Source organism: Gopherus evgoodei, chromosome 2 (assembly GCF_007399415.2).
Source record: "Gopherus evgoodei ecotype Sinaloan lineage chromosome 2, rGopEvg1_v1.p, whole genome shotgun sequence".
NCBI classification, from domain to species: domain Eukaryota; kingdom Metazoa; phylum Chordata; order Testudines; family Testudinidae; genus Gopherus; species Gopherus evgoodei.
In genome coordinates, this window is record NC_044323.1 from 158,960,105 (window position 1) to 159,103,391 (window position 143,287).

General features: G+C 48.2%; 1 protein-coding gene and 1 non-coding gene across 4 annotated transcripts; one reads left to right on the forward strand and one right to left on the reverse strand.

Moving 5' to 3' along the window:
• The first annotated feature begins 10,604 nt into the window (after window positions 1–10,604).
• On the forward strand, window positions 10,605–114,759 carry GFRA2 (GDNF family receptor alpha 2). Of its 3 annotated transcripts, XM_030552127.1 has the most exons (9): window positions 10,605–11,991; window positions 25,998–26,297; window positions 40,398–40,481; window positions 55,878–56,226; window positions 96,083–96,192; window positions 97,651–97,791; window positions 104,609–104,784; window positions 111,774–111,827; window positions 113,554–114,759. In XM_030552127.1, exons 1-9 carry the CDS (start codon window positions 11,952–11,954, stop codon window positions 113,680–113,682), a joined length of 1,383 nt encoding a protein of 460 aa, XP_030407987.1. In that variant the 5' UTR covers window positions 10,605–11,951; the 3' UTR covers window positions 113,683–114,759. The 3 variants fall into 3 exon arrangements, with proteins under 3 accessions (XP_030407987.1, XP_030407988.1, XP_030407989.1); XM_030552128.1 differs by lacking the exon at window positions 111,774–111,827; XM_030552129.1 differs by lacking the exon at window positions 40,398–40,481.
• Window positions 23,586–23,658, reverse strand: TRNAR-CCU. Its single transcript has one exon. It is a non-coding gene; the product is annotated as a tRNA-Arg (tRNA).
• Window positions 114,760–143,287: the final 28,528 nt, after the last annotated feature.

The following is a 143,287-nucleotide window of genomic DNA, read 5'->3' on the forward strand; positions in this document are numbered from 1 at the left end:
GTTCCTCAGAGGGAGGCCGGGGTTATAAATGCCATTGTATGGGGACACTGAGGGACAGATATGTGACTTGACAAGGTCAATCAGTTGCTTGGTGGCAGGGCCAGGAATTGAACCCAGTGTTCTGACTCATGCTCTGATTTCTAGACCATGCTGGTTTCATTTCTAAAATTCAGGTCCAGCTGTGAGTTTGGATTTCAAACACCTGTGATGCTTAGATTTGATGCCAAGCCCCCGTATCCAAATGCCCCTATTTCTAGAAGAAGTGAGAGGTTGTATCACTTGAGTTTGTGTATGTGTGTGATAAGACAAAGAGCTAGATTGTGCTGAGCTTATCCTCAGCTGAAGTCAATGAGAGCGGCTGGTTGAAAACTAGGTGGGGGTGCATGGTCAGAAGAGGACACGGGATCTTCTTAGGGCAAGTCTATGGGTGCAGTTGTGCCACTGCTGCACATCTGGTGCAGACACCCCATGCTGATGGATGAGCGCTCTCCCGTTGGCATAATTACTCCACCTCGGTGCAGTGGCTTTTTCACACCCCTGAGCGATGTAAGTTATATTAACTTAGTCTGTAGTGTAGACCTGCCCTAATCCTGCCTCATTGTGAGGAGATGGACTGGATGACTTCTTGAGGTTCCTTCCAGCCCCATGTTTCTATGATTCTGACATAATTGCTTCAAGTTTTCTGGTGCTTTATCCCCTGGGGAGGGGGAGTGCATAGGAGGTTTGGAAAGGAAAGCCAGAGAAAGGAAAACAAAGGAGAACAACAGGAGTGACCTTGGAAGAATCTCATCTCATAGACAGCGAGGGAATGACAGGCTCACGAGCAGCATCAGAGCTGAATTACTTTGCCGTAATTACTATCATTCTGAGAGAATACAAAACTGCCGGCTTTCTTAATAGAAACTTGTCCTGGTCAGATGTCTCTCTCTGAGCAAACTCTCCAGCCAAGGACATTACCAAGCTGGCAGACACTGTTCCATCAACTTCATATGCAGGAGGTTTAATGTTTGACAAATAGACAAGTGTTTACTCAGAGGGGTCAGACCAAGCAGGAGATTCTATATTTGCCTGGCTCCTCTGCTTGCTTTTTTTTTTTTAAAGCTGCTGCTATTACCGAGCATCTTTTTCCGCACTAACAATTACGTCTGTAGAAAGACCTCAATTGTGTGAGGGAGGGCAGCAAGAGCGGGGGCACTCCCCTGGGGTGGTTGAAGAGGGAGAGCTGGCTTGGAAAACATCAGTGAGGGTAAAAATAGCCTGAGCTTGGGGATGGTTGTCTAGGTGTATTGCTGTAAAGGGGTTTGTGTAGGGGTGTTCTACAGACTCCTGCAGCCTGGGGCTATCTGCTGGCCACCACGGTTCCACTGACGTCAGCGGGATTGCAAACTCAAGGGCCTGTCTGGTCATGATGGAGGATAGAGTTCAAAACCTACTGATCCAGCAGCCGTGGAAAAACTCCCACGGACTCTGTCCTTGCAGGGCCTGATCCAGGCTCTTTCCACTCACTCTCAAGCAGAAAGGCCCATGGGCTGTACCTGTTAGTAGCTGACAGCCACACATCCTGGAGTAACCTGGTATTTCATCCAACACAGGGAAGCATGCCCACCCCGCTCCAGCTGGCCTGTTACAACACAGGTGCCTTTGCACAAGCAGATTGTAGGCTTGTATAACAACCACGCTATGGGCCACCAATGAGATGGGCTTTGAGAACTAAAATCGTTCACTTCATCTGCTTGAGCTAAAGAGCAACTCTGCTGGCTGGCAGCTGTAGATGACTCTTTTTCTCAGACCAACCACTAGAGGTGGACAAAGACCCACCTTCCTAGAGAGAGTTACATCTGCTAATGCACTTTTAGTGCAAGCGGTGACTCTACAGGGCCTTGCGCAATGGAGACTTGCCCATGCCTGAGGCTCCTAGGTGCTTCTGCAATGTAACCACTTAAAAGTAAAGTTGTGGCAATGATCTCTTTCCAGCTGCCCTTTGCACGTGCTTATTGCTTGTATCCCCACTCCCACAACACACTTTAACTACACCAGTGCCCTTGGATGTATGTTGCCAGCCTAACGAAGTGGCATCCGTGTGGGCATAGATCTGATGTGCTTGCGAACAGTTAAAATGAACCTCTCTCCATGGCTTGCCAAGTGCCCCATGGGCTTTGTCCTGGCTCAGAGTTCCAGCTGGCAAGGAAACCTAAGACTCTGTCTGGTGGCTGCTTGGAAGAGGGGCTGTCACAGCCTCTTGCACCCAGGAATCCATGCTGCAGTGCTGGGACTGGCCCAGGAGCCTCAGCCTAGGCAGGAAGGGCAAGAGGACACAGAGTGAGTAGGACCCCTAGTGACCATAGAGGGGACTGGGTGGCTCAGGGCACCACTGATTCAGGAAGGGTGGAAGCTGAAGGCCATACTGGTTGAATCCTGCTTGCTTTCCCAGCAGCACAGAAAAGATATAAAGCCCTGCTCCCTGTGAAGTCAATGTCCAAACTAAATGGTGCTGCATCAAGCAGGGTGGAATGAGAGGCTATCCCCACAGCCAGGCGCCCTTTGCCAATCAGGGCCAGCCAGATCCGATCCCTCTGCCTGCTGGACTGCAATCACCATCCCAGGCAGGGATCCGTGTGCAGTAGCACCCTGGCAAACACCAGGATTTATGCAGCGCTCCCAGCCCCGGCCTGGCTCTGGGAGGGAGAGATGGAGCACTGCTGCTCAGAGCTCCTCGTGTCTCCCCAGCCTTTGCCTGGGCCTGCCCAGAACTCACATACCATTTCAATGTCCCATGTATTGATCACTGGAGGCTATTCCACGGGGCCGTAAGTAATGGGAGGCTGGCCCTGTGCATAAGTACCCCATAATTCAGCCGTGCCAGGAGATGCAAGTAAGTTATGGCAGGGCAGCTGCGCAGATAACGCTAGCAGAGGGTCTATTCCATTTGTTTAGGGTTTGTTACCTCCTAGGCCTTGGGGATTTGTTCATTTGTTTTCCCTTCTGTCAGGAGTTTTTATTAACAAGATGAAAAGGCACTTGTGTCAGGGACTGGAGCAAAGTCCTGGCTGGGAGCACTGACCCTAGCTCAGCAATGACCATCAGTAGTCAGAGTTCTAAGATAACATGCCTCTCTGGTAGGGTTGCCAATTTTGGTCAGACGTATTCCTGGAGGTTTCATCGCATGACATAGTCTTTAATTAAAGATTCATCTTTCATTCTTGGAGATTCCAGGTCAGTTCTGGGCAACTACTCTCTGGGCAACCTGAGGCCTGGTGGACTCTGCATTCTCTTTTCCTGGAGATCAAGGGCTGGGGAATGGCCCAGAAGTGACCTAGTTTAGCTGGAATGAGAGTCCAGAGCCCAAGGACCTTTGAGAATCTGGGCCCAGCCCCCTAGTAGGAATAGAAAGAACTGAGAGAAAAGAGCAAAGCCCAGTTCCCTCCTTGGACTGGTTCTCATTGCCCAGGAAGTGAGATCCTCTGCTGGGAAAGCCCAGCCTAAATGGTCAGCTGAGGAGCAACAGCTCTGCCCCCGCCAGGCCAGTGTCCAAACCTCAGTGGCAGCACATGTTGAAACCCAGCTGGTTCAGGTTTTGGCAGCAGCCAGTACTCACTGCAGATACTGGCTCCTAAAGGCTCTGCCTTACTGCTGTTGTGCAGAGCAAGTACAAGAAGACCGCGTGCTCTCAGGCAATAGGCACTTGGTGTACAGACAGAGTGCATTTCCATTAACCCGAGAGGAGAGGTATTGCCTTTACTATAATAAATAATACAGTCCATTGCCCTTCTCTAGCACCTTTCATCTGAGCATCTCAGATCACTTTCCCAGTATTAACCCTCTCAACAGCTCTGGCTGAGAGGCATTATTCCAGCTCTCTTACAGAAGGGGAAACTGAGCCACAGAGCATTGAAGAGACTTGCACAAGGCCACACAGAGGGCCAGCTGCAGAGCAGGAATGAGAATCCAGTTGGTTTCTCTAACCACATGGTCAAGTTCCCCTCCCAGAGCCAGGAGATGGAATGCAAGTGTCCAGAATCCCATTCCCCTGCTTTTGTCCGTAGATCTTACTCCTATCAGAGCTGGGAGTAGAGTTTAGGAATCCTGGCTCCCCACCGCTTTGCTCTGACTACTAGGTACTGCCCCCCACCCCCCCACATCAAACGAAATATAGTGGTAGTAAAATTAAGCCACATCTTTGCCCCTTACTCCCGTAACAGAAGGCCTCCTGAATCTCTGCACTTCCAGCTACTCTCTTCATCAAGGCAGATGGGGATCACTGGCTGTTCACCAGATTTGTAATTAACAAGTAATTCATTAGGTGACTAATGAACAAATGATCAACCTGGCAAGGCAAGTCCAACATTTTGACTGGTGCGAGATGAAGTCATTAATAACCACTTAGGAGCATGTGTGTTCCAAAGGCAGTTGTTTTAGCTGCAGCCGCTAAGGCTAAGAAATATGGCAGCCATTCACAGAGCAGAGCCAATGGATGGATCGAGGACAGCCATGCATCTCCGGGAGCTCCTTAAAGCAAAGAATGGATAAGTCCACTCCATATTGCCTCAGTGGTCCAGCTATAGTATCTATATGGCCCGGTTCTGGGCTATATAGCCCATCATGGCTTGGAAAGGGTTAATGGGACCTGGGAGGCCTATTAACACATCTAGCTGCAGCTGGAGCATGGGCCAGCCCCCACTGAAGATGAGCCCCTACTGGGGGAAGAACTCAGCGGTGACTATGAAGGAAGGAAGCCCGGGGGGTTGGAAGGAGAAGCTCTGAGGTCATTCTCCAGGACTACAGAGTGGTGAGAAGTGTTCAGGGTAGGAACAGGCCAAGGGGGCCTGGAAGTGGCAGTTGGTTTAATTTTAAATTTTTGTCTTAGGGATTCAAGGGTCCAGCTCAGGCCCTGTGAGGACGGTGACCTTGGAAATGCTGGGGGAGAGGCCTGCTGACAGGCTACAGCAGGAGGAAGTTTAGGGAGGCAGCCAGACCTGGAGGGGTCATTCCACTAGCTCAGGCTTTTCTGCTCCAACAGCACTGCCTTGGAGCAAGATTATTGGGTGTAACTGAGGTTTCTTTTGCTTTGTGCTTCTGGGTTGGATGGTCGTCCCACAGCTATACAGGACGCAGAGCATCATCCAGCACACTGGGAATGGCAGCCGCAGCCTTCCTGAGGAGTTCACTGTTGGTCTCACTGAGGAGGTGTCTAGAGGGCCCACCTGAGATCAGAACCCCTGCGGATGAGATGCTGCACAAACAATCCCTGCCCCAGGAAGTTCATTGAATGAACTGATGACAAAAAGACTAGGAAGGGAAACAGAGGCCCAGCCCCAGCCCTCAGAGCATGGCAAGAGGTGTTCTTAGCATTCCAGTAATCCTCTGAGCTGCCAGCACTGATCTGGAACTCCTTGTGCTAGGTTCTGTCCATACATGGCTTCTGTCCTGAAGAGTTTAAACAGACAAGGCAGAGCCCAGGGGGGAGAATGCTGGAATCAGAGCTGAGGCTTTGGGATTTGAACAGCACTCAGACCGGTCCCACCCACCCGAGGATTACAATGTTAATGAGTAATCCATCACTTTAACAACCTTGACTCCAGCTAATGTGGTAATTCCTTACAGAATTAGACTCCAAAGTCGAGAGGGTAAGCAAATTCAGCTCGTATTAAAGTGACTTAAATGGAAATGGTGGGGAGGGGAATCCTTTGGTCACATTTATCAATTCACCCAAGAAATAAAGTGAGACCCAGGAAGAACAGTCCTTCCAATTAGCATGGACTCCAGCATGGGGCTTGCCCATAGGACCATTAGAAGGCTGGGTCGGTTACTCAAGGAGAGTAAAGGAACTGCACCCTCTGATCCCAAATATAAACTTCCAAACAAGGCCAAGCATCAAGTGCTGCCCTGAACGTGTGGCTTCATCAGTGGTACCTGTGAGGCACAGGAGGAGACTGGATAGAATATCCCAAAAGCAAAGCCAGCCTGCGTTCTCTCTGAATTCGGCTTGTGTGATTTGTGTTGGCATTGCACAAAGGGGTTGAAATTGCCTGGTACAGCTACAGAATAGTGTTACAAACATGTACCAGTATTTGTGGGGAAATGCATTGTTTGAGGCTGAGAGATGATAATGTCACCTCCTGCAGACAGGCATAGTCTGAGGTCCTATTGCACAGCAAGACTCGCCGGTGTGCATCCCCAACACCCCTGTTATTCCAGCCCTGGGACCCCGCTTCGTCTCTGACAGTGCACCTCGATCCTGACCCATTACACCTTTTGCTACTCCAGCCCTAGGACCCCACCCCTCCAAAACTCTGTCAATGCACCTCAATCCTGACCCATTACACCCCTTGCTATTCCAGCCCTGGGATCCCCCAACTCTGTCAATGTACCTCAGGCCTGAACCATTACACCCCTTGCTATTCCAGCCCTGGGATCCCCCAACTCTGTCAATGTACCTCATTCCTGACCCATTACACCCCCTGCTATTTCAGCCCTCGGACCCCCTCAGCTCTGCCAATGCACCTCAATCATGCATTACACCCCTTCCTGGTCCAGTCCCTCCTTTTTCAGCTCAGCCTAGCATCACAAAAGCAGGATTGCTCGGATCTGGGATTTGGGTTCAGCCCATAGCAAAGAAAGGGACCTGTTTGCACAAACTGCCCCGTGGTTCATAGGAAGTCAGAGCTGCTTTTTGCTGTTCTCCGTCTTTTTACATGATGAAAGCAGCTGGCGCCCATGCACGCTAGCTCTTACCAGCAGGGTTGTGTAATGTAAAATGTTCCTGGTCTGAAAGGCATGTTTTGGTCTCTACTGCACTGCTAATAAAGAACACACTCTGTTGATGTGCAAATGGAGTTATTTTTGGAATTAATCACATTACTTGCACTGTATGGTGCAAATACCTTAGTACAATTGCACTGTCAGCCTGTATCTGGTCATGCTGTGCTATTAATGTTCATCTTGTCCGTAAATTCAGCATATGATTTAGGCTTTGTGTATACAATTAGGGCCACAGTTGCAAATGCATCTTCTAAAGTTGCGTATGCAAGAATCACCACCAGCAGGACCGTGTTTGGATGTACCATAATCTCATAATCTCAAACCTGGGGACATCCAGTTCCTAACTCCTTGCTAGGATTTTGGAATCATCAAAGAAGAGATTGGCCTTTACTCTAACCCCACTGCGTGCTGGGTCAGGACCCTGGGAGATTAGGCAATGCTGTGCAGACAGCCAGGCAGTGCAGACATGGTGCCTCATTTCTGGACTTCCCTTTCAAGACTCAGTGCCTTGATTTAAGGAGCTCTCACTACATTATTTTTGAAGTAAATTACAAATCAAAGTGCAGATTGCTGGATGCTCCATGTTAAATCAAAGGCTGTAATGTAACAGGATCAGTGCTCTGTAATGCAAATGTAGTTCATGTTCACCAGGAGTTTGTGTTACTAGCTAGTAGTTGGCCTAGCAGTTGCTGTGTCTGCAGTAGGGGGGGCAACTTAATGAGGTGGGTCCTTTACCTCAGGCAGTGGAAGCTTTTTTTTTTTTTTTTTTAAAATATAGATCCTGAGGTCCCAGGTTCAATTCCTACAGATGATCCAAGGGGAAAGGCATTGTTATTCAAGCTAGCTGTGTTTGGGCACTAAAATCACGTAGCGCCCCCTTAGCAGAAGACCATCCCATTGGGAAAGAACGTTGCAGCTAGCAGGACTGTGAACCAATCTCTTGTTGTGACCTGTTGTAACTATTGACACTGCGCTGATGCTCACAATATGCGCCGTGTTTTCCAAATTGAGAGAGGAGGGCTTAGGGCCTGATCTGTAAAGGTGCTTAGATGCCTAAAGATGAAGATAGGTGCCTAGTGGGATTTGCAAAAACACGCAGACATCTAACTGCCTTTGAAATCTCCTGTTTGAACTGATAAAACTGCCAGCTCTGTCTAGAACGCTTGTTGCAACAATGTAATTGAGTTTTTTTTAAATCTGTGCCCACAGTAGACTAAGGAGCAAAGAGACTTGTCTCAGGCCAGCTGTAGGGGCTCCTGAGTTGCAGTGCAATGCCCAAGGCTCTTAACCACAGTGTTTTTCCTTTGTATGCCTTGCACACATCAGTGTCCAATCCTGGAGGGCGCTGAGCGCTTTCAATCCCAGCAGAAACAGAGGGTACTCAGCAGCTGGCAGGATGGGTGCCCTTTGTGAAGGCTCTCTTCACCTGCCTCCATCATCACCCAGTACAGAACAGACGCTAACACTGCCTGCTGTGCTGGGTGGCGGTTGAGCTGGGCGCTTACTCCTTAAGGACCAAGGTGAAATTTTCCTAAGCAGGCAGCTCATAATGACAGCCAGACTAACCCCTCTGCAAAGCTGCTGAATCCCCGCTCTGGGAGTCCTAGGCCTTCTGATTGCAACAGGGCTCATACCACCTTGACATCTACATATCCATTATTATGTGGTGATAGAAAATCACCTCCCCTTGCCCCAGTCTAGAACACAGTGGTTTAGTGCACTGGCCACCTGTCTTTGGAGACCCAGAGTCAGAGTTTGGTTAGTCTGGTGAAGAGGGATCTCTACTTTTGCTGTTGGGTATTGGACCACATCTCAGAAACCACTGCATATTTCAGCATGATTGGCAGTCTCTGCTCAGGACTGGAGTAGCGCAGAGGGTGGCAGCGGCAAGTCAGGACTGAAGGGTACTGGCAGAGCTGTGTGCAGCTGCCAGAGGTGCTGTGTGTCAGGACTGTGGGTCAATGTTGATAAATGCAAAGTAATGTCCATTGGAAAACACAGTCCCAACTTATACATTAAAACAATGGGTTCTAAATTAGCTGTTACTACTCAAGAAAGAGCTCTTGGAGTCATTGTGGATAGTTCTCTGAAAACATCCACTCAATGTGCAGTGGCATTGATGGGAATCATTAAGAAAGAGATAGATAATAAGAAAATATATTGCCTCTATATCTGGAATATTGCATGCAGATGTGGTCACCCCATCTTAAAAAAAAGGATATATTGGAATTGGGAAAGGTTCAGAAAAGGGCAACCAAAATGATCAGGGGTATGGAACAACTTATGTATGAGGAGAGATTAAGAAGTCTGGGCCTTTTTAGCTTGGAAAAGAGACAGCTAAGGGGAGATATGATTGAGGTCTATAAAATCATAACTGGTGTGGAGAAAGTTGATAAGGAAGTGTTGTTTACTACTTATCATAAGAACTATGGGTCACTCAATGAAATTAATAGACAGCAGATTTAAAACAGACAAAAGGAAGTATTTCTTCACACAACACACAGTCAACCCACGGAACTCTTTGCCAGAGGATGTTGTGAAGGCCAAGACCATAACAGGGTTCAAAAAAGAACTAGATAAGTTCATGGAGGATAGGTCAATCCATGGCTATTAGCCAGGATGGGCAGGTGTGGTATCCCTAGCCTCTGTTTGCCAGAAGCTGGGAATGGGTGAAAGGGAATGGATCACTTAATGATGACCTGTTCTGTTCATTCCCTCTGAGGCACCTGGCATTGGCCACTGTCAGAAGATAGGACACTTGGCTAGATGGATCTTTGGTCTGACCCAGTGTGGCCGTTCTTATGTTCTTATGACTGAAAGGCAGCCGCAGAGCTGTGAGTGGGGAGCCCGGGAGTGGCATAAGAGAAGGGGTGCTGGCTTCAAGTCAATACTGAAGGGCATTGGCAGAGCTGCTGAGAGAGGAACAGGAGCAGAAGAGCAGGGGCTGTTCTAGGTGAGCAGAGTTGCATGCATTGAGGACTTGGCACAGCATCTTCCGGTGCTCTGCCTGCTCTGGCATAAACGGGGTGGGGAAGTCTCCCGGACTCTCCACCCAGCAGCTTTTGCCAGTGCTAAATTCACCTGGGAGCTCCTAGCTCTTGGCAGTTTGGGTCACAACTCCCCTGCCCCAGAGAGCAAGGCTGTTTCCCAGCCCCCCTGTCTGAGCCCCAGGGAGAATCCAGGGCACCCTCCACATGGACATTCCTCCAGTGCAGAAACAGGCTGGAAAGCTATTCACAGCAGAGAACCACAGGCACTGGAACCTAGGCCTCGAGGTCTCTTCAAGGCAGAGCCACCACAGGGTCTTGTCCCCTCAGCCCACAGCAATGAAGAGGGCAGCAAAGCCCCCAGAGCCCCAGCAGGAAAGTTGATTGCCTGTGTGAGCACCGGGAATGTTTCCACTGATTTCAGTAGGCTTGGGAGACCGGTAGGGGACATTTGTGGGAGGCACTCTTGCCTTGCCTTGCCGCATCACATATTAAAAAGCTTTTTGTCCGTCTGTAAAAGAAGAAGAGAAATGAAACCAGTGTGAGGTCTGAGTGTGGCACTGTCTGGAGCTTCTGAAGATTTCACTGTCGATGGGCTCAGAGAGAGAGAGATAGAGAGAGAGTGTGACATTCCTCCCACACACAGGCTGAGATCAGCTGGCAGCTTGCTTCATTTCTCTCCCAAGGAAGCGGATCCTACTTAATTAATTTACTTAATGTTTAAAATTACGATTAAATGCAAAGAGTAATGTATAGTTTATGTTGCACCCTCCCCCCACCCCCAGAAGAGGAGCCAGGCCATGCACTTTGCAGGGTGAATCGTGCATCTGCCTTGGGACAACCCCCGCCCCCCAGCTCCATGCCTTTCCTTGCTCCCTGGTTTCCTCTCTCTGCGTTCCTCCTGACGTTCAATGCAGCTCCGCGGGAGCTTGCACATTCACCGACAAAGCCAGCCCTCGCAGACCGAGGAAGGCTCCCAGCGAGCCTGGACTGTGTGCGCAGGAGAGGGCTGCTTCCCTGGTGCCGGGCTGAATGCAGCCCCATCCCCTGCTGCCGTGAGAGAGAGCCTGGGAGTGGGGTGGGAGCCCCATCTCAAAGCCCAGCGTTGGAACTATGTAGCTCTCTTCGGGGGTCTCCCGCTGTGGCACGGAAGGGAGCGAAAAGTACTTTGGAGTCCAGCCGATGGGGACGCCGCTCTCAGCAAGGATTGGAGCGAGCCAGCGCCTGCATCTTTGTGCGGTGGCAAAGTTTCCTGGCTTCTTCCTTGGAGCGAGAGGGCTGCGTCTAGCTTGAGAGCAAGGAGACCCTCCGCCTCTTTAAATAGTGTGGGGCGGGGGAGGGGGGACAGCCTGCCTTATCTGTACACCCCCTCTCCACCTCCCCAAGCAAAGGCACAGCCTCAACCCGCCCGCTGCGCTTTGCGAGGAGGCGACCGGTCATCGCGGGCTGTCCGTTGTCGTCTCCCATCGCCTGGCTTTGCCTCCCTACCCCTCCGACTCCGGCCTCTCTGGGTTGCTGCTCGTGGGGGTGCTGAACGGACAAGCAGCTGAGACAGGGAGGCGAAGTTGAAGGGAAGGGGCAGTTCTGGGCTGGCGCGTTTCACTCCAGGCTCTGGTCAGTGTCAGTCCTAGAGGCGAGCTGGGCAGTGGCAGGGCTCGAGGAAGCTGCCGCTGCTGCTCCCTTGTTGATTCTGCTGCTGCTGCTGCTGCTTTCCACCGCCGGGCATATCAGAGTGCAGCCCCTTCTCTCCACCCTCCCCCAGAAGGCACAGAGAGACACGCAGACATCCCCAGTTTGCAGGAATTTCCATCAGCAAACTGCTGCGAGCCAAGGGGGGAAAGGCACGAGTCGTGAGCGCCCCACATTCCCCGCTGTCTAAAGGATCCCGCCGGATTGTGTCTACTCAGATCACGCTGTGGATATTCGTCTAATTTCCTCCCCATTTCCACCTCCTCTCGGTTACCCTTTCGCCCCCGAAAGATGCTTGGGAGGAATAGAACCAAAATTGTTCGTCACTGGAAGAGCTAAAGAGAGAGAGAGGCTAGCTGGCTGGCTGCAGAGCTGGGGTGTATTTTTTGGGGGGTGAGGGCTGAAAGAAACCATTTTTTTAAAGTTCATCAGAGAAATCTCAGGATTTCTTTTTGCCTGGATTTAGGAGAGAGATATAAATATATTTACACGTGGGGAACTATTGGATTTACTAACATGATTTTAGCAAACGTTTTCTGCATCCTCCTCTTTTTAGGTGAGTAATCCTGTTTAGGATGCAAATCATTACTCTCTGGTTTGTTTGGTGGTTGTGAGTCCTTTGTCAAACCCCAGAAGCTCTGGTGCTTGGACAACGTTTAAGAGCGGACATGTTTTATGTTAAAAGACAAACCCCAAACACAACGACAAAGCTTGGCACAGACCCTCACTTTAAAGCGGGCTACAGTCCGGAATGAAATACAAGGATTGAGAGACGCTTATAGGTTTCAGTTCAACCAAATGTCTCAGCAACGATTCCTACTGGGAAGGAATTGAGGTCCAGGGAAGGGGAGGGAGATGAGCAGAAATCAGGCTCTTATCTAGGGGGCAACTTTTTAAACTATCAAACTTACGATGACCGCCCCCCAAAAGCCTCTCCTTCCCGCACAGCCTTACCTCTCCAAGTTGTGGAGGTATTGAGTCAGATATCCTGAACGAACCCTCTCCTTCCATCTGAACAGGAGTAGCGCTGCCGAATTGGTACGCAGCATGTTGCAGATAGCTGCCGGGCTGCGTGTTAGTTCCCCTCAATACCAGCCCTTATGGTAGAGGCTTTTTAGGATTGTTATTTTTAAAAGAACCCCCCCCCCGATTCAATCACTTTTCAAGACCCTTTGATTCCAGGCTGGTGTGAGGCAAGTCTCAGGGGTTTTTGCTGGCTGGTTTTAAAGTGTGCATGGAGGATTGATTTAGAAAGTTAATTGTGTGTCGTTGTGTGTTGGGGGGGGGGGGGGGAGGAATTGCCATCTTCTCTGTTGCAATCCAAGTGTCTGTTGTTTTAGATTATGTGTGATTTATTTAGCAGGCTATTTTGCCAAGAGGAAAGCCTTTATTTCTGAAGCAGCCTCATCCAGAGGTGGGGAAGGTGCAGCCCTGGCAAGGGAGGAGTTGCAATGTATTTGAGGTGAAATAAAAGCAAAAATCTCCCTTTCCCCCAAAGCACGTTATCACCTTGGCAAATTATCCTCTCGGTTCTTCCCAGTATTCTCATCTGGCAGGTAATGTCCCTTGTGCTACAATTCCAGTCGCACATGGAGACACAGTTACAGACAGTACCTGCAGCTCTGTCTCTGGGTCTCACATACAACACTGCAGCACAGAACTCCTGGGGAACTCTGCTGAAACCCCCTTGGCTTTATGAATTTAACCCTGCATGGAGTGAATTAGGGTTGGAGGATGAGAGAGACAAGGGGCAGAAGGATGTTTAGAGTCATGGGGGCGAAGGGGTTGAGAGAGACTTGAAGGCTGGCCATGGCATGAGTGAGAATTCACTGCTTCAGGATTCTTCCTCTGGACTTTTGTTTTGGGAGGGGGGCACAGCATGGGAAGCCCTCATCAAGAGATCTATATGTAGGTCTAATATTTCCACAATAGGTCCCTGTGTCCTTGGCTAGTAGGAGAATAAATGGCCCACTCTTGGGCTCCATTGCTGCTGGGCACAATTTTGCAAACACTTCAGTGACAAGAGCATGGCTTTTGGAAGGCTATTTTCGTTGATGGCCAGGGAAGGGTGTGGGGGAAGGATGTCATTTCGGACCGAGGGGGATGGAAGGATATTTTCTCCTCTGCCTTAGCAGGGTCTGAATGGTTGCCTTGGGCAGTGGGTGACGGTCTCCTTTGCAATCAGTGTGTTACACATCAGTGTGTCTCTGTAGCAGGGATTGTCGGATAAGCCTGGGTATGAGGTGAGATAGCTTGCTGCCTGGTTCTCTTTTGACAGCAAGTGAGAATGCCTGACTCCATAGAGGGGGTGTGTGTGGGAATGACATGGCTCTGGGCTGGGGATGATGGAAGATGGAGTAGCCACTTGTAGGGCATGTTGTCATTCCCAGTGGCTTGGGGGCTTTGCGGGCAGCAAGAATGGGAGAGTGGGAGGTAGGAAGGGGTCAGAAAGTGAATGCACAGATCCCCCTGCCGCACTGGCTCCATGCTGAAAGCAGCGGGTGCGGTGGGGACTCAGGCTCTGCTCACAGAAGAGGCTGGGGTGGGGCAAACATCAACCACCAAATTATTGTAGCTGCTAGGAGTTAACCCCTGGTTTATTTGCATGCACATTTGGCTGGTTGGGATGCCCCCTGTGAGCTAAACATGAGAGTCTGGGGATGGAGGGAACAGTCATAGAATCCTCCTCCCAGCCCTGCCAACCCAGGACACTCCAGCTAAGCAGCAGGCTGGGATACTGAGCAGCCACAAACCCACTTCATTTCACCCCCGTGAGGAGGCTGTTTAGAAACAGGACCTTCCTCCTTTGGGTCCTTGTTTCTTTGTGATGGTCCCAATCTTCTGCGGCTCAGACTGGGCCAGGAGAATGGTGCGGAGAGGAGTCAGGGAGAGGTGCAAATTGAAGGATTAAGAAGCTCATTGCAGGCAACGCTTACGCACAGGTTCTAGACAGTGGGGCCCAGAATTGCCAAGCTGCACACATGCTGGGTGCTGAGCAGAGCCTTAGTTAGCTTCGTAAATGGGAGCTGAGCTTTTCTGAAAGCCTGGCCCCAGCAGTAGGTGCTGAGCCCTTGAAAATCTGTCCCCTTGTTCCAATGAGCAGAGAAAGCTATTGCTGTTGGGGCTAAACAAATGCCACCACAACGATGGCACAGAGGGGTTGCATATGCAGCAAGAGGAGAGAGCAATACTACTGAGTTAAGCTAGGGCAGTGAATATTTGCTTATAAAGTACCCCATGTCCAATGGGCTCTGCCAAGACCATAGACCCATATTGCAGATGATGTAACCAAGTAACGATCCAGGGAAGCTGTGGGGAGAGAGGGGTATTCTGACAAAGGAATGTTTGCTGGCTCTGTGATTGAGGTTTGTGCATCCAGCTACAAATCCTCATCATGCTCTGATGCCCTAGAGACTGCTGGGGATTAGATGTAAATTCTCTGCAGATGTTTTATTAATATGAGTTCAGTGTGTGCGTATGCGCCGGGCGTAGGAAAACACTCACCCTGCCCCTCCATGCAAACTCCCTCCTGGAGGCTCTGAGGATGCTATCTATGTGAGAGGTGAGCAAGGTACATAGATAACTTCAGGCTTCCTATACAACAGCTGGATCTGGGCTGGGGATGGTGGATGTCAGGTCCCAATGTATCACTGGAGTCAATGGAGTGAACTTGGCCTCGTGTGTTTGGTCTGTGATTGTCCCAGACCTCCTCCTCTCTGGCAGGATGGGCTGAGCAGGGAGGGTTTATTCTTTGCTGGGGGCATAGAGCAGAGAAACAGGCACCATTGATGCTTGTGATGCAGATTCAGGTTGGCACTGGGATTACAAGGGGGACGTTTTAAAGAAGGAGCTCATAATCTGGGGTGGAAGCAAGGAGGGCATGCAGGGATACCCAACTTCCAGTCATCTTTGAAAGCAGAGGGGGGCTCTTCCTCGTCTAGCTGGCTTGGGGAACAGTGCACCCCCATAACTCCCCCTCCTGTTTCCAACCCCTGCTTGTAATGAGCTAAATGCACAAGCTCCGTGGGATTTAAGAAGCAGGAGCTGGGGCATTATCTGTGTAGGGGCCATTTCAGAGGTGTATGCAATGGGAACTTAGGGTGCTTGCTGCTTTGCTGGATTGGGCCTCAATGTGGTGCCCCATTGGCTACCAGACCAGGATAGTCCCAGCGAATACTCCAGCCAAGAAGCCATGCTGGGCCGGTGTCTGGTTTGGGATGACTGTGCCAGAGAGAAAAATTCTGGTCCTAGCACTAGAGAATGGCAGGCCAGGTAGCAGAGATAGGGCCACTGGAACATGTCCATGTCGCGCTCTCCATGTCACAGCTGGTAGATTTGCTGTTGCATTTCCCATCATTGCCACTGGTGGGCATCTCTGCCCATGCAAGGGTCAGTGCAGGAGCAATGCCTTTCCATATGCACACTGGACCTCCCTCCCCATGGACTCTTTGTACAACCCAGAGCTCTTTTCATTACATCAGAACAAGGCCTTTTGTCTTTCTCATCTGCCTTGGCAGCATTTTCTGGGGCAGCATGGCTCTAGACCTGGCTTCCCCTTTGCCATGCCTGCCCGTCAGCCCCCAATGTAAACCAATCTCATGCATTCACGCTTCTGCGTGCAGCTCGGGAGTCATGCGTAGTCAGGCTGGAGGCTGGGCTGTGCTCTGCAGAGGGATCTGGGTTGTGAGGAGCATGGCTGGAGGGAATCCAATGAGGATGGCAGGATGGAGAAGGCACTTCAGATCTAACTGTAAAACCTTGTTGGGAAGGACTGGAGCATGGATTTCCCTTTGTCTCCTGAGACCTGGGTCTGGATCTAGGCCTACTGGGGCTTAACTCAGCAGCGACTCCTTGAAAAACCGAGGGTCAGTGTCATCCCTGATGTAAATCTGAGTGTGTGCAGAGATGGAGGGCTGGGAGAAAGTCAGCTTTGGGATGATGGGCAGATTTGGTGGATCTAAGTCCCCGGGGGCAAGCACCTTTGCCAGTTCTGGTGGGTTCTCTTGGATGGGGTGCAGTTGTCCTGCTCTGGACCTCACACCTCTCCACTGCAAATCTTCATTCTTCTTGCAATAATGAGCCCCTGTTTGGTCCCTAGAAGGATGGTAATCTGGAGATGCTGGCTCCTATTCCTCCCTCCACCAGCCCTTTCTGGAGTTTTTGGTTGCCTAGGCAAAGCATTATGTGAGGGGCTGGCTCAGAGTGGCTGAGGTTGTGGAATGGGGAGAACAAGCCTGCTCAGCGCAGAAATCGTGCATGGAACCGGAGGTCTGACAGCAATATTCCAGTGCCGTTCTGCCTGATGGATCCCTCTTCCAGCCCCCGTGAAGTATAGTATAGAACTTCCAGCACGGCAAGGGTACATTTGCTCCCCATCTCTTGGCTGGATGAGGTTTTGAGCTATGGTTTCTTGCACCAACAGTGCCAGTTACTGGGACACCTTTCATGTCTGTCCAAATGGAACAAGATTCAGTGATGACCCAAAAGGTCAGATATCTGCTGAAATCAGAAGTAAATATACTCTCTGCTCTTTGGCCTGAGGGCAAGTGGTGGACACATTTCCAGTAAACAGCTCTGGAAAGGCATCTCGATCCAGACCTGTAATGCCTCCTGCTATTTCAGTCCCAAGCTCCCTCCCCCAGCTTTGCCAATGCCCCTCAGTCCTGACCTCCAACACCCCCTGCCATTCCAGTCCTCTCCCCACACACAGCTCTGCCAAGGCACCTCGCTTCTGACCTGTAGCACCCCCTGCTATTCTAGTTCTGGCCACCACCTCACCCTCTAGCTCTGCCAATGCCCCTCAGACTTGACCTGCAATCCCTCCTGCTATTTCAGCCCTGGACTGTACAACTTGCCTTCAGTGCTGGTTATCCAATCCTTAGCTTTTCTTTTTCTCTGCCAGTGCACTGAATGGTGTACTAATATTCTCAAAGGACTCGCAGGATAAATCACTAACTTGCAACGTAAGTGAAGTTTGATCTCAGGTCCACGTATGAAAAGCTTGTGTTTGGTGCCTAACCTAAGGCACCACTCAGCTCCCAGGGAGGCATGTGTCTTATACTGGCAGAGAAGAAGAGCAAACAATGGACATAATAGCGAATGAAAAGCTCATTCTCAACTGCTGTGCGGGGTGGTAGGAAAGCAGTGAGCACTGTTATGTGCTCAGTCTGAACAAGGACATCAGATCCAAGCGGTGAAGCGAGGAGGTAAGAGGTTGCTGTGAACATGATGTAAAGAAACTCAAAACAAAGCCAAGTGACCCTTGCTTTCCTTGCCCTGCTGCTTGTTGCAGGTGGAATCTGCTCTCAGAATGAAGCTAGCATGGGCCTCTCAGCTGCCTCTAGGTGTCACTGTCTCACTTCCATACCTGGCCAGAGTGACTCGCGGCTGGGGATAAGGTGGAATTGGTACACTGAGGCTACAGCCAGCCTGACATTTTCTGTTTATATCTTGTGTTTTTCATTACCGGAGAACACAGCGGGAAATAATCACTTCCGTGGCACAGAAGGCAGGGCTGTAAAATCATCAGTTTGCCTTTGAAGGCTGGGTGGGAGCAGGCCCATGGGCATTAGGAAGGACTGAAGTGGGGGATACAATCCGTTACACCCCAGACACAGAGCGAGAAGAAGGGAACCTTCCTGGCTGGGCATTTAAAGAGGCATTTTTCTTCCACTCTGACCTGCATGTTAGACTTTAAAGCCCTGTCGACAGGGCTGCGCAGGTTTCATTTCCAACTTGTTGGTAAAAGGCCTGGTTTTAAATTCAATGGAATGTTGTTTAATATAAAGAAACACCCCCTAGAATAAATCTAATGAGGCTCCTTCTTAGAAATGGAGACTATTATGTCTGATCCAATTATACTGTTTGGAGAAGGAGGAAAAGTGAGAGAGAGAGATGTGGGAGGCAGGGAGTCCGGGCATGACTCTGCTCAGGGGCAGGAGCTAAGTGGAAGGGAAAGATACACCGTTTTTATTAGCTCTCCTGCCAGCTCATGTGATGGTCAGCAATAGCTGTGTGTAAACTGAGTAGCTAGTATACCCTGCATGGCTGTATCCAATGTACAGCATCACCCACTCCCAAGTGTTCAAGAATCCTGAGTCCGATGCCTCAGAACTCATGAGGTTAAAAAAACCCATCCCATTTGGGGTTTGTTTCTTTGCCTTTGGTTTTTGAGCCTTTCCAGGTCACATCTTGAAGCTTTTTCTCCCAATCAGCAGGGCTAGAACCAAGCTCTCTTTTCTTTTCATGGGAGCTGAAATTCTCCTGTTTTCACCTGACTCCAGGAACTGGGGCTTTAAGAAAATAAAGCAATTATTGTAAAATCACAGGAGTTGGCCACATTGGCTAGGGATTACATTCCCTTCCCCATAAATTTGTTTTCTCACTTCAATAACATTTTCCAGGGGAGGCCTATGGAAAGCCAATAAAGCCTCAGGGCTGCTCTAACATATGTTCTCCTTCCCATGAAAGCAGAGAATATCTGCAGTGCAATATGCAAGCCATGCCCCTCCCTTGCCCCGTCCACACCTTCCTGGGGAGCTGAGCTAGTGTAAAGATTTTATGCAGCTCTGCAGCACTACACCAACCAGGGGCTCCTTTAGGGGGCTGTGTCCTGGCCCTTTATGTGGCTTCAACAGCGTAACTAAAATCAGGCCTTATACTTCCTTATACTTCATTTGATGGCTCAACATAGACCTCCAGCATACTCCACTGATCAGCCTTGAGCCCTCAACACAGCTCTGCTGTGGCTTACAACACCCCTGATATTCCAACACTGCTGGTGACCATCACTGCCAACCCATAGCCTCCCTCCTTGCTGCTGTTCCAGCTCTAGGCTTTCTGACCGACAACTGTGCTGATGCCCCTCACTCCTGGCCTGCAGTCCTCTCTGCTATTCCAGAACTGGCAGCTGACATTTCCAGTGGTGTGTTTATGGCACAAGGTGGACAAATTTTCACTGGGGCTAAGAATGAAACCTGCCAGACTCAATGCATTGGGGACATGAACTAGAACTGGCCCCTAACTCTGCAGGGGTGAAAAGCTGGTGCTCTGCAGCTGCTGAATTTCTGGAATGACTCAATGGAAGATGTACTATTTCCCATCTTTGGATCTGTGCTTAGAAAGACTGCAGAGATGCTGGTCCAAGGAGATATGTCCCTGTGCACCAGAGGGAAAGATCCATGTTCTGTGCCATCTTCCCTAACAGAGCAAAGCCTGCAGCCAAACTGGCCAGCATGACCTTGCCATACAGTTAGCAACAGATGCAATACAGCTGTCAGACCCATTTAAAAACCTGCCGGAGAAGTGAGGTATTTAATGCCTGCACAGTCTGGAAGGAGGACTGGTCAGGGATGAAGGATTTGTGTGAATGTTTCAGTGGGGTCTGCTGGAATTGCACAGGGAATAACCACTTTGGGAGAGAGCTGTGGCCCGATATTGTGGTGGGGAACACCAGATGGTTCAGCTGGTTGATGGCCAGTCTTGGATCCACTTTGCACAACAAACCAGAGCTTGGGCTGCTGGGGAATATATTTGGGAGCTGGCTGGCTGAAGGGGAGGTTGGGGCAAGGAAAGGAGATAGCGCTGAGCCCTGGGCAGTGTTACGTCATGGGGAAAGGGATGGAGGAATTGTCCCTAGTTATTCCCTTTTGTGCAAATATTTCCTTTGGTTTCCATTCATGCTGTCTGCTTGAGTTTTGCAAAGTCTTTACTGGTTTTTATTACAGCCTCAAATAAGTTGCATCAGACCAGTAGTCTTATTGGATAATTACATATCTCCTTACCTTCCAAGTTCCTGCGAATGTAATCACTGTATAAAAGCAGCTGGGTGCTTCAGGATTGCTCGTTGAAACAGGCGAGTTTTATTCACTTTTTTTTTTGGAAACCAGAGGGGAATTTCATGTGATTTTGATGTGAAACAGTTGCACATTCACTTGGCTATGTCTACACTGCAGCTGAGAGGTGTAATTCCCAGGTTAAGTAGACATATTTATGCTAGCTACAGCTAGTCCACAAAAATAGTGGTGTGAATGTGGCAGCCCGGGTGACAGCTTGGGTAAGCTGCCTGCTTATAACCCCATCTGAAATCCTAGGTACATCCTCTGACAACTAGCTCGAGCCACTGCCTGAGCTGCCATGGTCATACTGTTATTTTTAGCATGCTAGCTCAAGCATAGGTGAAGTAGGTGAAACTCTCTAGCTGGCAGCAGGAGTAGACTCTTATCCTCTATGTGCACCAGCCTCTAGAGGGTGACTGGACACACGCTTAGCCAGTGGGTTACCCAACCCTTTGCCTGGCTCTGGTTTAAGCAGAGTCAGGGCTGAGCTTCATGATTTGGAAGCAGAGCCAGGTTCCGAACCCCTTGAAAGTGAGAGGATGTTGTATGCTTTCACCCACTAGTGACGTGCGACTGAGAAAGCTCAGGGCATTACTGAGCCAGGCAAGAAGAGAAGCCAGGACTGATGTCCATCAGAGCCGCTTGGGTGGCCTGCATTTGAAGCAGGCCAAAGTGACTAGAGGTCAAAGGGGTTTGAGGGAGGGATAGCTCAGTGGTTTGAGCATTGGCCTGCTAAACCCAGGGTTGTGAGCTCAATCCTTGAGGGGACCATTTAGGGATCTGGGGAAAAAATCTGTCTGGAGATTGGTTCTGCTTTGAGCAGGGGGTTGGATTAGATGATCTCCTGGGGTCCCTTCCAACCCTGATATTCGATGATTCTATGTGAGATATGCTGTGCTCAGTGCTCCAGAAGGTGAGAAGAGCCCCTCTGTGTTCTGGGCATGAGGAGAAGAGCTGCTCCTTACTCCCAAATCAACTCATCAGTTACAACCAGTGAGCTTGAGCAAGAATGGTTCTATATTCAGTTCCATTGACAATCTGAGCTGCCCACCGCAGCTGATTCCTACTGGGAACTCCAGCAGCTCCTGATTCCCTTGGGGGTGAATGGGAGGAGAACCAGGACCTGCATATTAACTGTCCATCTTGCCCCAGCACCCTGGGGAAGGTGGAATCTGCCCAGCAGCTCCTGTGGCAGAGAGCTCCAGACATCAGCCACCCTCTAGAAACAGAGTTTGGGTTTGCAGGAAGGAAAATGGTGGGTGCTGCCTTCTGGCCTGTGGTCCAGTTCTTAGCAGTGGGGGACTGCTCAGCATCCCTCTGCTGTTTGCACAAAAACTGCCAGGTCAGGACTTTCCATGAGCACAGAATCCTCCAGCTTTACTTATTTCTTTTGGAATTTGCTGCTTTTTGACACATTTCTTTTGGCGAGCTGGACTCTCCCCTCTTCCTCCTGCCCCTGTCTGGTGCAACCAGGCCACCGACTTCTCAAGGATACAGTGCTGCAAATCCAGAGTCACTTCAGCAGACTCATTCCAGATTCACAGGACAGGGTGTTGGGCTCTCCCTGTGCTGGAGCTGGTTTACAAACAGCCAGTCGGGGCCCCCTGTTGACTTTGGAATTAAACAGTAAGATATAGGAAGTCCTGAGCCACTATGCTGCATTGAAGTCACTGGGGATTGCAGCAAGGAAGGAATACAGGATCAGAGCTTATGGGGAAAAGAGTGTGATCTAGTTGGTTGAACTCAGACTGGGAGTCAGGAGTCCTGGGTTCTGTTTGACACTGACTCACTGTAGGGGTTGGAACGTGTCATTTCACTTTGCTGAACCTCAGTTTCCTCTTCTGTCATGGTGGGCCTATCCCATGTGCCTGTCTATCTCCTGGACAAGTTCACGAGCTATGTAAAGGCCAAGGATGGGCTTGGGGAGTTATTGTACCTCTAGAGATCTGGCCACGAGAAAGAAGAGCCTGGTGGTTTCAACCTAGAAGATTAGAAGTAAACTCCCACTGTATTTGTGGGGTTTGTTTATCTTGCCTTCCCAGTATGCCTGAACTCAGCCTTAGTTGCAGGCTGTTCCACACTGGGGGATGTAGTAATAAGCAGCAACAGGATCAATTATTTATTACTATTATTTGCATTATAACAGCACCTAGAAGTCTCAGTCAAGATTTGGACCTCATTGTGCTAGGTGCTGTATATACAAACAGTAAGAGACAGTCCCTGCCCCTAACAGCTTGCAATTTAAATAGAGAAGACAGACAAAAAGCAGGAGGGGACACCAAGGCACGGGGCAGTGATGTACCTTGCCCATGGTCCCACAGCAGCACACTGGTAGAGCTGGGAACAGAGCAAAGCTCTCCTGAGTTCCAGTCTGGCGCACTATCCACTAGTCCATAACCCGACGCTGGTGGGAAAGGGAGGTCATCCTAATAAAGTGATTGCAGTCACCAGTGGGGGACTAAACCCCAACTAAACCTATTGAGTTGGGGACCAGCCGATGCATGATGGACACTGCGCTCTGTTGAAAATCTGGCCCTTAATGTGAATAGAGGTTACACATAAACAGGTGACAACATGGGCCTTCCTTGACATATCAGTGCAGCCTGTGACAGGAGGGGCAGAGAGACCTCCAAGTGGAGTGTAACCAGATTTACAAAGATCTCTGTCCCGCCCTTATTTCAATGGGTGGCTGCAAGCTGAGAAAAAGACCCTTTTAGGTGGAACATCCTGGGTTCTGTGAGCATGACGTTGGGACGCACCTGGAGTAACACTATGGAGTCAGTGGGCTTTATTTTATCCTATGGATTGACAGCTCATGATCCACTGAGACAGCCTTCATTTTTTGAGCTGTGTTGCGATTGGTTGCATGGTATTTTTCTGTCTCCTAAGTGGATGAGTAAAGCTCTTATAACCAGGAGAAGAGGTTTGAAGAGTCCAATAGGAAGTTGATTCTTGGCAGTCCTGCTCTAGTGTCTGCTGAGAGATGATTTGTGAGTTGGTCTTTTCTTTCAGCAGAAGGGGCTCGGCCTGCTCCACCTTCTCTGCAAGCTCTAATAAGGCTAGTCAGTGACAAACATTGCAGCCCTGGAAACAAGCTCTCTGTAGCTGATCAGTGATCCTGAGGACCTGCTAATGTTTCCCAATGTCCCATGCTCGCACAATGTATCTTACATTCTCCTGTAGTGGCTGCTCTCCTAGAGGATAGCAATTTACTATTGCTGCTAGCTACTGGACTTACTTATCTAGCTCAAATGGCAGAGGCTGGTGTTGAAGGCAGGGAGTTCAAACCCTGCTGATTGCTTCTGTAGTTTTTCACCCCAGATGGGACTTGAACCCACAAGCTCTGGCTTAGGAAGCCAATGCCTTATCCATTAGGCCACTGGGGCCCTAAAGTGTGTGCCTGAGGGAGACCTGCAGCTGGGCAGTGGCAAAAGCCTACAGCAGCCAGTATTCCCATCCAAGTACTAACCTGACCCGATCCTGTTTAACTTCCAAGATCAGACGAGAGTGGGCGTGTTCAGGAAGTCTGTTGCCTAGCTCTTCAGAGAGTGGAAACATTAACCCTCCGGTGACTGTCACGATAAGAGCTAAGCCAGATTTATTGCATGGTACATTTCATTACCTCTCATATTTTTAATATGCAGGATTTTCATTATATTGTAAGGATACTTCAGACTGAAGTGATGAAACTCATTTTGTTGTGATCATTGACTACAAATATACTGCTTTATATGTGCAGAGCAATGTTATCGAGTGACTAGAGCAGCTGACTGGGAGCAAGGATTTCAGGCTTCTATTCCCCTCTCTGCTCCTAATTTGCTATGTGACGTTGCTTGAATTGCTTCATGATATGGTGACTCAGTTTCCCCACCTGGCTAACGGAAGGTTGTAAGGACCAATCTACTAGCGCTATGTGAACTCTGGGAACCTGGCCACAGGAGAAATGAGGCTGTGACACCAACTTAGTCTCTTGTGAGCTAGGCATGACAGACAGTTTCTGCTCAAGAGAATCCCAGGCCTGAAATAGCAGGTGAGCTGCCCAGCTGAACTGGGGTCATAGAATCATAGAAGATTAGGGTTGGAAGGGACCTCAGGAGGTCATCTAGTCCAATCCCCTGCTCAAAGCAGGACCAATCCCCAACTAAATCATCCCAGCCAGGGCTTTGTCAAGCCAGGCCTTAAAAGCCTCTAAGGATGGAGATTCTACCACCTCCCTAGGTAGCCCATTCAGTGCTTCACCACCCTCCTAGTGAAATAGTGTTTCCTAACATCCAACTGAGACCTCTCCGACTGCAACTTGAGACCATTGCTCCTTGTTCTGTCTTCTGCCACCACTGAGAATAGCCGAACTCCATCCTCTTTGGAACTCCCCTTCAGGTAGTTGAAGGCTGCTATCAAATCCCCCCTCACTCTTCTCTTCTGAAGACTAAATAACTCCAGTTCCCTCAGCCTCTCCTCTTAAGTCATGTGCCCCAACCCCCTAATCATTTTTGTTGCCCTCCACTGGACTTTCTCTTATTTGTCCACATCCATTCTGTAGCGGGGGGCCCAAAACTGGATGCAATACTCCAGATGTGGCCTCACCAGTGCTGAATAGAGGGGAATAATCACTTCCCTCAATCTGCTGGCAATGCTCTTACTAATACAGCCCAATATGCTGCTAGCCTTCTTGGCAACCAGGGAACACTGCTGACTCATATCCAGCTTCTCATCCTTTGTAATCCCCAGGTCCTTTTCTGCAGAACTGCTGCTTAGCTAGTCAGTCCCCAGCCTGTAGTAGTGCATGGGATTCTTCCATCCTAAGTGCAGGATTCTGCACTTGTCCTTGTTGAACCTCATCAGATTTCTTTTGGCTCAGTTCTCCAATTTGTCTAGGTCACCCTCAACCCTATCCCTACCCTCCAGTGTCTCTACCTCTCCCTCTAGCTAAGTGTCATCCGCGAACTTGCTGAGGGTGCAATCCATCCAGTCATCCATTAATGAAGATGTTGAACAAAACGGGCCCCAGGGACCGTCCCCAGTGGCACTCTGCTTGATACCGGCTGCCAGCTAGACATCGAGCAGTTGATCACTACCCTTTGAGCCTGACGATATAGCCAGCTTTCTATCCACCTTATAGTCCATTCATCCAATCCATACTTTTTTAACTTGCTGGAAAGAATACCATGGGAGACCATATCAAAAGCTTTGCTAAAGTCAAGGAATAACACGTCCACTGCTTTCCCCATATCCACAGAGCCAGTTATCTCATCATAGAAGGCAATCAGGTTGGTCAGGCATAATTTCCCCTTGGTGAATCCATGTTGACTGTTCCTGATCACCTTCCTTTCCTCCAAATGCTTCAACATGGATTCCTTGGCCCAGTACTGGTACAGCTGAGGGTGTAGGAGAGTAGCACTGAGGGAGGTGGGGAACCCAGGGCTGATGTATGAGGAGTTGGGGAGGGATTGCAGATTAGGATCCCACTGAATTGCCAGAGCTGTGTGGGGTGTTTGTGCGGACGTGGCTGGTGGAGTAGTAGGAACTATGGGTCAGGATCATGTTGCATCAGCAAGACTGGGAGAAGAGACCTAGGTGTAGCAGGATACTGGTTGGGTGGAGGGCTATTTGTCAGTATCAGGGGCTGTCAAAGGGTAGTGCATTGCTTCTCATCCCTGCCACATGGCTATCATCACTCACCACGCTCTGGCCTTTCTTTCCTTCCCTTCCCCTGCCCCTTGTCTAGACAAGATCCTCCATTCCCTGGCATCCGGCCAAGATCCTCATGGTTGGCGTACCCCAGTGGACTGTGTCCGGGCCAATGAGCTGTGTGCTGCCGAGTCAAGCTGCAGCTCCCGTTACCGCACGCTGCGCCAGTGCCTGGCTGGCCGGGACAGGAATACCATGCTGGCCAACAAGGAGTGCCAGGCGGCTCTCGAGGTGCTGCAGGAGAGCCCGCTCTACGACTGCCGCTGCAAGCGGGGCATGAAGAAGGAGCTGCAGTGCCTTCAGATCTATTGGAGTATACACCTCGGGCTGACGGAGGGTAGGTGTCCTGCGTGTGGCGGATTTGGTCCATCAGGAGGGGGGTGCCCCATATGCAGCTGTTCTGATGTATTAGCCCCGTCGGGGCAGTGTGAGGGTGGGTCTGATCCCATGGGCAAGTGGTAAAGGGGCCCTTCTGCACCATTATGCGATGTTCCAGTCTGTTTGGTCAGGAGTAGCTGGGGGCTGTTCTGGTTCCTTGGGAGAAGCGGTTCTGATCCACTCGGTATGGCTGGAGGGGTGGTTCCAGCCCATTGGATTGTTGGTAGGTGGGTGGGTTCTGATTTGCTAGCTCAGCAGTAGTGTGTGTGGCTGGGTGTGGGTGGAGAGGGAACAGTTCTGATCCTCTAGCTGCTCGGATCCACTCTGGTTGGGCCAGGAACCCCATGTGGCTAGTCCTGGGAGCTGGTGAAGCAGGTGTGAGTTAGGAGATGTGTTCGGAGCCTGACTCTCTCTCGTTGCCATTCACACCTGTGCAAAGTGGAAGTAAAACATTCCCGCTGGTGTCCTGATTTGGAGCAATTCACACCTGTTCTGCACATGTGGGATAATGACTGACACAAGTGCCAGGCAGCGAAGAATCAGATTTTTCATTAGTGTAGCTGGGAGGAGGGTTTACTACGGGAATGGCAGAGGGGACCAGCTGGTCTGGAGTGAAGAGCGTTAGTGGAGCAGTGTGTGTGTGGGGAGTCCAGGACTGGAACAGCGGAGGGTGTTGCAGGAAAGAACTGACGGGCACTTGCAGAGCTGGGGCGGGGTCCAGGACTGGAATAGCAGAGGAAAGGACTGAGGGGCATTAGTGGAATTAGTGGAATTATGTGGGGAACGTTCAAGTTCATTCTGTGCCTTATTCTGTAGCACGGGCTGGTGTGAGCCTGGGTAGAGCTGGAGGGCTATCAGCAGGGCTGTCTTGGACTGACATGTCTCAGCTTTTAACCCCCAAGGTTTCAGTGTTTAGATCCCAGGTAGATTTCTCCCCTCGTTCATTATCAAACAGAAGCCAAATTGATGGGTGTAGATGGGGAAGAAAGAACCAAACTCTCCCCTTCCCCTCCAGACTCTTCCTCCTTTTCTCCACTGTCCTCCTCTAGATTCTTTCTCACCATCCCCCTTTCCCAGACTCTCTTCCTCTAGACTCAGGCACATCCCACCCCTGCCTTGGGAATTTGCCAGACTTGGAGAGCCCATGAGGCTTCCTAGTCCCTGCAGACTCCCCCACCGCCATCGCCAATGACAGGGGCTGAGAGCTCGGAGAGCTGCACCAATGCAGAGGGCAGTCCCGAGCCCTGCAGCTCTCTTAGCTCTGTCACTGCTTCCCTCTCCATGTTAAACAGCTGATTAGTATTCTGGAAGGAGCATCCTCACAAGAACCAGACTGGGCTGGAACATGGGTTGATGGGGGTGAGATGAATGTGGGGTTGGGCTCTTCTCTGGTGCGGCTGTATTTTCATAGCCAAGCTGCGAATGCCTGGCTGATCCCAGGCAGCCTCACCCCAGAAGGGGCCGCGTACACTGGAGCAGATTAGGCTGTAATGAGAAGACACGTCGGGGCATCGAGACAGGTCACAAAGAGGGGAGCCCATCACGCAGGCAGCCGGGAGTTAATTTCCAGTTTGCGTTAGTGGGGTCAGAGGGCCAGGTCTCCAGCTGGTGCCTGTGCGTGGGCTGTTTGCCTGCTCCCCTCTCAGAGCAGGCTCCGGGCTGTCAATCTAGTCTTGGTGTATCTATATGAGTGTCCCCCAGACCTTGCTTGCAGAGCATTTCCCTCCCCTGCACTGTATTGGCTCCTGCCTGTCTGTGTCCAGTGGATGCCTGGCTTGCCAGGTGGGAACGGCACCTCATCCCCTTGCTCGCTGTCTCTGGGAATTCGCATCTTCCAGGCAGGGTGAGCTCGTGGCTGGCGAAGCAGACTCCCTGTTGTCTTCTGCTCTGTTCTAGCCTGGATTATGGCAACTGCACTGGAGTTAGTGGGGTTGCTTCATACTTACGCTGGCATCAGTGAAGGCAAACTGTGGCCCTGGCTCCTGTTCTTGGCTCTGCCACTGATTCACTGAGTGACCTTGGGCAAGTTCCTTCCCCTTCTCTGTAAAGTGTCTTGAGATCCTCGGGTGCAAGAGGCTATGTAAGTGCAGAAAGGATTGTTCTAACAGTGATATGTGCCACTGCTGCTGGGTGGTGTTGGACCTGCCCAGCTGTGTGCCACAGATTCTCCTTTAGCTGAAGCAGCTGGGGCCTGTGCTCAGGGAGCAAGATAGCTGGGGTTGGATCCCTGTTCTAGACAAGAAGCTTTCAGTGGTCCTGTATCTGTTACAATATGATTCCAGCCTCAGCCCCTGTGAGTGCAGAACCCCTGCTAGAGTTCAGGATGGGACTGATTGTCTGCTGTCCATGCCTCAGTTTCCCCAAAAAGAAGAGTGAGGAAGAGGACTAGAACTCAGGAGTTCCTGGTGCCCAAGCTATTGCTTTGGCCATTAGGCTTAGCTGACTCTTTACAGACCTTTGATGCTGTGTGCATGCCATAGAGGGGCATGTGCCAAGAACAGGCTGTAGGCTGTACTAAAGCCCCACATGCAGTGTCTCAGCTGCCCTAAGTCCAGGAGAAAACCAGACACCTCCTTAATACAGCTCATTCTCTGGCATGGGTGGGGGTTCAGTGAGAGCAGTGGGAAGGACATGAGGGGATCTCGGAGCTGGCTGTTTTCATAAATGAACTGCCTCGAGATACACCAGAGGCAGCTGTGATTGCAGGCCAGTGAGGGTGTAAATCAGAGAGGGGAGCAATGCAGGTAATTGAAATTAGATTTTGCCAGTGCTGGGCCGGTTTGTTTATTGGAGAGAGGATTATCTACTCTCTCCTCCTCATCAAAGGGAAGGAGGAGGAAGCTGCCTCTTCCCATCCCTCCTCTCTCCACATCAGCAAGTCGGGGCCCTCCCCTCCCCTTGCTATCACATCGCAATCAGTGGCTCAGCTGACTGGCTGTGCTAGGATGTGGAATTGGGAACCCTCCCGTACCTGAGGGGCTGGGAGAGCTGGCTGGAATTTGGTGTATGGTGGGCAGGTGCTGGCAAGCTTTCTTGACGCAGCTTTGCCCATGCCCCTCAATCCTGAATCTGTAGCCACCCTGGTCATTTCCGTCCTGGGTCTGTGTAGAGCAGGGGCTGCCAGTCATTTCTGAGTATCCCTCAGTTGGTTGCTCTCTGATATGTGAAAAAGTGTTACTGGTGACTAGAATGAGCCTGAGTCTGCCTCAATCTCAGCTGCCACAAGGCTGCTCTTTGTAGCAAGCAAATTTCCTCCCTTTCATTTCCTTTGCACCTGGGCTGCCTCCTGGATGATCTTTTCCAGACAGAGGTACATCATCCATCCTTGCTGTCCAGCAACAACGAGCCAGCCAAGACATGTCCAGCCCTATCCGTAGCGAGCTCTGTAGCTTTTCCTTAATATGTTTGCCCATGATACTGATCCCATTTTAAAGATGGGTGGGGAAATGGAATCAGAGAACATTAAGTGACTTCCCCAGGGTTACACTCAAGTCAGTGGCACAGCTAGGACTAGCCCACAGGTCTCTTGACTCCTAGTCAGATGCATCAGCCACTGGACCAGGCTGCCTCATTAAAGATTCAGAGCCAGATTTTTCAAAAAGCTCTGTACCCGAAGGCTCCTGCTTGGGCACCTGAAAGGAGTGACCAGCAGATTCAACATACAGAAGGTCCCATAAAAAACCCAGCCCTTATTTAGGTACCTTAGTGGAAACTGAGCTCAGCTGAAAGCCTGGGCCTGATTGTGGAGTGGAAGGAGGAAAAATTGGGGGAAGGAAGGGTAAAGCAGAGAGAGCTGAACAGGAGAGAGAGGATGAAAGGAGGTCAGGGGGGAGAGAAGGTCATAGGAGTGCATCCTGCAAGTGAAAAAAATTAATTTCTTTTCCTCATGTAATTAAGAGCCAAGGGAGTGTGGCAGGGAGTGAAAGGGGAATAGTTCCTCTTTCTAACCATGCAGCGCAACCAAAAGCATAACGTTCCTCTTCCTTACACGGGTATATCCTCCTGAGGTGGCTCCCTGGCGGCTCCAGGCTGGAGGTAGAATAGAATGCAGCCTACCCACAAAGTGGCATCTGTTCAACTATCACTGTGATTTTTAAACTAGTTTAGTTCAATCAGTGAAACTCTGTGTGTGGACACTCTTCAATTAGGTTAAACTGGGCTTGTGTTGTTTTAGTGTGTTGGTAAAGGTACAGGGGTAAGCTCAACCAATAGAACCAGCTTTCAAACTGGAATAAGTGTGTCCACCCAGAGGTTTGCAGTTATTTAAAGTGTTGTAAGTCTGTGTGCAGTTGACATTGGGACCAGATTTCCAAAAGCACTCAGCATCCAAACATGCTGAAAATCTGGCCCTGATTGTGGGTGCTGAGCACGTCTGAAAACTTTGGCCCCTGGTGACTCCCTTAGACCTTCACCCACGCTTGGTTAAAACACACTTTTTTCTGATGTTAAATTGCAAGTGAAGATGAGGCAAGTTGTAGTTTTAACATGTGTCTGTTGGTGGAGGTAAACCCTAGCCTCTAGGTCAGCTCTGCTGCTGGATGGCAAAAAAGCCAGGCTGGAAGCGGGAATCTCTGCTTAATGGTGATTTGCCCCACAGCACTGTGCATTCAGCAATTTCAAAGGGCTTTGCACTCATGAATGAATTTAGCCTACCACCACCTTCAGGAGGGAGGGAAGAATACTAGACCCATTTCACAGAGCAGAAAACTGAGGCACCAAAAGAAACTAAGGCACAGAAGGGGTGTGTTCTTACCATGTGTTGGAAGGCAGGCTGTAGCTTTCACATAGGTTAGCAGGGTGAGATGGTGACTCTGACCAGGATGCTAGGTTTACCTCAACCTGTTAACTCATGGGAGAACTGCATGACTTTGTCTTCACTCAGATTTTACCTTCTGTTACCACATATTAGCTAATGGGGTAAGAACACACCTTTTCCTCTTGTGATGACAAGGCCAAAGGGCCCAAATTCATGCACAGAGTCAATGGGGAAGCCAGGAATAGAACCCAGAATGACTCCTGACTCCACTTCTGTGGTCTAACCAGTAGGTAATAGACCATCTGTACAAGGTTGTGCTGATGCCCAGCATGAAGGGGTATTGGCAGAGCTGTGTGGGGAACCCAGGACCAGAATAGCAGGGAGCTGCTGCAGGACCATCCAAAGCCATCATACAAAATCCCATCTTGTTTCAGAAACCTCACTTTGCAGGTAGACTCACTGTAGTGCAGCAGACCTCTGGGCAACATGGTCCAGTATGTCATCTCCTTCCATAACTAGATCTCTCAATGAAGTAATCCCCCACCTGTCACACTGGATCAGAGTGGTCTATCTAGCCAGTATTCTGTCTCTGGCACTGCCAATATGTGATGCTTTAGAGAGGTTCGATTCTCCCACAATGCATCTCTCCAATAGACTGCTCTCCGCTCACCTTTCCAAGTGAGCAAGTTTTGCATTGTCCTGGTGCATGGCAGCTTAGTCCCCAGCATTAAGCCTCGTTGGTTTCACCCCAGTGCCTTTCCCAGAGGTTAATTGCTTCTCAGCCAGCTTAGGGGAAGTTTGATGCCCTTTTAATACTGGGTAATTTTCCTAGCAAGCAGCAAGGTTCAGCCAGTGTTTAATTATTTATTGCATTGGCAAAGCAATATAGAGAGAGGTTAGTGTTTCCTAAACACACTTTAATAAAGGTGCCATTTGTCATCAGAACATTAGCAAACCCAGCACGGTGAACGTGTTGGCACGATTTAAACGAGGGACTCTTACAGGATGAGCGTAAGTGTTTCCTTTTCTTTTAATGGCCTTTCAGTTTCACCAGCCTGTGGTAACAGGCCAAAATAACACATGAGGAGGGTGAGGTTGTTGTTGTTGTTCTCAATATTCATTTGTAGCACTGTAGCAGAGGCATCAACCAAGATAGTCAGAGACAGCCTCTGCTCTAAAACTCTCACAGTCTAGCTAGGGCTAGGGTGACCAGATGTCCCGATTTTATAGGGACAGTCCCGATTTTTGGGTCTTTTTCTTATATAGTCTCATATTACCCCCCATCCCCTATCCTGATTTTTGACATTTGCTGTCTGGTCACCCTAGCTAGGGCAGACATGGGAAGAGAAGGCACAGAGAGAAGCAGCTCCCCCATGGACACAAAGCAGGGTCTGGGGCAGAGCCAGGAATAGCATTTAGGTCTCCTGAGTCCCCAGTCCAGTGCTCTATGCACTAGACGACGTTGCCGCCTTGTAGCTTGCCTTTTCTCTGTGTTCTTCCTGCTCTTCTCCTTTCCAGCCTGGAGGCTGGAATTCCGTTCTCTCACATCACTGAGGCTCCTCTCAGTGTGCTTTGATCACCTCCAGGAGGTCAGTCCGTGGCCTCTAATTCCAGCAGGCGCCTTCTGGTTTCTCTTGTGGGCCTGCAGCGCTGCTGCCCCCTCCCAAAAGGCAATTGGTACCTTCTTCCTGCTGCTAGGTACCCAATCATGGGACTCCTCACAAGGCACATTCAGTGGACAGGGCAGGTGTCCATTGCCAAAAGGAGCTGGTCACCATGGGAACAGCTTGGAACTGGGGCCGGCGGGTCTGTGCTGTGTAATGTGTACTCCAGGTGGCTTCGGCCAGGTTGGTCCCTGGGCAGTGGAGGTGAGGTAGGTGGACAGAGAGTGAGGCCATGGGACAGCTTGTGGGAGACTGACTGTACCATGTCTGAGCTGAGGTGACTTAGGCTCAGTTGAGATGGGGAGGTCTGGAGTGGCCAGTGCAACCATAACACAATCTGTGGGCTTATGTTTCAGCTCACAGCGCAATAGCTGTGCTGTTGTTGCTCGTGCTGTCTCAGCACAAGTTACTTCTCTAGCCCCTTCATGCCATGAAGAGACCTGGCCGGGGGTGGACTGAGACCCACCAATTCATTTCTCAGAGGCCACCAAATGGTGGTGAAAGCTATTGGAGCCTCTCTCTCTCTTCTTGCTGATCTCCCCCAGGGCCAGTGCAAGGATATTTTGCGCCGCAGGCGAAACTTCCATCTTGCACCCCCACCCCCCCAAAAAATCACATACATTATACACAATACACGGTCACGAAATTGTGCCCCAGACCTTTTTTTTTTTAATCTGCCATGAGGCTGCATCAACTGTAAATGAAAAAAAATGAAATTTTATTCCTATCAGTCCTTTTTCTTGTTCACTATTAAAAGTAAAGGATAGAGAATGCATGTCACTTACTATAATTAACTATTTGAATTTCATCAACTGTTTGACGTAAATATCGATTAAGAGATCAAGATGACTTTCAAGCTTAAGCCTGAGTATTCAAGCCTTGTTAGGTTTATGTTGCAACCATTACACTAAACAAAAGCACAGATGTAGGCAGATCTTATCCTACTGGTGTAACAGCAACTGCTCTGGATAGGATCAAAAAGTTGTTCCATATTAGGGGTTGTCAAGTTTCTCAGAGGCATTGTGGTCCAGGTTTGTTTTAAAGAAATAGACCCCTATCCTGCAATCACTTATGCAGGAGGTATCTGTTAAGATGTTTTGCCTTGTTCTACTTTACCTCACTTGAGATAGGTGCAGTTCAAGCATCTGACAAAATAATAGGAGAGCAACCTTCCAAGTTAGTAAGGAAAACATCTGGCTAGTACAACCTAGGATCCCACTATTGTGCTGCTCTTCTAGAAAGAATGATAAAAGATTAAAGTTCGCAGAAGGTACAACTCCAAGGTGCTCCGAGCTGTCCAGCTAATCCTTGAATGTTACATTGTAAGAATTCACATGCAAATCCCATTTGCTTGATTCGAAAGAGGAGGCCATCAATGGGAGAGGCCTGGGAGCTCTAGAGATATTAATAGTTCATGTCTGTTCCAGTATTTAGTATCAGATCAGGGCTTTACCTGTCAGCAAACAACCACCACACCTACTTATTTCTCAGCATCGTGCATGTTGTGGCTAGATGGTGATCCTGAGTCACTTGTTACCATACACAAGAGAAACCTACATTTTAAAGAATTATTTCAAATGGGACAATAAAACAGGAGTAACAAACTTTCTGCTTTTCTGAGGTAATAGCCCCAGAAGTTCTTTATTATTTAACAGAGAGCCTGAGCTGAATGCTGGAACAGGAGGCAATATGATGTTGAAGGGCTTCTGTGAAGGAAGAGGAAGAAGTGGCTCTTGGAGCCTCTGGGTCTGATCTAAAACCCATTGAAATCAGTGGGAATTTTTCCACTGACTTCAAGGTCTGGGGATTGGTCCTGCTTTGAGCGGGGGTTGGACTAGATGACTTCCTGAGGTCCCTTCCAACCCTGATATTCTATGATTCTATAAAGGTGGATCAAGGCCTCTGATAAGAGTAACTTTTGTAAACTTCTCATTTCTGGGCAATGAAAATACTTACTTACTGAAATAAGGACATGATTGCTGGAAATGGAAGAGATGTGGAGATATCAGAGGATGAGAGGCTTACAGTCACCTGGGTTGGGGATCTGGGCTAAGGGTGGTTGGTGGTGAAGTAAGATAGGAAATATGTGTAAACGAGCTCTTAAGCTAAGAAGTAGGGGCTTAGTAGGTTTTAACACATGCAATAGTTATGGTTTGTTTGTAACGGGTCTGTTTACTAATGAAACAGAAAATCACTTCAAGTTTAGAAAATGCGGGAACAGTTTAGATACAAACAGGAAAGGGAATATAAAAAACTGTACAGATTTTGCAGAACATGATGTGAACCTAACAACTATGTCACCTGATTTTTGTATCCTCCTCTTCCCATTTCCTTATTTTGCTCCTATTGTTTGTCACTATCACTTGGTGTCATTTTTAATTTAGATCACAGGCTCTTTGGGCTAGTGAGTCTCTTTTATTTGTCTGCAGAGATCCTAGAACATTTTTGGACACAGAATAATAATAATATGATAATATTCATAACAATAATTGCCAAGTGATATACAAACTTAAATGGGATAGAGCCCAGGGGATCCCCCGGGTCAGCGCGCCACCGCGGCAGCCGGCAGCCCAGGGGATCCCCTGGCCCAGGGAAACCCTGGGCTGCCGACTGCCGCGGCGGCGCCCTGACCCAGGGGACACCCTGGGCTGCCGCCGGCAGCTCAGACTCCCTCTCGATCCCAGCAGCAGCGGCCGGTCAACCATTTAAAAAAAAAATTGGGGGGCACTTTTTGGTGCCCCCAAATCTCGGCGCCCTAGGCAACCGCCTAGTTCGCCTAAACGGTTGCACCGGCCCTGATCTCCCCACAATCCGGGTCCCATCCCAGTCTTGCTTCTGCTCTGCAGGAGGAAAGGAGAGTGGCTCAGTCCCAGCTTCCCGACACCCAATTTTGCCTCACGATCCTTTTGAAGGATTTCCTGTAGTGAAATGCATTTATAACCGTCCATAAAGGAGCTGCTGGAAGGGGAGCCGGCCCTGCCTGATTGCTTCCTCCCCATTAATCGGCCTCTTTTCCAGCAGAAGATTTTGAGTGGCTTCTTAGTTATGGGGAACAAAAACAGCCTTGCTCAGGCTAATAATATCCTGAATGATCCAGAAGAGCCTAGAAAAGTGGGCATTGGCCACAGTCTGTTAGGAGGCTTGTACATCTTTTTAAAAACAGAAGCCTCCTGTCTCCTCCTGCTCTGGCTGAGCATCCTCCCTGTCAAGCGAACTAATTGATGGGTCACTGTGTGAGATCTCTGTTCATCCACAGAACAGGTGCATCACCTATGGGCTAGAGCAAGCTCCCACCATGTTCCCCTTCACTTGAGAGAGAGAAAGAGAGACTTCCCTACCCCCAGGAGTGAGAGGGCAACCGAGTCTAAGATAGGACAATTAGCATGATGAGTGTTCTTGTGGAGGTAAGGCCTGGCTGTTGGAGAGATGGTCTCATGGTTAAGGCTCTGGACTAGGACTCTGGAAGTTTGGGTTCTGTTTCTGGTTCTGTCGCCGACTCCCTGTGTGACTTGGGCATGTCACTTTGTTTCCCTGTGTCTTATCCCCACCCTACAGATGGGAACAGATTCTGTTTTGTCTTACCTAGTGACACTGTAAGCTCTCTGGGGCAGGAGGTATCTTTTACTTTCTATTTGTACAGCACCCGGGGCAATGGAGCCCTGAGATTGATGTGGAATTGTAAATACTATCATGCCAATAATTTAAAACACTAGGACTGAAACTGAATCCCACTCAAGTTACATCACATAAATCTCATGGGAGAAATTGTTTTTGATGACTATAGACCTAGGCTAGATTTGAATCCATGACCTGGTGGTAAAGGCCTGTATCCCAGCACTTGTCTTATGAGGAGAAGGCCCCCTTTTTTGTGCATGTAGCCTTACTCCAGATCAGCCTTGCAAATTTGAATTTGAAGAGAGAGAGAAAGAAAAAGAAAAAGCAGATCCGAGAGTGTGGATGTTGGTGTGTGTTGATGTTGGGGAGCAAGCAGGGAACCCCATATTGGGACTCCTGTGTTCTGATTTTGGCTCTGCCTTTGAAAACAGTGGGCAAATCACTTGAACTATCTGGGCAAAATCAGCTCTGGCACAAGAGGATGGAACTTCCATTGATTTCAAAGAGTTGCAGCTGCTCAGATCAGGGCTGATTTGAATCCTCCATGCCTTACTTCACCATCTGTATGGTCTACCAAAACTGACAGATTGTGAGGTTTGTTTTGTTAAAAACAAAATGTGAAAAATCTCGATTTTTGTGTTTTGCTTTGAAGGGACTGTTTCAAAATTCTTTATTTTAGTATCAAAGCAGTTTAAGGATGGTAAAGGCAAAACTCAAATGTTTCAAAATCAAGCTGTGTTTTGATTTGCTCAAAGTTTTCGTTCAGCTCAAAACAAACATTTTGGAATCCCTAGTGAACTGAAAAGAGTCAGTTCTTTTCACATCTGTACACCTGAAACCAGGCAGAAGGTGGAATTTGGAGGTCCCCTGTCACTCCTGACACCCACTTGTCATCCCAACCCCATGGCTTGGTTTGCTGTAGAGTCACCCATCCATACCCATCCCTTCATGCTTCACTTCCCCCTCTGTATGCTCTGCCAAATCATGTTGTGTTCTCATGCCAGTGGCTGGCCCACCTCGAGGATAAGAGCCTGTTATTGCTGCTAGTTAATAGTGACTCCTTTAGCTCAAGTGGTTGAGGCTTGTGCTTTGCCACTGGAGGTGGTGGAGTCAGTCCCTGTTGACTGCATGTGGTGTGGGTAATGTAGAATAGAGATGAATAATACATACTTTCCTGGTGAGGAGTGGGGAGGATGAATTCAGCAGTGATCGCCAAGCGCTTGGAGAACCTCATGATTATTTCTTGGGTCTGTTGTGATGGGTGCAAGCTGATGACCACAGTGAAAAGTAGCTAGCTGTAATTTGTGTTACAGCAGTGCCCACAGGACCCAGCTGAGATCAGGGCCACATTGTGGGAGGGGCTGAGCATACATAGGGTGATCAGATGTCCCATTTTCATAGGGACAGTCCCGTTTTTTGGGACTTTTTCTTATATAGGTGGCTATTACCCCCTATCCCCTGTCCTGTTTTTTTCACAGTTGCTCTGTGGTCACCCTACACATGCACATAGCAAGAGACAGTCCCCGCCTCAGGAGCTTACAGTCCAAGGAAAGATGATCATCCCTGCTTTTGCCGACATGGAGAGATTAAGGGCCATATTCTTAAAGGTATTTAGGCACCTAACTCTCCTTGATTGCAATGGGAGTTAGGCAGCTAAACACATTTTAAGAATCAGATCTTCAGTGTCTTGCTCCAGGTCACACAAGGAGTCTGTGGCCAAGCCAGGGATTGAACCCAGCTCCCCAGAGTTCTGGTACTGTGCCTTATCTGCAAGGCACCCTCCCAGTTTAGCACCACAGCTCCTAGTACTGGTTTGGGCAGACAGGACCAGATTCTCCTCTCAGCTATGCCGGTGTCACTGCCCCCCAAAGACAATGGTCTATACTGATGTAACCCAGAGCAGGCTCTGGGCCTGCCTGCTGGGTTTGGAAATAGGCTGCTCTGTTTAATCATCTGTCCCTTTCCTGGAGAATCCCCTTTGCTGATCAGCAGAGGGCTAGCTTGGAAGTGAGCCAGCCCCAGCCCAGCCTCCATCTTCAGGGAGCCAGTGCGGGCAGTGTGGTTAGACCCAGTGTCCTCCTTGGTTTACGGGACCATGTGTGGCGTGGCAGTTCATCTGCTCCTAATCCCTCCACTGCAACCTCAGCTCACTTATCAGGAGGGTGGGCACTTCAGCATCTGCCAACCCTTCCTTCAGGCAGGAAATGTCTTCAGAAAGGCCCTCTCCAAGAGGCCTGACTCTCTCCCAATCCACAGAGATGTGCCGGGAGCTCACTGAAAGCATGGCTAAGTACAATGGAAACCAATGCACGAGGCTGTTGGTCAGCCTTCTGCTGGGAGCTCGGAGTGGCCTTCCATTGATTTTTTTTCTCTCTCTCTAGCAAGAGCCCCGGCACAATGGGAGTGTTCAGGGTCCAGGACTGATATTAATGGTCCTTTCATGAATCTCTCCTTAAGAAGGACAAATGCTTTCATGACCCATACGTCTTGTTGTCCTATTCTTGACTTTGCTGATGGCTGCTCTTTGGGGGTGCAGTTTGGTTTAGGAATTTGTGTGCACAGGTGTGTGTGCGTGCAAGAGAGATCGTCACCTGGAGCTAATTTTGTATCTCTCCTGGAGATGCTTGAAGACAACTTAGTAATGGGCTCATTGCCCTGGAGAGCAATTCTCCAAAATCTTACCCTGTTAAAGTCAATGGGAGTGCTCCCAAGCTTTGGCCCCTAGTGTGGTGTTTTATGTATACTGGTCATACTGGCAGCTTCACTCAGTTCCATGGAGATGTGAAGCCACCCTGGAGAAAAGCCACAAGCTCTTAGCTCTCTGCATACCAGTGCTCCAAGGGTTAATATGCCATGGTCTTTGGCAGAGTTATGGTCCCTGGGTGGGGTTGTTAGCAAAGGGCTGTTGCATTCTGCTGAGCCTGTTTGGGGTCTGTAGATTTGGGTTATTAAACCCCTGTGAAGGGCTTGGAAGCAAAACATTTGAAATTGTAATTAAAATATTCACCCAAATTCTTCCCCCCCTCCCTGCAAATATACACCTTTCTGCCATGTGGGAAAGTGTTTGTGAGAAGATGGACTTGGAGTCAAGGGACTTGGGTTCTGTTCTGAGCTCTGCTACAAGATGACTTTGCTGCGTTCACACACACACACAGAGACACCCTCTCGGTGCCTCAATTTCCCCATCTGTACAATGAGGATGACAACAGATTTATAGCGGGGCTCTGTAGGTAAATTCATTAATGTTTGGGAGGAGCTGTGATATGATGGTGCTGAACACTGTATAATTATCTAGATAGGGACCCAATGATACTAAGAACTGTAGGAAACTGCTTATCAATACGATTCAAGGTTGCAAATGCCTTTTCTTTCCCCCTCAAAATCAGCCATAATTCTAACAAAGGCTAAGCCCTGAACTAGAGCTGTTCAGTGGTGAGGGGAGAATTTTGACATGTTGAAATAACTTTCTGTTCTGAATCAGAAGATACTGTCAAAATACTGACAGTTTTTGCAAAGCAGGGGTAAAAAATCCCCCAAAGTTTTGAATCTGGGAAAAGTCAACATTTTTGATCGACATGCCAAAATGAGATGTTTTGAACTGAAAAAAAAAATTCATTTAGTTTTGAAGTGTCCATTTGCAACCAACGTTTGTTTCAATTCTCCTGGAACAGGAAATCAAAAAGCTTTGGTGAAACTGACATTTTCCTGTGGGGAAAGTGTCAATTTTGACAATTACATTTTCCTATGGGCAAATTTTTATGGTCACATTTTTTTGACCAGCTCTGCAGAAATGAATGGTCAGAACATTCCAGGATGAATAGGATTTGTAGGGGAGGCAAAGGAATTTCCGTGGCTGGATCCAGCTGAAATTCAGTGAGATTTAGCACCTAATCCCCTTAGTGCCTTATGACTGGCTTCCCCCACTGTGGCTTGCGGGGCAGCTCAGTAATAGCACGGGTGGTTGTTGGGTTTATTCAGTGCGGGGTTTCAATCTCTTTTATTTTATTTTTTTCCCCTACTCCAGGAGAAGAATTTTATGAAGCTTCCCCTTACGAGCCGGTCACCTCTCGTCTCTCTGATATATTCAGACTCGCTTCAATTTTCTCAGGTAATAAAAGCAAAACAAAACATGCTTTCACTGTTTTATATTCTCTTCCTCTCGCCTGTGAATAGACCTTCTGCCAACCTCCAGGGGAATGATAAAACATTAGCTCCCTTTCCCATTCCTCAATCCCTTCCTCTCCAGCCTATCTCCCACCTCATAATATCTCATATTGCGCCCCCTTCCCCGGTTGCCTTGCAATCATAATTCTGTGACTAAGATGTTGCAGCCTGGAGTTATGAATAACGGTGACATCTCTAGTGATGCTACTGAGAATGGTCTGGGCCTGATTCTCAATTGCCCTGCACCTCATGCTATTATTTCAACCCGTGCAAAGCGGGCATGAAACACTACCGGGCAGATGCTCTTCACATAAAGCAGCAAGCGAGTAAAAGTGCAAATCGAGAGTAGCTCCAGTCAGGGAGATTTGGATTGCGCTGGTGTGACTGACAGCAGAATTGAGACTTATTGTTCTCATTCGTTAGCGGTTCACACACATCGTGCGCTGATGATGCTATGAAATACAGGGCAACAGAAGCAGATTCTTGGGGTTCACATGTATAGATCTATAATTAATGTGTTGCACCAGAGTCTAATCTCAGTGACTTGGTGCCAATCTGGTGGCACTGCACTGATTTCTGTGGAGTTACGTGGAATTTAAAGCAGTGTAACTGAGAGCAGAATGCTGGACCAATGTGAATGAACTAATAACGCTCTGCTGCAGAGTCCAGTGGGAGGCAAATGTAGAGAGAAGTGCAGGGGTGACCCTACATTGGTCCCTGGTGGGGACAGACCAGACTGAATCTCCTGGGTCTTCCCCCTGCTAATTTTTCTGAGCTGGGAGGAGTCCGCTTTGCAACCACACAGTGACCTTGGTAACCAACCATTGTGGTAAGTGGGATTAGAAAAGGCGAATGGCTTTGTGCAGTTGTTGGAGCCGGTTACATAGAGCCACCACCTGAGATCCCAGGGCTGGGTCAGACCTTGAGACTCTGTAACTGGATCTTCTGGGGAGTGCTCTACTCCTGGGAGACCTTGCAGAGATGGAGTCTGGGAGCAGCATGGGACCTCTGGGCGCTATTATCTGCCTTTGGGTATTCAGGGTAGTTCTAATTCTGCAGCCCAACACTGCCTTCTCTCCTTGCCCTCAAGGGCTCCCTCTATCTCTGTGTCTCCTTCCATTCTACGTCTCCTTTCTTCTTCCCTCTCTCTGCCCCTCTGTATTGTCTCCAGGCCTGTGGGACCCTTTCCCAAGCCAGATGACCCATGTGCACATGTGCGTTCTATGCGGCACTGGTTCTTCCTCTTTATTTGAAATGAATTCTTTGATTTATGCACCTCCAAGGGTCTCCCTGCTGCAGCTGTGTAACTGTTGAAGCATTGCTTGCAGGTCCTCCCCTTTCTTATCTAGCTCGATTCCATTCAGACATTCAAGATTCCTATTGGTGTCAGTGGGAGCAGGGGTATAGCTGTGTCTGGTGCCTCCCATTTCCTGACATTGGAATCCATCTGCCAGATGCGTCCAGCAAAGCAACATATTCCTGCTCCCACTAAAGTCAATGGATGACTAATGGATACTGCAGAACCCTGGGGTCATGCCCCTGGGAGAGGACAGCCTGGGAAAATAGCCAGAAAGGTGCAATGAATCCAGGGCCAAATTTCCTGCTGGTGGAAATCGGCAGGGCTCCATTAACTTCAGTGCAAATGTGCCAGTTTACAGCAGCACAGAATTTTCCTGGTCTGTCTCTGTTAGTTACTACCTAGGGTCTTGTCTACGCTATGGGTGCTAGGAACACAGATACTGTGCTGCTGCTGTGCCTCTGTAGCGTGGATTCTACATACACCAATGGAAGGGGCTTTTCCACTGATGGAGGTAATCCATCTCCCTGAGTGGTGGTAGCCACATTGGCACTGGCGGTTAGGTCAGCTTAACTATGGCACTAGGGTGTGAAAAATTTTACACCCCTGAGTGATGTAGCTAGGTCAATCTAAAGCATAGTAGGGCTCGGAGAGGCATTTGGGGGTGCAGATGAGGAGAAATTGGCAAGACAGAACTAAGCTGGAACGTGCTACCTTCTCATCTTCTGTGGCATGACCGTCAGCGCGAAGAGTACAGGCTCTTCCTTGGAGTGGATTTCTTTTTTTCACAGAGCTGTTGAGGTTTGGTGTTTTACTTTTTTTTTTTCCCTTTGGACCCAGCTGCCTCCAAGCATTGGATAATAAGGAATTGATAAAGTGGGCTGGAGATCTCGTAATTTGCTCATTTGTCTCATAGACACACAAAACATGTTCTCTCACCCAGCAGAGTGTCAAGTCCATTAAACAAAGATTTTCACAGAGGGAGACACTTAGACACAGCTCCCCCCTCCCTCTGAGGGGCTGAGACCCTGCTGCCATTCCCATGCTTTGGGCAGGGGAGTCAGTGGTGAGGAGAACAGGAATGGGAATGAGTGACTGGGTAATGGGGCATCTGTGCTGGAGTTCCAGGAGGCTGTTTGACCACGTGCCAGCCCTGGGTGGAGAGGGCAGATGGCCATTTGTGTCAGTCTGGACATGCTGTGATTTATGAGATGTCCAGTGGTGGGGGCAGGTCTGGCTGGCAGGTTCAAAGCAAGAGCTCTGGAGAAAAAGCAGAGTTGATTTTTGGTTGGTTTGGGTTTTTATCTTTTTTTTTTATTTTACCTGAGGGATTTTGATTTCCAGATGCCCAAAATGGACATGAAAGGACCTTGTAGTGATAGGGTTTGAAGAAGGGTACCAGTATGAAGAAGCAGAAAGGCTTAAATGTTCTACTGGGAGAAAGGACTTCTCTTAGGACCAGCTTGTGCAGCCTTGTGTCCCATTGGTGAGCACTTGCCTATGGAAGGCCATAAGACTCCTTGTGGAGTTAGTGCTCACCTGACTAAGGATTGTACAATTGCAGAGTAAGAATGAGGAACATCCAGCCACATGTTAGTCCCATGGCAAAATAGTGAAAGAACAGGTTAAAGAACACTGGGGGGGATGAATCTAGTGGGGTCCCACAGGGGTCAGCCCTAGGTTCGGAACCAGCCAATATTTTCATTAATGATGTGGATCATGGAGTGGAGAATATGTGTATAAAATCTGCAGATGACACCAATCTGGGAGGGTCTGCAAGCACTTTGGAGCACACAATTAAAATTCAAAAATGCCTTGACAATCTGGAGAATTGGTCTGAAATCACCAAGATGAAATTCAGTAAAGACAAGTGCAAAGTACTTCACTTAGGAAGGCAAAATCAAATGCACAACTACAAAATGAGAAATAATTGGCTAGCTGGTAGTCCTGCTGAACAGGGTGTAGAGGTTATAGTGGATCACAGATTGCATATGAGTCAACAATGTGCTGCAGTTATGGAAAAGGCTAATATCATTCTGGGACAGAACTAGGCAACCTATGGCACGGGTGCCAAAGGCGGCACGCAAGCTGATTTTCAGTGGCACTAACACTGCCTGGGTCCTGGCCACTGGTCTGGGGGGCTCTGCATTTTAATTTAATTTTAAATGAAGCTTCTTAAACATATTAAAAACCTTATTTACTTTACATACAACAATAGTTTAGTTATATATTATAGACTTATAAAAAGAGACCCGCTACAAATGTTACAATGTATTACTGGCACATGAAACTTTACATTAGAGTGAATAAATGAAGACTTGGACAACACTGCTGAAAGGTTGCCGACCCCTGTTCTGGGGTATATTAACAGAAATGTTATATGTAAGACAGGGGAGGTAATTGTCCCTCTCTAGTCTGCACTGGTGAGGCCCTAGCTGGAGTCCAGTGTCCAGTTCTGGGTGCCATACTTTAAGAAAGATGTGGATAAACTGGAGAGAGAGTCCGGAGGAGAGCAACAAAAATGATGAAAGGTCTAGAAAACCTGACCAGTAAGGAAAGGTTAGAAAAACTGGGCATATTTAGTCTTGAGAAAAGAAGGCTGATAGGGGGACCTGATAACAATTTTAGATATGTTAAAGGCTGTTATAAAGAGGACTGTGATCAATTGTTCTCCATGTCACTGAAGGTAGGACAAAAAGTAATGGGCTTAATCTGCAGCAAGGGAGATTTAGGTTAGATATTAGGAAAAACTTTGTAACTGTAATGGTAGTTAAACTCTGGAATAGACTTTGAAGGGAGACTGTGTAATCACCATCACTGGAGGATTTTGAGAACAGATTGATACGTACCTGCCAGGTCCTGGTTTACTTGGTCCTGCCACAGCACAGGGAGCTGGACTTGATGACTTCTCGAGGTCCCTTTCAAGCCCAACATTTCTCTGTTTCTATGAAAAAAATATGAATGATGGAGCTGGTTGGGAATCTTCTGTTGAATGATCTTCCCAATGGAAAATGAAGTTTCTGCAAAATCAAAATTTTCTGCTGGAAATATTTCTTTTCAGTTTCCCATTGGGGAAAATTGAAATGAAATATTTGTTGTGGGTTAGTTTGACCCAGATCTGAATACTTTATTGAATTGACCCAAAATGTTTCATTTCGAATCAATTAAAAAATAACATAAAGCTGCATTTTTCTAGCTCATTGCCTTATGAGTGTTGTCATTTGGATACCTGTTGTCTCCTATGAGCAGCACTCCCTGGAGGACTATATCTCACACAATGCAATGTGGCTCCCTCAGGAATGTCAAAATGTCTTTCAAAAATGTCTAAATGAAAAGTTTCTACATTTTTTTTTTTGGAATTTCCATTCCATAATTATTATTTTTTAAAATTTCAGCTTTTCATCCTGTTCCAGAATGAAAGCAAATGTTGATATGTCAGAAATTCCAACTTTTGATCAGCTCCAATCAATGGGTTTAAAAGCAAGGCAGATCAGCTGTACACTCAGGATATAAACAACTGTATACACCTGGGTCTACCTTACTGCTTAGCAAGAGCTCTCTGCCCTGACAGTGAGGGGAAAATGGACCAGATGGACCAGGCACACAATTTTGTCTTGATTCCCACGAGAAGAACCCATGCTGTATTTGGAACATACTCTGCGTACAGCTGCTAAAAAGAGGGAAGAACCTTACTGGGGTCAAGTCTGTCAGGACTCCTGGGTCTAGGTGTGCCAAAGAGACCAGTTGTAACTAGAGCTGTGTCAGTAACTAATTTTTCAGTCTGTGGCTGTCCTGTAAAATCGGGGTGGAAAATAATTCTGGTCAACCTGAAACAAACTTTTAGAAAATGTTGTTTTTTTAACCAAAAAGTTGAAGAAAGAATGTATTTTTGGTTGAATAAAATGCTTCATTTTTAGCTTTTTTAATGCATTTTAAAACTTTTTAAATATAAGATTGAAGTAAATTTTGAAATGAAAAATTGTTCCAAATCAAAGCATTTCAGTTTTGGGGATGGCTTTTTTTCAGGGTTTCAGTTTTTTAACTGAAACAAGTCAGTGAATTTGACATGAATTTGTGAAGCATTTTGGTGTCTCCTAATCTGCATTTTTTTCTTAGGGTATGTCTACATCTACAATTTTGCAGCGCTGGTTGTTACAGCTGTATTAGTACAGCTGTATAGGGCCAGCGCTGCAGAGTGGCCACACTTACAGCAACCAGCGCTGCAAGTGGTGTTAGATGTGGCCACACTGCAGCGCTGTTGGGCGGCTTCAAGGGGGGTTCGGGGAACGCGAGAGCAAACCGGGGAAGGAGACCAGCTTCGCCGCGGTTTGCTCTCGCGTTCCCCGAACCCCCCTGCAAACTGCAGGGAAGGAGACCTGCTTGCACAGAGGTTCGGGGAACGCGAGAGCAAACCGGGAAAGGAGACCAGCTTCGCCGCGGTTTGCTCTCGCGTTCCCCGAACCCCCCTGCAAACCGCAGGGAAGGAGACCTGCTTGCACGGAGGTTCGGGGAACGCGAGAGCAAACCAGGGAAGGAGACCAGCTTCGCCGCGGTTTGCTCTCGCGTTCCCCGAACCCCCCTGCAAACCGCAGGGAAGGAGACCTGCTTGCACGGAGGTTCGGGGAACGCGAGAGCAAACCGGGAAGGAGACCAGCTTCACCGCGGTTTGCTCTCGCGTTCCCCGAACCCCCTGCAAACCGCAGGGAAGGAGACCTGCTTGCACGGGGGTTCGGGGAACGCGAGAGCAAACCGGGAAAGGAGACCAGCTTCGCCGCGGTTTGCTCTCGCGTTCCCCGAACCCCCCTGCTAACCGGGGAAGGAGACCTGCTTGATTACCAGACGCTTCCTCAGGTATGCTGGGATACCTGCTTATTCCACGGAGGTCAAGAAAAGCGCTGGTAAGTGTCTACACTTGATTACCAGCGCTGGATCACCAGTGCTGGATCCTCTACACCCGAGACAAAACGGGAGTACGGCCAGCGCTGCAAACAGGGAGTTGCAGCGCTGGTGATGCCCTGCAGATGTGTACACCTCCTAAGTTGCAGCGCTGTAACCCCCTCACCAGCGCTGCAACTTTGTGATGTAGACAAGCCCTTAGTGAAAAAAGTTTTGGATGGAAAATTTCTCCCAGCTCTAGTTGTAATTCATGCTAACACCATGGGGCTCTCTGTCAGTCACTGTGGGCCTGGAGTTAAGGTTGTCTGGGTGCTCTAACTCTGCATTTCCAATCCTTAATAACCTTAACACTGAATTTCCTGAATATTTAATAGTTGGGTTTGGGATCACAACATCTTGTTGCGTCTGATGAAGTGGGTATTCACCCACGAAAGCTTATGCTCCAATACGTCTGTTAGTCTATAAGGTACCACAGGACTCTTTGTCACTTTTTACAGATCCAGACTAACACAGCTACCCCTCTGATACTTAACGTCCTGGTAAGGATTTTTACTCTTAAGCTACTGGTAGGAACTGTCATCTTACATCCATCGTAATGTAGGTTTCTGTCTTGAAAAATAGGTTTGAATTTGCTACTTGTTTCTGGCTTAGAGGTTTGATCCTCTGGGTCAGGCAAGAGCAGCTCATGGTTTTAGATACAGAGTTCCCAGGTTCAATGTCTACTGATAATCCAAACAAGGCTGTTACATCTATATTTTTGTTGGGGTTTCCAGCTTAAGACAATTTAAAGGGGTCTGACTTTTCAGACAAGGTTGAGTGCCCTCCCTTGGAAAATCTTTAAACCCTTTGCAGGAGTCTCAAGTTGGGTCCAAGAAGTCACTCATTAGCCCTGGCAACTGAAATCAAGTAAGAGCAGACTGGCTGGACAGAATTCAGTGGTCTGTCTGTCAAGGAGGAATCTGAGAACCTCAGATTTCTCTCTGCGTCTTTCCTTCAGTGCCACCCACTGAGCATCCTTTGGAATGTCATCCCAGTCCATTTGTAACTTTTGGCCATCAGTTTCCATGACCACCCCTTGGTGCTACCTTTCCATTGGCTTCTCCCTCTTCTCCAGTCCCCCACATCTCCAGCCAGCTAAAATCAGGACTTGCAATGCCTTGACTTCTTTTCACCCATTCTCCTTTTAACCCTGGAGATGAAAGCCAAGCCCTTACCATTTGCCTTGTGCATGACACGAACCCTGCTCTCCAGCAGCCGTGTCACTATGGCTACAGAGTTCGGTTGTGGTAATATACGAGGCAGGAGAGGAGTGGAAGGGCTGGAATATTATTACTCTTCAGAGGTACATTACATGGCTCATTGCACTGTCTGGAAGGTTAGGGCTTCTTTAAGTGCACGTTCCTGGAATGGGGTAGGCTAATAGAAAAATGTCCCTTCAGACGCTTCAAAATAAAACCAGTTAAGGGCACAAACGGCTGCTTTTGTCAGCAGTGAAGTGACATATGGCTCTGCTCCGGTGAGAGGTTAATGCTCTTATCTGCAGTGAGGTAGCTCATGTGCCTATAATGGTGACACACTGTGCTGGCCAGCTGAATGCTCCTGCCTTAGAGGGATCACGTTCCACAGCCAGGGCCGCAGCTCAGGGCACGGGTGAAGGAGAGGGGAGGTGTGAGCACAGCCTGCCACCACTGGACTTTTGACCCTGCTGAATGGTGGGCAGATACTAACAAGTGACTGGTTACTCTGGGGCATTGGTAATGGACTACAGAGCCTTATGCTTAGGGCCCTTCCAAATTCACGGCCATGAAAAATGCATCATGGACTGTGAAATCTGGGCTTTTGTCTGCTTTTACCCTATATTATACAGATTTCACAGGGGAAACCAGCGTTTCTCAAATTGGGGGCCCTGACCCAAAAGGGAGTTGCAGGGGATTGACAGGTTATTTTAGGGGCGTCACAATATTGCCACCCTTACTTCTGTGCTGCTGCCTTCACAGCTGGGTGGCCAGAGAGTGGCGGCTGCTGACTGAGGGCCCAGCTCTGCAGGTAGCCGCACAGAAGTAATGGTGGCAATACCATACCAGGCCAGCCTTACTTCCACGCTGCTGCTGGCAGTTCTGTATTCAGAGCTGGGCTCCCAGCCAGCAGCCGCTGCTCTCCAGCTGCCCATCTCTGAAGGCAGCGTCGCTGTCAGCAGCAGGGCAGAAGTAAGAGTAGCGGTACTGCACCCCCCCTACAATAACTTTTTGACTCTCACCCTCCACAACTCCTTTTCGAGTCAGGACCCTTACAATTACAACACCTTGAAATTTTAGATTTAAATAGCTGAAATCATGAAATTTATGATTTTTAAAATCCTATGACTGTGAATTTGGAAGGGTCCTATTTATGTTCCTTGGTCACAGGCTCAGAGAAATAAAGCTGTTATTGTCTGTCAGCTCAGTGGCCTGCGTGAAATGAGTTTACTGGTTCTCAGTTTTGTCCACCTCACAAAACATCTAGCATCACAATGGGGCGGGGGGAAGAGCTCAGCAGACAGGTCACAGATGGAGATGATCATAGATCTCCTCTCAGTGCCCTTCTCTGTTCAGCACTAAAAGGGTTAATTGAAGGCAGTGGCTCGATTGTTTTCCCTGATTAATGCCCAGGCAGGATCAGGACCCCCTATTGTGCTAGGTGCTGTACAAATGCCTCGCCTGACCTAATTGCTGCCCTGAAGACTTCTCAATCTAGTTGAGAGGTGGCTCAAAGGGAGGATTTAAAAATGGAAAGTAAAATCATATTGTTGCTGAGTCGAACTCCTGGTTTTAATTTCTGAGGCAAAGGTGCTCCAGGGAGCTCAGCCTTTGGGTTCCAGACAGCATGGCCATTTCTCCCCCCGCATATTGGATTAAATTATCATCAAGGAAACATTTAGCTGGTGGAAAAATATGAAAAGTGAAGTGTCTGGCGTCAGAGATTATTAATTTGTGGGCTGATCTATTCCAAAAATCAACCCGTGATTAACAGGAAATGTTTCTGGCAATTGGGGCGGGGGGAGGAGGGGGCAGAACTGCCAGCCAGAGTGGGAGGCTGGGATATGGGATAGAGAAATGCTCAGCAAAGGAGAGTGTTGCTTTCACGGCTGCATGGGGCATAACGTGATTATCCTCAGGTTGTCTCCCAGGCCAAATGCGGAAAACATGTTATTTAAATTTCAGAAAGATCCGATTCCTCTCCAAATGGCTGTCAGAGCTGCTAAGTGTCACCGCAAAGCAGGTTAGAGCTGCTGCTCAGGCGTCGCTCCAAACTCCTGGAGGAATCACCACTAGCTCCAGGGGACATGAGCAGGAGGTGCCGGTTTGGGAACACGGGGAGCGGACAGACATTTCTATGCTGATCTTTTGCACCTCTCTTGTGCATAGTGTGGGATTCAGCCCCGGACGGAGGAGCCCACGCTAGGCCTGCATCCCACTTTAGCCCTCTCTTGATGGATTAAGTGGTGCATATGTGACTGCCACCATCTTGGCCAACCCAGTGGGGATTGAAGCAGGGACTGAAAAGCCTGAATCTCTAAAGCCTGAATGTCCTACACCCATCTGCCTGCACACATGGGTGCACTGCCTCTTGCCTGCAGTTTCCCTTTCCCACCTCTTGTTCAGCTCCATCCCTTACTCTCCTGCTGCTCTTCTCTTGTTATTGCAGAGGATCCAACCACTCCTGCCCTGACTAGACCCCACCTTCCTGTCCTGCCTCAGATGCCACTCCATCCCCATTCCTGCCCTCGTCCACCACCCTGTGTGCCCATTTGCTGAGGGCTTTTCTCCTGTCCTGGCCTCCTGCTAAGGATGTTTCCTCTATCCTGCGCTCCTACAAGTTTCTTCTCCAATGTCTTTTAAGAGCAGCCGAGGATGTGGCTTAGTGCAGCTGCCTCTCCCAGCCCCTCCCTTCATTCCTTCTGCCCTCCATCCTTGGTGCTGTGTCCATGCATGGCAGTAATGAGGCTGCGAAGGGAGCGGGAGCTTCCCCCTGACCTGAAGCCGAAGCAACTGAAGTAAATGAGCTGTTACTGTTGTTTTTCGATAACATGGCTGGGCCAGCCTGGCATTAATTGCCTGTGGGGATAGCCGTGGGATTACCGTAACTTTTCAAAAAGGGGCTGTGGAAGCGAAGAGGGAGATATTGCATACGCCAGGCTTGCTGGCTGCAAAGCAGCTGACCTGATTGGGAACACCTGAAATGCCATCACCAATGGCTTTGGTGGTAGGTCTCCCCCTAACCCCTTGTGTGTGTTTGTTTCCTGCATCAATAGACCCAATGCCCAAGTTGGCACAATTAGCAGTCTGTGCTCTGGAGAGGCAGGGGGGCTGTAGGGCAGGACTCATATGCAGCAGTAGAGCTGTTTGTGGAGAGCCAAGGCATGGAACAGCAGGTTGCTTGCAGAGCAGGTGAGGGGGCGTTGGCACAGCTATGTGGGGGAAGCTGCTAAATGCATTTCCATCATAGGGCCAATTTCAGCTCTGGTCTCCTCCATTTGTGCACACAGCTTCCCTTCTGGAGACCAGCTGCCTCCAGAGCTTTCTGTGCCTCTGTCTCTGGTATCCTTACTGTAATGCCTAATGGTCCCAACTTGGCTCAGAAGCCGCTTGCACTGAGCCCTGTATGCACACATAGTGAGAGATGGTTCCTGTCCTGAAGTGCTCACAATCTAAACAGATGAGGCAGACACAGGGTGGGACAAGGGAGGATTATTCTCCCAATTTTACAGATTGGGGTGGGGGAACTGAGACCCAGAAAGATGAACTGACTTGCCTGAGGTCACACAGGGGAGTCTGTGGCAGAGCCAGGAATTGCACCCAAATCTTTTGAGTGCCCAACCAGTTCTTTAAGCACAAGACCAGCTTTCCTCTGTCTCTATCTCTATCCCATATTCCTTCTCTCCTCCCCTTTCATTAAAAGCTTGCCATATTTTGCCTGAAGATCTTCCTTGCAGTAGACACCATTACATTTTACTGTTACCCCTTTTGGCCTGAGCAGCTGGTTAAAATTTGGGACCCTGGCAGTTTTTCTAGTTGGGAGGAGAAATTGTTTCCCCAAACACAGGAGGAACAAAACAAACAAACCCACACACATTTCCTTCATTGGTTGTCCCAAGTCTGCCTTTCCAGCCTGCAGTCTGTATCCAAAGACCTTTGTCTCTTAGCTTTATCTCAGGACCACATTATTGTGCTTCCAGGTTACGTTTACTTGGCTTTTTCTCTCTGCTTCTGTCTTTTGTCTCCTTGTCTTGTGCCTCTTGTGTGCACCCACAGACTAGAGAAACTGTTCCCCCAGTCAAAGCCCCGTCCATACACCTGAACCCTTTGAGCCACATAATTGAGCTTCTGGTTGGCTTTTCCATGTGCCTATGTTTTAGGTGCTGCTGCTGTTGCTTCAGTCACATGATCACAATGGATTCTTTACATTTATTCTGAATGAAAGCAGTGGCCGTGTATGACCCATAACAAGGTTTAGCTCAAGCCAGAACAGTGTTCTACAGCCTGGTACTGTCTCTGCCCAATGTTTACAGTAAGGGGAACCCACGCCGGACAAGGGAGTGCGCTGAGCTCAGGCTGCAAGTTGGTGGCGAATGTTCATTCATTTCCTGTGTTAGCAACACCTGGCTGTTGGCAAAAGGGTGAATAGTGACACATCTGTCCCAAGAGCCAAAGGCAGCCCTAGCGAGAGCAGACGTGGCTTCTGACAGCATTAATGGATGTTAGCAGCAATTCATGTGAGACTCAGACTTTATATCCATTATTTTGCCTCAAAATTCTTCTGGACCCACCCGTATTGGAGATTCTGTGAAGCCTCTTTGTACGGGGAGGGAGATGGATCTGGGGTGCTGATAAGCACCTAACTTCTGTGCTGGAGACCCTGATGCAGTCTCGAGCTCTTGTATGCTTGATCTGTACACAGTAGGCAGCATACACAGGGTTGCAGGTAACCTTCCCTTTCCTGCCCTGGAAGTCTCTGCACCATCTCCTGCCCCTGGAAGGCCCTGGGCCTTGTCCTGCCTATTGTGAGGGTTGGGATAAGCTCAGGGGCTAAGGGGAATGGAGTAGCCACTCTCCCAGAGCTCCCTCAGAAGCCCCAGCTTCATAGACCCCGTTGCCTTTCTGCCTCATGAAATGTTAATACTTGTGCCTTATTAATGAGCTCCCCAGAAACTGCGCTTTTTCCAAGTGCAGGCTCTATTAAAATGCATCCAGGTCCCTGCAGGTCTCAGGCAGGACAGACGCAGATGCTCACAAGGATTATACAATAAGCCAGCACTGTGCATTGATTGCACAGGTATGCCGGTGCTTCAGAATGCTGTGCGCTCCGCTCTATTAAGTGTTCTGAGGGCTTTGAGGATGATTGGCCAGAGTGAGCATGATCCAGCTGCACCAGTTCCTGATTCCTTCTGGTCTAAACCAGATCCCAGAACAAATGCTTAATGAGTGTGGGACAAGGTGAAATAAGGCCCTGGGAGCTGGAGAGAGACAACTGCCATGTGTCTACCACCATATGTGCTGCCCCCAGGCATGTCTGCCTGCTTATCATCTGCCTATTGCTCCTCACTGTGGTATCTAGGGAAGGGGAAGTTGCAGGGTAGAACGTATGTAGCTTGGGAAGACAGGAATCTGGACAAACTCTGTGTTCTGTATTGTATTTTGCAGGGTAGGTTTTAAACATATATGCTGTGTTAGTACTTAGCGCTTGTCTAGAAGTTGGCAAGCAACTGTCCCAACAGAGAACACTCCCCAAGCCACTGCTGGGGAAGGATGTGGGATAAATAGCTGGCTGTGTATGTGTCGGGGGTGGGGGAATTGTAGCTACTTCCGTCCCTGCCTTTTGAAGTAGGGTGTGCGACATGGCACATCAGAGCCAGCTGCGGGTGTGAGCATGGCTCCAGCAGTTCTAGCCTCTCCCAGCAGGAGGCGCTGTAGGGAATGGTGCAGGTGCACTGGCTGTAGGGCCATTCCAATTTTGGCTTCTCCCAGCAGGGAGTGCTGCAGGGAGGGGTGCTGAAAGGCTGAATTGCAAACGAGGCTTGAAATGTCTCAGTTGCAGAGATGGCTTTAGAAGCTGTCTGATCTCTTAACAGCTGCTTCAGTAGGCAACAGCTTAGGAGGGCTGGCTGTGGGGGAGCTCTTGGTGGGGCCTGTGAGCACTGATGGAAGAAAGCAGGGAGCGGAAAAAACAAAGCCAAGGTTTCCCACCTGGGTAGCTGCTTGCCATTTGCTAATTACCAAGGCTCTGCAAATATTTCTGTCAGGAAACCCACCTTGATGCTGCCATCTGTCTCTGCCAGTGGAAACTGGGGAACAGCGGACGAATCCAGGATCCTGGTTGGTTTGTGGGGAAGGGGAAATTAGGGAAGAAATTACTGATGAAGTCAGGTGACTTCAAAATAGCATCTGGCTCTCCTTAGGCAATTCATCATTTTGACAAAATTTTCAGCCCTTGTTCCTTCTCCGGAGTGTGTGTGTGTTTGTAAATATGCGTGTGTGTGTTTGGTTTTTGTTTTTGCTGATTGCTGGGATTCCGGGAACAGATGCTGCAAATCCAGCTGTGCGCTTGGCAGGCCAGCATTTCCGTTTCTCCAGCAGCTCTCTTCACTTAACTGCTCCCCTTCTCCCTGGTCCTGCCTGGCTGCAAGCGGTCCTGTTGGGTCTCTACTCAGTGCTCTTGGCTTGCCTAGACTGTATGTGAGGGGCAGGTGGTTTGCTACGGTGCTTGACCAATCAAATGGACCATGCTCTAGTCTTCCCAAAGATCTGTTTGTTCAACTGGGCCACGTGCCGGTGGAGGAAAGGTAAAATCTGTGTCTCTTGAAGAAGTGGGTTCCAACCATCTATTCACCCTTGGAAATCAATTCTCTGTGCGAGACACCCTGAGCCCGATGCTTTGCTGAGCTTGCCTTTGCACTCTTATTGACACTGCTTTGGCAGTACAAAGGAGCCTGAGGCCATTAGTGTAAATAGGAACCAGGCTCCTCTTGTGATCAGTCACCAGTGTACTGTCTGTGCAAAATGCTACCAGTGTGGTAGCGCTTTACACCCACACTTTACTGGTGGGAATGACTGCGCCCAGTTCAGAGTGGCAGGTTGTCATCCCCTGTCCTTTGTATGAACAGCACAGTTCACACCTAGACAGATAACACATGTGAGGCCCTTGCAGCTCACTTCTGGCCGAAGGGGAGACTTTCATCCTGTTACTTGAGGTGACCCCGTACTAGTAGCAGTTGGCCCAGCCCCTCTGTGTCAGTCTGCAGTGGCTTACACAGAGACCGTAAAGCAACACCAACTGTGACACACGTCATTCACCACATGCCTCTAGCTATGCAGCGATGCCAGTGTCACACATGCCCCCCGGGGTTTATTTACCCAGTAGCCATGCAGTTAACCATTGCCGCTGCTGCATTTTCACATGGTGCATTGTAGGAGTTGTACCAATTGTTGCCTATGCTCATATGTCCATATATAGACACTTCTTTTTAAAAGCAAATATCTTCTGTGTTCAGGCTCTGATTGGGAATGAGCCAAGCTGTAATTACAGCAGCATTAGTGAAAAAATATGCCAGGAGAGGGGGGAGCAAAGCACCCAGGAAACCTAAAAGCGGCATTAAATGCCTAGTTGGACCCTTGTTTTCCCCAGCCCTCCTTCACCTTGCTCCATGTGGCACCCCAGCAGCTGCCCTCTTTTTGTCCTTGCCACAGGGACCTGCAATGTAGAGATGTCTCTTCAAGGCACGGATTTTCAATGGAATGAAGTGTTGCCAAATAACCAGTTCAGTGCCTCCCCCCGTGTGGTTGCCATGCTGCTGTGCGGCATCCCAGCTGGCAGGAACGTGTCTGATGACTGCTGCATTGAATGAGTGGCTCGGCTGGGTTCTGGTAATGCCTATCCCAGTCGTAGCATAATAGGCATAGTGCAGTATGTGCCTGGACACTGCAGCTATGTCTCGGTGCCAGGGCATGCCAGAATGCTGTAGCCACCTGTGGTGGTGATGCCCTGTTCTGGCTCCCCTAGTCACATACATCCTCTCCTCTTCCCTAGTTTCGGGGCATGCCAGCAGCATCAGCCACTCTGCCATCAGCTCTGAGTAACGCCCATCCCCTCTCCCTCTCTTTGCTTGGACAGGAATGGATCCTGCCACCAACTCCAAAAGTAACCACTGCCTAGATGCAGCCAAAGCCTGCAACCTGAATGACAACTGCAAGAGGCTGCGCTCAGTCTACATCTCTACCTGCAGCAAAGAGATCTCGGCCACCGAGCACTGCAACCGCCGCAAGTGCCACAAGGCCCTGCGCCAGTTCTTTGACCGAGTGCCCAGCGAATACACCTACCGGCTGCTTTTCTGCTCCTGCAAGGACCAGGCCTGCGCTGAGCGCCGCCGGCAGACCATAGTCCCCAGCTGTTCCTATGAGGACAAGGAGAAGCCCAACTGCCTGGATCTGCGGAACATGTGCCGGACGGACCATCTCTGCCGGTAAGAACTGTCCTCTCTCTCTCCTGGGCCATGCAGAAGTGCACGATTTGGCCTTGGCTCTCCACCTGCATGGCATGATGTGGAGACTAGAATAGGGATGTCCCACAGACCCTCATGGGGAATTCGCTGCAAATCTGGTGGGGTCCGAAGGCCTGATGGCAAATCCTTTTCCATCTGCCTGGTCTCTCAACAAGCCTGGATCCTTCCCAGTCCCTCCAAGCAGTCAGGACATTGGAGGTGGGAGAAAAGAAGCCTCCTCTTCCATTCCCAACTCTTCTCACCCTGCACCTGCCTGAGCCAGGCTGAGGAGTGGGCAGAGGGGATGTTGTGCTGGAGTGGAGGGAGGCACAGAACAGTCACAGCACCACATCAATACAATGATGCAGTGATTGTGTGGCCTCCTTTGGCTCCCTGGCAGTGCCGGGGTGTGCGGCTGGTCTGTATACATGTTTGTAGTGGTCTCTTCTGCACTATGCTCTGGTCGAGCTGGTTAGCCGCTGGCGACTGTGTTTTTCCTGGTACTGGTTGTTAGGCTGGTCTCTGGCCCATGGTTCCAGGGACTCAGTGACTCCAGGGACCTGGTGTACCCATAGACCAGGGCAGTGCAACTCCAGGATGTCCATGGAGCTGCGCCGCTTCCTACCTGCAGAGGATGGGCCAGTTTTCTCTGACATGCTTGTCGTGACATGGTGCTTCCATGTTCCACAGTAGGCACCTTGCTATGTAATCCATCTGCTGTGCTCCCTTTTCTGGTTTTAACTCACTCAGGAGGAGCCTGTGATTTAAGAGATTAACTCAGATCCTTCTCGGTCACCCCCTTGTTACTGGATGAGTGTATGATGTTGTAAACAATCCCCAATGGCTGCAGCATTTCCACTGATTGGTGTCTGGGGGATCCTGTACCGAGGCATAGCCACTCCGGTAAGCTGGCTGCCTGCCCATACAGCCTACAGACCGAGGGTTCCGTTATTCCCTGGTGGGATACCAGAAGAACTCAGGCTGGATTGTGTAGGCCAGGCTCCATCTGCTTCTGGGGAGGAGCTTTATTCTTTATGCATAGACTTGGATGTCTAGCGGTGTCCCCTCTGCTGGTTCAAGCATTGCCTTGGCAGTGATGTTCTGTCGCAGCTGTTCAGATTCCTTCATCTGTCTGTTGGCATGTGTAATCCATCTGTCTGCCTAGTCTACCCCAGCCTAACCTTTCTAGGCATTTACACCGCTTTCATCATCACGTCATCCAACCTTCCGTGGGGAAGGGCTACAGCTGTACTTAGGAATTTGTCTTAAGTCTTTGTCTAATGTCATTGGCTTGCTGGAAGCACCCGGGGAATTTAGCACCCAGATCTAACAAGGGTTTTACTGAATCTGCTCTATGGGAGGAGCTGGTTGGAGTATTTGTGTGTGTGACAGCCTTCCTCGTTACATTTTGAATTTTGAATAACAAGGGAGAGACAGTTTTCCCTCTTGCTTTTTATTTCACCAGCACTGGTAACAAGCCCAGTCTTAAGGGGAAGTACAATCTAGACTCTAGTTGTTAAGGCCAAGGAGTGGGAGTCCAAAGACCTGGGTTCTATTCACCAGCTCAGCTACTGACCTACTGTGAGACCGTGGACCAATCACTTCCCCGTTCTGGACCTCCTGTTCCCCTCACACCCTTTCTCTGTCTTGTCTATATACACTGTGAGCATTTTGGGCCTGGGGCTGTCTCTGACTGTGTGTTTGTAAAGTGCTTAGCATGCTGGGGTACAGATCTCTGTTCAAGCTCCTAGTCGTTGCAGTAATAGAAACAGTAAATAAGTAAGAAGGAGTCCTCATTCGATTCGTTGTGTCTGGAGGATTGGGGTGTAGGGGAGCTGCCTTTCAGTGGCAGGTGGGTGTAGGGAGAAGGAAGACGGCCCAATGGTTAGGGTGTTAGCTTGGGCCCCTGGGCTCCTGTGGTCAGTTCTCTGCCCTGCCACACACTGACCATAGACTTAGCCTCCTGGGTGTGTCTACGCTGCATTTTAAAACCAGCGGCAGTGAGTCTTAAGACTATGGCTACATTTGGAATTTCAAAGCGCTGCCGCGGCAGCGCTTTGAAGTGTGAGTGTAGTCAGAGCAGCAGCGCTGGGAGAGAGCTCTCCCAGCGCTGCATGTAAACCACATCCCTTACGGGTGTAGCGTGCAGCGCTGGGAGCCACGCTCCCAGCGCTGCTGCCCTGATTACACTGACGCTTTACAGTGCTGTATCTTGCAGCCCTCAGGGGGGTGTTTTTTCACACCCCAGTTGCAGCGCTGTAAAGTGTGAGTGTAGCAGACTTGGGTTCATGCTACGACCCTAAATACAGCTGTGTAGCTTGGGCTCTGAAGCCCACCCCAGGCTTCAATTTTAGTGTTGTAACGCAAGCCAAAGTCTGTAGACCCAGGCTGAGACGCTCTGTGGCGGGTTTTAAAACTCAGTGTAGACGTATCCCCACGGCCTCAGTCTCCCAATCGTACAATGGGGATAAAGCACTGCGTTATCATACAGGGGTGCTGTGAGGATAAGACCATGAAAGATTGTGAGGTGCTCACTGCTCAAATACTACAGCAATGGGTGCCATTTCAATATTACTCAGAGACAGGCTCTTGCTTTAAAAACCCATGCCTGTATCTCCACTCTTAGTGAAGTCTGTTGGTTTCCCTGTGTACAAACTAAGTCGAGAGTGCTCCGGACTTTTCTCTGAGCATTATTATTCCTACAGCAAAAACTCCTCTTACTTTCCCCAGTGGCAGATTGGCTGCGTAAAGGATTTGTTTAATATCAGAGGAGGGTCCATTTCCTGTCAAATGGCTGCAGGGTGTCAGGGGTTAGTGCCAAAATAGAATCAATCATAGGACTGGAAGGGACCTTCAGAGGTCATCTAGTCCAGTCCCCTGCACTCATAAAGCTGTATCTATTTTTCCTCTCCTTGGAAATGAGTATGTCTGAAACTTCTGAATGTGACTTTTCAGTAATACAATAATCAATACAATACAATTACAATCAGTAATACAATAAACCAGTGTCTATGAATAAATGATATGGGGCAGGCTCTGTGCAGCGTCAAATTAACGGCAGTTCTTTGTCAGCAGGTCTGCAAGTCCGACGCTTGCTCAGAAGTTAAATGCTGTGGATGTGTCTGACTTGCAGAGGGAAATAACCTGCATTAGGAAAGAGTTGAGAGAGAGTGCCTGAGAGAATGTAGCTCTGCAGAGCACAAATTATAGACCCCTTCCAGCATGAAACGAAGTTTAGACTGAAAGGGGAGGGAGAGCAGCAGGAGTGCGGGAAAGTGTGCGACATTTGCCTTGTGTATTTTCACTTTGAAATATGTTCCTGGCAAAGAAGAGAATTTACAGTGGTGCGTCAGAGGCTAGGGCTGGGGAAGCAGGACTTTTGGGTTCTATTCTTAGCTCGTGGAGGGCAGCACAGGTCCAGTGCTTAGAGCAGGGGACGGGGAGGCAGGGCTGCAGGATGCTATTTCTGCCTCAGGGAGTGAAGTGGAGGCTAGTGGTTAGAGTAAGGGGGCGTGGAAGCCAGGAGCCTGAGGTTCTATTCCTGGCTCTTCCATGGGCTAAGTGGGTGGTTCTTAAGGCCAAACTTGGGTCATTAAACACGGGCACTTAAATTTTTATTTAGGTACCTATCTTTTGCCACTGAATTTGAAAAGCTTGGGCTTATCCTCTCTGCCTGTTTGTTCTCTTGGTCAAATGTAGATTGTGATAGTGGTCTATCCACCCGATAGCTGTGATGAATTAAACAAACACTTAGAGAACATTTCATGAACATGCTAAGAAAGTGCAGAGTAGATGTTGAAGTCAGCCTGTGTAGAACCCAGGAATTCTGGTTTCTAGTGCCCCTGTGCTACCTGCTAGACCTACACCACCTTCCAGAACCCAGCATAGCACCTGGAGTTGTAACTCCAAGTCCCTTGCTCTCTCCCTGAGGACACATCATGCTTGTCTGCTTAGACTCCTTATTGTCTGGTGGCTTTAGGAAGGGATAATGCTGGTCTTGCACAGCAGTGTCTTGCCTTGTAAAGAGTTAATCTATCCAAGGCATCCCGAGCTACTAGTGTGGAGTAAGTGGGAGCCCTGTTCACATGCGATGGGATTCTGACATGCTTGGGCAGCTCACTTGACCTGCTTTTGTTTGCAGCTATAAAGCTGTTTAGAAGAAGAGACCTGTCTGCGGACAAGTGCGGCCCAACACCTGAGCTGTGTTTCCCTGAGGCATGCAGGTGGAAAAAAACAAAGAAGAATTTTCTTTTTAACTGTTGGGCTGAGAGCTAGAGAGGAGATCTGGTTCCTGGCATTTGAAATGGAAATGGCTCTAGCAGATCCTTTGGCTGAGTTTTAGCTGGGGTGCGTGCGTGGGTGGGTGTTTGTGTGCACCACTCTGTAACCATGACATAACCTTTAATTAAAAATGAATCTCTAATTTCTGGAGACTCCAGGACCATTCTGGAGGGTTGGCAGCCCTAGAAAAGAACTTTGTTTTGTGAGAAAAGTTGAGGTTTTGGCATTTGGTTTGATTCCACATTGGGACAAAACTGAGACCTTTAGAAAAACCAGAGAGAGAGAAACACGTCTACACAGACAAAAAGTACCCACAGCAGCAAATTTCAGAGCCTGGGTCAACTGACTTGGACTCATGGGGTCTATGCACAGGGCTTAAGCTAGCAATGTCAGCATTCCCACTTGGACTGGAGCCTGGGCTCCAGGGACCTCCTCTCTTGCCAGGTTTCCAGCCCAAACCTGAATGTCTGCACTGCTATTTTGATCCCAGCAGTGCAAGTCTGAGTCAGATGAGCAGGACTCTGAGGCTTTCAGGTGTGTCGACATAGCCAGAATGTCACCCCAGAAAAGCCAGGTGGCCAGACACTCACTTGGGATGTGAGAGATCCAGGTTCAAGTTCCTGTTTTCCCTGATTTGGTGCCCTTACCACTGGGCTAAAGAGTCAGTCTTTCTGGCCCTGGCTCAGTGCAATGTACAACAGCTCCAGCAGGAGTGACCCCAACCACAGAATACCCTGGGGGTTTAGGGTAGTCACTTGAGATGGTGGAGACCCAGGATTATGTCCCTGCTCCAAATCAGGGAGACCAAGGACCTGAACCTGGGTTCCCACATCCTTACTGCGTGCCCTGATTACTAGGGTTCTCTCATTTTGCCCAGGAATTCTATCCTGGGCCCAAGAAACCTTCTGGGGAAAAGTTTTGTTGAACCTGCACCATCTCAGTGAACAGTTTCGGTTTCAACAAATTGGCCTCTTCCAATGACAATAAATATTATTGAAAAATTCCTGATCCACTCGACTGCCCAGGTGCCTTAATCCCCATTGGCAGCACCCCCAGTTATTCTGGGATCCTCCACAGCTCTGCCAGTGACCCTCAATCTGGCCCTGCGCCTCTCCCACCCCCGCCCAACCTCATACCTTGCTCTCCTATCCCTGGAACAAGGCTGGCGTTTGTGCCAAGCTGTGGATTTGGTGATACTTGGTCTGGGGGCCTTTCTCAGCCCAGTCTGAGCCTGAGCACTAATGGTGCTGAGAGACTTTCTGTGGGTTCTGTGGTGCCAGCCATCATTGTGGGATCTGAGCACGTTCCACTTAAAATCAATAGCAATAGTGAAGTCCCTGGTGGGTTTCCTGGAGTCTCTGGCACTTCTTCCCTTGTGGGGTAAAATCCCAACAACCTCTGCTTGGGGTTAGGGTGGTTGTTTCAAACCGTTATTAATGTACTAGGGGGAGCGTAGGTTGATTAGTTTCAGTATTGTTTGTTTTGGGGGTGTTTTGGGGCTTGGTGCTAGAAGCGGGCGTCAGTGTTGTGAGAAAATTGAAGTGAGATGAAGGCGGCAGCCCAGCCAGTCCCACTGGGGACAAACAGCAGAGTGGAGCTGCCTGTTGGCAGTGTAATAAAAATCTGCTGATGGAGGCAAAGAGGCTTCTGGGTGTCAGACGACATGAGTGCACAGGGCCAGCTGTGACGTGGGCATCAGGCTACCAAAAGGAGGGTAAACCCTGCATTTCCTATCTCTCCAAGGGGTGTGTGTGTTGGGGTGCATGTGTCTTAAGATAAATCTAGGTGTGTATGTGTGGGTTGGGTGGTCCGTATTGGGGATATCTGGATGCTGGGGCCCTTTGTGCATTTGGGGTGATTTGTGGGGGTCAGAGGATTTGGCAGGAATGTCATAAGGGGCACTTTGGGGTGAGCGATTTGGAGGTTGGGCCAATGTGAGGGTTGTGTGCCAGAGGCAGTTTGGGGAGGGGGTGTTTGGGGATGTGACCACTGGAGTTGGCACTTGGGGAGCTGAGTTGCTTTGGTCTGTGCTCTCTTGCTGTGTTGGGGGTGGGTGGAGAGTGTCATCTGAGATCAGAGAGAGAAAAATCTTGACTGATGTTACAAGAATGCACGGAAGAGCCGGCCAAGGAAAAACATCATTAGCGATAGTCTTGTCTCAGTGTATCTGAGTCTCCCGCTGCCCCTGTCTATATGACTTTGTCTGTTTGTCTATCTAGCTGCTAAGACTCTGTCTTTGGCATCTAACTACAGCACTGTCCCTGCAGAAGGGTTGGGAACCTGCTGTTCCCATTGGAACCTGCACCCAGCCCTCTGTCTCCCTCACAGCTATTGGGAAGGTTGAAGTGAGCACTTGCCTGCAGATCTGTTGCCATAGCTATTAGCCTTTTGGCTGTGGTGGGCACTGGCTTATCCATTGCCGGCTAAGTCTTGAGCATCCCGGAATCTACTCGAGCTGTTCAGACGAGGTTTTTGCTCACCTAGGGATGTCATGTGCATTTCCCACGATGGAGCTGGGGAGAGCAGATTTTGGCATTCCTGGGGACACCACTTCTACTTCCCTATGCAATGCATTGAAGCTGGACAGAATCAATCTCTGCTCCTAAAGAGCACGTCTCTGCTCCTAAAGAGCACGTCTACACTGCAGTTAAACACCTGCGGCTGCAGTTAAACACCTGCCTTGAGCTGCGGAGCTGTAAAATTGCAGTGTTGACATCTGGGCTTTGGGATTCTCCCTCCTTGCGGGGTCCCCCAGAGGCTGGTCTGCAGCCCAAGCCCAAGTCAGCTGATACGGGCTAGCCATGGATGTCTTATTGCAGTGTAGACATACCCATAAACTGGAGCTGGGGGAGTCCAAACTCCTTCAGGGACAGTCAGTTGTGCAGATATTTAGTTCACATTTCCCTGGGTTTGCATTGAATTAAGAAGGTCCTGTGTGAGGGTTATGAACAGTCTATATGGTGGCCTTGAGTGTGCAGCTCTGGTGTAGCTTTGGCTGCCATAGATTCCTACGCACACAAGACGTAACCAGCAATGGATGAGTCAATGCCCACCGCAGTTTTACCTCGCTAGCCTAGCTTTGCCAGCCTGTGAGGTATCGCTAACCACTGTGAAACTGTTCTGAGCCCTCACTGTAGGTGAAGCCCTTTGGTAAACATCAGCACGAACTTGTAAGGTCAGTTCAGGCTTCCCTGACCATTTCAGCAAGGCCATGTCCAATCTTTACAATAGTAACGAGTTGGCATCCAACCCAAATAAGGCTATTGTTAGCGATGGGCGGATGGGGTTCAGACACAAAATCTGTCCCAACCCTTTGCCCTAGAAAGTTGGACCCATCCTGGTTTTCAGATCTGAGAACATCTGCTTCATGTGGCTCCTACTAGTGTGAGATGGACTTGGCAGTGGGAACACAGAGAGAGAGAAACTACTTTCCAGTGCGTGCTGGAGGCTGGGTATCTCACAAGGGAACCTAATGGGGTTGGCTAAGCAGCCATGCTCTTATCTGAACGGAACCTACCCAGTCACTAGCAGCCATTGCCCAGCAACCCCTGGATGATTAGAGCCTTATTAAGCTCGGGTGGGTTTGGTAGGGTAGTGAGGTGCCATGCATGATGACCTTCCCCCGGTATCAGATGCATCCTCTTTGGATCCAGGCAAGATGTGCTGGCAAATGGGCTCCATGCTGACTCAGGAACACCAGAAAGAGCCTGATGTTTGTTTGTAGTTTTGTCTGATGATGGAAAGGTGTTTCCACTCCCTTGTTTGTCTCCAAGGCGCTATACATTTATAAATAACAAGGCATTGGCCGTGAGCCAGTGCCAAGGCTGTAATTCAACCTTAGCATGCTGAGAATGTGTATAAATAGAGCATTCCGGCTTTGCCCTCGCTCACTTTGCATCTGTCTCAATTGGGCTGCAGCCTCAGGCAGCCTTTATCTGCTCCTGCGTTACCCTTCCAAGCGCAGTTATGGTGGTGTAGAATAGTCCTGGCTCCAGAACCTCTGCCACAATAACAAAATCTGCTGACTTCCTTTGGAGGATGTCAACCTCATCATTCCTCAGGACCAGCTGACGTGGCTTCCTCTTAGATCCTCTGTGGATAGCACAGAGATGTCACTGTAGTGGCCAGATATTTGTGCTAGTTCTGGATACTCTAACAAACTGGGAGCCACCTAAGACTTGACACAGATTCTCCTGCTTTGGAGGAAGCACAGAGCCCACCCACCTGAGCTCAGAAAGAATCTCCACCAGCTGTTAGCAGTACAGGGCTTGGGACACACAGTTGAGCAATTCAGATTCCATCCAATAGAGGGCAGTCATGCACTTACACACTAGCCAGGACAGTATAAAGTAGCACAAGTTAGTTTAGTGGAGCATCTTCTGTATACTATTCCAAAACATACTTTAAAGAGGTAATGAGATTGGAGGATGTGGGAAGAGGCGCATACATGGGACCAGAGTGAAGAAAGGTGGAGAGTAGTCAGAGAGGGTTCAGGGAGGCGGATGGCAGGAAGGGTCTCAAACCCGTAGCCAGGAGGTGTCAGGGAAGTAGTCTTGGCCTAGTGATGTCTGGGTAGGTGCCTCTGTCCCTCCCGCCAGCCCCCTCTTGGAGGCAGTGCAAGCTTTGGGTTATACCAAATAAAGTTGCACTGTCTTATGGGACCAGAGCTCAGGGTCAGATTTCCAAGTGCTTAGCACCCACAACTGAGGCCAGATTTTCACAAGAGCTCAGCATGTTGGGTGCTGGGTTTGGTAGAAAATCTGGCCATGAATGTGACAATGGGAGCTGCTGGGTGCTGGACCCTTTGGAGAACGTGACCTTTATTTAGATGCCCGACTGGCATTACTGAGCACTCACCCCTTGTGAAAATTCCATGATGACCCAGCTAGGCTAGTGTGCACCGCTACCTTCTGTACAGGATGGAATTAGAATCACACAACTGCCACTGAAAGTGGAGGGTAACTGGGCCACATACAGGTGTAAGTTCGTTGACTGGACCACCGAGAGCCTGATATGTGCCTGTACTTATCAGTCCTGAGTCCTTGCATGATGCTCATCTTGCTAATCTTTACCTGGGACCAAGAGTGTTGATTGCACTCTGAAGCAAATCAACAAGCAGCAATGCTACCTAATAGTGACACAAGGAAGAGATAAAGCTTCTCTGCCAGGATGGGAGGTAATTAAGCCTCCAACATCCACTGCTAATGCAAGGCAACATGGACTGTAATCAGAGAACCTTTAAGCAGAGATTTCTGCTGTTCTCTCACAACAGTTGGTATAAGAGGAAAAAGCCCAATAAACCAAAAAAAGCAGAGACGTGCTTTTCCTGGAAGACTTTGGTGAATATCATGCTGGGGAAGCCCCTCACCTTTTTGGAGACAGATGACGTCCCAAAATGAGCAGGGGTTTTGGACACCTCGGCTCTGTTTTTTAAGATGACCCCCTGGTTTTTTCAGCTCATGCTGAGCACCAGACCTTGGAAAACCAGGCCCCTTTAAGCTGATTCCAATTAGGCTCCCCAAATCAGATTTGAAAATCTTGGCCAGGAGGTCTGATCTAAAGCCTGCCAGAAGTCAGGGGAAAATCTCCCACTGGCTTCAGTGGGCTTTGATCAGGCTCCAGTGTCACATTTTTACAGAACAAATCTAACATGGACAACAGCAGGTCAAGATTCATCCTGGGCTTGGAGAAGCTTTCTTTTAGGGTAAGAGCCAAGCGGGGAGGTCTCGTTCCAAGATCCATTCAGTCTCTGGCCTCTGCTGAGACTGCCCACAAAGGCATCCATTAAAATATTTGGTTTTGTGATTTGTCCAATTGGAACTGGCCTGAATGAGACCCCCCAACTCATCGCACAGGCAATTCAACTGCTGTGAAGCAGTAATTACATCTGACCTGGGCTAGATTCCAGCTGGCAGCTCAGTTTCGAAGGTCAGTCAGAATTTACAGCTCTGAGGCGTTAGAATCAGAGTTTGGAGATAAGAGATTCAAAATGGCAAGTGAGAGAGTTCCAAGTTCAGGCTGGCCCAGTTCAAAACATCCTCAAGCCAGGAGAGCGGGATGTGCAGATAAACACCCTCAGAGCAGCCGAGAGCGGGTTCGAACCCTGGTGAAATTTTTTTTTCGGGCCCCCAGCAAGGGGGGACCGGGCCAACGAAGCCAGGGAAGCTGGGTCCCAGGCCCCCTTCCGGACCGCCGGGCCCTGGTAATTTGTACCGGCTTCCCCCCACTCTCGTCAGCCCTGAACACCCTCCATTGTTTGGAGCACTGATGCAACAGTGGGTGAAAGCACTGCAGCTCAGCTGATGAGAGAGGATTAGTGGGCATTTGAAGAAATAGGCACACACGAGCTGAACAGCTGGGAACCCAGTGCCATTATTTGGTGCCGCCTGGGAAGCACTGGTGCTTCTCTATTCAGAATTCTAGTTTCATCTTCCGCTGCCACTCAGGTCTTTGCAGACAGCAGGTCTCTGTTCCAGTCCCATCTTGCACCACAGGTCAGGTTGCCAAAAGTCAGCTCTGAGGTTTGCCACAGGGATTCAGATACCCCCTCCCATGAAAATGAATGGAAGTTATGCATGTGAATCCCTTAGTCAGCTTTGAAAATCTCACTGTGGTCCCCAGTCACTTGGGAACAGGCTGGGTTTTAGTGCAATGCGTGGCCCCAGTCCCTGAAAGGAGGGGTGTTTACAGACTGAACGGGGTTGTGATGGCAAAAGGCAGATGGGGCTGTTTGCTGTGGTGCTGGATGCCGTAGCCTGTGTTAGGTGATGAAGCATGTGTAAATTCTGTGCTAGTAGAAGGAGCGTACAAGATTAGATTACAGACACAAGCTGTGACAGCGAGCTGACTGTGGACACTGCTGTAGCTACAAAAAGGTTTCTGCGTATTCTCGGAGGGTTTGGTGCACAGCCACCAGCAAGAAAGCAGCTGCATGGAATCGCAGTGGAAGCCGTTCAAAGCCAATTGCTACAAAATTGTGTAGGCATGCCTGCAGCCTGGGTGGCCAGGAGTTCCTCATCCCAGAAATACCAGGCAGTCTGGCATGAGAGGCAGGCTCTGCTCAGGAAGGACCCAGGACTGTAGTTGCTGGGCAAGCTGGAAGGGCATTGGCAGAATTGTGTGCAGACCCCAGGAAGAACTGTACTTCAGAACTGTGGGCAGAGTTTGGAAGAGTCATATTGGGATGATGGAGGGTTCTGAAGGTCAGGACTGAGATCTCTAGATGTGATAAGTCTAGTGCACTGCCTGGCTTCTCCCAGCAGAAACTTGTCTTCCTTTATCACATACTGGGTTACCCTAGAACTTCTTCATTGTACCCTGATCACAGACTAGAGCCTCCAAGACAAGCAGAACCCAGAGATTGTGGAGGAGAAAACAGGGCCAAGCTCTGACAAGAAAACCTTACAAAACAACCAGTAGCAGAAGCAAATTCAAAACAAGGATTGGAGACTTCACTGGGTAACGAGAACATCCCCAGATACATCAGAGAGGATAGAAAGCTAGAAGACATTTAAACCCTCTTACTTCAGGGCAGGAGCCAACCAATAACTGATGGGGTCAGTAAGAAACTTCCCTGATGGGCAGATTATCCCATAATTGCCCACTTCAGGGTCCTTGCAACTTCCTCTGAAGTCTTGGCCATCATTGGAGACAAGATGCTCAAAACCATCATGATTTTTAAGCCAATCTCATGATTTGTTGAGGTCTGATCCATGATGTTTGAATGCTTGGGGCTGGTGCCCCAAGCATTCAAACATCATGGGTCAGGCCTCAACAAATCATGAGATTGGCTTAAAAATCATGATGGTTTTATTTCCTTAAAGATACATTTTAGCTAAAGCTCCAATGGAGCCATATTTGATCAGAATACGCAATTCAGTTGACATCTAAACACTTCTCAAAGCTGAGTCAATTTTGCTGGAATTTTCTTTTGGGGGGAAGAAGGGGGGAGAGGGAGCATTCCAGCAATGTTGAAATAGCCTTTTTCAACATTTTCAGGAAAAAATGTTTCATTTTTTCATTTTGAAATGTCTCTTTAATTTGCTGAGTTCCTAAAATTTTGTGTTACATACTATTTGTGTCTAGCAATTATATATTGTAATACAAATTTAAAAATGTCAAAATCAAAACATTTTGATTGACCAGAAACAAAAAGATGTTTTGGAATTTTCTTTCCTTTGAAATTTTTGCTCTAATTTGGAATGTAGTTAAACGTCAAAATCTCAAAACCCTCTAGAAAAATGAACTTCAGTCCTATGCACAGCAATGATTTTGGATTCATTTTCTTTGCCTTCTGATTTCTTACCCCATAGGGTTACACTCAGATCACATTTTCCAGATTTTCTTCCCAACTGCTAGGGCTTGATACTTGGTTTTTTAACCATAAAGTGAGATTTTCATTTAATGACATGAATCCAGGAGCTGGAGCTTTAAGAAAAAACATCAAACGCTGCAAGACTCATCATAAAACTGCAAGAGGAGGCAACTCTGAAGACTGGGTGAGCCACTGGTCTGATTCAGTACAGCAATTCCAATGTTCTTAAATTCCCGTCCTCCCCGTATGAAGCTTGGGCAGGCAGGATGTCTAACACCACGGGACTGAGACTGACCTTGGAGAAGTAACGCTTGCAGAAGTCAATACTGGAATATTTTTTTTCTGATTCCCCTCCCCTGCCCCCAGATGGAAAGTTTTTCTTTTCTTTCTCTTTTTAGTTCCTTTGTTTACTGGATGTTGGTGGTGTATTCTCAGCCAGACAATCATTCTGGAGATTTCACTGCTTTTCGCTGCTGGTCTCTGACTGCACAGGGCTGGCTTTTAAATGGTCGTCAGACACTGGCCTCTGTACCATCAATAGTCATAAAGTTGGAGAGATAAAAGCTATCAGTTTTCCATTATGGCTGAAAGCAATACTGTAGACAGCTATTTTCTGAATGCTGGAGATAGAGGTATTTTAACTAGCAGACAGTGTACCAGCCTAGAGGGCTGCAGCTCATGTAAACAGCCTTGAGGTGAGAGGAGGTGGTGAAGTGAACAACACGCTGCTTGCGCTTTACCTCCAGTCTCTGCTAACGTGGCTCCATTGTGGGCTGGATTGCTGTTTCCCAGAGACACCGTGTTCTGCAGATGCCCCAGGCTGCCCTGAATGGGCCAGGATAAGATTAGAAAAGTCCAAACTGTAGCAGGGCAAACACGGTGGCCAAGAGGGCAGGGATCCTAAACCTGTAACGGCTTCTCCCCTGCACTGGTGAAGCCCAATGTTGCCAGAGCAATAGGGATGCTGCTCACTCCCACCGTGGCATGATCAGCTATTCCCCTACCTAAGACCATCAGAGTCCGTGCCAGCTGACGCAAACCTTGCTCAGGCAGTTCCCCCTTCATGGCTTTGCCTTTCACAGCTGCACTTCCCCCCAGAGAGCTGCGGTAGGCTGCGCTCTCTACCCCTCTGCTAGCCAGCCGGCTGGATGTAAGTCTGTGCTGGCAGTGAGCTTGCATATGCTGCCATTGGTGTCTTTCCACAGTCACACACTCTACACTCCTGCACTGTCACCCTTGGATTTACTTGTGACCCACACAAATGAAACATTGCAGCCCTCAGGCTGAGCATGCATTTCCTACAGGTAGAAAGGATTCATGCACCTGGAATAAAGAGAATAGAAACATGGACTGGATTTCTGTGCCCGTCTGGGATTGGCTCTGGGTACAGTTCCCTGGTGGGAGGAGAAGATTTGGAACTGGACTTAGTTTGCTGGCTGGAATGGGTCTGGAAATGCAGCAGCCTCATTTTATAGTTGTGCTGCCCAGGGAGGTTGAAGTGGTGCATGGTCTTTTTGCTGGGGTGAATCGCAACGTTGTGGCCTGATCTTAAGACGTGCTGAGCTGCATCTGCAGCCCCCGCTGATGTCACTGAGCGCTGCCTGGGGCTTAATGCTTCTGAGAGTTAGGTCCTGCTGAATGTCCTAATTGTGACGGGTTTAGAAAGGGCACCGAGGCTGCAGAGCCTGACCTGGCTTTCCAAGCCCACCCCATTCTGGAAAGTTCTGATACGGGACTTGGCTTTAGATCTAGGGCATGCTGGGCCGTGTGCTTTAGCACCCCAGAGAACAGCTCACCTGGAAAATGAGTCTGGATTGAGCTAAAGCTCCCTGGGGCTGTATCTAAGAAAGAAGCTGCTCTGGGCCTGACTCTGCTTCCACACACATGCCACCTGCACCCTGACGTGACTCTGTGGATTTTGGTGGTGTTTACACTGGGGTGACCAACAAGGAGAATTGGTCTCTCTCCTGCTACCGCTGGACACTGAACACCTGTAGACTGGCCTGAATGCTGCACCATGCCCCAAGATACCAACACTGTTTCTGCATGTACAGCATGATTTTCGGAGGTGCTAAGTGACTCAAACTCCCATTGACTTTACTGGGAGCTGCAGGTCCTGAGCCCTTTAAAAAAAATCCAGCCCCTTCATGTTCAGTCCAAAGGCCACAGAACTCAATGTAGTTGGGGATTGATCCTGCTTTGAGCAGGGGCTTGGATTAGATGCCCTCCCGAAGTCCCTTCCAACCCTGATATTCTATGATTCAATGGAAAGGTTTCCAGGGACTCCACTGGGCTTTGGTGGGGGCCAGACCTCTCCACCAACTCAGGTACTTGGGCTTCTAGCTGTGTATCAACCCATTGTGTGAATGTGGACAGGGAAGTTTGCAGAAAGCTCCCAAGGCCCCTGGATACAAGCCTAGGCTTTGGAACTGGCTGAAGCATGTTTATTTGCTTGCACTGTAACACTAGCAATACAAATAGGTCAGCTGTCCTATGGTGGCTGGGCGGGTACTACTTCTCCTGGAGTGCAATGTCTGTGCCCTTGCCATCAGCATTTCTGGTTAGACTCTGTTCCAGGTAGGTTTGTGTGCCTCTGTGCTACTTTTTTAAAGTTTACAGGCTGCATCTGTCTATTGGAATGCAAAATGCCCTCGGCATCATTATTAGCATTAATCCTGCTTATTACGGTAGTGCCTAAGGACCAGCCAAGAATGAGGCCCCGCTGTGCCAGGAGCTGCATAATAAAGAGGAGCAGACAGTCCCTGCTCTGAAGAGCTTGCAAACTAACTATGCAGGGCAGACTCAGGGTGCTGGATGGGCTGTAACACACAAGCAGAGGCAGCAATGGGATGCCATGATTTCTGGGCACTCCCTTGGTTCTGATGCAAGGACTTGGTGCCAACATCTCTGGGATTGGTTATTCCTGAGGGTTGTGAATGGTTTGGGCAAGGGACTCTCCTGCCTGCTGCAGGGTAAAAGAAATCCTAAAGTCCCAGGATCTTTTTGGGAGAATGAGGCAAACATGCCTCCCTAAGCCAGGTGCTAGAACTGTTTCAACCTGCAGCTTCCAATGAAAGACCCTGAACAGCAGTGACCAATCCTAGCCAAATCCTAAAGGAGCAGGACTTTCTGCTAGCTGGGTCTCTGAGTTTCTGTAATTCACACACCACCTCTTCTTTAGTATGGAGCTCACAAACATAAAGGACTGGAGGAAGGACCAATGTGGATAAGTGCTGAGCAAGCTTCCTGCCCAAGTCCTCCACCGATCACCCTTCGCTCTGGACTTGTAGCACCTTCCTAGGCCTGGGCTCCTCACTCCTCCTCCAGCTCTGCCAGAGCCTTGATTTGCAGCCTTGTCCTGCTATTCCAGTCCTGGGCTGTTGCACACGTTGCTCTGCTGACACCGCACAATCCTGACCTGCCTCCAATGTGCTATTTGAGGCCCAACACTCTCAAATCCCTGTTCTGAGCAAACAAGCTATTGCACCGATTCTCAGCTGCCGCACCCCCTGGTACTCTAGTCCTGGGCTCTTCCACAGCTCTGCTACCGTACTTTAACTCTGATCTGCAGCCATGCTGCTATTCCAGATCTGAGACTGCCACCTCTACCTGTCTAACTTTTCCAATGCACTGTATTTGTGATCTGCAGCCCTCTTGGCTGTTCCACCCCTGGTGCAACTAACCCAGTCTCTCAATGTGCCTTACTCTCGTTTTCTAACATCTATTGATTTCTCCAGCCCTGAACCAGTAGCTCAGCCAATGCACCTCTTTCAACCTGAGGTACCCCCCTGCTCCTCCCGTCTTGACCTTCTCTCTCACTTCTAATGAGGCAGGTCAGTCCTAGACTGCAGTATTCCTTACTAGTCTAGTCCTGGTTCTCTCACTGCAGCGGAGCTTCCAGTTCCAGCAGTGCGAAGCTAGAATGCCTGGGCATGCACAAGAGTTAATACACTAAATGTTGCTACGAGACACTTGGCTTGCAATGCTGTCACCAGGATACAGGTGAAGTGAGCTGCACAGTCTCAGCCTATTCTGTAAACAGACTCTGTTCAATGAAGCGTGCCATTGCCTCTTCATTGCTCAGTCTTATTGAAACTCTGTTCGTCATCACCAGATGGTTGGATTCTGAGAGATTTGGGATGTGGAGAGGGGAGATTGGAGAGGTCAGATCTCTAGGTGCCTTAGCATGAAATCCTACTTCTCCTCCTCATTTATATTATGGTGCCTTTTGAAAGGCCCATGAGAAACCCTCCAGTTCCCAAGCCCTGGCTCTCTCTTGTTCTCTGAGTGCTGAAGAGTGAGAGGAGGGAGCGTTGTGATTTGCGAGGCTTTTTGTGCCAAGAAGCTTTCCCCTCTGCCACTGAGTATTCTGACAAACTCCCTGTGCTGTGTGTCTGATTGCAATGGACAGGTTTTTATCTCCCAGAATATAAAAGCCTTTTGCAAAACACTAACCTCAGCTAAGGGGAAAGGAAAGGGGGGGAAAAAAGCTGATTTCAGCAGCTGCAGATTGCTATATTTTTCATCTTGCATCAGCAAGTCAAGACCACAAATAATCTGGTCTTATATGCTTCACTGATGCTGGTGCTTAAGAATTTCCCATCCTCTAAAGGCTGAATTTCCACAGCATCCAAAGGCAGGGCAGCTTTTAATTCTTCTTTGGTTTCTTTCCCCTTTCCCAATCCTCTCCTCTAAAACAATTGACTTATGGGATGGGGAGAGGGTGATTATTCGATTTTGGCACTATATATATATATATAATGTATGTATATGTATATATTTAATTTGTGTCCCCAGCTTCATATCCTTTGCTAGTACAAGCAAAATGTCATTTATAATGGATGTTTCCTTGATAAACAGCATCAGAGCAGCTCAACTTTTTCATTACAACATGTAATGAGAGTGACTCAGTGCTACTGTTTAGCTGTCAAGATATTCCCCCAGAAAGAAGAAGAAGGGGAAAAATATGTACATGAACTTACCGAGTGTTTTGAAAACCAAATAAAAAAATGAATAGAATAGATAGATTTATACAGTGAGATGGGAAGCAGGCATTCCTGCTGGCCGCCTGTTGGGGACTTTCTGGGCTATGACATTGTTTAACGTTATCATCTCGACTAAATCTTATTGGGTCACTTTCCCCACTATGTAGGCTTGCATTTGGCGGAGTGTCTTTGGATGCTCTTATCCGCATGGTGAAGCAGGAGGGAACTCCCCATTGCTCATTGTCAGGCCACCAGGTCAGCACTCAGTTGTAGCTAGTTGCCCTGTTGCTGAAATTCTAGTTGCCAAATGTTAACCATTTCCTGTTGGCAACTAGAGTTCAGAATACTTGGGTCAGCCTACTGGTCCCTCGGCTTACTGCGCCATCAATAGAGACTAGTAGAAACCAGTGGAGACCAGCTGAAAGCAAGCCCACTTGAATTGTCACTACTGATGTGATCTTCTGGTTGGATGAGCCTTTCGATCAAGGTCTCAAAGGGTGACTGTGAAGAGGAATCCAAAGGGATTCAGGCTGTTATCCAACCTGCCCTGTTTTATGCCTGCCCTGATTTAGATGAAGGATGCTCCAACTGTCGTGTAAAATTTGTGTGTGATAAAGGAATCCTCCCTTTCCCGTTAAAGGCCCAGACTGAGGTTTAGATACCCCTGGGGATGAGGTGGGGCCTAGATGGTGGCTTCCTTCAGCGTCGCTCCCTGATTAGTCAGCCTGGTTTGGTACCAAGGGATGCTTGCTATTCTTGAAAACTCCAGCCTTCCTTTGGGCCTCACTCAATCCCTCTGCAAGGATTGTCCCTTCCCTGCTACAGATAGGTATATGGAAAACATGGAGGGCCAGATTCTCCGTTGCCTTCCTTCTTGCCTTGCTGTTCACGCTGTGCCAAAGTAATTGGTCCCAACTGGGACAGTGTGACGTTCTTGATATAATCTGGGACCATATAGAATGTGGTTGCAACCAAAGTCCTGTAGTGGCACCAAATCTTGTATGAAGGAGGTCAAATGAGGTGTCTAAGACCAGGTTATAGGTTGATGGTTATGATTTTGCTGTCTGTATGCATGCATCATTTTGTAGTTGAAGTATGAATAGTGGCTCTGTACTGTCTGTACTTCAAACTTATGCTATGCTTCTGGATGACATCCCAGACAAGTTGGTGTTAGCTCTGCCTTGCCTGCTTGATGGCCCATTAAGGACCATCAGCTACACAACTGACCCATTGAGAGAAGGCAGATACGCCTAATAACTCAGCAAAGTATGCAGGAACTTGCCCGTGTGATTCCAGACTCCATTTTGCTGTAATTTTCCACAGTAAGAACAAAGAGGTGTTCTTATACCTGGAAAAGACTATAAAAGGCTGATGCCTCATCTCCATCCTGTCTTCAGTCCTGCTTCTTACCTCTGGAGGGACTTTGCTGCAAACTGAAGCTTTGAACAAAGGACTGAATGACCCATCCCAGCAGGGAATGTACTCCAGAGACTTGATTTAAACCTGCAGTTTATTTCATCGCTGCTAGAAGCCTAAACCAAGAACTTTGCCATTACTGTATGTAATTGATTCCATTTAACCAATTCTAGCTCTCATCTATATCTTTTTCCTTTTATGAATAAACCTTTAGATTTTAGATTTTAAAGGATTGGCAACAGCGTGATTTGTGGGTAAGATCTGATTTGCATATTGACCTGGGTCCGGGGCTTGGTTCTTTGGGATCGAGAGAACCTGTTTTTTTTTTATTGGGTTTTTTCATAACCATTCATTCCCATGGCGAGTGACACTGGTGGTGATACTGGGAAACTGGAGTGTCTAAGGGAATTGCTTGTGTGACTTGTGGTTAGTCAGTGGGGTGAGACCAAAGTCCTCTTTGTCTGGCTGGTTCGGTTTGCCTTATAGATGGAAAAACCCCAGCCTTGGGCTGTAACTGCCCTGTTTTAAGCAATTTGTCTTGAATTGGTACTCTGATTTGGGTCCTGCCAGAACCGCATCGTTACAGACAGGCCGGGGGTTATTTATCCAGTCACCAGTTAAAATTATGCTCAATTTATATTTTCAGTTTACAGTCTTGTAGGATGAATCTGGCACTGGTTTGACAGCTCTTGAGAGGGGGAAAAAAAACATTGCTCATCCACACAACAGATGTAGTGTGATATGTTTCCTCCATGCTATGCCCCTACAAATGACTTCAATCTCATTGGAGGGTTCTCTTCCATGGGGGCACAGGGGGTTTGCCTGCCAAGGTGCACTGAGTCCTTGGATTGCAGAGATTTTTGCAATGCAAATGCCTGTCTGTTGGGAGCAGGGCAGCATCCCACTACATGAATACTTCTGTACAACTGTCAGATGGCAGCAGTGTTGCACCAGTAATGACCTAGGCTGGATTTGAATTCATGAGGTAGACGTGAATGGTTCTACGCTCCCCATAGCCAGCCAGTCACACCTAAATGCAAATCTCTGATAGGAACCTAGGAACCTCCAGAGCAGAGCAGAGCAGGGCTCCATCTGGCCCAATATCCTGTCTCTGATGGTGGTCAGCTCCAGCTGCTTCAGAGGAAGGTGCAAGGAACCCTGCCGTGATGGAATGACCTGCCCCCATGGAAAATTCTCCTCCAAACTCCCAATAACTGATGATTTACCTAAATGTGCTTTAGAAAAATGCAAAGTCCCTTCTTCACTTGACTTCTGCATAGAGGTTGCTGGATCTATCCTCCTGTGCAATGCTGTAGGGGAATAAAGAAAACCAAAGGAAGAGGTGAAAGAGAGGAATAACAGAAACCTCTGTATTCCCCTCCCTCCTAATTCATTTCTTTGCACAAGAGAGGTGGCTGCACTACTCAGAAAGATAATGATAAAAGACCTCAAATCTTCAGCAGAAACCAGATCAGCATTCAAAGAAAGTTTAAATAAATCTTTCAGCTCAGTGGCTACCTTGCTCAAGGCTAACCACACTCTTAACACAATAATAAGTCAATTCTCACTGAATAATTAAATAGAGAACCTTCATAAGTATTGACTTAATGTGACAGCCAGTCTATACTGACTCAGGGTTTGCTTATGTAAACACAATCTCTTGTTCAGCTTAGTTAGCAGTTCAATGAAATAGAACATTCCTTCAATTAAAATCAAATGATGTGTGCATTTAATTCTTTCCTTCTCTTACTGGGTAATAATAGGTTTTGAACATAGGCAAGTGGATAAAAAAATCTTTCAAGTGCCCTTATCCGTGATGAATCAAAATGTAATGTTCTAAAAAATATGGGTGACTTTATTTCCTAATTCAAAGACAAAGTGGACTTATCTTTGCAGCCGACCTATTGTCTATCTGACCTAATTTATTTCCCCCCTCCTCTCTCTCTCTCATCTAAATAATAACTTACCTTAAGTTTATTATAAAAGACACAGCTATTCACTGCCTCTAGGTTTTTGCTGGGTTTAGTTTTTTTGGTCTCCTTTTCTTTCCCCTCCCCCCATTTCCTTTTATTCATCATCAACTTCCATTATGACAGGAAGGTTTTTATGAAGTGGCAGGTGTGTTTACATTTGTAACAAGATATTCCCTGGCACAGATTCCAGAGCTAAGGTTCAGTTGAGATTTGAGCTCAAAGCATGACTAAGATTCCTCTGTGTCACACTGTAAAGATTGACTTCAGTCTCCAAATCTGGGCCAATAGCTCTTCATGGGCCAAGTGAAATTTCCATATTTTACTTTTTTCAGTGACATATTGATGAGGAAACGTATAAATGCTCCTCTTGTGGATTTTTCCCCTGCTTCCTTCTCTTTTCCTTTGGACTCCTTTAGCTAACCAACCACAGTCCTCCCAAATGTCAAACTCTGTGTTGCACACATGTTTTCCTGAGCATGCATTCTTAACAACATCTCAGACATAAACCACTTCTGAACTTGAACAATTAAATGCATAAAGAGTCATTCTCCTTATTGGTCATACGTTTTGCCAGGGTTATCTGATGGAACTACATCATCCATCTAGTGGCTTCTGTTTTCAATGGAAAACACATTTTTTGCCCTAAAAATTCCATTTTTGTGTAAGTTATCTACCCAGCTCTGTTCCTATCTATCTAGGGACTTATACTCACCCAGTTACAGTGATATCTGAGGACCTCACACTCTTTATCCTCAACACACCTCTGTGAGGCAGGGCAGTGCTGTTCTCCCTGTTTTACAGAGGGGGAACTGAGGCATAGAGGGGCTAGGTGACTCATCCATGGTTACACCGGCAGGCTGTGGCAGAGCAGGGAACTGAAGCCAGTCTTCTAAGTCCCAGGCTTTGGCCCTACCCAATCTGTTGTCCTTCCTTTCACTCCCTACTTGTGCTCTGCGCACACACCCTGGTGATCCCAGGGTGCAAAATGAGCATCGTAGGCACATGTCCTGGAGGACCTTGGCGAGGGTGAGCAGGGTTGATCGAGGAGTGGCAGAGTGAACATAAGGGAACAGGGGTTGAGTGCTGATTTGGGCAGGCTACGCTGAAGGAACAGGTTAGCATAGGTGGCAGGTTATATATGTTTGCGGTGCTCAGGCTCCAGGAATATTCAGGGCTGTGGACCCTGCTCCAGCAATATTTGGAGCTGGGTCTCTCCTCCAGCCCTGCCTGGAACAGGCCCCGGCCCCCGCGAGGTTCCCCCCACCGCCCCGCCCCGCCGCATCCCTGCCTGGAGCGGGTCCCAGCCTCCGCCTTCCACCCCTTCCCCTGCATCCCCCTCCGCCGCGTTCCTGCCTGCTCGTGCTGCCAGAGAACGGCTCCCGGCAGAACTGCTGTCTGCTGCCCCAGGGTCCTAGCCACAGGCGGCAGGTTATATGGGCTCGAGGTGCCGAGCACCAGGAATATTCAGGGCTGGGGGCCCTGCTCCAGCAATATTTGGAGCTGGGTCTCTCCCCCGGCCCTGCCTGGATCGGGCCCCGGCCCCCACGGGTCTCCCCTGCTCCAATTCCCTGCCTGAAAGAAAGCGGTGCGTGGCTCTCCCATACCTGCTTGTGCTGCCGGTGTAGCATATTCCTATGTGGCGCGGCTTCCGGCAGAACTGGGGTCCTAGCCCCCCCATCACTTAATGGTAAGGCAGGCTGCCCTTACCCTGCCCTTCCGCCCTAGCCTCTCCAATGCCCCAAACCCCTCAGCACCAGTCAGAGCCCTCATCCCCCTGCACCCTAATCCTCTGCTCCAGCCTGGAGCCCCCTCCTGCATCAGGAACCCCTCATCCTCAGCCCCAACCCTCATCCCCCCCGCCCTCTAATCCTCTGCCCCAGCCCTGAGCTCCCCCGCATCATGAACCCCTCATCCCCCCGCACCCTAATCCTCTGCTCCTGAGCCCGCTCCTGCATCATGAATCCCTCATCCTCAGCCCCACAGCCCTCACCTCTGCACTCCCTCCTATCCCACACCCTCCCAGAGCATGCACCCCCTCCCCCTTCCCACACACCCCTTCCCACCCCCAACCTCCCTCCCAGAGCTTGCACCCCTCACCCCCTCCGACGCCCCCATCCCCAGCCCAGAACCTGCACCCAAACTCCATCCCAAAGCCTGCACTCCTCACCACCTCCTGCACACCCATCTCCTGCCCCAGCCTGGAGCCAAACTCCATCTCAAAGCCTGCACCCCTCCTGCACCTTAATCCCCAGCCCAGGACCTGCACCAAAGACCTCCCCCCCCAAACCTCCCTCCCAGAGCTTTAGGCAGGTGGGGGCAGAGTTTGGGGGGGGGCAGGTTCTGGGCACCACCAAAATTTCTATGAACTTGCCACCCATGGTCCTAGCGCCTGCCATCCGCTAATGGCAAGGCAGGCTGCCCTTACCCTGCCCTAGCCCTGAGCCTCTCCAATGCCCCAAACCCCTCATCCCCAGCCAGAGCCCTCATCCCCCTGCACCCTAATCCTCATCTCCAGCTAGAGCCCTCATCCTCCTGCACCCTAATCCTCATCCCCAGCCAGAGCCCTTATCCCCCTGCACCCTAATCCTCTGCCCCAGCCCTGAGCGCCCCCGCAGCACGAACCCCGCATCCTCAGCCCCAACCCTCATTCCCTTGCAGCCTGATCCTCTGCCCCAGCGTGCACCACCTCCCCCTTCCTACACCCCCACCCCCAGCCGAGCCTGCACCCAAACTCCGTCGCAAAGCCTGCACTCCTCACCCCCTCCTGCACACCCACCCCCTGCCCCAGCCCAGAGCCTTCACCCAGCACCCAAACTCCCTCCCAGAGCCTGAACCCCTCACCCCTTCCTACACCCCCACCACCAGTCCAGAGCCTGCACCCAAACTCCATCCCAAAGCCTGCAGCCCTCACCCCTCCTGCACACCCACCTCCTGCCACAGCCCGGAGCCTGCACCCAGCACCCAAACTCCCTCCCAAAGCCTGCACCCCTCCTGCACCCTAATCCCCAGCCCAGGACCTGCACCCCAGATCTCCCCTCTGAAACCCCTCCCAGAGCCTGAGGCAGGTGGAGGCAGAGTTTGAGGGGGCAGAGTTGGGGGGCGGGTTCTGGGCACCACCAAAATTTCTACAGTCTTGCCTCCCATGCAGGTTAGTGAATGAGAGGGGCCACTGCTGAGCAGAGGAAGGCAACTGTCTGCATAGATACTTCCTGTGAAGTTTTCCCCTGGCATGGCTTATTGGGCCCCAGAGCTCAGAGAGGGAAGAGTCTGAGGAGCCCACTAAGTGCTGCTGCAGAAGCACAAGGCTCCCTACCCTCTCGGCCTCCCGTGCAGTCCTGCTCTTCTCTCTACAGATCCTTCCTGAAATCTCAGCCCGGCCTACCAGCTGCAAGTTTAGTGTGTGCCCTGTTGGGGTTGTAGAGCTCTTGGTGAGCAGGGGCTTGTCTGTGTGAGGTGCACACTCCTGGGATGCTCTGACACAGACAACCCTCCCCATAACCAAACAAAGGCAGGGGGATGTGGCGCCGGAGGCTGAGCCAAGCGCAGAAGCTCTCAGGCAGCAGTGGGGGTATTGCTCTTTCTAGCGCTTTGGTCCTGCCTACCCAGTGGGTGGCTGAAAATCTTCTGCCTCTGGTTGCGCTCATGAGAGTTCCATGGCACGTTGCAGTGACTCAGACAGGCGCTGAACTGCTGAGGGAGGGGCACATCAGAGTGGGTGTGCAGACGCCTCTGTCCATTAAAGCCATTTTGCCTCGGTTCTTGTAAAGGGCCCTTGAAAACGCATCTTGAGTAATTTCCACATTGTGGATGTTTTCTGTGTGAAATACTCAAATGCATGATACGGCTCCTGGGGCAGCGAATTCCTCAAACTGCTCCTGGTGCTGTGCCGAGACCCTGCCAGGTGCTCAGGAAGGAGCACAATTAGGGCCACTTAGGCACCTTGGCGTCAGTTCTCAAGGAATCATGGCATTTAAGGCCCAAAGGGACAACCAGCTTATCCGATCTGACCACCTGTCTATCATAGGCCACCCACCACACCTCCACGCTAAACCCAACCACAGAAATGAGACCAAAGTGTTACAGCCCTCAGGAGTCCTTGCTGGCTAAAAAATGCTCTGGAAGAAACTTTTAATGCTGGAATGTGGGTGTCTTGGTGGCACTGACAAATGGCATACAAAATGCTTACATGATATTAGGGAGCATTGTACAATGGTAACTAGGCAATCATATGCATTAGCAGTATGACCCAATAGTTATGGTCATTGCCTAGTGTTCAAGAGATGTGGGTTCTATTTCTGGCTATACCATTGACTGGCTGTTTGACTTCTGGCAAGCTGATTCCCTTCCCTATGCCTCTGTTTCCCCTCCTACCATTTGTCTATCTTGTCTGTTTAGCTCTTTAGAGCAAGGACTGTCTCTCACTCTGTGTCTGTACAGCAATGTGCACAATGGGGCTGTGATCTAAGTTGTGGCGAAGAACGTTGATTCATATAAAAACCAGAATTGCCTCCAAACTTGACCTGGTGGCGGGTGGGGGCATTGTGTGACTTAGGGCAAGTCTCTGAGGCCCAGATTCTCATAAGTATGTAAGTGGAATCAATGGGATTTAAGTGCCTAAATACTGTTGAAGCTCTGGGCTTAGTCTCTTGGGTCTCAGTTCCCCATCTGTACAATGGGGATAATAGCACTGCCCTGCTTCATGGGGTGCTGTGAGGATAAATATGTTACAAGATTGTGAAGGGCCTTAGTTTTTAATAGGAGTAATTAGGAGCTTGGAGGTGTGGCAGGGTGGCCAATGGGAACAAGGATATGAAGTAGAAATTACATATCCAAGGTGGAAGCCAAATTCAAACAATTTAGTGGGACCAAACGGGGCAGGGAGATAATCTTCATCCAAGAATGTTAAAGGAACTATCTCATGAAATTGCAAGCCCAAGAGCAAGGATTTTTAATGAATCTGTAAACTCAGGGGTCGTACCCTACGACTGGAGAATTGCAAACAAAGTACCTATATTTAAGAAAGGGGATAAGAGTGAAAACTACAGACCTGTTAATTTGACCTCAACTGTATGCAAGGCCTTAGAACAAATTTGAAAAAGAGTAATTATAGACCTAGAGATGAATGGTAATTGGGATAAAGTACAACATGGTTTTGCTAAAGGTAGTCATGCCAGACCAACCTGATCTCTTTTTTTGAGAAGGTAATTGATTTTCTAGACAAAGGAAATGCAGTAGATAGAATCTACCTGGATTTCAGTCAAGTATTTGATATAGTTCCACATTATGGTCAGCGATGAATTACCAAAACATGATGGTTAGAAACCTTCCCCTAATTTCAAGCCTAAACTTGTTGATGCCAGTTTATATCCATTGTTCTTGTGCCAGAATTGGCCCTTAACTTAAATAACTCTGCTTCCTCCCTGGTGTTAATCCCTCTGATGTATTTATGGAGAACAATCATATCTCCCCGAAACCTTTGTTTCATTAGGTTGAACAAGCCAAGCTCCTTAAGTCTCTTCTCCTAAGGTAGGTTCCCCATTCCTTGGATCATCCTGGTAGATGACCTCAGGTGTCTGACTGATGGGTCTTGCTCATATGCTCAGGTTCTAATTGATCACCATATTTGCAGTTGGGAGGGAATGTTTTCCCAGGTCAGATTGGCAGTGGTTTGCTGTTACCACCTTGTCTCTGATATCAGTGACTGAAGCACAAGTTTTCCAAAGTTGCCAATGATTTTGGGTGCCCAGTTCAGATGTCTTAAAGGGACCCAAGTGCTCCATACTTTCGGACAGTCAAGCCCCTTCAAGCTGTTCCACATTGGGCATAGAAAAATGGAGGCACTCCAAATGACTAGTTACTTGGAAAATCTTGGCACTGCACCCTTCCCACCTCTCCTGACTGGAACAGCTGCAGGTGACTTGAGCTAACTTAATGTGGTCAAATTCAACAGCAGTCTGCCTGTTTTCCTTTAAAGGGTACAAGGAAACCTTAGCCAGAGAATCCCAGCCAAATCGAATTGTTCCAGCCTTTTTGTCCTGAAGGAAAACACATTTCTGAGATGAATTCATCAAAGACGAAACAAGCCGGAGAATTTTAACTTTGAAATTCAGCATTCGAGTTGGGCTCATTTGTTCTTTTCTTTTAATCCTTTTTTTGTTCCTTTTTTCTTGGACGGATTTCAGGAAAATAACTTGACAGCCAAGATTTTTGGTGCGCGCGTTCTCTCTCTCTCTTCTTCTCCTCCCTCTTTCATGGGATTTGACCTCAGCTGCCAGGGAAGCTGACTCCAAAGCAGGTCTCAGATTTCTAGGCAAAGACTGGCCGGGCCCACCTGCTGCCTGGAGTTGTGAGCAGCAATTTGGCATGAGTTCCCCTCATTGCTGCTAAAACGGACTTGGCTCTGTCTCTCTTCACCGAGGCACTTAAAGGCAGAAATCTGAGAAGCCATGGGACTGTTCCAATAAGGTTTATTCCTGGCAGTTAGAATCTCATCCAATGACTGTGAACTCATTGTATATAACGGAAAGAGTGACATCTGGCTTGGATATTATGGAAAGATTACCAGCTGGCTTGTCATGTATTATGAAAAGAATAACATTTGCCTTAGAGGATGCTACAAGCCAGGAGCAGGGCCCCGGGGAGTAGGCTGACAAATTTCCATCACACTCGGTGATGAACTTGCCACAGTTCTTTAAGGGAATTGACATAACTTTGTCTCTAATTCTGGGAGAGGGAGATGCTGTCATGAACTTTATTTATCTTCTGAGGAGGAGCGGGGGAAGGAAAGAAGGAAGGAGCTCAAGTACCTTCTTAGCACAAGTATGTTTAAAAAGCATCAGAGTTTTTCTGCAGTGGGGCAGATCCCCCCTTGCCTGCAGATTGGCAAGAGGTTATGGGGGCTTTTAAGGCCAGACCTAACCTCACTGGTATCAGTGGAAAGGGTCCCATTAACTTCAGTGGGAGCTGGATCAAGTCCTTGGCCCAGGGCTCCAGACTCCTAGGGTAGACTGGTCTCTACATTCTTAGCCTCCCTCCTTTCTCTCTGCCTTGTGCACAGGGAGGCATTGCTTCAGCCCCTAGAGACATACAACCTGCAGGGGTTATGAATGCCCTAGCGGGAGCACGTTCAAAAGTGGCCTCCTGTCCGTGGGAACCACATGCTTTCCAAGACATAACTCAGCTGTGCCAGCTGCTATGAAAAAGTAGTGGGGGGGACCTACTTTGGAGTGTCTCACATCCCTGGCGGCACTAACGCTCTCCCTGCTGCTTGCACTCATGTAGCCTGATTCTAAGCTTGCTTGCACTGGGTCCACACCAATGCAGCACCACTTCAGCAGAGTCACTCCTGACTTACACCAGAAACATCTGCAGGAGGATCAGGCCTCCAGGGAGCTCAGGTACAGAGACTATTCCCTGCAGAGATGGGCAATGGGGCTAGAGCTTCATATACCACCCCTTTGCCCATCCACTAGAGTCAGCACTCTGCAGCCCTCTGTCCCCTGCAGTCTAGCTGCAGCTTCGGATATCTCCTGCAGGGTGGTTTATTCCTTTGCAGTAGGGCAGGAGTGTTTAAGACAGGCACTGAGGACAGGAGTCAGGCACAAGTAGAAGAGGCAAAGGCTGGACATCCATGGAGGTCAGTCTGGAAGTGGAAATATCAACACCAAGGGCAATGGGTGCTGGAAGAGAGGTAGCAGATGTGGGAGCCGGGTCTCCCCTGCTCTGGATTCAGGTGGTCTGCATCCCATGTTGCATCATCAAAGATAGGCTCAGGTTGTCTGGATGCTGAATGGCCCGGAGCTGGGTGGCAATTGGGATTCAGGGATTTGGTCTGGCCCATTATGAAGATAGGGGCCATTTGGGAAATCCAGATCTGGGTGCAGATTTTGTACAACCCCATCTCTAATAATAATTCTTTGCCCTTCTCTAGTCCCTGTCCTCCCTGGATCTCCAGGCACTTTGCATTGGTGCCTATCACCATAGTATCCGAGCTCCACATTAATGAATTAACCCTCACAAATGCCTCCCGTCCCACCCCAGGAGGTAGTAATATCCCCATTTTGCAAATGGACAGATTGGGGTGCAGAGAGGTGAAATGAGTCACCCAAGGTCACCCAGCAGATCAGTGGTATAGGGCAGGGAATAGAGCACAAGTCCTCTGAATCACAGTCCCCCCTATTAGCACCCTCTTGAGCAGAGCACACACTCCAGCTGTAAAATGTAAGTCCTAGATGTAAGCAGTGAGTGGCACCCAGCCTCTCAGGTGTCAGCAGCAGTGGCTTCCCAAGCAGCAATGTATTCTTTTCTCACCCTTGCTGATGCTCTTTCTCCTGGGAAGGCAGGGAGGGCTTTTCACACCCTGAGCTGACAAAGCTCACAGCTGGTTGCATTCAGTGTCTTCAACTCGGGGTGGGGGGCGTGTTGACCAGATGCTCAGTAAGGTGGCTCAGCCCTGGTGTTCTGATTTCCTCCTGAGGTGCTGTATCCACAGTTTTCCATTCCATTGGTACTGGTAACCATTCCATTGGTACTGGTAACTTTCCCTTCCGCATCTATCCTGGTATCCCTTCTCCTTTCAGCTGCCACTGCTCAGCAGGACCTGTTTCTGTTTGCAAGCTGCCTGCTGTTGTATATCCAGTTGTACCACTAGCAAGAACAAACCTTTCCTCTTTTCTCCACAGATGCTGCCTTTTGAGATTGATTTGTACCAAAATATGTATTCAGTTTGGGATAGAAACCTCCATGCTTCATGGCATTCACCAACCTCTAATTAATGGGGGTCAGGAAGAAACTTCTTGTTGGGGAAGATTATCCCATAATTGCCTACTGCAAGTCTTCTTGCCCTTGCCTCAAAAGCAGCTGGTCTTGGCCACTGAGAGAAATGGGGTACTGGGCTAGATGGACTCCAATTTTGATCCAGTCTGGCAATCCCTGTGATCTTTCTTGTGAGTTTCCCTCTTATTATTTGTGTGTGTTTGTGAACAGACCCTCGTTCAAATGTATTTGCAGGACAATTATTTGTCTGTGGGTTCTTAATGAGCAGATCTTCATGACCATTCACTATTCAAACTCTGAGGGTATGTCCACACTGCAGCTGTAACTTCCACCTGGGGTAGATGTATACGTGCTAGCTTTGATCAAGCTCGCATGCTAAAAATAGCAGTGTGGCTGGAGTGGTGCAGGCAACAGGAGCAGCAGCTGGCCGCTTGAGTACAATCCTATCCTAGACCCTAGGTGTGTATTTGGGTGGTTAGTCCATGCTTCTGTCCACACCATTAGTAGACGTGTATCTACCCAACCTGGAAATTACACCTGCAGCTGCAGTGTAGACATAGCCTGAGATAGTGTCGTGCGCCCCTAGGTCACATGGTGTTGACTCCATTCCCTGACGGGAAGAATGTAACTCTTACAATCAGATTTCCAGCATGAATGGCTGTGTTTGCAAATTCAGTTTGCTTTATCCTCATCTGGGATGAACTGGGATAATCCATGGAGCTACACTGGTTTACATCAGGGGAGGATCTGGCCCTCCAAATTTGCTTCCTATGAATATTCTCCTAAATTTGGCTGTTTCCTTGAAAGTACCTTTCTGCTAGAAAATTTGCAGAAAGGGTGAAATCTTTGTAGAAGGGTGGCACAACTTTCCTTCTCCTTTTAGGTTGTGTCTTCACTGCAGAGTTAGTCCAGTTGATCTGCATGGCCATCTGAACACATGTGTTAGCCTCATTCGGGTGTGAGCACCCATGCTGCAAAGCCATATCCGAGTTACTGTGACCTCCCTGTTTCTGCACCCACCAATGGTTCTTTGAGCAGAGATATTCTGATTCTTTCCCAGCCAGTTGTCAATTATGGGAGAACTTGTCTGTCCTACCAGGAGAATTATGGGAAGACATTACAGGGCTATCAGCATTTGAGTGATTTAGCCTGTGTTCTCATTGCAAAGCAGGCGGGTTCTAGCCCAAGTGAAAGTGTAGCCTCAGTTCTACCCTGCACCCCTAGCTGGGCCAGGTAGCCCAGGCTTGAAGCACCTCCAGACCTGAGTAAATGGTTTTTGGGTGTGGACTGTAGGGAGAGTTAGTGTAAAACACTGGTAAGAGCCCGGATTAACTCCTCAGTGAAGACGCACCCTGGGGGGACTCAATCCTGCAAGGTTCTGAGCACTCCAAAGCCAACGCAGTAAAGCACTTAAACACATGCCTGACTTTAAACACAGGAGTTGACTTCATTGAGACTCTACATGTGCGTAGGTGCTTTCCTGGGTATGGGATGGAATGCTCAGAGCCTTGTAGGCTGGAGCCCAGGGCACCTGTCACTGCGTTGATTCTGCCACAGGTTGTGGAAAAGTGCCTTCCCCTTTGAGAGAATAATATCACAGACCAGGGAAATAAACAAACAGGTTTACTGAAGCCTAATCTGCTGCTTTGTGAGGAGGAGTGGAGTGCTATCAGGTTAGCTTTGCGTTGGATTTACGAGTGGCACTAAAACAAAAGAGCTGAGCATGACAGAAAGGAGAGGTTTGTTTCCAGCAAGGAGAGGGAGCTGGCTCTGAACTGCGGATGAGGAGAGGGTGGGCTGATGTATGCATAGACATCCTTCCCTCCTGAGGGCTGACAACATGTACAGTTCGCTCACAGGAGGGTGGGAGAATTGGATCAGGGGCCAGGCCGTTCTGATTTGCTTTTGTTCTCACATTTTCCACAAGAGAAGAGGGAATTAAAACCCACGTCGGTGGCTTCTGAATGGAACACTCCTGACACGCAAGCAGCATGCTCTCCTCTCTCTCAGGGTCTGTCCGCACTGCAATATGAAGTGTGATTGCGCTAGCTTTACGCACGCTATCATGACTTAAAACAGCAAGGTAGGTGCAGGCTGCAGCATGGGCTGCACAAGCCCACCTGGAATGCTGGGTACTTATTCACATTGGAAAACCCATGCTGCCACATCTCCACTGCTAATTTTAGTTATGCTACTGTGGGTATGTCCACCCCATCCGCAATCCCACCTCCAGCTGCAGTGTAGACGTACTCTCGTACTCTTGGTTGGTGTGTCTGCCAGGAGAGAGGTGTTAGCCAGGAGATGAAAGCCAGGGAATTGGTGGCTAAGGTGCAATAAGAACAGGAGTACTTGTGGCACCTTAGAGGCTAACAAATTTATTTGAGCATAAGCTTTCGTGGGCTACAGCCCACTTCTTCAGATGCATAGAACGGAACATGTAGTAAGGAGATATATATACATACAGAACATGAAAAGGTGGAAGTTGCCATACCAACTGTAAGAGGCTAATTAATTAAGATGAGCTATAATCAGCAGGAGGAAAAAAAAACTTTTGTAGTGATAATCAAGATGGGCCATTGCAGACAAGAGGTGTGAGGATACTTAAGATGGGGAAATAGATTAAATTCCTTTAGCTGTTTCTCTTTCTCCCCTGCTGTCCTCTGTCATGCCCTTTCCCACTTGGTCGTTAAAGACAAGTTTGTTATGCTGCTGGTTAGCCAGAATGCTTCTCTTGGGCAATCCTTTTAAACTGGAGAGAGGCACTCAGGTCCCATGGTGGTAAAGGCCATATAGACACCTAGCTAGACAGAGAGCCTAGGACAATTAAGTCTCATAATAAGGCAAAGGCTGAAATTTTGCATCCTGCACTCTTTACCATGCTTGTTGGCCCCCATTAGGCCATGGGAAGCAGAGAACAGCTGTAATACACTGCTCTCTGGGGACACCTCCCTACCCAAGTGGGTTGGAAGCAGGCTCAACATATGGACCTCATACCAGCTATTCGCCAGCCGGGGAAGACTCTCTGCACAGAGGTTATTCTCATGGGACCAGTTATTCCCATGCTAAGTTCTCTTTCCACTCCCAAGCAGCATAGAACGGGCCTTAGCGTCACTGAGAATCAGGCCTGATGCATTTTTAAGTTCCTGCCTGAGCACTTGTATCTTTTAGCATCGCCTCGCCAGCTTAAGAGAATTGAAAACGCCAGGGGTCGTGAGATATGCAGGAGGAGGTGATATCTGAGCTCATTAATTCTGGCGAGCTGTATCATACCTCGCTGTTTGTTTCTGGGCTGGTAATGAATCGAGGCAAACGATTGTTTTTACACTGCCTAACTCCAGGGAGAGAATGTTGTATCCAGAGGAAGAGAAAGATCTCTTCATTGTCCTTTACCAAGGCTGCTCTGCAAATCCAGGAATCCCCTGGGACCTTTTAGCTTTAGCAGCTCCATAATTCATGATCCAGCTGAACAGCAGTGCATATCGTTAACCCTAATGCTGAAGTCAGGGCTTCTCTACTCTCAGTACAGAATGTCTGTGCCAGGCATATTGGAAGCCAAGAGAGTAGGGGTTCAGGATACTCCATCTTGTAGTCTTATGTGTTCTGCAGGTAGAGATGTTCATGAGTTTATGGGAGACCTGGCAGATTGGGTCCACATTCCGTAATTACAGTAGCAAGCCCAGAGTTAGGCACTGTACAGATACAATGAGAGACAATCCCTGCCCTGGAGATCTGATAGTCTAAATAGATGAGCAGTGGGAAGGAGGAAGATGAGTATCCTCATGTAACAGTGGGAAACAGAGGCACAGAGAGATTAAGAGTACATCTACCCTGCAGCTGGCAGCGTGCCTCCCAGCCCGGCTAGCCAGAACTGTGGCACACTCCCAATTGCAGCAGAGACATTCCCTAAGTGACTTACCCAGGGACACACAGGGAGTCTGTGGCAGAGCCAGCAGTTGAACCCCCTACTCTCAAGTCCCAGTGTCTTAACCACAAGACCAGCTTTCCTCTCTGTCTAACGTAGATGCAGCTCCACTGGAGATTTCTGGACCAGACTTATCAGTGGACTAAATGGTGGTTCATTTGCATTATTATTACTATTGCTATTATTTTATTATTTATTACTGTTAATTATTTATATTACCCTAGTGTCTAAAGGCCCCAATCCCATTAAGATTGGCACATCCCATTAATATAGCCCTGGAAAATGTAGTCTGAAGATAGGGAGTAAGTAGGTCAGCAAACTGGTGTAAGTGCTAATTCAGAGCAAAAATGAGTGTAACTTACACACTAAGGGCTTAATAAGCAGCAGGAGAAGGTATAAGATACAACACATGGGACGACTGTTTATCTTCCAGTTTCCTGGCGGCTGTTGCATGTTTCACTTCTAATCCTTTGGCATGTACAGCAGAGCCAACCACACTCAGTTTTGAACACACAGAATGCCAGACTAGCACAAGTTGCACCACTTTCCCTCTTACCCTTGTTTTCCAACCACTTGCATCCTGTCCTCAATTGTTATTGCTGAGTGCTAGTAAGCAACTGCTGAGTTCCACCCCATGGGTGGTTGCATTTCAGCAGGATCTGTCACTCATTCTATAGAGCACTTTGATATCCGTTGTGACAAAAAGCAATGTATAAATGGAGGATATTACTGCAGATCCTTCCACTTCATTCAATCAGGGCTTTGTTTGTTCCTCCATTTAATGTGATCAAAAACTTCTGGATCCAAATAATTCGTGTTTAAACCCCCCCCCACAATTTCCACCCTTTATTTTGATCAATTTGAATGGCTCTAGGCAGGTAGTATTGGATAATTCAATCACTGGTTGTAGAGAGCTGACATTTAATTAACAAGGAAGCAAAAAGAAAAAAAATTGGAAAGAGGCAAGAAAAAATTGCTCAGGGGAGACTCCCCTGTGAAGCCAAGGTCTTTTCTACATTGAGCAATATGATGGCAGGGGACCTGGCTACATTGACCCAGTTTGGCTGAGTCACAATTCAGTCCTCAATATGTTGCAAACCCTGATGAGGGAGATTCTGTTATTGTTACTCAGTTCCACAATGTGGTGTTTTTTACAGTGCATGTGGGGCACCAGGTATTACGATAAGGCAGTATAATCTAGGTATTAGGGCACTGGACTGGGCGTCAGGAGATTTAGGTTCTATTCCATGTTGTGACTGTGTGTCACGTAGACTACTTCCTTCGCTGGTCTTGTCTATTCAGACTGTAATCTCTTTGGGGCAGGAGCTGTCCCTCACTAGGTATATGCACAGTGGCGTATGCAGGTCTCCTGCAATATTAATAATAATAAGGCACCACGTGTTAGATGACTGGAACTGAACTGAGAAGAGTATTTGTTTAGAGATCCACAGAGTTCAGCTCTGGCTTTGCCAAAGCTGTTCTAGGTTTGGAGCTGGTTTTCTTTTTCTGTTGACTCATCTCTTGTTCAATTATTACTTTTGTTCCTGGGAGGAAACCCCATTTTTTTTCTTGGCCAGCTTTCCCAACTGTAGAAAGTTCCTTACTCAGCGCTGCCAGTTCCATTTTAGATTTGCAAGGCGGCTTTGATGTAACTGAGAAGAAAATCCCTATATGGCAGTAAGCCATACAGCTGTAAGGCTGTAATGTAAGCAAACTCCTTAACTCTATATGGAACTCCTTGTTATTGGCCTTTCTGGAAATCTATCTATCCATCTATCTAGCTATCTATTCTCCATGTTTCTCTGACTCCCTCTCTTCAGGGTCCCCTCTTCCTTTTTTTCTCTCCCTGTTTAGCCAACCCCAAGAAAACCCCATCCTCCAAAGAAATTAAAACAAAACACATGAAGGAAGACACCAATCAAAATGGCGGCACTAACATAGTGTTTGCAGACCATCACTGTGTTCACTCTGCTTGTATGTGCCATCCTTTCCCCTAGCCCTTGGTTCTGTCTTTGTAAGTTCTACAGGGCAGGGACTGTCTCATTCTGTGTTTTTAAGCACCTCATGCAATGATCTCAGCTGGGGTCTCTAGGTGCTACCATAACACACATAATAATAATAGCCGTGCTCCCATATGGCCCTCATCACCTTGGTATCCGAGAGCCTCCCATTAAGCAACAAATATTATGGTTGTTGTCTCTCTCTCCCCTGCCACCAAGAAGCAAGAGAAGACAAAAAGGGGTATGAAGGAAAACACAGGCAAAGTGACTTATCCAGCAGTCTGAGGTAGAGTCAGGAATAGAACTGAAAGTGCCTAGCTTTCAGTCTGCTGACTTAGCCACTAGCCTAAACAAAGATGGGCTTGGAAGAAAGGGAAGAGGCTTTATTTGGATCTTTATGCGATGCTCAGAAGCAGGATGTTCTGGTCTGTTCCCCCACCGCCCCTAATCCCTGACACCACTGTCATCCTTTCCCTTTCTTCTGGCCTGTTTGTCACCTTCATTCTGCCCACTCTGTAGCTTAGAGCTACTGCCAGTGGTGCACTGGGGTGAGCATGAGAGCCTAGAAGGGAGCTAGTATGGGCAAGCAGAGCCTCTGGTTTCTTATTCCCTTTGTAAACTTGCGACTTTGTATTTCAGTGTCACCGGCAAATCACAAAAACAACCCAACCCCAGGCGCTTCAACCACACGCCAGCCTCTAACATTCCAGGGTGCCGATAAGATCCAGCAGTGAAATTCTACAATCCTGGAACGATGCTGGCAGCAGTGTGGCCAAACAAGGATATGAAATTTACAGAGCACTCGGAATGTAGGCAGTACTTAAAGAGCGAGCAATGTCCCAGCATACCAGCCACTGCTGGTAACTAGCTAAGCATATTAGGGCAGTGTCTTGTATGCCATCCTTATAGTATTTACAGGGTAACTAGGAATCTGTGTTCAGTACTTGGACACCAACATAAGTGATGGCCCCAGCTCACCGCTCCTTCCTCAGTGGAAGGGCCCTGAGTAAGCAAGGACCAATGAGTATAGGGTTACTCACAGTACATGCAAGGTAAATAATAGTGCAACATGCATGGATACCCATGAAACTGTATAATGGTGTAGCTACGGCTTTGCTACTCCTAGTATTTCCAGTGTAGTTACTATGGCCCAGGGTAACATGCACAGCTAGCCATGTAACTGACTGACTATAGCAGTGCTGTGTAAACCAACAAGGTGTTTCATTTAATCCAAAGTATCAGACACAAGAAAGGGTAGCCTTGTGATTTGGGCATTGGCCTGGGATGCAGGAGAGATGAGTTCAGTGCTTGGAGCATCTGAAAACTTCCTTGGTTGACCCTTAGTCTCTCTACAGCATTGTGAAACCGGGGGACAGCACTGCCCTCATTTGTGTAATCTGCTTCAGTTTGTAAGCTTTCTATGGCAGGGGTCAGCAACCTTTCAGAAGTGGTGTGCTGAGTCTTCATTTATTCACTCTAATTTAAGGTTTCTTGTGCCAGTAATACATTTTAACGTTTTTAGAAGGTCTCTTTCTATGTCTATAATATATAACTAAACTATTGTTGTATGTAAAGTAAATAAGGTTTTTAAAATATTTAAGAAGCTTCATTTAAAATTAAATTAAAATGCAGAGCCTCCCAGACTGGTGGCCAGAACCCAGGCAGTCTGAGTGCCACTGAAAATCAGCTTGTATGCTGCCTTTGGCACACATGCCATAGGTTGCCTACCCCTGCTCTATGGTGTCACAGTACCTGGCATGATGGGCAACCTGTTTTGGCTGCAGCCACTAGGCGCGACTGCTGGGGTGGGAGTGTTCCTAGAAGGAGCTATTGCTTTGGCCTATCTGTAATGCTAACACCTTGCAACCTGTACGTGGACCCAGATCCTAATGACATGAACTTGTGGCAATGTGACAGCACAGTGATTGCTCTTGCAACAGGGAGAGTCGGCCCCATGCCCTGCAGCAGAGCCACTCTCACGTCCCCCGGCTCTCTGCACACCATCCCCCGAGTGCGTCAGAGAGGAGCTTGCAGGTCAGGCTGTTGAGAGAGGTTTGAAGCGAAGATAGGGAGTTTTTCCTGCTGTTTTTGCTGGTGAGGCTCTAAAGGCTTCTGTTTCTGTCACCCTGAGGGCTGAGGGATGGCAGGACCCAGCCACTCGGAACGAGTTGGACAGGCACGTCAGCCTCGGCTGTGCTCAGAAGCCACATCTGTCTGAAGTCAAGCAAGTATGAGCCACTCAGGCGGGCAGTGTTTGCGCTGAGAGGAGTGGGAGGGGGCTCTGAAGTGCCTGTCACCCAACCCCCTCAATGGTTGTCCAGCCCGTCAGGCTTTGAAAGCATTAAGGCTTGATCCTGCAAAGTGCTGGGCACTCTCTGCTCCCACTGGAGCTGGGGCGTGCTGACTGAACTCAGCACCTCTCAGAATTAGGTGCTTAGTGTCTGTTCCCATCCTGGCTTAGGAACAAACTGTAAACAACTCAGAAATCCTTACCCCGTCAACTGCCGGGAAAAGCGTGCCAGGCTCTCGCTGACTTCAGTGGGTCTTAGGGTGGTATGTCATCCATCCCTAGCAGCAGCAGGGAAAGGAGACCCCAAGGACAGCTTCCAAATGGGCTGCAGAAAAAGTAGGCCGTGAAGGAGAGCTTTGATCTGTCTCTCTCTTTGTGAGCACGGTTGCAAGAGGCCTGATGTGAATTCTCCTGGTTTTTGCTGTGTGAGCAGTGCATAGTGCAGTGGCTGGATGCCAGGCAGGAGAGAATGGGTCACTGATGCTTCATAGAATCTTTTCTCCAGATCTTCCTGCTCCAAACCAGCATTTTTTACTGCCAGGGGTAGTGGTGGCCTTCGTGCCTGGGTCTCCCTGTGTTTGTGAGAACCTGTTTAAAACAACGATAGAGAAACGAGGTGAAATATTTCCCCTTTTGTTTCCCAATGTGTGTATGTATAAAAGGAAGGGCTTTATCTCACTCTGTCCCCAGTGAGCTGCTGAATAGCTGAGGAATATAAATCCTCCTGCTTCAGGGCACAAACCAGCCACTAACTAATGAGGGTCAGGAAGAATCTTCTCCTGTGAGCAGGTTATTCCTTAATTGTCCACTGGGGTTTCTCCCCTCTTCCTCTGAAACAGCTGGTGCTGGCCACTGTCAGAGCCAGGTCTGATCTGTTATGGCAATTGTTATGTTCCCATGAGAAGCCATATGACATTTGCATGGGTCTGCTTGGGTTAGGCACTCTGATATTCTCTCTATATGCGTATAGCCATATCATTTCCTCGCTGTAAATCCAGCCTTACAAAAGTCCCATGAATGTACTAGCCCAGGCTTTGAATCTACTCACCCAACCTTTGGCATGTTCCTGAAAAACAAGACGCCCACCCCCACCCCCAAACAACCCAACCCCTATAAATAGCTCATTCGCCCACCAGGAAATCTTCCTCCCGATGAGGAGTGAAATCTTGCAAGGTTGTGGTGATCAGCATGGTCGTAATCAGCAAAGAGATCCGGGAACCCGCTTATTCTTGAGGGGCAAGCCTGATACCTCAGCCCACCCTGTCCCTTTCATGCTTTCTCTGCATTCTGATTCTTGCTTCTGAGGGTTTGTGTTTTTAGTGCAAGGTTAACTCGAGTTCTACTCAAGTGTTGCCCCTAACCAGAGTCCCATCCATGCACAGAAACCTATCACTTGAGTCTGCTGGTGCTTTTCACTCTAGCTGGCCAGACTAATGGGGGAGGGCAATTGATCTTCAGAGCATCCTCATGTTTTGAATGTGAGCTATGTTCAAAACCTACCCGGATCTACGCTACAAAGAGGTTGATGTAAGTCACCGTTTGTCAACTTTTTGTGCGTGTGTTTGCACTCCAATCTGTCTCTCAATAACATAAATGCCCTGTTACGGTGATGCAGTAACGCCATCTCCCTGAACGGTGTCGAGCCATGGTTGACATACAGTGGTAGACGCTGCATGAATGTGATCGATGACAGAATGAGATCATATACATTAAAATATTGCTGCAAATCCTAGCTGTTATTCTCCTTTATCTCTCCTCTCTAATATATTCTCTTATCTTCTTTTTCTCTCTGCTTTAAAACCACTGAATTTACTAGTTCTTAGGGAGGAAAAAGCAGACAAGCCAACCAAACTCTGTTCTCTCTCTTGTGTTTTGTAACCAGGTCAAGACTGGCAGATTTTCACACAAATTGTCAAGTCTCTTTCCAGTCACTTACCAGCTGCCCCGGGGATAATTACCAGGCGTGTCTGGGCTCCTACGCAGGGATAATAGGTGAGTCTGTCTTGTTCATCATACAGACCACAGCAGGGTTGCTTTTCTCAATCAGTGTCTGGGTTTGGGGGGGACTGGTTTATGGATTGTGGCTTGGGGGACTTGACACTTTAGAGACAGAATAACTTAGTGCTGGGGCATATTGGAAGGGTGGTAGTGGATGCAGATGTTGGAAGTTTAGCAAAGCTGCTGCAGCCAGCAAGAACAACCAGTTGTATCTGCAAGAACCTTCCTCTTAGCTCACAAGAGCAAAAGCACCAAACCTCCTTTGTGCATCTGCTGCAGGGTGGGGTTATAAGGAGATGCTGTGGCCCAGTGGATAGGGGGAGCTGGGTTGTATTCCTACCTTTACCTGCTGTGTAACTTTGGATAAGTCTCAGGTTTCCCTCTGTTAAAGGGGCATAGAGATGCTGGCCTTGCTATGTACAGCACGCTCTGTTGCTAAAGGAGGATGTATTATTACTGGAGACAACTCTGGTTCTAGAGGTGCACCTGGGAGAAAACAACTGAAGGTGGCAGAGGTGTCTGGCAAGCTCAGCCGATGCCGATTGGCCTTGCCCCAGAGGGGTGCTCCTGAGGTCTTCAGCAGTAGGTTAGATCCTAGGGTGCAGGTTGCAGGGGAGAGAGCTGTGAGTTTCAGAGATAGAAAATCCAGCCGCTTTGTCACTCCGACTCAGTTTCACTCTTCAGTCCAGAGTTTTGCTTCTCTAGCTTTGCTCTGACCCAGAGCTCCTTCTCCCCTGCCCCCCTCCCCCCCCAATTACTGCACAGCATTTCAGGGGCCACAGTGGGCAACCGGGGAATGTTGTTATGATCCTGACACCAGGACTCAAAGGTATCCTGACACCAGGAACGCAGAGGGGATGATGGGTGGGCCAGGGCCCCGTGTGAAGCTGTCAGGGCAGCTCTGCTCATCACATCTGAAGAGAGACGCAGGGGCAGGTTCAGCAGGACAGCAGCATGTCTGAGTCAGACAAGATTCCCACAGAGAGAAGGAAGGAGCAGGGGACCAGGCCAGCTCAGAGGGACCAAGAGCCATGTGTCTGCTTAGACAGGACAATACCAGGGGCTAGTTATGGGACATGGAGCTTTTCGCCCACCACCAAATTGTTACCCTCCCTCCATCTCCCACTGAGTTACCTGCTTCCCCTTCTGTGCTGTGGATCCCACCCTGAGCTGGTTCCTGAGTGAGCAGCTGGAGGGAGAGTCCCTGGTAGCGGGAGTCTCTCAGAGCCACTTGGGTTGGGGAGTGGGGGCTGGAACGAGCCATCTGCAGTTCCCTTTAGCTCTGCCTGGATCATGAGGAATCCACTGGGCATGGAAGACGAGAGCCAAGCTAGTGCACAGCCCACCCTGCTGTGCGGGGAGGCTGTCGGGGCAGAAGGGAACACAGAACTGTTTCTGTCCGTCAGACTTTGCTATTCTGGCCCCTGATTCCCTTTTCTTCCTCCTGAGCAGGGTTTGATATGACACCCAACTACATTGACTCGAGCCTCGCCAGCATCACGGTGTCTCCTTGGTGCTCCTGCAGAGGAAGTGGCAACATGGAGGAGGAGTGTGAGAAGTTCCTGAGAGACTTCACAGAAAATCCATGTCTCCGTAAGGCACCTCTCTTCACTCGTTGTCTGTCTGAAGGGGCTTTGGCCTGTCCCAGGGAGCAGGGAAGGAGCTCTGGCTTTGCGGGACCTCCCTCCTATTCTAGTCACATTCTCTCCCACCAAGGAGTGCTGTAGGGAGCCAGGCAGGAGGGCTGGCTATGGGGGAGCTCCCAGATATTCCAGTCCCAGCCTCTCCCAGCAGAAGCTATGGGAAGCAGTCTGATGCAAGGGACTCCATGGAGTGCTATATGCTGTGCTGCAGGAGCACTTTGTGTCAGTGGGAGCTCACAACTGCTGCATTGCAAGCTTCTCTCAGCAGTGGTGCTGCAGGTGTCTGTAACCTCCTAGATATTCTGGCATCTCCACAAGACCCTGTCGGAGCTCCTGCTCCAGGTCTCTGGACAGGAAAGAGATCTAGGAAATTCCTTCTGGCTTGGGCTTACTTTCTGTGGAGTTTTGGGAAACCGTACAACCTTGCAGATAGCTATTGACAAGGTTGCTTTGATGAAGAAGGCTCTGGTGTGCTGAGCTCCGGGAGTTTCATTCTCTCCATTACGTATTATAATTGTATCTATTTAATTAGTTGTTATTCAATTTAATCATCCGAAAATGTTACTGTCAAGCTCTCAACCTAGTGCTAACAATGTCCCCATCCCTGCCTAATCGTCAAGCTAATGTAATCTGTTTTGGGGATAACAACTGAGTGCAAGCAGTCCTAGATTATTCTGCCATTGCAATTTAGTCCTGCCTTGCAGGATTAGCCTAGCGCACTCATGAAACAGAAGGCATTATCAATTTCACATCAGGAGGCATTGTAGAGAAGGAAGTAGGAGCCCTGTCTCACTTGGTACTATGTAAATAGTAAATAAAGAAATAATACAATAATTATTATTAATAATGCACCTCAATCCTGACCAGCAGCACCCCTGTTTTTCCAGTTCTAGATTCCCCATATGCCGGTCTGCCAATTCCCTTGACTCCTGACCTGTAGCACCGCCCGCTATTCCAGTTATGGCCCTCATTCCCTACCCCACCCTAATGTTTCCAGTGCCTGCTCACCCTATACAGCTGTACCAGTGCGCTTCAGTTCAGACTTGCACAGCTGCCAAATTCTGTACAGCACCATGTAGGACATACTATGCAAATAAGCTATTTTGCATATTTGCAGATAGTTTGCATTTACTCTTAAACTTCCCCTTAAAAGTATCATGAGGATTTCATGCTGGTGAAAGGCATTGGGCAGAGTTAAGATTACCTATACAGCCCCCTTATGTGTGTTCATTAGGACACACTGTTTGATTATACCACTACATACTGCTTTTCCCCAACATGAGTTATCAGGATTTGAACTTAGGGCCTTTTGTGCTACAGTATACACCTCAGCCATCTGAGCTATAGTACAAGAAGAACTGTTGCTCTAAGCAGGCTGTTATCCTCTATGTGGACTAGTCCACAGAGTGGGGAACACATCACCAGTGGGTTATACTACTTTTTGTGAGGCAGCACCGGAATGCTGGGTGTCAGGATTCCTAACTCTGGGAGGAGAGTATGGCCTAGTGGTCGGTGACAGCACAGCCAAGCACGGTTCAGCCCACAAAGTGGATGACACTTGCTATGTCATGTTGGAGAGTGGCACGGCATTTTACAACTTACAGAGGCAGGACAACAGAGCTGCCAAATGCATGAATGTTGTGTGAGATGCGTGATGTGGGACTTTTGGACCAGCTTCATCCTCCACTATTCGAGACTGAGCTTCTCCAGAGAGGTTATCAGTCCCATCAAAAGCATGTGCCCATTTTGTTGTACGGCTCAATGGCTGCCAGGGTTTAGACTGAGATCTGCCCGAACTCATCTCACTTGTGAGTGCTAGAGATGTTGGAGTCCAGAGTTAGGTTACAAATGTGTTATTGCCTTGTCTCACCAACACCTGTTCCCCACCTCATTATGTAGCTCAGTTGTGCCACTGCAGTTGCAACATGCCATTGATACGCTAGACAGACTCAGGTCTATTTCCACCTACATACAATCATAGAAGATTAGGTTTGGAAAAGACCTCAGGAGGTCATCTAGTCCAACCCCCTGCTCAAAGCAGGACCAACCCCAACTAAATCATCCCAGCCAGGGATTTGTCAAGCCGGGCCTTGAAAACCTCTAAGGATGGAGATTCCACCACCTCCCTAGGTAACCCATTCCAGTGCTTCACCACCCTCCTAATGAAATCGTGTTTCCTAATATCCAACCTAAACCTCCCCCACTGCAACTTGACACCAGAGAAGGGCTGCTAGGATGGTTCGAGGAATGGAAAACCTGTCTTATGAAAGGAGACTCAAAGAGCTTGGCTTGTTTAGCCTAACCAAAAGAAGGCTGAGGGGAGATATGATTGCTCTCTATAAATATATCAGAGGAATAAATACCAGGGAGGGAGAGGAATTATTTAAACTCAGCACCAATGTGGACACAAGAACAAATGGATATAAACTGACCATCAGGAAATTTAGACTTGAAATTAGATGAAGGTTTCTAACCATCAGAGGAGTGAAGTTCTGGAACAGCCTTCCAAGGGGAGTAGTAGTGGCAAAAGACATATCTGGCTTCAAGACTAAGCTTGAAACGTTTATGGAGGGGATGGTATAATGTGATAGCCTAATTTTGGCAATTAATTGGTCTTTGACTATTAGCGGTAAATATGCCCAATGGCTGGTGATGGGATGTTAGATGGGTTGGGATCTGAGTTATTATAGAAAATTCTTTCCTGGGTGTCTGGCTGGTGAGTCTTGCCCACATGGTCAGGGTTTAGCTGATCGCCATATTTAGGGTCAGGAAGGAATATTCCTCCAGGGCAGATTGGCAGAGGCCCTGGGTTTTGTTTTCCCTTCATCTGCAGTGTGGGGCATGGGTCGTTTGCTGGAAGATTCTCTGCATCTTGAAGTCTTTAAACCATGATTTGAGTACTTCAATGGCTCAGACACAGGTTTTATACAGGAGTGGGTGGGTGAGATTCTGCAGCCTGCATTGTGCAGGAGGTCAGACTAGATGATCATAATGGTCCCTTCTGACCTTAAAATCTATGATTCTGTGATTGACCCTTGTTCTGTTATCTGCCACTACTGAGAACGGCTGAGTTCCCTCCTCTTTGGAACCCTGCTTCAGGTAGCTGAAGGCTGGTATCAAATCTTCCCTCATGCTTCTCTTCTGCAGACTAAATAAGACCACTTCCCTCAGCCTTTTCTCATAAGTCATGTGCTCCAGCCCCCTGATCATTTTTGTTGTCCTCTACTGGACTCGTTCCAATTTGTCCACATCCTTTCTACAGTGAGGGGCTCAAAGCTAGATGCAATACTCCAGATGTGGCATCACTAGTGTCAAATAGAGGAGAATAATCACTTTCCTCGATTTGCTGGCAATGCTCCTACTAATACAGTCCAATATGCCGTTAGCCTTCTTGGCTACAAGGGCACGTTGCTGACTCATATCCAGCTTCCCATCCACTGTAATCCCCAGGTCCTTTTCTGCAGAACTGCTGCTTAGCTAGTCAGTCCTCTGCCTGTAGCAGTGCATGGGATTCTTCCATCCTAAGTTCAGGACTCTTCACTTGTCCTTTTTGAGCCTCATCAGATTTCTTTTGGCCCAATCCTCCAATTTATCTAGGTCATTCTGGACCCTATCCCTACCCTCCAGCGTCCCTACCTCTCCCCACAGCTTCGTGTCATGCATGAACTTGCTGAGGGTGCAATCCATCCCATCACCCAGATCATTAATGAAGATGTTGAACAAAATGGACCCCAGGACTGACCCCTAGGGCACTCCACTTTATACCGGCTGCCAGCTAAACATCAAGCCATTGATCATTACCCACTGAGCCCGATGATCTAGACAGCTTTCTATCCACCTGATAGTCGATTCATCCAATGCACACTTCTTTAACTTGCTAGCCTTCCTGTACCCTGTGTCCTTAAGCCACAACCCCTGTCTCCACTCCAAGTATAATTCTTTCCAGGTCTGTGAACTCCGAGTACCACAGCTCTCCTCAGTTTCTCCTATTACCAATAGTGCCAACCCCAACCCCCAAGTCTGGGCTTCAAAAATAATGAAATAAGCTTAATACTCATGAGATTAACCCCCAGACGCACACAATTTAGGGGCTTTTTTTCTTTGCCTTCTAGTTTCTGAGCCTTTAAGGAACACTTGGGTCACTTTTTCAAGCTTTTCTCTGTAACCAGATGTGACAGATGCTATAGATACATAGACTATTCAAAGATTACTACATTGACTTTATAAATGTTATATGTATCCTGATTGGCTGACTAGTGATTGTCACACCAGGAGGGCTGGAATTATGGCTTTTGTTTCCAAAGAACTGAGATTCTCATGCACTTACTTACATTAGATACTGGGTTCTAAGTAAAACACCGACTATCATGAAACTCACAATCAGACCCTACACGCTGGCAATGCTACCTAACTCTTCTACCCTCCTGCTCATTTGTCATTTCTTTTTCCTTTGCAATGAGCAATAGGGGTGTCATAGTGGGGAAGGTGGTGAGAGGAAAGATTAAGGTGTGTTGGAGGGAAGGGCAGCACCTTGAACTCAGTGGCTTTGAACCATGTGGCTAGCAGCTGATCTCTTCCAGGTTTCTGGCTCCTGTGCATTATCCCTGTCTGGGGGAGCTGGAAACCTCTGCCTCTGGTGTGCTTTGCCCATGGTGCATCTAGGGCTGATGAGAATGCCTATGGGCCGGAAGAGATGCCCAGTGAAGGGAGCGGGGATGCTGAATTTGGGGGATGAGGGTGGGTGTAGCAAGGGGAAGGGACAGATGAAAGATGAGAAGGAGGTAAAGGAGGATGGGAGGTAATGGGGAAGGAAGATAGGGAGAGGAAGGAGGTGAGAAGGTGAGGAAATGGAGGTGGAAGATCCTCTACCAGATGGTATTTTTAGTTCTGCTTTCCAGTAACTCCCATCCCATCACTCTCTTCTTTTCTCTGCCTTCCCTAAACACTGCCGCCGCACCCCTCAGATACCTCTCCTGCACGCAGAGCTGGAGAGGAATCCGGGGCTCAGTGGAGACGGTGTAATTTGTGCTGTTTCCATCAGCAACTGCCATATTCTCTGTGATGGCGCCGCAGTGGGGAGCGGGGCTGGAGACAATGCACCCGGGCATTTATCTCTGCGCTGAGCACAGAGCCCATGCAGCCAGAGCAGCAGGTCAGCGCACGATGCCTAGTTTCCCCTTCCCCTCACCCTCTTTGGAAACTTTTCTTGTGCCATTGGGTAGAATTGCCACTGGCTGCCACCTTGAAACAGACTAGGGCCTCGTGTGCATGTGTGTGTGTGAGACATAGAGATGGGGAAGGAGGAGTTACTATTGGAGAGCAGAACTGCTGCTAGCCCCAATCTTCTGCATGGGAAAGCCATTGACAACCTCTGCAGAGCAATGGGCTGGAGCGAGGAGGACTCCAGGACCATCCCAGGGGATCCATGAGACACAGAGTCCTCTGCATCAGGGGTGGGGCTGCTCATGATGGAAACCATGCATTGTGGTGTTTGTTATTAATACTTCAAGCCAAGGGGTGTGGCTCACCCCTAGTTCCAGCACTGCTGCTCTCAGTCCCCTTCCCTGGATTCAGGGAGGAGGTGGGGTCCCCACTAGAGATGAGAGTTCGTAAGATGTATCCCCTCTGTGGTGGGATTTTGTGATATTTGAGTAACGGGCTTGGGGCAGGGGGAGGGAGGGTTAAGGAGAGGAAAACACTTTGATCTGCAGGGGCTGTGTCAGAGCTAATGAAGCAGAACCTCAGCGCGGCAGGCTGGGTCCCAAAGCAGTGAGGTCTGGGCAGGAAGGAGGGCTGGAATGAGGAGCAGGAAATGAGAAGGAGGATAGGTGGGTAGAGAGTGTGTGAGAGAGAGAAGGTGTGAGGCCAGGAAGGAAGAAGAGTATGAATGAGAGATGACAGCCTGACAGGAAGAGAAATAACTTGCCCACATTGTTTGATGCCTGCTCACTCCCACCCCTGGCCTCGGTATCCCACTGACAGCTAGTGACTCCTGGCTCTCTCTGCCATGGCATGCGTCTCAAAGTGGGACGTGTGCAAATAAAGCTTGAGGGCTTTTGCTTCGGCAGCTGCTTGGAAGCAAGCAGACTCCCTCCCAAGGAGGAGGCTGTCCGGTTGGCCCAACAGAGCCCCAGCAACTATCTCCTCTCATGGGCTGCTGGTGTGAGAGTCTGGGCGTGGGATAGCAGTGGCTGTCTCTCAGTCGTTATCTAAGTCAGCCCCTAGCCACGATCCCTGATGACCATGAAGCTTGATACAACCAGCTGGGAGCCACCCTAAAACACAGCAAGCAACATTTCTAGTGGTTAGAGGAGGGAATGGGCTGTCAGGGATCCTGGGTTCTACTCCTTGCCCTGGGAAAGGATTGTGCTCTAGTGATCAGCACAGTGGTCCAGGAGTCAGGACTCCTGGGTTCCATTCCCAGTCTAAGGAAGTAACGTTGTGTAATGGTTGGAGCAAGGATGTCATGTCTACCATGGCCTTTGATCTGGCATCTACTGCCAACTTGCTGTGTGGCCTTGGGCAAGTTGCATCCTGGTTGGGTGCCTCAGTTTCCCCATCTATAAAATGGGGATTATGCTGACCTGTCTCATGAGGAGGGGAAGTTTGTGAGCTTTAATCCATTCCTAATATTTGTAAAGTGTTTTCAGATCCATGGGGAAGCACAGCATGTTTAGTATTTATTTTTGTATGCCCTGTGAGTTGTGTGCATAGAAGTTGATAGTGAAACCACATCCCCAAAGCTCTGTCTCTCTTTCCATTCACAGGAAATGCCATTCAGGCCTTCGGCAATGGTACGGATGTCAATCTGTCCCCCAAAAACCCCTCGCAGCCTGTCACCCTGCCCCCTAAGACAGAAAAGAGCCCCGCTTTTCCAGATGACATCAATGACAGCAACACCATCTACGACACCAGTGTGATCACAACTTGCACCTCTGTTCAGGTAGGACCTCGGCTCCGGCTCCTGCTCCCTCTTCACAGAAGACACGTTTTAATTGAATGCATGGACCTAGCTTGGCCAAAGCTTCCCACATATTGATGTGCCTGCTGGGACTTAGCCTACGGTCTTGAAAAATGAGGGTTGTCTATTGAAGGCTGCTGTTTGCAAGTGTACCTCTTGAGTTATTACAGCGCCAAATTCTCTGTTACCCCGAATCCCCTTGGCCCATGCCCAGAACTGTATTCTCTGTTACTCAGAATCTCCCTGGGCTCTGCCCAGCCCCTGCTACATCTCCATTACCCAGAATCCTCCAGGGCTCCTGAACAGCCCCAGCCCCAGTGTGCTCAGTGTTATGTGTATTAGATGGTTTAACTTCTTTTCGCCTTCTCTTATTTGGGATGGATCTCTCCCAGGCTCATGCTTTCCCATGCAGTGACCCACGGGCTACCAGTTTTTGCCCGAGTTGGCTAGCCTTCCTGCTTTGGGCGAGCACTGGAAGCTGAAAGTGCCCATCAGTGTCCAGACACAGCCTGTGGATTTATGGCCTGCACGTATGCCCCTATGCACGCACACCGCTGTGTTATTCTGCTGGCGATGGGCTGGGGAGGAGGTGGTGGGATCTGGATCAAGATTAAGATTATGTCTGAGGCTGAATTGGGGGCCCATACTCAGGTTCCAGGGCAATGAAACCTTGGCAGGTGATTCTGTTAAGACAATGACCCCAAATAGATAATCTCTTAGGACTATAGTTGCTTTTGTGGGATTTTCCCCACCTTGGATTGCAATCTTCTGAGCTGCCCTCCTGAGATTTTAGCCATAACTAAACAGGAACCAGAACTGGAAGATAAGGTCCCTTCTGCTTTTGAATCGAATCCAGAAACAAAAACAAACCCACAGGTGCTGGCAAGGTGTGACGGAGCAGGGAGCAGGGCGGATTAGACTTGGGAATGTTGCCGGGGAGTTACATTGGGGATGAGAAGGAAGCTACCTGAGCTGTAACCTGAGCCAGGAGGGGGATGGGAAGAAGTGACGCATTCTGCCCCGGAGACTGAACAAAGGAGAGGAGGAGCAGAGGGGAAGGGGGAGAGAGCTGCTGAAGGGATTTTTAGAGTCAGTTTGGGCTGGGCGGTGCAATGCAGGGAACTCCAAGCTGGGTCTAAGCTCCCTGAACTCCCCAGAAGGACTTGATTGAGGGGTTCTGGTTGTACCTACAAGCTCTGCTTGGGACTGTGTTCCTGTTGTCTAATAAACCTTCTGTTTTACTGCGGGCTGAGAGTCACAGTGAATCTCAGGAAGAGGGATGCAGGGCCCTGATTCCCCCACACTCCGTGACTCAAAGATCTTAGAATTTAACCCTTAAACCACAATTCACAGCTCCATCCTTGGCCTCCTCAAATTCCTCTGGCCCTGCAGACTTCCAATTGCTTGAGAGTTATTCTCATTCTGCAGCAAGAGCTGGCCATGCCCATTTGGCATTCTCCTTCACAGCTTTGCCTAGAAGAGTGATATGTCTATGCGGTGGTCACAGAGTGTGATTGCAGGTTGTGGAGACATACCTGGGCTAGCTGTAATCTAGCTGGATGGGGTACTGATAGCAGTGAAGTTGTGGCAGCATGTGCTTCAGCAGGGGCTACCCACCCAAGTAATTACTCAGGATTCCAGGTGGGCTTGTCCAATTTGTGCGCTATTCTGGTAATCGAGCTCGCTAGACTAAAGCCAGCTCAGGTACATCTACTCTCCCAATGATTACAGTATTGCTCTGCCCTAGGACTGAAAGATGTGTTGTTAGCTAGTTCGATCCATTGCTTTCTAAAACTCTAGTGAAGACAAGGCAAGCTGCACTATAGCAAGGCTTTAACTCAACCCGTTTAGCACATGCTGTAGTACAATTTACCTCGTCTGGTCTAGAGTTTTAGAAGGTATTGGGACCGAGATAGGTAACCTCATCCAATAACCTTCAGTCTTAGTCTAGATGAAGCCTCAGACCCACCCAGAAATTACTACTCCCCTCATCCCTGCACCTGAAGCCTCAAGTTACCACACTGATCGGAGTGGTGTACAGACAGCTATTGGAACACTCCGCTGGCCCCCATCTTTTAATGTTTATCAGATGGTAATGCCCAGAGGCCCTGATCTTCTCTAGGGACTGTACAAACACACAGAAAGACACGGTCCCTACCCCAAAGAGCTAGCTAGACAGATGGACATCTCCTACTCACAGTCCCAACCGGAGGATGATTCTCTGTCCACCTCTGCAGAAACAAAGTAAGTCTCTTCTTCTCCTTCAGGCTGACGAGCACACGTGAAGGCAGCAATGTCACCCTTGGGCAGCCTCTAATTAGATCCGGCATACTTGAGTAATTACATCTTATGTTTTCTAGTTACCACTCCGTGAGACAATCAGCAGCTCAATTTCATGCTAGAATTGCAACACATCAGGGCCCCGCCGTCGCCTTGGTGGGCACTTGGCTCACTGTTCATTGTGAGACACGCTTGGCAGAATTGTTCTTCTAAGTGGGAAGAAAGGGAAAAACAATGGTGTTATCAGCGTTACTGCATCTTCTGCTCCATTTGCCACCTGATGATGGAAGTGCTGGTGGTGGTGGTGTGGCGGTATATTGCTGGAGTCAATTACTAGAGGACTAGTTTTGCTCGTAGTAAACCCAGTGAACTCCACTAGATCAGACCCTGAGCTCAGTTGCTACTCAGGGAGAACTGAGTGGGAAGAGAGCTGGATAAAATGTTTTTGCTGTAACTCTTGTTCAGTGAAGAATGCAGATTTGGTTGGGAATTGGAGTTGGAACCAACCAAGTTTTGGTTGAAAAACACCTTAAAAAAATTGGAAAAAATCAAAACGTTTCATTTTGACATTTTATGAAACAAAATATTTCGATTTTTTGGGGGGGTTCAGAACAACTATGTGCTTCAAAATAGCCTTCTAATTTTACTGGAAAAAACCTCCAGATATTTAAAAATGGTCCAGAACCCAAAACATTGTGATTTTGTCAAAATAAAACATTTCATTCAACCTGACATTTATTTATTTCTTTTTTGATTTTGGACTTGTCGAAGTTTTTTGAAAAATTCCTTTTCGGTTTGCCCTGGAACAATTTTTTCCTGATTTTTTTTTCAGAATTGCGATACCTGAGTGAAAACTGAGTAACACACAGGGCCCTATTCTGATCCTCTATACTGTGAAGAGGGTCATGTTCTCTGCTTGTAAAAACAGGCACAGCTCCATTGGCTTCGGTCAAGCTGCCCCAAATATACTGACAGAGGGCTTGGCCTGTGTTACTCCACTGACTTCAGGGATGTGACAATGGATTTACTCCAAAATCAGGCTCAGTCACTCCTTTATAAATCAGGAATAGCTCCATTAAGTCACTGGAGTAGTGCCTGATATATACCTGTGTAAGATAGAATCTGACCCCGAGTGAGCAAGTCTGGATTTGACCCACTGGGTGAATCAAGAGTATCTCCATTAAAGTCATTAGGCCTAATTCTCCTATCAGGTACACTGGTGTGACTCTATTGACTTCACCAGAGTCACTCCAGATTTACACTAATGCAAGTGAGAGTAGAATTAAACCCAGTGCAGTTACACCAACATTGACCTTAGTGGGGTTACTCACATTTACACCAGTGTAGCTGAGAAGAGAACTATGCGCTTAGATTTTCAGTTCATACCACTTTGTCAAGAATTAAGGTGTGCTTTGTCGGTGAGAGCCAGGGGACTAGAAAGCACTCCTGGGATTCACGTCTAGATCTGCAACTGACTCACTATCTGTCATCGGGCAAGAAAATGAGAAGAAAAAGTTAGCTTGTAATTTTTGAACTTCAGTAAAAGTTTTTCTTGGAAGAACAGTGCCATGTGTGTGTCCTCCTGTGTATTTGTGGGTGTGCGTGTGCTTTACCATTTTGCAGTGGTAGCCTCCCCGGGAGCACGGTGGGCTCTGAAATATGAATGAAAATCCCATCCCCCCAGCAACTCACTCAGACAGTACAAATCTCACTTTCTTGAGTCTGTCCACTTTTCCTTTAACTCTGAACTGCAAAAGGATGAAAGGAAGAGATGAGTCTAATGGCCTCCATCTCACTTCACATTGAGAGATTTCAGTGCGTTTATGGCCATCTCCGGCACTAAAAGGCCTATTGTAGTGAGATTGGGAGAGCTTCTTGTTAGTGCTTTTGTCCTTGAACTGTGCCTGCTCCTTACAGAGGCTTATTCCTAGCCTCACCTTACCCTTCTCAGCTCTCTCTTGCAAGAGTTTCATGGGAGAGACTGTCTTATGTATGATTGGCCAGTCTGCAGGCTTAGAACCAGTGGCTGGAACTGGACAAAACCCACAGCCCCTTTCAGACTGACACAAAATGGAAGAATAATTAGTCTCATGTACACTCTGGAGTAGCCCTGACGGCCTGAAGTCAGAGTAGCTGCACTGCTACCAAACCCAAGTGCAGCACAAGCAGCGGCAGTGGACTCTAGGTATTTATGCTCCAGTTTTTAGCTGAGCCCTCCGAAGCCATGGAAACTTGTAACTGGAATCACCACCAGTTAGCTCCATTCGTGCAAACCCCAGCCTGTCCTTGTCTGTGCTTGTGCTGGCCCATAATGGCTGAGTCGGGGCTATTACTGGTGGGAGACCAGGCATAAAATAGTCTGTAGGGGCAACCCACCTGATACAGAATCTGAACTCTTCTCAGGGCTATTTCCCCATTCCCACAGCCCCTCCCCTGCAGCATGCAACAAGCACCATTCGCTCCTAAGCTACATTGAACTGCTTCTGCTCCCTGGCTGAATTCCGGTGTGGGGCTTGTCTTCACTAGAAAGGTAGGTGATGTTAGAACACAGCCATCAGGAGTCATAGTATCACAGAATCCTACATCTTGCAGTCAGGATCCACAAGGGCCTCTGAGTTTAATACCACGTCAGGGATTGAGCCTATATATAGTTCCAAGAGAGTTTGCCCACAACACAATGCTGAATGCAACAGTCCCAGCAAAGTCATGTTTGACAGCATGTCAGTTAACATGACTCGTCAAGGATGTGTTCTAACACAACCTGTAAAAGCAGCAAAGAGTCCTGTGGCACCTTATAGACTCACAGATGTATTGAGGCGTGAGCTTTCGTGGGTGAATACCCACTTTGTCGGATGCATGACGGATACTTAACACCACCTGGCATTCCAGAGAAGACAAGGTCTCCTCTCCAGGTTTGTCTTCACTGCAGGGTTAACTTGCGCTATCGACACTTGAGTTAATACCTCTCGAGTGAGAGTGGCCACACAGCAAAAAACGCTCGAGTTGCACTAGCTCCAGCATCTGCAGCGCTCGAACTCCATCCCCCATCCAACAAGCCAGCTAGCCTCAGTTGAAAGCAACACTTATCTTAAGCTAGAGATGCGTGTGTGTGGATGGAAATTGGCTCAAGGGCAACACTTGAATTATACCTCAATATAACACTGCTGGGAAGACAGGCCCTTAGATAACTAGCCCATCCTGATGCAGATTCAGAATTTCCTCTCAAAGGGTATGTCTACACCGCAATTAGACACTGCTGGCCTGTGCCAAGTGACTCGGGTTTGCGGGGCTCGGTCTGTGGGTCTGTTTATTTGAGGTGTAGATGATTCGGCGTGGGCTGCAGCTGAGCTCTGTGACTCTCCCACCTTGCGGGGTCCTAGAACCTGGGCTCCAGTCCGAACCTGAACATCTACACTACAATTAAACGGGCCCACAGCCCAAGCCCTGCAAACCTGTCAGCTGGCATAGGCCAGCTGCGGGTTCTTAATTGCAGTGTGGACGTACCCTGTGTGGGAAATTTTACATCGTTAGTGTTTGTGCCATGAGTTCCTCAGAGCAGGGACTGTCTCTTGCTAGATGTTTGTATGTCACCTAACATAGTGGGGCCTCCAACCCAAGTGGGGCTTGGTAGCTGTATTGCCATACAAAAAATAATAACGATATCTGGATTCATCTGCTTGAAGACTTTCAGGCAAGGAACACGTATTCAATCGAGTTTGCAGAAGTTGAATGAATATTTGCAGATTTATTTTGTTTGCACTATCTGCCCAGCTCTAGGCAGGAGTCCAGCAGAGAGGCTAAGCAGCCCAGGGAGCAAGGGATGAGAATTTTCTTTCTTCTCTCCTTCTCAAAGCTTTTCTGGCAGCCCCAGCATACGCAGAGCACACAGAAAGACTTAATGTTTCAACACCAGACACACACTCTGAACTACCTTCAAATGCCCCATGCAAATGTGGAAGCCTGGTAATTGCAGGCCTGTGATCAGAATAAAAACAATTCGGGATGCCCTTGTAGGCCAGCTCTGCAAGGACAGTGGAAAACGACAAAAGTTCAGCTCCAATGAAATTGGGCTTAGTGTGCTCCGGAGGGACAGCTTGTTTGAGTGGGGCTGGTGGAATGAGTCAGGCCTTTAGAACTGAGGGTACGGAACAGGCCAGCACATTCTTTTCTTACCAGCTAAAGGGAATGATTTGTCTCATCCACAATGTAACATCAGAGGTAGATCTTACTGCTTTTTTTGGAGATTAAAGAGAAATGACAGGAAGGAGGAAGCTTGCTCTGGAATTGCCTGACAAAGATGTTTCCTCACACCCCCTTTATTCTGTCACAGACTGTGAGGAGCGACCAGTGATGTTCCATGGCGGTTACAGGTGTTAATCTCTGATCAAGCACAGTCTGTCCATGATGCAGCATGGATGGTCTATTATTTAAAGCACATGCCTGGGAGTCAGGACTCCTGGGTTCTATTTCCAGTTCTGTGAAGGAATGTAATATAGTGGCTCCTGTGCTCTGTTCCACTCTGCCACAAACTTAATGTGTCATCCTGGGTAAGTCACGTTAGCTCTTTCTGCCTCTGTTTCCCCATCTATAAAATGGGGGTAATGATAGTTGGCTACCAAGTCTGATTTCAGGTTGCTTGAAACCCTAAGACAATTGGCAAGACCTCCTGGCTTGTTCTCTCTCCTCCACAGGAACATGGACCGAAGCTAAACAAATCCAAAGAGCACAGTCTCTGCTTCTCGGAGGTATATATCATGGCATCTCCTGGGAAGAGAGAAAAGGGCAGGCTGGAGAGCATGGAAGTGTGAGCATGGGGATGCTTTGTGCCATGCGTACATGCCAATAGAGGCAAGAGATGGAGTCAGATTCTGTTACAAATGAGGCTCAGCATATCTATTGGGACTATAAGGTTTCTCTAAGCTGAGCTGGTTTTCAAGGACTATATCTACAGGGCGACACTTTAAGAAATTAAAGAAAACAGCCAAGCTTTTGTAACCCTGTGAGCCTGTTCCTACTCTGTTTCCACGTCTTAGTGGCACTGTATGTGTGTATCCCTACTCACCCCTGTTGTGTTTTGCTGGCTCTAGAATATGTGCTAACTCTAATTACAGCCCAATTCTGCAGTGTTCTGTATGTTCAATCTTAGGTGTTCCTATAGGGCTCCAGCATGAGCCTGAGTATCTACGCTGCAATTTTACAGCCCAAGTCAGCTGACCCGGGTCAGCTGCTGGTGTTTAATTGCTGTACAGACCTGCCCATAGCCCCTGTCACCTTGGAATCTAAGTATTGTCCAGGCAATGAAGCAATGGGAAGTTGAAGGGGCCAAGCATCTTGCCAGAGTATCTTAGGCCTTATCTATACTAGAGAACTGAACCATTTCTATTCAGCTGGATTAAGCACAAATGGTTTAGTGTGTCCACATTAGCCAGGCTGAATCGGTTTAAGGTCCCTTTGCAGGTTTGCTTCTCATCCACACTAAAGCAAAAAGTTGCAATGCCCTCTGGGTACCTCTTCCACAGCTCAGCTTCTATATACAGTGCATTCTGGGAGATTTCACAAGGCCAGTGGTGCACCGTAGGATAGCAGTGGGAGGCATAGCATTACTGTTCAGCTAGACCGCGTCCATACTGGCATCATAACGATTGAGCTCAAAATGTGTTCTGTTTAGATCCGCTGAAGAAGAGTTAGCTCGGAACAGCTGTGACCCAGCAGATTTGTGAAGAGCTGGTTGATATGATTTTTTTTTCTTCAGATCTTGAAATGTTGATGACATTTTTAAATACCAAAAAAGAGGAAATTTTGGATGAAATTTTCACAAAAAAATTTACCTGTTTTTTCCCAACAAATTATAGAGCAGGGTTGATATTTTCAAAATTTTGGGGGGGGAAACCCCTAAAAAATTTGGGGAAAAAACCCAACATTTTGAAATGAAAAATTCAGTTTTGAAAAAATAAAAAATATGAGGAAAAAATCCAATTTTAGAGACAAAATGAAAGCTCTTTGGTTTCTTTGAACCCCCTCCCAAATTCAGAAGAAAATTAAAAGCTATTTCCCAAAGATCCCCACCCAGCCCCTGTAGCCAACCAGATCTGGCTACAGTTGGTAGCATGATTTTCCAGCGATGAGGGGAAAAGTCATTGGAACAAGCTACCAAGGGAAGTGGTAGATTATCCATCTCTTGATGTCTTCAAGACAATATTGGATCCCTTGCTGGAAGATATGCTGTAGACAGACACAAATTACTGGGCTCAATACAGAGATAACTGGCTGTTATTCTCTGGCCTGAGTTATGCAGGAGTCAAACTAGAAGATGTATTGGTCCCTCCTGGTCTTAAAATCTATGAGCAGTTAGAAACAGTGTTTATTACAGCAGATACATTATTTCAAGATAAGATCAGATGCTTGTCCCTTATGCAAACACAGAGCTCTGCCACTGAACTAAACTTCTGTTTTCCATTTCTGTGCCCACAGACACAGCTGACCACAGACATTATGCCAGACCAGAAGACTTTTGTGGACCAGAAGGCATCTGGCAGCCGACATTCAGCCAGGGGTATCCTCTCTGCTCTCCCATTCCTTCTCATGAAACTGGCATTATAAAGGAGAGAGAAGCAGCATTGTGAAGGAAATGCCAACAAAACCCACGCTCGCGTGTGCGCACACCCAAAAACTCTTGCAAGAATTCTCTCTCTCAAGTTGTTTTCTCCCAGGGTTTCTGCTTTTGAGAAATTAAATAAAAGAGAATCCTTGTGTCAGACACTTAATGTGCAAGGACAGAGTTAATGCTGGCCCTGGAATCACAGACCTCTGGGTGGACATGCATCCCAGTGGATGAACTTTGATCATTTTCTTTTATAGGTACTTATGGTTTTTTCCTTTCTGAAGCAAGAACCTGAGACTCACAACAAACAGACTCACCCACACACATATACATGCGTGCACACACAAACAATGGATCCAAAGCTGTGAACAGAACTATGGAGGAACAGGCGGTGACCTACTGAAGCTTTGGTGAAGGCCAAGGGACAGAGAATGACCTGCCACTTCCTGGATGGACTCTGACAGTGTCAGGATCACTATAGCTGTTTGCAAGAGGATGGAGCAAAGGATAGAGACCTTTTTTCCCTCCCCATGTTCAGTTTCTCTTTGCGGCTTGAGAATTCTATATGTTTAATTCCCACCCCAGATGAAGTCTGGTGTTCTGTATCCTGGGAGATCCCCACGCTAGTGTTTTACATCCTCCACTCAAACCACGGTGGGGCAGGTGTGTCTGTGGGGGGGCAATGAATGTTTCACATGCAGACCCCAATCTCCCTTTTGAGGCTGCATCCCTGACTGGATGGGCAAACACTGGATCAGAATGCAGGCAACTCGGAACCCAGGGGATCTTTTACCAGTTCCAAGGGGAGAGGAGTGTCTCTTTAAATCTTTTCCTTTCCTGGGGTTGGTGAAAATTTTAAAATCAAACACAAAAACCTCCACCGTTAAAAGGTTGTCATGACATTTCCAAATTGCTCTTTCGATGGGGATCTTTTCCTTTATCCTGTTGGGTTTGGGTTGGATGGGAGAGGCCATCCATGAATGGGGGCCTCTGTATGTTACTCTCTTTTCGTTTTCTTTTGTTTTATATATACATATATAGTGTATGTATATAGAGACCACCTATATCTACATATATGTATGTATATACATAACCATATACATATACTGTGTGGCTTTTTTTTGTAATTCCTTTCTTTCCTTTTTTTAAAATGATCAAACAACAAAAATGTATTGTAAAATTTATTTTTTTTAATAATGTCTATAATGGAAAAAAAATAAACCAAGAACAAAAACGAAACCTTAATTCTCCCAGCCTCCAATGGGGCTTCGGGAACAGGAGAGCAACCAATAAGTTTAACCAATGGCTAAATAAACATCATAGGAAGCAAATGGTGTCCTGTTTAGTTCAAAGTGCCTGGCTCCTGCTGCTCTGTGGATGTCCTTGTGCTGGCTGCCGCCAGTGCCCCCACCAAGTGCAGCAGCAGTCAAGGAGGGTGGCTTCTAAACGGCCATTTGTGGCACAGTTCATGGAAATTGGAAGCAGAGGGCTGACTGGGCTGGCAGAAAGAAGGCATTTGTCCAGACTTGGTAGTCGGGTATCTTATGTTCCATGTGAGATCAGGTAATCTCTCTATTTTAGGTACTTATATGGCCCCATTACCACAGTGTCTGTTCAACTCATAGTCTCTCTGCATTTATTTTCACCACACCCCTATAAAGCTGGGCACTGCTGTTATCCCCAGAAACTGAGGCCCAGAGAGGCTAAAGGGAAGATTTTCAAAAGCATCTCAGTGACTTAGGAGCTTATGTCTCATTTTCAAACCTGACTGAGGTACTGAGAGCCTCAGTTCTATTGGCTTTCAAAGGCTCCAAAGTGCCCAAGTCCCTTCTGCAAGTGAGACATAGGCTCCTAAGTCTGCTAGGCACTTAGGGCCAGTTTTTTAAAGCTATCTAGGCCCTGAAAGAAGCAGCTAGGCATCTCACAGGATTTTTAAAAGTGCCCAGCTCCCACTGACTAGGTGCTAGCTGCATCCTTGGGCACCTAAACACCTTTAAAAAATCTGGCCTCTAGTGACTTACTCAGGGAGACTGTGACAGAGCAGGGAAGTGAATCCAGCTCTCCTGAGTCCTGTCACCTAAGTGCTGCCCCATCCTTTCCCATAACCCCACCTTTAGCTGTACTGGCCCATCCACCCTGGAATCCCACCCCCACCACTCCAGGTTCCCCATCAGGATTCGTTGCTTGGAGGGGTCTGGGTTTTCCCTGTGGCCCTCCTCTGTAGAATGACTCCTGCACAGTTGGTTCATATATCCGTCCAGCTCCTCTCCCCACATCTCTCGTTTACTGTTTAGAGATGCTTCTCAACGCCTGTGTGAGTGGCTTCAGATGTTTCCCACTGTCAATGACTGGGGATGAAGAGCTACTCGCGCACCTGCCTACTTCTATGCTGTACGTGAAGGATCCCTAGCACACTCTGGAAACAATACCTGTTACTGATGGCATTAACATTATCCTCAGCAGTGCCCATCTTAGGAAGAGAGCTCGGTGCCTGCTCTCTTCAGCTCCTGGGCTTGATGAGTGGAGCTGTGTGATACAGATTCAGCAGGACGAAGCATGGTTTAGGGTTTGCACAACACAGCTGATCAGATATGAGGGTTTTTTTTGCAAAGCCTCGTATGTATCCTGGTTATTGGATTCCCTTGCAGGGCAAGACGAGACTGAACCTCCTTCTGCTTTGGGCCTCCCCCTGCTACCTTATGGCTGTGAGAGGGACGGCTCACTGAAAAACGAGAGAGTTGCATTATGGGCAGAAGAGCCACTGCTATGGCCATGTGTGTTCTTTATTCTGCAGAAATGGGCCCCCTTCACTGGAGGGGAAACGCTTTCTTCCTTATGAAACACAGAACTGTGTGATTCAATGGAGTGGGGCAGAAAATCACAGAAATCCTTCCCAAATCCTCCCACACACACACAAGCCCCCATCCTCGGCATGAACACATTCGACAAAGGCCTCCAAAGAAGGGAATCATGTTGTCCCAAAGGCTACTTGAAATTTGCTAGGGGAGGGGTTTTGTGAAGAGTAGTGAGATAAGCCCTCTCAGAGCCTGCACTGAACACCAGATGCCCTGTTGTTTAGCCACAAGTCCCCAGCCTCCTGCAGGAATGGAATCCTGCACAATCACAATTCCACGGTCTTCTTTTTATCACCATGTGGTGCATCCCCTGAGAACAATTTGGGCTGCACTCCTGCTTTTCATAACTCCTTATGGGCCGAGGGAGGCTCAACTGATCAAACTTTTTCATAAGCAAAGTTCCTGTTAAGACAGGGTATCTCTTGTACATATAGATGGGCCTGGACACTGGATGGATGGGGTGGACTGATGCTCTGAGGTGGTACTGAGATTCTCTTTCTCAGGTGCTTTGCTGGCTGATTCTAGCTCACAGGCTCAGAGTCTAACTGATCATCAGATTCAGGGTCGGGAAGGAATTTTCCCCCAGGTCAGCTTGTTGATGTCCTTGGAGTTTTTCTCCTTGCTCTGCAGCGTGGGCTGTAGTTTGCCTGCTGGGATCACCTGGATATAGCTCACCATTATAGAGGTGTCAGACATTGGTGCACCTTGGTCCCTCCAGTTCTCTGCCTGTGGCACATAATAGTTTATTCTCTTGAGGTCTGTAATACTTTGTCTAATTCTCGCTGTTGAACTTGATGTAGCGATGTTGTTGCGTGGCCTGACAGAAGGTCAGAGTAGGTGATCTGGTGGTCCACACTGCCTTTCACTATTTGAGCCATATGTGTCACATATGCTTCATTTACTGACAAAACTAGTAGCTACCATTCTCATCCCAGCAGAGCAAGCAGGATTCAATTGCATTAACCCAGTTACCTGCTAAATTCTGATTCTCTTCCCCCCACCCTTACCTTCATGGTCAGGGATGATGCAGAGAGCAGAGCAAGAAGAGCACAGCTCAGTTTTCCAGGAGTGAGTTGGAGCCAGAAAATTTAGTGGGGAGAAATAAATGTCCTCTTTGAAATTTGTAAAACTAAACAAATTTGATGTGGAAGTTGCCAAGGGGAAGATAAATATGTCACGTCTCTTGCAGAAGTCACTTTGCAAACCCAAACTGCTCTTTAATATATTCACCCCTATAACAGCTAAGGGAATGACAGGCACTGTAAACAGAAAGCCAGATGTGCTAAGCAGTTTGGTGCTGAAAAATATCAGCAGCTATCCAGGACTCCAGGGGATGGGGGAGAGGGAGTAATTGAATGCCTGGCATGTGGGGTGTTTAGGGCCAAAGTTTGTGTGCCTTTTGCTGGCTAAACGCCAATTAAATCAGCAGGACTTGGGCCTCAGAAAGAACTGAAGGATTTTGCCCTGAAAGCTGATTTTCAAAAGGAAAAACAACTTGGATTGGATCTTTTTTTGTGGAAATCTGAATTTTTTCCCTGCTTGTTTTTTTTTAACCCTAGAAATATCAGGAATGTCAAGCCTTGTTCAAAATAATATCCAAGTTTTGGAAGGGAATATTAATCCTGCAGCTTCCAGGCATGAATTTGTTAGTCTCTAAGGTGCCACAAGAATTCCTTGTTGTTTTTGCTGATACAGGCTAACTCAGCTACCACCCTGAAACCTGTCATCCCTAACAGAGGGGGGTAAGAAAGAAAGTTCTTTTAGAGGCAGGTTATTCCATATCTGCCTACTGCAGAGCTGCTTGCACCTTCTTGGGCTGAGCCCGTATGGTAATCTCGATCTGTGGTGGGGTGTATTCCCTAAACAAGTGATGAAAGGATTAAAGTGAGTCGGAGAGGCCAACTAACACACAGATGCTTAATTGAAGATGAAGCCGGGTTAGGAAGGGGCTGAGAAAGGACTATACACAGGGAAAGAGCAGCACAGAAATGGGGCTAGAGGGAAAGTGAGAGGAACCTTGCAAGGACTGTTGGGGATAAGAGTGGGTCAAGGAGAAAGACTGGGGGACAGACAAACAGATGGAGAGCTAGCTAGTCATGGGATCCTTGCCGGAGTAGAGAAGGCTGGTAAGCAGCCAGGGTGTAGTGGTGTCATTTACTATGGAACAAGAGGGGCAATTGCCCCACCCAGACTTTTCATAGGCCTATCTATTCCATTATGTCCATATTTTGGGTGCCCCCTCAGCTGAGCTTGCAGGATGTAATATAATCGCATATAATATTCTCTATGCTAATACAACTTTGAGCTGTGCCCTGCCCCTCTGCCCGCCTCTCCCCCCACCAAATTTTTCTGAAATGATCTAGGGTGGAGCAGACTCTGGTGATTTGCCCTGAAAAGAGAGCAGGGGCTGAACTAGGGAGAAACCTGGGAGGCGTTTAACTGGGGAATAGAGAAGGGGAAGCTGGAGAGGGATGCAAGGTCAAGCCCAGGGAAGGTAGCAGTAGGTTTAAATACACTTGTTGGTTTGTGATTTTATTGGGAGATTCCAGGGGAGGGCTCTGTGAGTCCCAACACTGACAGTTGGGTGAACCTAGAGTGGTTGTAGGGGAGAGAAAGGCCCAGTAGGAAGAAGTCTGGTGGCATGAACCTTGGGTGCCTGTCCTGGAGTCCTTGATTGGAGCCAAGTGGAAGGGGTTAGTGGGCTGGTTTCCCCTGTTAGCTGGTTGTGTGGGGCCTTGAGAGGGGGACAAAGATAATGGAGAGCCCTGAGAGAAGGGTGTGATGACCATGGGGCCCAGAATCTGGGCTGAAACCCCTTTTAAAAAGAACATTTGGACTTTTAGTTGTGAGACTAGGGGTGGGACTGAAACATGGCTATACCGGAGGGCTGAGTTATGGGAAGAGAGACCACTGCAAGGCAGGAGCAGCTGTCAGCAGAGGGAGCCAGATGGAGAAATGTCTACTACTCTCTTGTGCTATCTTTTGCAGGGGGTCTTGGCTGGAAATATGGACTGAGAGCTCTCTCAATCACTAAGCGCATCTTTAACAAGGATATCTTTCCCTTAAGAGTCTCTCAGGCATTAGCGTTAAAGAGATAATCACTAGGAAACATAAGAATCACTCCCTCTCTTGGTTAAGTGAATTTCACATGCTTGGCTTCTCTGATGTCATAACCCTATCAAATTTGGCCCTCCATAGAGTCTTGTTTTCTAATAGAAAAAATTCAGACCCATCCCTGACTTTTTCTGGCCTTGTCCATCCAACATGAAGAAGCACAAAAGGCACATACCATGACTTCTCCAGACCCCACTCCCTCTGCTCAGCTGTCACGTTCCAACCACCCCAGAACCTCTCACCTCTGTTCCATCTGGTTCTTCCAGGGCCCAGTGATGATTGAGCCTAGTCCTAATTTAAACAAAAAAAAGCTCCCAACTATGCTTCATGCTGATTCAACAGCTAGTCTAGGCTTCAGAGAGACAATCCTGGAATCTTCTTGCATAGGCGCCCCAGTCATGAACCGGGTGCTGTACAACCTCAGAGCAAAGGGGTGGTCCCTGCCCCAAGAGATTGCAATCACTTGGGCTGAGCAGCATTCTTGGGAACTTTGACCCCCCACTTCCAATAGGCGATGAACACCCTTGATTTTCAGTGACTTCAATGGACACTGCAGTACTCGTCCCCTCTCTTTTCTCAAGAGCCCAGGGATAAAGTGATCTTGGGTTTGTTTGCTCCTGAGATGGCATTGCTGCAGAGAGAGGCTTGTTCCTGCGGGGCTGTATTACTCACTTCAAAGCAGTTCAGGAGGTTGCAAACTCATGGAGTTTTTTTTTCCTAAACAGAGAGCACGGCCTTAGGTTGCTGAACAAAGATATCAAGCCAGGGTGCTAATTGTCTGAGTGTGCTGCTCTCCCTGTGTTAGAGCTCGGCTCAGCATGCAGCCCCTGAGATCTGGCAAACACATCTCCCATACTTGGCAGGTTCCTCCTCAGCATAGTGACTCCCATAGCCCCCGTTAGCAACTCTCTGAGCTGTGCTATTTCAATTACTCTGGCAGCATGGCAGTGGCTTCCCGGTGGGGGCTGGTAGGTGCCGTGCTGCAACGTGCTTGTAACTCAATGGCACAATGTGATGGGGGTTTTGTGTAGCACATCAAAGGCAGCTTGCAGCTAGTGTGCAAGGGAAGCCGGGGAAGTGAACTGATGTTGACGTTATGGACCATCCATCCAGCTGTTCAAAGCAAGCTCCTCTCACAAGGGGAGGCCTGACTGAGCCATGGTGAGGCTTTCCCCTTCCCTTTCGTTCTGCCAGATGATGTCATTGGTTTTATGCAGCTTTCCAAACAAAAAGGATGTGCCCTCTTCAGATATCCCTGCAACTCCCATAACATGAGATACCACCCCATCCTTTCAAAGTGCCAGGCAAGATACTGACATCTTCATTGTTCCAAAAGGAAGCTGAGGCCAAGGAAGCCAATGTCCCTGGGTTTTAAGTCTTGACTGACTGGCTGCTGAGAAACATTCCATGTGCCCAAGTGCAGGTGAAATATGAAATTAAAGAACTGGTTGGTTTAAATTTGGTGCTATGTGTTGTAAATAAAGACCCTGATTAGCAAGTGAAAGAAAGCCTTGAAAATAATGAGTGATCAAGCCAGAAGGGATGGAGTAGGGAGGATGTCTGGCTCACATAATTGAGATAAGGAGAAGTTTTGAAAAAGAAAGTCTCTGAGATGATTTCAGGCCTTTTAAAATAAGACATGGACCTTCCCATCCCATCTACCAATGTTCTCTTAAAAGTAAAGCCTATGTGACTCCAGGCACAATGAAAAAACTGTGGACAGCAACCAGGAGAGGAGGAAAGGCCTTGGGAAAGAAGGAGGCTGTGATTTTTATCTGGATTAAGATGGAAACTAGGGGTGAATTGTCTCAAATTGGTTTGTAGCTGAAGTCAGTAATTAGCAATGACATCGTCTGTTAGTTAAAGGCTCTAAAAAGAGTTATGATTTTGAGGGTGCTTAGTCAATCCCTATCTGATCATACTGGCGCACACCAGGATAACAGGGTTTTCTCCAAGTCTGGCCTATTTTTAAGTGTACTGATCACATGCTTATGAATACTTTATTACTGTATTGGATGTAATGATTGCTTATTTTTAAGTTGTTAGGCATGTTTAGAGCTATTGTATAGCGTGCCATTTGGCCTTTGGACTGAAATGAATTTATCGTTAAATTAGTGTCTAGCCTCCCATATTAATAATATCTAATATTAATAGTTCCAACATCAAGTGGCTTGTACCCACTATGCTGTCTGAATGCTCCGGTTTGGAGACACCTCTGTGAAGTCAAACCTTCTAGGTAAGTGCTTCTCAAAGTTGGGCCTCCGCTTATTCAGGGAAAGCCCCTGGCGGGGCCGGGCCTGTTTGTTTACCTGCCACATCCACAGGTTTAGCTGATCACGGTTCCCACTGGCCTCTGTTCACCGCTCCAGGCCAATGGGGGCTGCGGGAAGCGACACAGGCTGAGGGATATGCTGGCTGTCCTTCCCACAGCCCCCATTGGCCTGGAGTGGTGAACTGCGGCCAGTAGGAGTCACAATTAGCCAAACCTGTGGATGCAGCAGGTAAACAAACCATCCCAGACCCGCCAGGGACTCTCCCTGAACAAGTGGCAGACTGGCTTTGAGAAGCACTGTTCTAGGGTATCTAAGTCATGCACCCCCTCTGTGCTGCTGGCTATTCTGGGTACCACTAGGTACTACCCACCAGCAGTGCTGCCAAGCATTCCTCATTCAGCCAGGTGGAATGTATCTGCTGTGCAGCTGAATGCCCCCAATGCATGTAGGTGTAATTATACCTTCTTTGACACAGTTCCAGCCACACAGGTTGTACCGGCGCTGCTAAATATTTATATCCAAGATAAGACTATATCTGCTGATCTGCTGTACTGATGAATGTGCCAGTTCCACTCAGGTAGCTCATACCTACTGTGCTGCTGAATGCATTGTAGCTTCTAGGCAGAACATATTTGTTGTGGGGCTGACGGCAGCAGGTTTAGGATGAAAAATTCTGGCTATATCCCCCAAAGCCTTGCTAAGCCTCTTTTCTTAAACAAACTGCTTTTTGTCAAAGCAGGGAGTTGGCATGAGGAACAAAGTGCTGATGCAGCTGAGATAAACTGAAGGGAGTGCCCCTCTGATGTCACAAAGAGCAGTGTTGGAAGGCACCCATTCTAGCTGCTAGGGAAGCATTGGAACATAGGGTATGACCCCCTGGCCCATCTAGTCCAGTGTCCTGTCTCTGACAGTGGCCACATACAAGAAGCGAAGCAGATGTGCGGTAATCTGCCCTCCACAGAGGTCACATGGTGATCTCTCAGCGTTAAAAGTTGGCTTCAGCCCTAAACATGAGTTTTAAGATCCCTGCTGATATTTTTGTTATCAGTCATGAAAACCATGGATATTCTTTTCCATAGAAATGTCCAATTCCTCTTTGACTCTTAAGTTCTTGACTTCTGTGACTTCCTGTGGCAGTGAGTTCCACAGTTTAATGTGCTGTGTGGAAAAAGTGTTTGTTTTTATTTGTTTTGGGTGTGCCACCTTTTAATTTCATTCAATGACCCTGTAGCTGGGTCATCACCCTGCTCTGGCCCAGAAGGGGTTAAAAACAGCCCTGGGAAAAGGGATGTCCCAGGAAGCCAATAGGAAAAGGCTGGGAGGTGGCTAATCAGGGCCAGGATGGGCCCTATAAAAGAGCTGCAGGGCCAGAAGGCAGGGGAGTCTTACTCTAGTCCTGGAGTGGGAAGGGCTAGCTGCCTGGGAGCAAGGTACCTGAAGTGGAGCAGTGCTGGGGAAGGGCAAAGGGAGCTGGGGAGCTCTAGCCTGGTAAACAGACATCAGATCATATGCAGGCAGTAAAGTGGAGTTTGGGCAAGGGATGTATGCTTATCAGTCCCTTTAGAAGAACACTTTAGTGGCTGTATTTCAGCCATTCATGGAACACTGTGAAGCCACCCTGGCAAAGATGGTGAGTCTTAAACCAAACTCTTGCAATAAATTCCCGATGTATGTTTTGGTGATTGGCAGGTGCAACCACAGCCTCTTCCTTTGGTGATGGGAGGGTTACAAGGTTTTATAGAGCATGGATCTTATCACAGTTAGGTTATTTTCTTTTAATTGACAGCATTGATTTCATTAGACTGATTGGACAAAGAGCATGTGATGTGAGGGGAAGGGATGTCTGCTCCCATGTCACAGGACAAGTGATGTCACAGGAAAGGCAATAATATCAGACAGCATATCAAAAAGAAGGGAAGTGATGTCACAAGGAAGAATGAGGCTGGACTGTATGTCACATGAAGGGACGGGAAGTTGACTTGTCACAAGAAGGAAAAAGGAGGTGGGAAATTTTTCTGAATAACTGACACTGCTGTAAATCACAGGGACTCCAGCTACACTGAAGGCACGTTATCTGATAGAGAAAAGGATTTTATTTGCATAAAACTTTCTGGAACAGTCCTTTCTGAGGAGAGGCATGAATGGAAGGAACTCAAGCTGTGTGGAGCAGCTCTCCCTTCCACTGAAGCCCTGGCCAAGTCTCATCTCCTAGGGAGCTGGAAGAAGGCTAAAAGGGGGTGAGACTAGATAACCCTTGGGGGGTTCCTTCTGACCCTATGATTCTATGATAAGACTCCCACATCTTGGGCTAATGTTTAGGCAGCTTTTCGAATCTCTTCCTCTGGTGATGGAAACTTTTATAGTGTGTGGTCCACTGAAAATCTCCCTCGTAATTTCTCTCTCTATCTGTCAAGGAGTTTGGGGAAGAGAAAGCCCTCCACCCCCAGTTTCCTGCGATTCACCATGACTCTCCGCCAGCCAGTAAAACAGAAGGTTTATTTAGATGATGGGAACACAGTCCAAGATGGGTCTTGCAGGTACAGACAACAGGACCCCCTCAGTTAGGTCCATCTTGGGGGGGGGGGGGCATAGAGGCCAGAGCCCTGTCTGGGCTCCCTTCCATTTCCCAGCCAGCTCCAAACTGAAACTCCCTCCAGCTGTCTCATCCAGCCTGCCCCCGGCTCCTCCCCCAGCCTTTGTCCATTTCCCAGCAAAGGTGTCACCTGGCTCCAACCCCCCTCCTGGTTCTCATGTTACATGCTCAGGTATCTGGCCTCAAGGAAAGTCTCCCATCCCCAATGCAGCCAGTTCCAGCAAAACTCCCCTGCAACCTTCCCAGGTCAATACTCTTCTCTCCCTGGTGCATCACAGGCACCCACACAGAATTCAAAGAAAACTTTAAGAACATTCCCAGTTTGTCACACACTCTCATTCAAATTTTCATGGCTTGAGCCAGGCCCTGCAGTTCAGAGAAATCCTCCGAGGGAAGGGAAAATGCTCTGGCTTTTTTCACCCGGTTTCGGTTTCAGCTCGGCTAGAAGAACAGAAACCTTCCTTCGCCATTCTTGTTTGGACACAGCTCTTAAAAAGCAGGGAAATGAGAGAGAGAGAGAGAGAACAGAAGTCTTCTCTTCCAGTCTTCTTTATGAGCACAGCATGGATTTCCACCCCAATGCTTATTGTTATGCATTTGTATTCCAGGAGCACCTATAGACCACAACTGAGATCCGGGGCCCATTGTGCTGGGTGCTGCACAGACACATTAGAAGACATAGGCCCAGCTCTGAACAGTTTACAATTGAAATAGACAAGACAAAGGGCGGGAAGAAGCATTATTAGCCCCATTTCACAGCTGGAGAACTGAGGACACAGGGAGAGATCACATCTCATTTTTGCACATGAAAAAGGTGGCCAGCCCTTCCAGAAGGTTTGATATGTGTACCCATCAGGTTTTATAGAAAATCTGGCCATAAAGGTCACTCTGGGAGCTGCCGGGTGCTGAATGTTTCTAAAAATCTGGCCCTTATTTAGGTACCTAAATGGGAACTGTGCTCCTCTGAAAACACAGCTTCAAATGTGGGTTCTGAGCCTTTGAAATTTGGATTCTGAGTTCTTCAAAATCTGATGTATGTGACTTGCCTGGGCCCAGATTTCTTGAGTGCCCATGAAAAGCCTGACACACAGAACAGCCTCTCTCTTTTGGTGGCCATATCACACCCATCACAGTAGTACCAATGGCCAACATCCCTTCTTTTCTATGGTCTCTGCTATCCCTTTGTTATGGCTGCCCTGGATGCAGCTGCTCTTGCAGGTAAGAAGGAGAAATATCAATTCCTCTTTCTGCAAACGAAGGCAGCTCCTTCAATCAAATAAACAAAATTCAACCAATGATTATTTCATCTGCCACGGAGAGCGCTTATCCTTGGCCTGACTCAAATAGTGAGGGCAACACCGATGACAGCCGACGACCTTTGCAACAAGCAGAGGTACTTAAAATAGATGGAATGGCACCTTTGCCCCCTTCTAATTAACTTGATGTTATCATTTAGACTTTAATAAGCACCCCAGAGCCAGCATGCTGAGGCAGGTGCCCTCTTTCCTCCCTATTCTTAATTCTCTATTAAATAAGTTATCACTTTGGGACTCTCTTGACACTTCTAGCTTTCCTGTGAGCAGATACTTTTGCCTCATTAACAATTCCAAGCTGCTTCACTTCACAGGAACTGTTTTCCATTGTGCTGTGTTTAATTTTAAAGACACAATAATAGCCTTTTGCATGGGCATGGTGTTTTTCCAGCCCCAGGCCTCAAACTGCTTTGCAAAAAGATAAATACCACTAACCTTCTGGCAGGGGAGAAATTGAGGTCTAGAGAAGGGGAAGTAACTGGCCCAGAGCTGTACAGCAAGCCGATAACAGAGCTGAGGTCTAACCCATGAATCCTAACTCACAGGTCTCAGCAGGGTGGCACTGGCTAGTGCCATGTACAGCAGCAGTGAGGGCTTGATTCTGCAAAGTGCTGGATAGCCTCCCAGGAATAAGAACACTCCCGAAGAGCCTGACTTCTAGTCGTTCAGTGCACTGGGAGCTGAGCAGAGCTGGTCAGGAGAAGGGTTTTTTCCCCACAGAAAATTTCAAGTTCTCAACAGCAGTTTCTAACATTTCATCACCCATTTCCCCCCACCAAAATAAATAAATCCAATAGTTTTTGACTGAAAACACCACCCCGCACATTCTTGTCCTGTTTTGGTTTTTACAGTGAATAATCAAAAACTTTCAGGCAAACAGGCACTTTCCATGGAACTGGTCATTCTGTCAACAACAACAAAAAAATCCATTGAAGAATTTCTGAGGGAGGTGTTTCCACCAATCCTACAGCTGAGCTCTTTAGGGGGGGAAAAAAACATGGCTCCATTTGACCTGACCACAGTAGTTCAGCTTGCAGCTTACTTTATGATCCCTGTGTAAGTCCAGCAGCAGCAGGGTTAAAGAGAGCAAATGGAAGAAGTAGGTTATTTTAAGAGGGGAAAAAAAAAAAATCAGCGCTCACTTCTTTAGGTAGGTAATTGCAAAAGGCCTTCACAGGCCAGGCTGTGGTGCTTGTTAGAAATCTCCATGCCCATTACGCGTGAGCTCAACAGCTGCCTCTCCAAATGAGGAAGGAAATAGATCTAATCTCAGGAGGACGATGAAACTGAAAGATTCTAACGTGCGCAGAGAACAAACAGAACTTCATAAAATAGCTTATTGTGCCAAACTGCTTCCCTTATGGTAATTGTCTCTCAGCCTCCACCATCTGTGGGCAGGAGGGGAAGCTGTGGGAAAGGAAGGGAAAGACTGCAAACCTTGAAGAGATTTAAAGAAAAAGCAAGACTCATAGCCACTTGTAAACAGCAGCTCCACGCAGATGCCATGATGATGAGTATGGCATATAGAATAAGCAGAACTTGAGTAGGGCAATTTCTGTCACTCTTACTTGTGCTGTTATTTGTTACAGTAGCATCCAGAGACCTCAACCAGCAACAGGGTCCTATTGTGTTTGGTGCTGTATGGATACACAGTAAAAGATCTTTATAATTTAAATAGACAAGACAAAGGGTGAGAGAAGGGAAGTATTGTTACCCCCATTTTACAGACGGGGGAGAGGGAGAGATTTAATAACTTGCCCAGAGTGTTTCAGGGAAGCTGTGGCAGAGCTGGGAACTGGACTCAGATCTCCTGAGTTCCAGCCGTGTACCTTAACTCCCAGGCCAACCTCTCGCCGATATAGCCCACGTTTCAGTGATCTGCAGGGCTTCCCTGAGATCTTTTAGTTACAGGGTGGAAGAGCAGCTCTATCTCCTGGGGCTGATATGGGCAATATTTCGCATCCCAGCTGCACTTGGACAACTGATGTACATAGCAAGCCCATTCCCTTTTCTCCTGGATCTCTCGCACACATGTCTCCAGCTGTGGCTAGCTCAGATATTAACTAATAACTTCTTCTCCAGGATCCTCCAGCATTTGGTAGCCAACCCTGCTTGGCACTGGCCAACTTGTGTTCCCACAAAGAGACAGCTGTGCTGCAGCTGCTAAGTTCCCAATAGCCTTGTTTTGGTTTGTACTCCTTGGGCCTGTGCCAACCAACGTCACACCCCGTAGGGAGGTTATACAGTCTGTGCCCTCCTGGCATGGGAACACACCTCCCCCCATGAGGCAGTGAAAGGTGTAAAGGCACTGTGCAGAGATACCAGCTGGGCTCCAAGCACCCCTTCCGCGATTGGCTGCAGCACATTGGTTGGGGGCAGAATTGGGGTCAGCGAACTCCCAGGGATGTGTGGAGTTAGTGCCACCTGCGGGACTCGGTTGGCTGTGTGGTATGGAGTGTCTGGGTATTCACGCCACAGGGGCAACAGCCGCAGTGTGGACTACTACTTAGTACAGACCAGCTCTAATGGAGAACCTGGACCCTATTCACCACTGACCTGTGGCTCCTGGGTGCTGTGCCAGCAGCCTGCAAGTTGGTGGATCAGTCACTAAGGAATGATCCCAGCATGGAAAGGGCTCCTTTGAATCATAGCACCTGTGCGGTGTTCCTCACAGTCCCCGATGTAAGAGGCACAGCTGGAAGACAGGCACAGGGCAGCAGCTCCTTTGTGCTCTGGCTCTCTTTTTCTGCCGGAAATCCTGGAATGGTGCCTTAGCACTGTGGTCAGTTGAATGTAAATTACAGCTGCTGTGAGGATGCTCTAACTTAAGTCAGGCAGTGAGACACTCCTCTCCCCCAGCCACTTCCAGGATGTGGGAAAGCACAAACATGTCACTTTTGTGTGCCCCATTTCCTGTACTGGAATGGAGCTTGGCTAGGACTGAGAATTAGCCCCTGGGTGGCATGGGCTGCATGAGTTAGGCTGGGAGCTGGAAAGCCAGGTGGAACCATATGGTGCATCTATATCCAATAGTATCCTCTCTCTAGTCGTCACAGAGTCCTGCCTCTTCTCTACATGCTTGATTTTTAGTTTTTTTTCAGGCCCTGGGGGAGCAAAGTAACCCAGCCAAGATTTCACCAGGACAAAGTCTATCTGTAGATGCATGAGGCAGGAGCCACTAAATGGGATGAGAGGCTAATGCGAAAGTAAACTCTGGGAGAGGAGGAAGGAAATAACAAGAGGCTCCATCTCATTGTCTTATTATGGGAAAGGCCCCCTCCTCCTTTCCCTCAACGGCTTTGTACCCATAAGCCAGCTGTAATCAGAGGAAAGAATAGGACACATACAGCTCCATGGACATACTGGCCACTGCTTAATGTAATTGAGGGGAGCTGGGTGGATTTAGTCAGTGCCACAAAGGGAACAGGGCCTTTATGCAGCAAACAGGTCACAAAAGGCAAGAGCAGCAGCTTATAGCTCAGAGCCGGGCCTGTGGATTTAAGCATGATGGCACATAGCAGGCACTTTATTAGGGGGAAGGAGTCTCTCTAATGCCAGGTTAACTGGAGTCTATTCTGGATAATCCCAGGGGATAATGCCTGGGTGAAGCCATCATTTGTTTGATGAGGTCCAGGGGGAGGCGGAATCGATTTCTTTGCTTATCTTTAATATTATGAATGAAGCTCAGAGGACTAGTACAGGTCCTAAGGACTCCGGAGGCCCAGGGATTTAAAGGATTTGGGGAGAGCTGAGTGTGCAGTTCTGGTGTTATTAGCTGGAGTTTTGAAAGATAGGTAGAATTAGTTTTTTATTGGGATGGTAGCACAGGCTGGAGCAAAGCGCAGGGTTAGGTGAACCATCCGCGCCGCAGCTCTGGCAGTGAATAAGCTGTATATGCAAGACGCTAGCAAAGGACTTGTCCTCACCATGCCCAGCTTCAGGCAGTGTTGTTAGCTCGCCCACTTTAGCAGGTGCACCTGAGAGTAAGGGTGGCCCAATGGATGATGCACTGGGCTTGGAATTGGAACAAGTGGGGCCTATTCCTGGGCTCCAGTGTGTGACCTTGGTCAAGCCACTTCCCTCCCTGTGTTTGTTTCCCATACTACCCTTTGTGCATTTAGACTCTAAGCTCACAGGGCAGGACCTGTCTCTCTGTGGATATGTGCACCCTGGAATCGTGGTGTGTGACTGCCGGAGGTGCAGACTTCCCAGAACTAGCTTTAATCGAGCTAGTGCGAGAACCAATAGCGGTGAAGCCACGGCAGCACAGGCTGTGTAAGCCTGAGTAATTACTGAGGGGCTTAGCCCATGATGCTGAAGTCCATGCTAGTGTAGCATCAGTGCACAAGCTAGCTAGATTAAAGCTAACTCAGGTATTTCTAAATGTGCTGCATTTACACCCCCTGCTTGTGGCTCGTAGCGCACTTGTATTCAGGCTCTTAGATTCCCTAGCACAATGGGACCCCCATCTCAGCTGACACCGTGGTAATACAAGTCACAGATATTACCCAACCAAGTATATAAAGCCTAGTATAGGAGCCATCCTATCTGCACCCTCAGGCCCAACTGGACATAATACTTAGTCCTGCCTTGAGTGCAGGGGATGGGACTAGATAACCTCTCGAGGTCCCTTCCAGTTATGTGATTCTAACTGTGCCCTTTGGTGCAATAATCATTGTGTCTTCAGTACGGCCGACCCCAAATGTTCGAAAACCATGAGTCAGCCTTCCTTCCACCTCCCCCCATCCCCAAATAATGACTTACAAAAACTTACAAATATACATTTCAATGTGACTTCTTGTTTGTAAGCCTTTAGGGTCACTTTTCCAGTTTTTCTATGCTACTCTGGCTACAAACCAGAGCTGGTTGGACATCAGAATTTCAGTTTCCTAGGAAATTGACTAGCTGCTGTTATTTTTTTTGCTCTGAATTGGAACAAACCAAATTTTTCATATTCTTCCGCAAAACAAAAATTCCAAACGTTTTGGTTCAGGACCGCATCAAGATGCTTTGTTTTAATAATGTAGAATAGTTTTATTTGACGATGTCAAAACATTTCATTTCTAAAAGTCAAAATGTTTCGACTAGCATTTCAATTAGTTTCACTTTGACTTATCATATTTCATATATATTAAAATATAAATGGCAATATGACCTCATTTTTCTTATTGACTCCTTTTCTCATTTAGATGGGGTCAGAGGTGCCATAGCGTGTGTTTGTACATTTTGGAGCTCCACACCTTTGCTCTTCACGCTTCTCATGACAGTCTTCCCATCGCATCGCTATATTAAAGGTGTACATTTCTATCTGAAATGTAATATAAATATTTTAGTATAAAAGTCAAAATGAAACATCTTTATCTTCTTGACACAAAATGTTTAAACATTCTCAGCATGAAAGAAGAAAAGTGAAATGATTTTTTTCAGCTTTTTCCCCTTGAAAACTTCATGGAAATCAATGTTCCCCTGAACCATTTTAAATTCTGATGGAACTACAGTATTTAATGGCAGACTGTTGTCAAATTTTCTTTGCCCAGCTCTATGAGAAACATTCTTGGTGTTTCAAAGAGACCTGAGATTGTCCTGTAATGACATGACTGCAGGAACTGAGGAATTAAAAGAAACTCCAGAAACTGAGATTGGGCAATGCTGCACCTTTGTAATTGTGACTATTTGCCTAATCTTAACTAACCCCCAAATCCAGGATTTACTCAGTGAATCCAAACTGTACCCCTAAATCTCTGCATCCAGTTGGGGAAGTACCTAATGAGTTCTGGGCTGGAGCTGGCACAGAGCAGGTTGTTGTGTAGGTAATTGCAGAAACTTTCCTCAGTTCAGTCTTTTCCGCAGAAGGCCCCTCTTTCTCCTCTGGTCTGTAGAAGCTGCTGCATTTCTCTCAATTAACTCCTTGGCTGGCATCGTTCCAGTAACAGTTAGTGGTATTCACAGGGTTCCCGTGTCCTGCATTACAGCTTCCTAATATAATTACCACAGCCAATTAACAATGAATTAAATCAAGGGGAAGGGGCATGGGGGAGATAAAATTGTGCACAACCACAAAAGGTCAGGACCATGAGTGTGTGATGAGAGGTATTTTTCACAGCTGGTTCAGGGCACCTATCCTTCCTGTTCAAATATGGGAAAGGGACGATCTCAAGGGGTAAGGCTGTGAAATCAACTTGGAATAAGAGACTGAGGGGAAAGGCCAAAATGCGTTGTGAGACAGCCCAAGAATCCTGGCAGAGTTCCTATGGGACGACATTATGAATTTAGCGCTGGCATGACAGTCTGCTCACTGCAAGGGAAGATAAGGCAGTAAAGGATCAGAACTGGGCTCTGGTGCTCACCGAAGCAGCCTGAGTGCATGGAAGGGAGAACTAGAACTGGATTTCTGTGTCCGATGCCCCTGGGTATGAGTCCTGGGAAGGGGAGAACCTAGAAAAGATGGTCTGATATAATTTGGTAGTCCTAAATAGAGACCTGTGCAAACCTGTTTTTAATCCTGCTTCCACAGCTCTCCAGCTAGTATGGGGGTAGCATGACCCAGGGGATCCCAGTCCCGCTGCAGGGCTCTACACTAGTCCCATGCAGGGTTCTGTTCCTAAGTTCTCCTAATGAACAGATACCATTGTGATGGGGGGCACACAGCCACCCAGATTGGTAGAGAATATTCTACCATTGTGGTTTGAAAAATCTTTATGCTGTCAAGAAACACAGGAGGACCCTATGGTGCCAGAGAACACTTTAAAGTGCTGTAGCTGCCTGTATGTCCAATCGTGTGTACACACACCCAGTACATCACACAGTGCATTAAAGCTTTCCAGTGCTTATTACTACACATAATTAAATCCATATGGGGGGGAGTTTTGTATATGCACAGTCTGCCCTTTATGGCATCACTGGCTTTATGTATTATGGTAATTTTTAGAAAGCTGAGTTTTAGCTTTGGAGGAGAAAAGCCATACGCTTTCTTCTAAGGTTATACACTGAGTGTAAGGCAGGGCTTGGTATTGAACGCAGCTCTTCTGAGCCCCAGTTTTTCTTACCATTTACTCTTCTTCATAGGCTATCCCTGCCTTGGGGCTCACACAATGCTCTCCTTTTCTGCTGCAATGGACTGCCTTTTGCCTTGATTCCCTCATGCCACCAGCAGAGAAAAAACTCCCCTTTCTCATCAGCTCAGAGCCCGGTTTTAATCATCATGCCCAAACCTCACATTGGGAAGGGGATTCATGAGATCTGACTGTAAGACCCAAGTTGTTGTGCTTTTCACACTGACAAGTTTTTGGAGGACCCTTCAAAATAATAAAACCACTTTGAATTCTAAGAGGCATGCAAATGCCTCTCCTCCTTGGCATTCATTTGCAACCTTGCTTGTTTGACTCTTGCTCCTAATTTAAACAGAGGCTCTTCAGTTTTTGAGGCCCTGAAAGCCCAGCAAATAGGAAGACAGATGTTTTTTTTTTCCCCACTGAGGTGTCCCCAGAGTATCAGTGGGGAGGACTGGGCTGGTACAGAGGGTGCCAGTTTTAAGGTTGGGATTTCAAAGGAGATGAAGGGAGTTAGGTGCCTAACTCCCGCTGAATTTAAATAGATGTTGGATGCCTAAGGCCTGGCCTATGCACAAGTTTTGCACCTATTTAACTAAAGCAGTTTATTGAAATGGGACCTTGTGTAGACAGGTATAAATCAGTTTCTGAGAGATTTATCTTGATTTAGCTTGTGCACTTCCAGGCACAAGCTAAACTGCTATAACAAGTTAAACTGCAGTGTCTACAATGAGGGGTGGCATCCATTTTACTAAACTGGTCTCTAAACTGGTTTAATTAAATTGGTGCAATTTTTGGGTGTTGATAAGGCCCTGCCCATTTAAGTGCTGCTGAAAATCCCAGCTTATCTGGGTGTCAGGAGCTAATAGGTGATGGGGAAAACCTCAGGAGTTTTGGACCTGAAACTTCAGACACCTCCCAGAATCTTTCTAAGACATCCTTAGGCTGTAGATCCCATGAGAAGAGACTCCTCTACTCTAACTGGGTTAGAAATACACTCAGCATAACATTCTTGGCAATTATTTAACGCTTCTGCATTCAGAGGCTGTGGGTGAGCATAGGTACGTATCCACATGCTGTCTGTCTGGGGTGCTCATGGGGCACCCACCACCATCGTATCTAGGCTGCGGTGGGAATGCGTGTGACTACACGTCTATCAGAAGGTGTGTATGTGACAGCCTGCAAGTACTGTATGAGACTGTTGGTGCTCAGAGGTCGTGACAACTGGGGCATGCAGGCCTGATCCAAAGTCCACTGAACTTCATTGGCTGTCTCTCCATTCAGTTCAGTGGAGTCAGACCTAAGGGCGTGTATCCTTGCTAAGAGTGGAATTGCAACTGCTCACACTGGGTCTGATTCCGGTTCTTTGTGTACTTGTGTGTGTGTGTGTGCGTGCACATAACCCTGGTGTCTGCCTTTTGGGATCCTGTGGGGTGTATCTGGTGAGGTGTGCGCACATGTGAACTAACTGTAGAATATTTTATATTTTCCTCTAGCTTTGTAGGCAAATTTAAGGGGGGGAAGGGACTTGCCTGCCCTGAATTTCACACATATCTTAGTGTAAGGGGAATTATTTGTCAGATATACAGTGTCTGGGAGAAGGCCTCTCTTGAGTCAGTGTTCAAATATGTGAGTCAACTCAATAAACAGAGAGGTTTGCAATGAATTAAAGAAAGAAAGCAAGGGTCTTGGCACAGCTTGCACTCAGCCGCAGGTTTCTATTAGCAGCATTAACTTCCCACCCCCACCCCAAAGTAGTGTGTAATTCCCTGGGAATGGCTCTGTAGTTAGCTCAGAAGGGGAAGGTAATTGGATTGCAGTTGTTAAGTAGCTAGATGTATACAGTGGGGTCAATAACAGGGCACGTGCAGACAGTACAGGGTCCAGGGCTCCCAGTTGAGAGGCAATGTTGCACTGCTGGTGCCCTTTGTGTCAAGCAGGGGGTACGGCCCCCGGTAGCAGGAGTAGGGGATACAATGCACGGCTCACGCTGTGAATAGAGCAAGGCTTTGGCTTGAGCTTACTCAATCAACTTTTCTAATATACCAGCAAGTTTAGCAACAGGCAATTACTGTGAGGGGAAAGCAGCAAAGAATCCTGTGGCACCTTATAGACTAACAGACGTTTTGGAGCATGAGCTTTCATGGGTGAATACACACTTTGTCAGATGCTTTTACATATCCAGATCTTCTTTTCAGATCCAGACTAACACAGCTACCCCTCTGATTCTGTGAAGGGAGAGTGGCTTCTTATTACTTGCATTACAGTAGCACGCACACTGTGCTAGGACGACACAGGCATTCGGTTCTCTGTCTCAGGTGCTTGCTCTCATGCATAGGGTAAGTGTGATGATAAGCCCCCTTGTGTTCTGAGGCCTTCTGGGGTCCTGCCTGGCCCCCCATGTAAAGGTAGAGCAGTCTCACGGCTGCTCTGCTTCCCAGGATCCCCTATGGACCCTGGAAAGTAGAGAAAAGCCATGTGCAGTGCACTCTGGTCCTGCCCCTGATCTGCATCCTACCCTGGGGGCTTAGAGCACAATCAGTGGCAAGATCCAGCTGCATCCCAGGGGAAATGAATTTTGGGGATGCATCAGGATTGTCAGACTACTGAGCTGCAGGCAAAGGGCCACAAAGTGTAGTAGAGTAGGTCTAGCCTGAACTGCTCACAAACTGCTCTGTGTTTCAAAGAGAGATCGGCACTGGGCACCATATAATTCTTGACCAAGCATGCAGTGTCCTCCACTGCCATCCCAGTCTATCTTGGGCCACTCTGTGCCTGTCCTCTCTGAATAGTATTCAGTGGAGGGATTCTTCTCGTCATCCCCTTCTGCATGTTGTCTCAGGCCACCCAATGGTATGCCTGCTATGGCAGATACTCTGGTTTCATTCTCAACATCCCTCCCAGGTATTTCCATCATCTCTTCTGGATCACTTCACTTTGGAGACAAGGAGTCGTTCGATTTGAACTTGGATTTGAACGGCATGAAGAAAGGAAAAGGGGGGCTTGGGGCAAGGGGAATACAAAAGGCAAACATAGAAAGTTTTATTCGGAAGTTCTAATCAGGGCCGGCTTTAGGAAGTGCGGGGCCCAATTCAAACATTTTTGGCGGGGCCCCGTCAGGGATGACTTCAAAAAAAAAAATTAAGTAAAAAAAAAAAGCCTTTCATTTCTTAGTAACCGGTTCCCTATAAAAAGTTTGATAGGGATCTGCCACAGTATGTATTTTTTGTACCAATAGGGTTACCATACATCCATATTTTCCCAGGAGGAATTTTTAAAATTTTAAAAATCCCAGATGGCGATTTAAGAACCAAAAAGCCTGACATGTCCGGGAAAATACGGATGTATGTTAACCCTACCTAAAGTTCTTTTTAAAAAAAAATGGGCCCGAACTAGAAATGGACTTGGTTTCACATGTGTGGGTCCCCTCCACTCCCTGAGGGTGTGTGCACACTTGTAGGTCTCAGCTGCTCCCTGCCCCCCTCATTGAAGCAAGTGTGGAGGGTTATTGCCCTGGGAACTGCAGGGTACCAGTGGACATGGGGCTGGCTGGAGGTAGGATCTGGCTGCAGGCAGGACAAGGGGTACGGAGCTGACTGGAGACAGGGATGTGTGGGATGGGCTGGCTGGCTTCAGGCAGGGCTGCAAGGGTGTGTGGCAGGGGTTGGCAGGGCTGGAAACAGGAGTGTGGGACTGGCTGGCTTCAGGCAGGGGGTGCAGCAGGGGTTGGCTGGAGACAGGGCAGGGGATGCGGGGCTGGCTGGAGACAGGGCAGGGGGTGGCTGCAGGCAGGGCACAGGGTGCAGGGTTGGTGCAGGCAGAGGGTGCAGCAGGGGCTGGCTGTGGGCAGGGGGTGCAGATACAGCCCACCCTGTATGGTAAGTGCCCCCTCCTCCTCCCTCTCCCACCGGGGTAGCAGCAGCAGCAACAGCAGCCCAGGGCTCGGGAGTTATTTAAAGGGCCCAGGGCTCCCCTGCTTCCATCGCCCCAGCCCTGTAAATAGCTGCAGGAGCCCTGGGGAAGCGGTGAGGCTCCTGCAGCTATTTAAAGGACCGGGATGGCAGAGGCAGCTGGAATCCTGGCCCTTTAAATAGCCCCCAGAGTCCCCTGCTACCACAGAAATAGCCCCTGCTGGTAGCCCCGGGCCCTTTAAATTGCTCCCTGGGGAAGGCAGGCCACCCCGGTACAGCACACCAGCTCTTGACCGTACGCCATACTGGGGTTTGGGAGCAGGACCCTCTTAGGGGCGGGACCCGATCCGCCCCTGGTTCTAATCATTCCATGGTGTTGCAACTATCCAGGGTAATGCCCTTTAGATAAAAAGGACTGAATAGAAACTAATAGGATTCCAACAGAGTGCTTCAGGGGTGATATCAAGCAGAAATCTCCAGCTAATGCCGACAAAAAATAAAGGAGAACAACTTCATTGTTCCCAGCAGTTTATTTCTTTCTTATCTTTAATTTGAGAATTTTGTTTGTGTGTGTGAGCTCCTAACTCTGAGGGATGCTGCTTCTTTTCCAAAGCAATTTGACATTCAGAGCTAGCACCACGCATCTCTGCGCCCCCATCAGCTACCATCTTGCTGCTCCTCGGACTATAGTTCTGCTGCCCCTACCAAACGGTTTCGTGGATTGTGTGTCAAAGTCACGGCAAATTGTCTAATTATAACAGATTAATCCATTAGGATTTACATTCTTCTGTTTACTGGATGGAACTATCCATTTCACAGCTGTGCCTCTCAGATCTAACCAGCTAGAAGGCAATTTAAATATAGAAAGCAATTTAACCTAGTTGGAGACCAAGGTATCTCACTTAATGTTGTGCATAAATTTCCAAGCTCTTTGCTCCCAGCCATCAAGGGAGCGGCCAACAGTTTGATGCCCTAAGAAGAAACCTGAAAAGCAAGGAGGCAGCATTGGAATGGGATAGGAAGAGGGTATAGCTACACTTGAAATTTCAAAGCGATGCCGCGACAGCGCTTTGAAGTGTGATTGTGGTCAGAGCGCCAGAGCTGGGAGAGAGCTCTCCCAGCACTGCACGTAAACCACATCCCTTACGGGTGTAGCTTGCAGTGCTGGGAGCCGCGCTCCCAGTGCTGCGGCACTGATTACACTGAGGCTTTATGGCGCTGTATCTTGCAGCGCTCAGGGGGGTGTTTTTTTCACACCCCTGAGCGCGAAAGTTGCAGCCCTGTAAACTGCCAGTGTAGCCATGGCCAGAGGTAGGAAAGGAGCTTGTTCTTATGAGCAAAGATTTTCAAAGTCAAACAATCATTTATTCTTTTTCTATTCCCTTATGAGGAGAAATGTTGTGCTGTATTTAGGGCAATCAAGTTAAGATTAGTTGTGCTCAGCGCCAACGCTGAGAAGAGGCCTATTTATTTGGGACTGTTTACTCCAGCAAGATTATTAGACCTGGTTGAAAAATGCCACTTATTATCCATGGGAAATGTTAAGTATGTTTTTTTTAATTTCATAGAAACTTATACAATTTTTATAAGTACATTTTTGAGGAACCTTTTTTTTAAAAAAAAAATTGGTTTTCAGAAAACATTTTTAGAAATAAAAACTGGTTTTCAAAACTGGTCATTTTTACTTGCTTTTTGCTCCAAAAAAGCTGTCTTTTTGGTTTAAAAAATCCAGGAAATGCAATTGAAATGAAGATTTTAATAGAAAGAAATTAGTTTTTGACCAAGATATTTTTCATCAAAATTACTTTTCAGGATTTTTTTTGGACTAGCTCTACAGATGATTGTTAATTATTTTCTGATAGAACAAGTCAAACTTTTAATTTGTTTTGGATAAAAGAAGGGGGCAATATTTTTATACAAATGTTCACAAACTATTTTCCTGTGTTTTAGATCAGCTCTAATGATCTCTATTACAGCAGCATCCTAGACACTTTAATCAGGTCAGAGCTCTATTGTGCTAAATGCTGTACAAACACAAAGACATGGTCCTTGACTCAAAGAGTAAGTAGGTAAGACAGACAAAGGGTGTGAGGGCAAACAGAGGGGAAGTGACTTGCCCAAGGTCTCCCACCAGGCCTGTGGCAAAACTGGGAATAGAACCTAGGTTCTGACTTCCAGTCCCAGGATTATGAGATCAAGAAGCTATTCAATGAAAATGACAAGCTGACAGTTTAAACATGAGGAAAGGAAATAATTTTCTCATTCACCTATAGTTAGCCAGTGGAACTCATTGCCACAAGATATTATTAAGTGCAAGTGAGGAGTAGGATCCATAAAAGGATTGCATGTTTCTACGGATAACAAGAACATCCTGTTACAATAGCAAAGATTTAAAAAAACAAGCCAAGAATTATGTCTGGGATATAAACCCTCATGCTTCAGGACATAAGCCAAACCCTAACTAATGTGGTTTAGGAGGAAAGTTTCCTTAGGGGCAGATGATCTCGCAATGCCTACTGCAAGGTTTCTTCCACTTTCTTCTCAAGCAGCTGGTGCTGGCTACTAGCAGGGAATGACTGGACTTTATGAATCATGGGGTTTCAAGATATTCTTCTTGCTCATGTAACCCATATAGGATATAATGTATCCCAGCTCACTGCAAGCAGAAGCATCACCAGCTCTTATCTCTTCTCAGCTGTACTGTTAGGCAAAGACCTCCTGTCCATCCAACCATTCCCAGCGGGCTGAAGATGTGTATATCTTTTCGGTGCTGTTCCTACTCATCCATGCATTCTGTCTACGGCCATGGACCAGTTAACAGGGATGTCGTCTTATCTCTGACCTCTGTCATTCTGTTGAAGAGGTGGCATGTGAAAGCTCCATGCAAAATAAATGCCTATGTGTCTGATCGGCCCAGGGACTATAAAGAAACACAGCAATGCACCTACCTTCTTCTTAACAGCTATCTGTGAGTTCTCCAGCTGTGGCCGAAGAGACACTAGCCAAGCCTTCAGCCTTGGCAAATAGCAAGGGACAGAGAATGACATTTCCGACAGGTAAGTGGCGCATGAGGTGAGCCGTTGGTACTCAGCTTGTAGCCTGACACTTAATTTATGCCTACCAAGATGTGATGAGACGGCAGTCTAATGCCAGCAGTGATATGAGCTGGATGCACTAAACCAAAAGACACACAGCAGGCCTTCTAGGTGCAAGGGAAGTCGGAGGGCCCGTGGCACTGCCTAATAGCCATTTACGTGGGTAACCACAATCCACTCATTCCATTAATGCCACCGTTCAGCCTCGCAGGATAGTCGCTCAGCAAGCTGCATTGCTGCATTTGAGGAGGGGGTGGAGGGATCATTGAGTTCAGTTCTGGGCATCTCTGTGCCAGGAGGAAATGGAAACAAACTGGGAGGAATTGGGAGAAGGGCAACTAAAAGGGGGAATGGCCTGGAGAGGATCAGCGTATGAAGGAAAATTTAGAAACCCGAGCCATCAATAGCTTGGCTAAATGGCGAGTAATGGGCAGCCATCAAGCTGTCTACAAATCGTGTGGGCACGGCTTTGAAGCATGCCCAAAGCAAGGAAGAAGAATGTTGTGTAATACAGTGGGGTATTACTGGGAGTAGGGGGCTAGATATGGAATAGATTTCAGTGGAAACCTGAACCATTTAAACCAAGGCTGGAGAATAGACTTCAGGAAGGAAAGGAGGCCTGGTGAGTATGGCATTGGGCTGGGATTCAGGAGATGAGAGGGATGATAGTCGTGTGATTAAAAACCAGGGTTCAAGAACTCTGGGTTCAGTTCCCAGCTCCACTACAGGCTCCCTGTGTGGCCTCAAGATGTCCCTTCATCTCTCTGTTCCTTAGACTCCTAAGCGGTAAAATGGGGGAAACATCCCCTCTTTGTCTGCCGTATCAATTTAGATTGTAATCTCTTCAGGGCAAGGTCTGTCTCTCCCTGGGCTAGCACAAGGAGGCTGACATCTCAGTAGGAGCTGCATGTGCTACCAGAACACAAATAATAATGGTAAAATAGGGATCAATTCTACACTGGCCCCAAGGGGAGAGGGACCAGCTTGGAAATAAAAGATCTTTTCCAGATGCTGATAGGAACATAAGGAATGATGCAGGCAGCAGGCTGCTCATCTACCTCTGAGATCTTCCAGTGTGTTCTAGTCAGCAATGGTACCCTGCAAGTCCTCTTTCTCCCCAAGTACTTGCCTGCCTCCTTTATGTTTAAGCTATTTGCATTACTTGCTCCTTCCTCTTACCCCCCGTCTTCTATTTCATAAAGTGACTTCTGTCATAAAGATATTGGTTTAAAATTCCTGCAAGGACTGCCCTTTCTGGAGCAGGAGTTCATGCCCCCACTTGCTCAAGAATTCTTATATAAGCTCTGCTAGCCAGTCCCCGCAGCATTCTGTCTGCTTCAACCAGGTCACCTCAAACCTGGCTCGTCTCTAGAGCTAAGCTCCCAGGCTCCTCCTAGCTGCTTCTCCTCTCACCATCTCTACAACAGGCCTTTTTAGTCTTTTAAAGAAAGTGACCAGCTCTCAGCAGAATTTATTGCATGTGAAGTTTAAGTGTTTCAGCTTAATTTCATTCTGTGCAGTTCTTGTTCATTCCTTCTCCCCCCGCCATCTTGTATTCAAAGGCTCTCACGGTAACTTGGGGCCTGACCAGAGTTATGAAAAGTGGCAATTGTGTTTCATGGAATTTTAAAAACAATTGTTTAATTCCAAGTGTGTGTGTGTGGGAAGGGGGGGGGTTGCGGGGAAGGAGTGTTACAGGGCAGAGGGTGTTCGAAAAAATTATTTTTTTTGAAAAACTGAACATTTTCAACAGAAAACATTGAAGAAGTGAGTGAAACAAAAATATGCGTTTTGGATGAAAAGCCATTTTGTATAGGAAATTAGACCAGCATTGGACCCATCCCTTACAAGGTGCTGGTAATGCTTAACTCTCACCAGTTGACCAGCCAACACCCAGCAGGTGCTGTTCAGCTCCTCCCTGGATTGAAACCTTAGGGTGTGTCCACACTGCACACTAAACCTGGCTCTTTGAGACCTGATGTGAGTGTTTCCAAGCCCGCACTTGAGCATCCACATTGCATTGTAAATGCGTCCATGTGACACTATGCAGGCATTCTGCCGTTTGAGCTGTGTCCACACTGCACAATGACAGGGAGTGGACCTGTGTCACAGCAGGACTTGGACTTTGACCCAATCTCCTAGTTGGATCCTAGGACTTTGCTGACCTGTCAGACTGATTTCTGTGTGTATGGAAGCAGGGTTCGACTCTAGCCTGAGTCAAAGCCCAGGCTTGCATGCAGTGTAGATATTGCCATAGTGTACACCTAGCAAGCTAATCAGTGGAGGATGTCATGACTGCAGGGGTTCAGAAACCACTTTGAACCAGCCTCCTTCCCATACCAAAGAGCCTCTGTAAGATGTGGTAGGTAATACTCAAAGACCTTTAGGCCTAACCCTGCCCCTTCCTATCTTAAGTGCTTATAGAGTGTCCACCACCATAATCTTGGAGCATATCAGAGACTTCAGTGTAACTGTATTTATTCTCTCTACAGCCTTACAAGCCGGGGCAGTGTTATTACACTGTAGTTCAGATGGGGAAGTGAGGCACAGCGAAAGTAAGTGACTTGCCCAAGGTCACACAGGAAGCTCTTGATGGAGAAGGGAAGCGACCCCAGTCTCTCCAATCCCAGGGTAGCACTCTAAGCATGGGGCCATGTTTCCAGGCCTCTAGCTTAAGCCCACTGCTATGGAAGTTGAATTTATGAATGCTGGGAGGATAAAGCCGATTTGAAAGAGGAGGGGGAGCTCCCCGAAGCACCAGCTCAGGAGGAACAGCAGCTGTGAGTGAGCCCTGCTCCCCCATACCAGTGAGAAGAGAGTGAAATGAGTTCCCCCTCACATTAACCAGAGGAAGCTCACCTCACCTGCCAGCTGTGGAACTCAGCTCTGTGTGGGGCTCTCCCTGCACATCCCTGAACAGCAGGTAAAGAGGGACAGAGGGCAGATCCCTATGGCATCCTCCCCTGCTGAATCCTTTGGAGTGTGTCTAATAATTAATTAATGTGATCAGCCCTCCTCTTGCCTTCACCTGTTGACAATGCTAATGTGGGTCTGGCCTTCGTCCCACTTTTGTTGTTCTCCCTCCTGATTGCCACAGACTATAGGGCTGTCAGTGCCCATCACATCGCCCCTTGCGTAGGGGTGAAGCTGAGGTCTTTGTCGCTGGAATTTGGGCTTGTAGGACAGATGAGGTCTCTTCTAAGATGAGCCTCCCAATTCCTTCCTGAGATGTGGCTAGGGCTGCTCCTCACAAGCAGCCACAAGCAAGCTGGAACACGAATGCTTCCTGGGTGTCTCTGAAGGGACCCTGCTTGGCACGAGGAGAGAATCCATCTTTCATGGGCCTGTTAGTTTGGGTTCCTTTCACTTTCCTTTTAGATGAGAAGTGATAAATCACACCA

Coding starts and splice junctions, on each gene's coding strand:
- GFRA2 (XM_030552127.1), top strand. CDS start 11,952: ATGATTTTAGCAAACGTTTTCTGCATCCTCCTCTTTTTAG. Junction 26,298..40,397: donor ACACCTCGGGCTGACGGAGG/GTAGGTGTCCTG, acceptor CCCCTACTCCAG/GAGAAGAATTTTATGAAGCT. Junction 111,828..113,553: donor ACAGTCTCTGCTTCTCGGAG/GTATATATCATG, acceptor CTGTGCCCACAG/ACACAGCTGACCACAGACAT.